General features: G+C 33.2%; 1 protein-coding gene across 5 annotated transcripts; it reads left to right on the top strand.

Annotated features, from left to right (window-relative positions):
- The first annotated feature begins 19,393 nt into the window (after nucleotides 1-19,393).
- LOC148599879 (voltage-gated delayed rectifier potassium channel KCNH8-like) lies at nucleotides 19,394-100,290 on the top strand. 5 transcript variants are annotated; one of them, XM_088557654.1, is made up of 19 exons: nucleotides 19,394-19,645; nucleotides 25,097-25,361; nucleotides 40,821-41,348; nucleotides 42,365-42,470; nucleotides 49,520-49,566; nucleotides 51,391-51,573; nucleotides 64,312-64,542; nucleotides 73,247-73,399; nucleotides 75,143-75,297; nucleotides 76,174-76,423; nucleotides 78,043-78,200; nucleotides 78,943-79,147; nucleotides 80,994-81,188; nucleotides 83,184-83,383; nucleotides 89,508-89,757; nucleotides 93,312-93,529; nucleotides 95,424-95,614; nucleotides 96,422-96,525; nucleotides 97,730-100,290. In XM_088557654.1, exons 6-19 carry the CDS (start codon nucleotides 51,495-51,497, stop codon nucleotides 98,446-98,448), a joined length of 3,108 nt encoding a protein of 1,035 aa, XP_088413780.1. In that variant the 5' UTR covers nucleotides 19,394-19,645; nucleotides 25,097-25,361; nucleotides 40,821-41,348; nucleotides 42,365-42,470; nucleotides 49,520-49,566; nucleotides 51,391-51,494; the 3' UTR covers nucleotides 98,449-100,290. The 5 variants fall into 5 exon arrangements, with proteins under 5 accessions (XP_088413780.1, XP_088413778.1, XP_088413779.1 ...); XM_088557652.1 differs by lacking the exons at nucleotides 19,394-19,645; nucleotides 25,097-25,361 and adding an exon at nucleotides 38,286-38,646; XM_088557653.1 differs by lacking the exons at nucleotides 19,394-19,645; nucleotides 25,097-25,361; nucleotides 49,520-49,566 and adding an exon at nucleotides 38,286-38,646.
- Nucleotides 100,291-105,777: the final 5,487 nt, after the last annotated feature.

Raw genomic sequence — 105,777 nt, 5'->3', positions numbered from 1 at the left:
GTATTCCACTGTAGTATAAAGGGAACTGGTATTATGTAACATCCACTGTAGTATAAAGGGAACTGGTATTATGTAACATCCACTGTAGTATAATGGGAACTGGTATTGCATAACATTCCACTACATCATAAAGGGAACTGGTATTTTGTAACATTCCACTGTATTGTAATGGAAACTGGTGTTATGTAACATTCCACTGTAATATAAAGGGAACTGGTATTATATGACATTCCACTGTAGTATAATGGGAACTGGTATTATATAACATTCCATTGTATTATAACGAGAACTGGTATTGCATAACATTCCACTGCAGTACAAAGGGATCTGGTATTTTATAACATTACACTGCATCATAATGGGAACTGGTATTATATAACATTTCACTTTAAAATAATGGGAACTGGTATTATATAACATTTCACTGTAAAATAATGGGAACCGGTATGATATAACATTCCACTGTAGTATAAAGGGAATTGGTATTATGTAACATCCACTGTAGTATAATGGGAATTGTTATTGCATATCATTCCACTACGTCATAAAGGGAACTGGTATTTTGTAACATTCCACTGTATTGTAATGGAAACTGGTGTTATGTAACATTCCACTGTAATATAAAGGGAACTGGTATTATATGACATTCCACTGTAGTATAATGGGAACTGGTATTATATAACATTCCACTGTATAATAATGGGAACTGGTATTTTGTAACATTCCACTGTAGGATAATGGGAACTGGTCTTATATAACATTACACTGCATCATAATGGGGATTGGTATTATATAACTTAACTGTATCATAATGGGAACTGGTGTTTTGTAACATTCCACTGTAGTTTAAAGGGAACTGGCAATGTATAACATTACACTGCATCATAATGGGAACTGGTATTACATGATTATAACATTTCACTGTATAATAATGGGAACTGGTATTATGTAACATTCCACTGTAGTATAAAGGGAACTGGTATGATGTAACATTCCACTGTAGAATAAAGGAAACTGGTTTGATGTAAGATTCCAGTGTAGAATAAAGGGAACTGGTATTATATGGCATTCCACTGTAGTATAAAGGGAACTGATATTATATAACATTTCACTGCATCATAATGCGAACTGGTATTATATAACATTCCACTGTATTATAATGGGAACTGGTATTATATAACATTCCACTGTAGTATAAAGGGAACTGGTATTATATATATGTAAAATTCCACTGTATTATAATGGGAACTTGTATTATATAATATTCCACTGTATCATAATGGGAACTGGTATTATATAACTCAACTGTATGATAATGGGAAATTGGTATTATATAACATTCCACTGTATCATAATTGGAACTGATATTATGTAACTTAACTGTATCATAATGGGAACATGCATTATGTAACCTTCCACTGTACTATAATGGGAACTGGTATTATGTAACATTCCACTACATCATAAAGGGAACTGGTATTTTGTAACATTCCACTGTAGTATAAAGGGAACTGGTATTATATAACATTCCACTGTATAATAATGGGAACTGGTATTTTGTAACATTCCACTGTAGGATAATGGGAACTGTTTTTATATAACATTCCACTGTAGTGTAAAGAGAACTGGTCTTATATAACATTACACTGCATCATAATGGGGATTGGTATTATATAACTTAACTGTATCATAATGGGAACTGGTTTTATATAACATTCCACTGTAGTTTAAAGGGAACTGGTAATGTATAACATTACACTGCATCATAATGGGAACTGGTATTACATGATTATAACATTTCACTGTATAATAATGGGAACTGGTATGATGTAACATTCCACTGTAGTATAAAGGAAACTGGTATGATGTAACATTCCACTGTAGTATAAAGGGAACTGATATTATATAACATTACACTGCATCATAATGCGAACTGGTATTATATAACATTCCACTGTATTATAATGGGAACTGGTATTATATAACATTCCACTGTAGTATAAAGGGAACTGGTATTATATATATGTAAAATTCCACTGTATTATAATGGGAACTTGTATTATATAATATTCCACTGTATCATAATGGGAACTGGTATTATATAACTCAACTGTATGATAATGGGAAATTGGTATTATATAACATTCCACTGTATCATAATTGGAACTGATATTATGTAACTTAACTGTATCATAATGGGAACATGCATTATGTAACCTTCCACTGTACTATAATGGAAACTGGTATTATGTAACATTCCACTACATCATAAAGGGAACTGGTATTTTGTAACATTCCACTGTAGTATAAAGGGAACTGGTATTATATAACATTCCACTGTATAATAATGGGAACTGGTATTTTGTAACATTCCACTGTAGGATAATGGGAACTGTTTTTATATAACATTCCACTGTAGTGTAAAGAGAACTGGTCTTATATAACATTACACTGCATCATAATGGGGATTGGTATTATATAACTTAACTGTATCATAATGGGAACTGGTATTATATAACATTCCACTGTAGTTTAAAGGGAACTGGTAATGTATAACATTACACTGCATCATAATGGGAACTGGTATTACATGCTTATAACATTTCACTGTATAATAATGGGAATTGGTATGATGTAACATTCCACTATAGTATGAAGGGAACTGTTATGATGTAACATTCCACTGTAGTATAAAGGGAACTGGTATTATATGGCATTCCACTGTAGTATAAAGGGAACTGATATTATATAACATTACACTGCATCATAATGCGAACTGGTATTATATAACATTCCACTGTATTATAATGGGAACTGGTATTATATAACATTCCACTGTAGTATAAAGGGAACTGGTATTATATATATGTAAAATTCCACTGTATTATAATGGGAACTTGTATTATATAATATTCCACTGTATCATAATGGGAACTGGTATTATATAACTCAACTGTATGATAATGGGAAATTGGTATTATATAACATTCCACTGTATCATAATTGGAACTGATATTATGTAACTTAACTGTATCATAATGGGAACATGCATTATGTAACCTTCCACTGTACTATAATGGGAACTGGTATTATGTAACATTCCACTACATCATAAAGGGAACTGGTATTTTTTTTAACATTCCACTGTAGTATAAAGGGAACTGGTATTATATAACATTCCACTGTAGTATAAAGGGAACTGGTATTATATAACATTTCACTGTAGTATGAAGGGAACTGGTAATATATAACTTAACTGTAGTATAATGGGAACTGGTATTATATAACATTCCACTGTAGTATAAAGGAAAATACACCTGGCATTTGACAGGAGATTGAGGTTCCAATCCTCACAGTGGAAATTATTTGGTTAACAATGAGTCTTGTACATATATAACTAAATGAGTGATAAGTACACATAAATCACCTAGTCTGGATTTCATTCTACCAAGGAGTTACTGTAACCAGCAGCATAAATGTGACTTACGAAAGAATTATGTTTTGGATATTTTTTAGTTGTACCTGTATTTAAAACTGAATATGTATGATTTGTCAATAAAAAATATATTTCATAATGGTTCACCTCCTAAGCACAAAACGGAAAAATAGAAATACCAAGTACTGTCTGTCCATATGTCCGTCTGTTCAAACATTGCAATCTCTCTAACTCATGCCTAAATTTTTAGCAATTGCCCTTTGAACTGAAATCATGGTTTTTTTTACAGGAATGTTACCAGTTTGAAGGTGTAGACTGATTATTTTCGCAAGAGTTATTGTCCTCTGAGCTTGAATATTTAGTTTCTCTTTATTCGTACCACATTGTAAGCACTGTCAGTTGGCCTACATTTTTTTGGCCAGGTGAGCTATTGCCATCACTTGGTGTCCGTTATGGTCTTCGTTTGTCGTCGTTAACAATTTTTCGAAACACTTCTCTGAAACTGCAAGACCAATAAGAACCACAATTGGTATGAATTTTCCTTAGGGTATTCTGCATAGAACTGATGTGGACATTTTTGATCCGTCAAAAACATGGCTGCCGTTACTAAAAATAGAACATAGAACCCAGAAGCTTTTCATATATACATGTATCTCCAAAACCTTAGGTATAGCTTAAAATTATGACATGGTTAAAAACATAATAAAATCTATCTCTGGTCAAATTTTCGTTTTAATCTGTTGTTGAAGTTATTGCCCCTTTTGACGTTTTTTGTGCTATTTTTGATGTTATTTCTTTCAAAATCTCCTCTGACACTATTTGACCAATTAGAACAAAACTTGGTATAAATGTTCCTTTGGGGTATCCTACATAGAAATGTTGTGGGGATTTTTGATCCGTCGAACATGGCTTTCGTTACTAAAAAAAGACACTAGTTTCCTGCGAATATCTCCAAAACCATTAAGTTTAGCCAACTTCTGATATGGGATTAAAGTGTTCCACATAATGAGATCTATCTGCATTAAAATTTTCGTTTTAGTCTGTTTAGCTACGTTGTAGTTAATGCCCTTTTCAACGTTTTTTTTTGCTATTTGTGAAGTAATTTCTTTCAAAAATCTTCTCCTCTGATACTGCAAGACCAAATAAAACCAAATTTGGTATGAATGTACCTTAGGGTATTTTTCATAGAAGTGGTGAATGGATCTGTGGAAAAAAAACTAAATATAGAACAAAGTGGTCAGTTAGAAGTGTCCTCATATATCTCCAAAACCGTTAGGTGAAGCCAAATTCTTTCTATTGCTGAAATGATCCTTATTATAAGGCCACAAAAGTCTTAAAGGGATCAAAGTTTTCAGACGACTCCTTTTAGGAGTTATTGCCCTTCAAATGTAAAAAAAAATTACGTTATTTTTAGTTTCTAGCCAATATCTTGAAAACTATAATAGATGGAATGAAACGTCATTTGATGAAATGGTCCTTATGATAAGTCCTACCAAAGTCTTTTTTTGTTAAAAATTGTCGGACAACCCCTTGTTAAAGTTAGAGTTATTGCCCTTGAAAGGCAAAAATGTAACCAGGTGAGCGATTTAGGCTCCTGGAAATCTCTTGTCTAAGATTTAAATTAAAGGTTGTTACCATCAAAAGCTGGGACAGTTTAGAACTAGGCGCTGGTCGGTCTTATCTTCTAAGGTTAACCGGTCTTTCAACTACATCCATACGGTATTGTAGACACTCTTACAACACATTTCCTTATATATTTTCTTCAGATTTATACAAAGGGATGCCATTTCCAATTACTTCGATAAGTTAGGTAGCGGCAGCTAACAGATGATTAGGGTGTCCGTCCGTTCGTTACAAACTTGTGTCCGGGATGTAACTTTTGATCTTGAACTTCGACCTCAATTCGCATATACATAATTTGAGTGGTTATTTAAGGAAAACTATTTTTGATTCCATACTTCTTTCTCAATAGGTAGATATCTTTAATGAATATGAGTGCCGCATTAATCAAAGACTGAAATCTTCAAAGTCGCTAATCGTCAAATATTCGATGCCACTGATATTAGATTACTTTTAACATTCCGATATGGCACGAATACGATATGGTCAAAAATCGGGTAACTTCCGCTAGAATCTTGGTTCGCTTGATATAATTACTCTTTCGTAACCGTGATGACCCGAATGTTTTAAACAAGACAACTGGTTACCAGGTACCAGATTAAACAATTAACTGGCAATGGCTGTTTATTGATATCGGGGCCCTGATAATGTATATGACCTATATAGTCAATTGTACCGAGCCCCTTGTGTCTGAATCGGAAACTTAGTAATGTTCAATACTAACCGATCATGTCTTCTTTTAATGTAAACCTCCCGTTTGCATACAAGCAAAAAACACACGTAGAACACGTGTGTATGATATTTAAGAGGTACATTTTGACCTCGTATAAATCTAGAACTACGAAGCTACATGTATGACGGTAAACACGGCACCGATCAACAGCTTAAAGTGTAGTAGTAATATATAATTATGGGAATGATATGCGATTGTAAAGTACCGAAATTAGTCCCTAAAAATACACGTATCAGCAACTTAAAAACTGAAACCTTTGAGTTGGTAAGCTTTATTTTCCCAAAGCCATTTCGTATATATGACTTAATTGCCACGGTAGGGGCCACAGAGATGGATTCTATCTTATGGACAAAAATGGTTCTTTTGAAAGTTATTGCTCTTTGAAGAAGTAGAATAACTTGCTGAAATTATATCTATACAAGGGGCATGCGCTCTCGTGCCTTCATATCTTAATCATTTTGTACAGAACGTTGCGGTGACATTGGAAAACTGCTTTTTTATTCACATGTGCTAAACATACATGTTTTTGTACGTTTAAAGTTTTTATCCAAACATCAAAGAAAAATAGACATGTATTATATACCCGACGTCATTTCGATGCCAATACTGATTTTCACTTAACCTATTTTCGAGTTCGAGTTGCCCTTCTTTGCATGTGTAACGCGTTTATCCGCTTAATAAATATCTAATACATTACCCTTTTCGAGACGAAAAAACTTCAGATTAATTCTCCAATCTTTATCTAAGAAAGACTCGCTGTCACATTAAAAATTGCCATAGGTTTAGATAATACGTTTTTATCATGTACTAAAAGTTGTCATCATGACTTCCTATATTCAATTGTCTTCTCTCTTATTCATACACCAAATCTAGCATTTATACATATTTTTTTTCACTGCTAAAGATTTTGTCGAATTCAAGATATATGATGTACGACGTCAGAGTGAAAACCAACTCGACCACGCGCTCTCAGTATTTGTTGACCGAAGTATTGTGAAATTAAGACGGTTTAATCCACTATAAAATACCTCATATACCCGTCCAAGTCATGCAGAAACTTATACCGAAGTTATTATGTGTCATATTAGTATATTTGTTTTTTTGTTTTTGTTTTTCTGAATTGAGTTACACAAGTTGGTAATGTTCACCTTTAAACTCCCATTTCATTTTGGCTATATGATAAGAATGGTGGTTTAGAGCAAGATTTTCTCTGTGTTGAAGCATGGACAGTCCCTCTTGATTTTGCATGTAATACTAGTTTGACGGGGCTGTTGTCTCAATCACGTTTTAACGGCTTCTCTCTTTTCAACTGAAGAACCGTTTGGGAAGATACTACAGACTGTGCTAACTAAACTACCCAAATCTGTTGACACACCCTTTTCATATGTAAAGTTGACGAAATTGGCAAATACCGTATAGCGGGTTATTTTCGCGGGGTTTAATTTTCGCTCATTTTCGCGGATCGACAACAACCGCGAAAATAAAACCCGCAAAATTTTATGCCGACGTAACGATCATTTCTTAATACGATACCTCGGTACTTTACAAGGAAACTTTTCTTTTAATTTCCGGTATTAACGGTAGAAAGATTAATGAGTGAATTTAAGATGTGAGAAGAAATAGTTCTCATTAGTTTTTTCGACCTCATCCATTATACTTTTGTAAATTTTTATCACCAATTTGTTTTCAAACGATCGTTATGTGTAAAGGATACCAGTAATCGAAAATGAGTATTCTGAATTTTTTCAAACCCAAAAACATTGTACCTTCAGAAAATTCTGAATTGGCTGATATAGTATAGGACCCAATGCTCTAAAGAACGCAAATGAATTAGTCCGTGAAATAACTGGAAGTCCGTCAAATAATGCAAGTAAAAGTTCGGCTAAAACTCCAGCCTCAACAAAACGTGGGACTTATCTAGCTTACACACCTAAAGATCGTGCCGAAATTGGAAAATATTGTTCGCATGTCCTAGCACCCGGCTGATACCCCTCCTTTCCAAAGTGTCTGGATCCACCCCTAACGGACATAATAAAGATAATAAGTTGTATTGCTACACCACTAACGTTAGAAACCCAGCATCACCACTAAACAACTTGCTATTTAAACTGCCAACACGCCATGTTCCTTTAAGGATAGTGATATACCTTGTTACCTACTGTCACATTGTTAGTGCATACTAATAGAACAATAGAGTTCTGTCCCTTTGGACGGTTTATCCTAATTGTAATCGATGTATACAAATTAAATGATGTTTTTGATCAACATTCTGCCTCATTCAATAGCATTATCTGTTTGTTTTGTCTGATGAGACTAATTAAGACGACGGTAAGATAGAGTCTTTTGGGTTTGTCTGATTAATTCTATTTCTCATTCTTAAGTACTATTCTGTGTTAGAATCGGTCAATGGGTTGCACATCATATCTCCTTATTTGGTCTTTTTTTGCCTCAAATACATTCAATACATCTAGAAAACAAACTGACCAGCTCTTTAAATTTGTCATGAAGCATTGGTGAAGTAGATATTTTTTGACTGCTTATATAAAGAAAAAGTTCGGGAAAAATTTCCCGCCATTTTTCCATAGTGCATTTCAACTAAATTTGACCTATGAATATCTTAAAAAGGCAAACATTTCAAACACGTTGACAGCAATTTCTTGAGGTTATGAGTCAAGGTATAAATACTTGGATTAAGCAATAAAATGTGAATTTTCTTCATGTGCCACACATTATACACATTTTGCTTGATTCTTGGACGGAGAAGTACTTAAGAAACATACAAAACACAAGTAGTCGTGCCTTGTGTTTTATTGTTGATCGTTCCACTTGTGTCTACTGATCTCATGGTGATAGTCAAAATAAGGAGAAACATTAACATTAATCATCGAAATCTCATAAAAAAACAAACACTAACACCATATGATGACTATTGTCGTTTTGAGGCAATGTTAAATTATTGACTGTTTTCATTTTGCGGTTTTCCCTTGAAATTAAAATCATATTGCAGACTAAGCATATAATTCTAATTTAACCTAAATGAGACGGTATATCTAGAATACAAAACATTTCTTTGACCAAGATACTCAAAATGGCATTACGGGTAATAGACATGCAGTTTAACATAAATCATAAATTTATAATCTTGGTTCCCTTGATTGCTCTTTCAGAGAGGTGAAGGTTCCTATCAGTATGAATATGACACTTGACAACTTAAAGAATCGATGGATGACGAAAAAGACCAGCGTTTATCTATAGTAAGCAATACATTTTTTATATCGGTGAACAAATATCAAAGCTCACGGGAGATTTAACCATTATCGAAAACGAATCTCTGCGTATTATCCTTTCTAAAGGTCCCAAGTACCGTGAACCACGCTCCATAAAATGGAATTATAACTTTACAATTATGCCGTCGAGGACTATGCAAGAAAATGGATAAAAGAAGACATTGATTCTCTGTCAGAGTGGTTGAAGGCCGTGAGGTCTTTAATTTTGAAACGAATGAAAGTTTTAAGTAGGTCAATGAGTGCCAAGGCTACATCAGTTTTCAAAGACCCCGATGTAGCAAAAACATTGTTTACTATACATGACGAATATGTTGTCGTACCAGCAGACAAAGCCCAAAACAACATTGTTTTTGTCTTCAAAACGTTTTATATCCAATGTTTATTATCAGAGGTAGACGTAGAAAATAATAGCAGTGATACGACCTACACTGCTACCACTCTCTCCAAAGAAGAGATTGTGGAAAACCATAAATCTGTGCTATCCTCTTTTGGTCTCTCTACCAAGGACGATGATTTTGATTTACCGTCTATGTACTGGATTCCTAAACTTCATAAGAATCCATACAAACAACGTTTCATAGTTGGATCTGCAAAATGTACCACCAAACCTCTTTCAAAACTTTTAACTTCTATACTCACAACTGTCAAAGAGGGTCTACAGTCTTACCACAACACTTGTTACTCCCGCATTGGTATTAATTCAATGTGGATCCTGAAAAATTCAAAAGATCTTTTGGAGACAATCAGTTCAAGACTATTACCTGAATATAATAGCATTACAACCTATGATTTTTCAACACTATATACTTCTATTCCCCATACTCAGTTAAAATCCCGACTTAAAAACATTATACATCGTTGTTTTTCCAAAAAAGATGGTACACCTAGATACAAATATATAGTTCTTGGTAGAGATTCCTCATACTTTGTAAGAAATAATTCCAAATCATCTTCCAAATATACAGAGGAAGATGTTTACAAAACGCTGGAATTTTTGATCGACAACATATTTGTCCAGTGTGGTGGACGTGTTTTTCAACAAACGGTTTACATTCCAATGGGAACAAATTGTGCTCCTTTACTAGCTGACATATTCCTTCACTCTTATGAGGCTGACTTTATAGCTGATCTGATCAGAAAGAAAGAATATTGTTTGGCTAGATCCTTCAATCTTAGTTTCCGCCATATAGATGACGTGTTATCTTTAAACAATCCTAATTTCGGGGATTTGATACATCAGATCTACCCAAAGGAACTTGAGATAAAAGATACTACAGACACTGTGAAGTCAGCCTCATATCTTGACCTACACTTAGAAATCGATGGTAAAAGAAAACTATTGACCAAACTTTACGACAAACGTGATGACTTTTCATTCACAATTGTCAACTTTCCTTTCATCTGTGGCAACATCCCTTCGGCTCCTGCGTATGGAGTGTTCATATCACAACTCATACGTTATGCCAGAGCTTGCCGAAACTACGCAGACTTTATGTATCGCGCTAGAACTCAACAAATAGGCTTTTGGAACAGGGTTATGTTGCTACAAGATTGAAGTCATCACTACAGAAGTTTTATGGTCGTCATCATGAACTCGTGGATCGTTATGGTGTATCCATCAGCACCATGAAAACTGATTTATTCAACGGGTCATAGTTTTCCTTTCCTCGTTTGTCTACCCCGGACTTGACTTTTTATGAGCAACTCAGCGGGTGTTTCTAGAAAAGCAGAGGACGCTTACCCTACCGGTGCACCTGGTCAATGCTCCCAGTTTTTAGTGGAGTCCGAGTTACTCATTTGCTTTTGTTACTTTGTATGTATGATTTTAGTTACTTTATGTTCTTTGTTGTGTATGTCTGTTTTCCATGTCTGGTCTTTGTCCCTGGATTACATTCGTTTGATTTCCGCTATAACCATGGTTCCTTGATTACTCTTTCAAAAATAGGAAGACAATTCAGAGACGTCAAAAGCAAAGTATATGGCAAATCCGTGGCGATATGATGCAGGGACGACCTACATACATACTACACAAATGATAAGCGAACATGGATTTTTTTTAAATTACATACAAAAATCAAGAAACCATACAAAAAAACGATAGTAATTGCTACATGAACTCTTTAAAAAAACGAGAGTGACATCAGTTGCTCATTAAGGGTAAGCATGGCTTGCTCTACGAGCAGCATTCACCGCATTGTAATAAAATAAAATCCGGGAATACAATTTTTATTTAAGGAAATTGTGTACGTTCTGAATGCTCATTTTTGATCTTATTATATTAAAAAAGTCGTTATTGCAACATTTGTAATATAATAAAAATGACTTGTGATAAATGAAGATTAAGGTTACTTAAAATTAATAGTTTTGTTTATTACAAACACAACTGCACAGTATTCTGCATGTAATGTGTTATAACGTACAATTTTAGATATTCTAGTTCGTCATATGACCTAAAGAGGACCAAATGGATAACAACAAACTCGATCCTTACGATGCTCGCTCAACATTACAATAATGTACATGTTTCACTGTTTAATACATTACTTGGTGCGTTTTACATTTGACAGAGAATCATCTACTTAAATTATTTTCAAGAATCATAAATATCACAGATAACATCTAGATATGAAATATATCACTGCAAGAAACAAAATAATTTACACCAAATAGAGTGACACTGACTTCAACATATACAATACAGACAAATCTCGGTAATACAACAGCCACATAATCGTCATTTGTTTATTGAACAATTTCTTGTATCATTTATTTGTCATTTGTCTCCATTAAATGACACGATATTGGTACAAATAAGTATTATAATTGTATTTCTAGATTGAAGATCCTAAAACAAATGGTTTCAGTGGATTTACATTTTGTGATTGAACTAGAACTGATTTCATCATCAGCAGCTTGTCTGGGTGGGTAATAACTAGACATTATTTCTGCAGCAGCAGCTTGTCTGGATGGGTAATAACTAGAACAAATTTCTCCAGCAGAGGCTTGTCTGGAATAGTAATAACTTGAACAAATTTTTCCAGCAGAAGCTTGTCTGGATGGGTAATAACTAGAACTTATTTCTCAAGTAGGAGCTTGTCTGGATGGGTAATATAGAACAAATTTCTCCAGGAGAAGCTTGTCTGGATGGGTAATAACTAGAACAAATTTCTCCAACAGAAGCTTGTCTGGATGGGTAATAATTAGAACAAATTTCTACAGCAGAGGCTTATCTGGATGGGTAATAACTAGAAATTATTTCTCCAGCAGAGGCTTGTCTGGATGGGTAATAATTAGAACAAATTTTTCCAGCAGAAGATTGCCTGGATGGGTAATAGCTAGAACTTATTTCTATAGCAGAAGCTTGTCTGGATGAGTAATAACTCGAGATATGTAAAACACGTATTACAATAAATATGAATAAATAAAACAAAAACAAGGAAAATAAGAATTTGCACTTTTCTTTTATTGATTTTATTCGATATATTGAAATGTACTAAATTTGTCGAATGAAAGTGACATTTGCAATAATTTTCCAGTCCCGTTCCTTCCATTTAAAAAATATTTGTCTAGCAGAACGAACCAACAAAATAGATAAACATGCAAATATAGAAGAACCCATACAAAAAGAAATCAAGGGAGACAAGATGCAGAAATTCAAAGTATATAATCTAAGTATAAACACCAGACAAGGAAAACAGACACACAAACAGAACATAGAATTACAAAACAATTAACACGTACAAAGAAGAAAATCATATGATCAAGTCTGATTCTACTGAAAAACTAGGGACATGGACCAAGAAAAGCAGTAGGGTAAGCACAAGCCAAGTTGCTCATAAAATGTCAAGTCCGGGGTAGACAAAATATGAAAGAAACACTATGAAACAAGTGTAACAAACTAACATATACATTATGAATAAAGGCATCAACGAATGTATTGTATTCTTCTGTTCTGACGAATTCAAAAGTTTATAATCATTTTTAGGTGTTTTGTGAAGTGTCGACAAAATCATCAGATATTCTGATCCATTATATTTATATACCTGTTCCGGATATAAACTGATGAGACAGAACTAAATGAGTTTATCAATATTGGTATTATTGGATTGGTGACTAAATTATACAAAGAATTAACGCCATATAAATTAAACAGTTACAGTAGTTATTGAATTAAATACGAAAATAGGAAAAACACACGTTTCTGAAAATAAGGGGAAACATTTACTTCCTTTTAAGTTCTTTCCTCGAACAGGTGAGCATGAATTGGTGATATCAATAATACGAGTTATTAGTAAAAATGTTTAGAAAGAAAACTAATCGTTAACTAACAAATGAAACCTTATTTTTGGGTACGAGAGAATGTTTCATTAGTGAGCAGTAAACTGTCTACCTCCCCCTCAGAAAAAAAATGTTATTAAGCAGTTAAGCACATAATAATTATACTTGGTGTTATATGAATTGCAAGAAATCGAATAACTAGAGCTATATGATATGAGATTGTTGGCTAAACACTTAATCGGATTCCATCAATTACATAGGTGTTAAGTCTTCCGCTTTCGGCGGTAGTCTCCCTATATTTCATAAAAATTATCTCCCGATATATATCGTGCCCATGCAAATTTGGGTGATTTGGTCACATTCGTCAACCTTTCAGGTGAGGGGATGTCGCGAGATATTGTCGCATAGTTGGATTTATGTTCAAATAGTCTTTTGATAAACATATATCATTTTGCGAAAAGAAAATCTCGGCAAATCGCCCGCTTTAGAATGTTCAAAGGTTATTTTCTACAACACTTATTTTCATGTTTTGTCATGGTCTATTTTCCTTTTTCTTTGTTTTTTCACTAGATGATATTGCACCATCTTTGATACAATATATTTTCACAAAGGCTTTAGAGAAAAATAAAACAATTAATCGCGTATATCAGCACCATAAAGTGTAGTCAAGGATTCTAGCGGTGATCAAAAGAATGTAATCTAAGAACAAATGCCATAAAATAACCGAAAAACGATACATACAAAGTAAAAACAGTAAATGAGCAGCTCTGACTAAAACTGAGAGCATGGATTAGGTGCACTGGTAGGATAAGCGTCCTCTGATTTTCAAGCAACACTACTTTGACACGTTGAACACATCAGATTTCGTGCTGCATACAGATGGATACACCGTAGCGATCCACGAACTCATGATGACGACCATAAAACTTCTGTAGCGATGACTTTAATCTTGAAGCAACATAGTTCTATCGAAAAGACGGAATATGGTTTCGCTAGAATTTTCAATCTCAGTTTTCGCTATAAAGATGACGTATTATCGTTAAACAATCCTAGTTCTGGAGATTTGATACATCGCATCTACCCCAAATAACTTGAGATGAAAGATACTACAGACACTGTGAAGTCAGCATTATATCTTGACCAACACTTTGAAATCGATGATAAAGTAGTAAAGGAAAACTATTGATCAAACTATACGACAAACGCGATGACTTTTCATTCCTTATAGTCAATTTTCCTTTCATCTGTGACAACTCATACGCAATGCCAGATCTGGCCGTAATGATGAAGACTTTTCGTATCGCGCTAGTCTTCTTAGAATGAGGCTTCTGGAACAGATCAACTATAAAGTCAGCCTCATAAAAGTGAAGGAATATGTCAGAGGAGAGATTTTTTTTTTCATTGGAATTACGACTATTTGTTGAAAAACGCGTCCACCACACTGGACAAATATGTTAACATTTTTTCAGTATATTTGGAAGATGATGTGGAATTGTTTTTTTTTATGAGGTATGAGGAATTTGTACCAATAAATACATTTTTGTATCTAGGTGTACCGTCTTTTTTTAGTAACAACGATGTATAATGTTTTTGAGGAAAGGAAGTATAAAAATTTGAAAAAAAAACATAAGTTTTAATGCTATTGTGTTCTAGAAATAAACTTGAATTGAGGGTTTCCAGAAGATCATTTAAGTTTTTCAGGATCCACATTGAATTAATATTACTACGGGAGTAACAAGTCTCGTGGTTTTGGACCTGATTCTCGCTTTGTCAGTTGTGAGTATAGAAGCTTAAAGTTTTGAAAGAGGTTTGTTGGTGCATGTTGCAGATTCAGTCATTTAGTGTTGTTTGTATGCGTTATTGTGGTGTTAAGGAATCCAGTACATAGACGGTAGATCACAATCACCGTCTTTGGTAGAGAGACCAAAAGAGGGTAGCACACATTTGTAGTTCTTTGGAGAGCGTGGTAGCAATATAGGTCTTATTACTGATATTTTCTACGTCTACCTCTGATTGTAAAATTTTGATGTAATACTGTATGCAGACAAAAACAATGTTGTTGTGGGCTTTGTCTGCTGGTACGACAACATATTTGTCATGTACACAATGATTTGCTACATCGGGTTCTTTGAAAACTGATGTAGCAATGCCACTCATTGACCTACCTAAAATGTTTCAAAATTTAAGTTCTAACTGCCTTAACCCACTCTGAGAAGCAATGTTTTCTTGTTCTCGTTTAATCCATTTCTTGTGTAGTCATCCACAGAAAAAAAACAGCAAAAATAACAGTCTGAACTATAAACAAAAATATATTTTTTTTATAATGTTATTCTTTCGCCCTATGAACGACACAAGCGGATAGCACAATTACCCATTCCTGTTCCCAGGTTTGTTTCCATTGTGACCATTTTATGTAACATAATATTATACACATTTACAATTGTTGGTGATTTATTGCAATTGAAAAGCCCGATAAAACTACTGTGCAATTCCTTCTTTAATTTTTGAGAGTTATATCATCATTTTTGTAAAAGAAACCAAATCATTCTGAAAAACAAAAAAAGAAAAACTTCGACAACATTGCATTGTTTTCATGCGCCCGAAAGGCAAAGCATGGCCTGCTTCGTCAGCAGCATCAGCCCTATAGCAAGAGAGTGTAATATGTTTCATGTAAAAGTACTTTGTTAGTTCTAGATTTGTTATCCTGATAGTAAAATCAAATGATTTGATAAAAAAGTAAATACTTATTGAAGGACTTATGAATACAACTTACACAAATGAAAAACTGAAAAGAAACTTTAAATCAATAAGAAATTTATTATTACACAGCATAATCGCACCACTTTATGCTTGAAATGCTATCTAACGTACAGCTAGAAATCTCAGAAATTCTAGCTAGTCACAGGACAAATGGACAACAGAAAACACGGTAATGAAGGTGCTCGCTCATTACAACAAGGAACGACAACACGCACGATTATTTCATCGCTCGTAAAACATTACAAAAATGGACAACAATACACACGATTCCCGTGGTGTTCGTTCAATGTAACAAACATGGACAACAATAAACACGATTCCCGTGGTGTTCGTTCAATGTAACAAAAATGGACAACAATAAACACGATTCCCGTATTCGTTCAATGTGACAAAAATTGACGATAAACACGATTGTTCCGGTACTCGTCAACAGAAAACCGCGAAAAATAGTACCCGCGAAATGGATTTGCTAACACTATATTTTGCTAACGATTTTTGATACCGCGAAAATCGATACCCACCATCAAATATGTGCATTTAATAGAAACCGCGAAAATAAGCAACCGCGAAAATTAACACGTTTACAGTAAATATTTTCATCATTGTTAAATTTTCAAAATTAAAACAAAAATAAATAGTGATGTATCCAGTGTCTCATGGTAAATTTAAGTCTGAAAGATGAAAGACGACAAACTTTTTATCCCACTATCAAACATGCTATCAACGGAATTAAATAATAAACTCAACAAAACGACATATTACATAATCCGTTTTTGGTATTCAGCTTTCCCATTGGTATGGATGTTATAACAAGTCATTTTGATACATAACACTTATATTTGATACAGTGTAATGAAAAAAGCCAATACTTTACGAATAATGTGATTAATAATTTCACATGGGAAATTCCAATGTATCAGGACGAACAATTGAAAGTTACAGTCGAAAGTGTCCTTGGATGTATCATTAAACTAATGAAAAATGACTGATTGACGAAATCATAAATAAAGATTGACCGGCAATTCAACTACAAGTATTTGTAAGAATCAAGGAGCTATATAAAATCTGAAACTAAATGATTATTTCCATATAGAATGACAAAATATAAAATACAACCTGTGAACAATCTTAAAATATGGCGAAACACAGCGAAAGACAAAAGCAATATTCCACATGAATATAACAAGGTTTCCCCTGTTCTTAAATTTTAAATTTCGTTCAACGAAACAACTAAATACAATACAATATAAATTAAAGTCTACTTTGAAAATGATTTTTTAGTCAAAAATACTCATACATTCTTCATTGTCTGTTGAGACATTCACACAAAGTATTCGCATACATAAATCTTGTATATCTTTCTCAATTCTGATTGTTCAAATAAATCCGTAAATGTTTTGCCAGAAACATATATAGACTTATCTGAGGAGCATGGCTATGTATTCTTGATATCATACACTAATTGTGATGTTCGAAGATTCCATAATTTATAGTTTTTGTACTGCCAGGCATTGTACCTCGCTTTCAACGTTGAAATCCACAATGTATTACAGAGTAATCAAGGGAACCAAAATTCTAGCGGAAATCAATAGAATGTAATCCAGGGACAAAGACCATACATGGAAAACAGACAAACACAGCAAAGAACATAAAGTAAACTAAAATAATACATACAAAGTAACAAAATTGAATGAGCAATTCGGACTCCACTAAAATTGGAAGCATGGACCAGGGGCACCAGTAGGATAAGCATCCCCTGCTTCCAGAAACATCCGCCAAGTTGCTCATAAAAAGTCAAGTCCGGGGTAGACGAAATATTAAAGGAAAACTATGACACGTTGAACAAATCACTTTTCATGATACAGATGGATACACCGTAACGATATACCAATACCAATCATGCAGTTTGACCTCGTCAGCAGCTGTTATTTGTCATCTTTTGCATTTGTTAATGGTTCCAACAATGTGAAAAGAAAACAGCCCTCATTGTGAATATGTTGGATGGTTAAAAATATAGTATGCATCATATCACGAAAGAACGGCAAGTCACATAACGCATTTTTTAAAACAATATTAAACAAATATTAAGCAGCTTTGTGTTTAAATTTTTGGATTCCGGAGAAAAAATCAATAATTATTATTATTGATATAACTTAAAATAGATTTGATTTATAAGGTGTATAAGGTTTTAGTAGTACCTATAACTTTCAAATGTCAAATATGTTATATCTCTTTCTAGAAGTTCAATGCAAAAAAATCATGAATCTTGCAAGAAACCAGTACTGCTCAACAATCGGAGCGACGTGGTTTACCTTGGCTCTTAGTACATTTTGTACTGTCCATTTTATGTTATATAATGTTGTTTCCGGTATTGTTTCATCCTAGGACTTCCTCTCGTTTGTATTGTCAAACCATTTCTTATTCTTCTTCTTTCCTCTGAAGATATAGTTGACAATAGCATTGTGAACGTATTTATTCTCGCAATGTACTAATTTTTGTTATTTTCGTGATGGACAAAGAAGCGAAAAAAAGAACTATTATTACTGTATAACTATTAGTTTTAACCGCGAAAATTAATACGTTTTACACAATCATCAAAATAATATTAAATTATTTATTATTTTTTCAACGAGAGGGAGTTTCTCATACTTATCTCGTCGAGCGGCTTTGACGCCAGATGAGATGAGCATGAGAAACGTCCGCGAGATAAAAAAAAATATTAAATAATCTGTCATCGATGTTTTGCTGAATTGTAAGGTATTAGATTTCTTTTATTTTCAGTAGTCCTGACCTAAATATGTAAGTTTTATAAGCGCTGCAAAATTTTCATATCGGGACTATTTTTCGGCAACGTGCTACGTGACGTCACGTATGTTGTTCAGATGTGATACACTTCATTTGAAAAAAAATCAGTTAACTCTGACTGTCGCATTTATTTTTTGTTGTTGTTTGTTTGTTTGTTTGTTTTTTTGGGGTGGGAGTATTCATGCTAATCGGGTAATTTACTGTTTTAATCATTTTCCTTTGTAGACTAGACAATATTGCCACAAATTAGCCATTATTTCATATGTAGTAAACAAAGAGACGGTTATTTTGGTCGTCAAATATTCCTACGCTGTTTCTTATATGTCACGCGAGGACATAGAAACTAGCGATAATTGTTATTCTCACTCGACTGGCGTGAGATTGAAAATAACAAGATCAAGGGGTTTTGAAACAAAATAGCGATAATATTACTTTACGTCTGAGAAGGCGTTGTTTTATATTTATTGAGGAGGACACACAATTATCATAGTATACATACTTTCTGACACCGTATCTCCACAGATTAATTTCAGCCTTACATTCTGAATACAAGATTAATTGTTAGATCTAAAAAATCAAATGAATACTAAATGGCTTAGTTCTTATAATACAGAGTTGAACACAATCGTTGTCAAAGGAAATATGTATTGGATAGGAACAAGGTCGCTGCTGATGGTTTATAGAAATCGGAAGTAGTATGCCTTTGGTTTTGGATTTACACAGCAAGTGAGTACAAGTTTAAGTATTTTTAGAAGATAAAAACACTTATGGGTGATACATGTATACGTGATTAGGATGTGCAAAAAACTAAAAGATGTCTCCAACAGAGAACTTTTTCACAAGTTTCAGATATTGACAGTAGTTTTCTTGTTTTTATTGGTACACATCATGCTGCTTGTATATAAAAACATTCTTAATTTCATACGTGTTTTTAGTTTAATTTTAATTTGTTCTATAATTTCGAGTTTTAAGCCATTTGGTGTATATCAGATTTTTTAAAGCTGTTTATTATCCACTATTTAAGTGATGAAACTTTAGGGTGTCTCATCACCAAAGAATTAAGGAAGTCACACAAACACACACACACACACACACTGAAACAAACGAAAAACCTCTCTAACGCTTAGGATTGAACACAGTAATGTAGGGTTCAAAGGGCTCTCTAACGCTTAAGATTTAACACAGTAATGTAGGGTTCAAAGGGCTCTCTAACGCTTAGGATTCAACACAGTAATGTAGGGTTCAAGGGGCTCTCTAACGCTTAGGATTCAACACGGTAATGGCGGGTTCAAAGGGCTCTCTAACGGGATTCAACACAGCAATGTAGGGTTCAAGGGGCTCTCTTGTGCTAAGGATTCAAACAAGGCTCTATTTCGATGATACATTGACAGTTACTTCTTCTGTAATATATTTTGACGTAAGGTCTTCCACCAAGTTATTTCCGGATGGTGTAAAATACATAAAAAGATTATTATATTACCTGATAAATCGTTTAAGGGAATTGGTGCTTCGCTGGATAAGTAAAATAAAGTTAAATTAAAATTCCTTTATAATAAGTAAATTGATACAAGGAAATTTTTAACACAATAAGAAAGACATTTTGCTACCATAACTCTTTGTTAGTGAATTTGAATTTTTCAATTTCTGTTTTTTTTTTGTACTTCTAATTTCTCAATTTTTAGAAATTTATTTTTATCTCGCTCGTTCAACATTTAAATTTTATCACAGCCTAACATAATAACGATTCTTTTTCTATAATGCCGAAAAATCAATTATCTTTGATATTTCTATACTTAAAGAATAAATATCGAATACTTATTTGAAACACAAAGAACTTGTGCTCGAACAATAAAATAATAAATGTAAAGAAGGAAATCTTTTGATTATCAAAGGCGATAACATTTCCCACGACACTTCCGTATATAGGTGTTTATTGGAATATATGCCTTTGTAAATGAGTTATCTGACAAGATTTATAATTATGTACCATCCCACGGTTTTTAAATTATTTAAATTTGAAGACCTTTCAACACTGACATTCCTATACGCCATTTTACCACCAATTATGGACATATTAACAAATAAATATAAAACTGTATAGAAAGGGGGGTGGTCGTGTGTTTTCCACTGCAATGGAGCCTGATAACAATCGCCTTTTTCAGTATTAATATTGAATCTAAATTAAATTTCATTTTGTCAAGGCGTACTTAATACATAGTCAGCATTAACAATATCGTTACAGAATTATAAGAAGTATAGGTGTGCAGTGTCTGCATTGCATAAACTAACCAGGGACACTGTGATTATATGCGAAGTTTATATATTTATTTATTTACGATATTGTGTTAGACAAACTTATTTATCTATTTATAACATGAATAATTTGTATTTATTATGTTTTTCATCAAGTCTTTGTTTTGTGGTTTTTGATTATATGAATCGCGAACTTTGTACAAATTGCTGTAAAGGGTGACACGGTACCAAAGCAAGCTATAATTTTGGTTGCTCATAGAGAACGAACCAATGAAAAATTTTGTTGAAGATCAACTAAATTATTATCCTATAGAAAAGATGTTTCTCCTATGTCAGATTCAAACATTTAAACACTGCATGTAAAAACAACAATGATTTGTCATGTTAATGCATCTTCACATCTTTATTTGTAATCTCTAATAACATTTAACTTCTCTAATAATTTTCTGTCAGTGCTTATGTTTCTAGAATTGTCAAGGATAGAAAATTCATGGTTCAAAGTTATCAGGCTTACAACAGTAGGGAATAGTTTTAGGACAAAACCGTTAGGAATTGTTTTATTGCAGCATCAGAAAGAACTCTTTTTGAGTAGAATAGTTTGAAGCTGTTTTCTGGAACACTAATTTTATGACATTCACAGAAATATTTCCCGGGTAAAATTGTTAAAAATTGTTCAAAAGCAGAATCTTTAGAAATCTTTATAGTGTAGTTTGTCTAACTGGTGTTGAATTTGCATCCACATAAAGCTAAGAAATATAGTGATAGAAGGCTACAATATAGAATATACCAAATTGGGAAAACGATCAGAATATTAAAGTCTACAAAATCTACTATGTATGTATTCTGTTTCTTTCTGATTCGGAAGATGCGCTGGTGCATGTCTATATACCTAGAAACAAAATCAAAAATAAATATACTGTAACTATTTTAATTTCAGTGAATGCTTAACCTAAAAAAAGACGTAAAAATGAAATTAAGTATTAGATTCAGGTACGTCTTTGTCATATAAATTATAAAACTTTATTAGGATTCGGAATTAAGATATATCCGCAAAATCTGGGTAAATAAAGTATCTTTTGTTGATAAGATTGTCCAGAGTTATGTGCGCCTTATTATGGCTATTGCACGAACCGTCTGAATTGGTATAAACTTGAAATAAAGGTCTGATATCTTCCACTTAAGCTATGCTAGAGCTGTCCTGAATTATTCCATGCCCCTGACAAAAATTGAAAAAGTAATCAAGGGAACCAAGGTTATAGCGGTAATCAAAAGAATGTAATCCAGGGACAAAAACCAGACATGGAAAACAGACATACACAACAAAGAACATAAAGTAACTAAAATCATACATACAAAGTAACAAAAGTAAATGAGCAACTCGGACTCCACTAAAAACTGGGAGCATGGACCAGGTGCACCGGTAGGGTAAGTGTCCTCTGCTTTTCTAGAAACACCCACCGAGTTGCTCATAAAAAGTCAAGTCCGGGGTAGACAAACGAGGGAAGGAAAACTATGACCCGTTGAATAAATCAGTTTTCATGGTGCTGATGGATACACCATAACGATCCACGAGTTCATGATAACGGCCATAAAACTTCTGTAGTGATGACTTCAATCTTGTAGCAACATAACTCTGTTCCAGAAGCCTATTTGTTAGAGTTCTAGCAGAATACAAAAAGTCTGCGTAGTTTCGACAAGCTCTGGCATAACGTATGAGTTGTGATATGAACACTCCATACGCAGGAGCCGAAGGGATGTTGCCGCAGATAAAATAATGTGTTTAATTTGTCAGCAGGACATGTGATCCTGATGATTTAATTCTAAATATAGTTAAGTATTACTCTCATCAGATGTTATAATGCCTAATAAAGTATTGTAATTTTATCATTTGTACATCATTATTTATTTTTGCAATATTCTAGAAACTCCTTCATTTTTTATGTATAGTGAACGATAAAAAGGCAAGTTTAATACTAGTAGTTATAAGTTCCAGAGACTCTGTTATTGCCTTTGTTTTTAATTATGAGAAAATATTTCCCGGATTGATAATAATTGTACCAAATCCTATATATGCTACTAATACGGCTGATTGATAGTCAGTATATCACTAATACAGCAGTATATCATACAATATTGTCGTCGGTGATTTCTGACTGATTGATAGTCAGTATATCACACAATATTGTCGTCGGTTTTGGCGATTTCTGACTGATTGATAGTCAGTATATCACACAATATTGTCGTCGGTTTTGGCGATTTCTGACTGATTGATAAGGGATTGATGACTAATTGTTTGGGCATTGATGACGAACTGTTTGTAATAAGTTTTCATAAGAGTTCAATGGATAATTTATTAATGATGCAATCTGTTTTCTTTGTAAAAAAGCGAAATGGCAGTTAGTCTTGCTTTAAAAACCTACCTATACTGATTGAAAGAAAAAACAATATTCTTATGTACAAATTAAAGCATAAATAACATTTTGAAGTCATGGACGAAAAAAAACATGGTTCATGGTTCTAGTATCATACACGGCATAAGTGTCACAATCCATTATTCTAAAGCTATTAATTTCTTGATGATTTTTTTAAACACTTCTATCCTCTAAAATGATCCACATTCCCCGAATGTTATCTTGAAATCATCTACGATATCAAACTTACCATCCATTCTCAGTTCTGGTTTCACTGTTTAGGGTAATGTTTGTCAATAAATCAATGTAAAACCTTAAAACCAAATAAAACATTAAAGTATCATATAAATGACCATAACTTTTACACACATGCAAATGAATTGAAAAATAAATGTAACAGAATAAAAACAGATTGCAAATGCAAATCAAATGTAATGCTCAATCTCTTATAAATTAATACATGGTTCTTTTCGAAGATTGAATGACTGTATAAATTTAAAATATCTATAGACCTAGAATATCTTAATGTGATTGTTATTATACCGTCAACAGTGGAGTTTTACAGCTAGTTTATAGAGAATGTACTGACCTGCAACGTTACCTAACACAACTCAGGACTTACATGATGAAGTCACTTATGCTGGTATAATTTATGAAACTTTGAATTTGCTGGCTCATTCTGCATAAAATTACACTAACATTACAATTTTCTTTTGTCCCATTCGGTCTGAAAGGAAGAAATATCGTTTAGGCAGATCATTTGATTTCAGTTTCCGTTAAACAATCCTAGTTTCGAAGATTTCATACATGGCATCGACCCCAAAGATCTCGAAATTAAGGACACTACAGACACTCCGCAGTCAAACTCATATCTTAACCTACACTTTGAGATCGATGGAAAACAAAAAATATTGACCAAACTTTACGACAAACGCGATGAATTTTCATTCTACATTGCCATCTTTCCTTTCATCTGTGGCAAATTTCCTTCAACACATGCATGGGGTTATATCACAACTCATACGTTATGCCTAATTTTGCCGACACTACGCACACTTTTTGTATCGCGCTAAATGTTTTGCAATTAGCCTTCGGTAACTGGGGTCTGTTACTATTAGATTGAAGTCATCATACACAGGTTTGGTGGTCGTCATCATGAACTCGTGGATTGGTACGGTGTATCTATCTGCAGCACGAGATCTGATTTGTTCACCGTGTCATAGTTTTCCATTCCACTTTCGTCTACCTCGGACGGCCGGTGTTTCTAGAAAATCAAAGGATGCTTATCTTACTGGTGCACTTAATCCAGGCTTCCAGTTACCCCGTAAAGGATCAATTACCTTCAATATGTTGAACAATGAAATGAGTATATAATAGTTGAATTCTAAATGAATAATTTGAAATTCTATATGTACATAAACGTGTGAAGCTTTGTTTTGAATTTTAACTCCTACTAATTAAAAACAACAACTAAACATGTTTGATCAAAGAACCGTGTGGGACTCCATTTCAGTGACCACATCCATGGTAATCACAGTTGGGAATTGTCAACCACAGTATCCTGTCAACACAGATCAATTGCACGCAATTTATTGAATAGTTCTATACGGATGTAGTAACATTACACACTTATTACAAGGCTGTCAAAGTAGTAGCAAGTACGAGGATGTCTAGTGATATATAATTTTAATGAGTGTTTTGCACAACAGACACTGGATATTTATGAAATATTATGCTAGGATTTACACTGAGAATACTGAGAGTCGTTATCTAGTGTGGTAGGTTCGTTTTTCTCTAAAATGCATTATAACTTGTTTTTAAATCGTTGTTTCCTTAAGTGAAAGAGTAACGGCACAATTGCAGAGGACGCTTACCCTACCGATGTATCTGGTCCATGCTTCCAATTTTTAGTGGAGTCCAAGTTGCTCATTTGCTTTTGTTACATTTTATGTATGATTTTAGTTACTTTATGTTCTTTGTTGTATATTTCTGTTTTCCATGTCTGGTCTTTGTCCCTTGATTACATTCTTTTGATTACCGTTATAACCTTTGTTCCCATGATTACTCTTGTCACATTCAAAATAATACTAAATAGGAATAGTCAATAGAAGGGAATTCCATAGAACAAACATTACGGCGGATATAGACAATTTCGGAACAACCGACCACAAGTTTTATTAAAAAAATATTTCCACTTCAGTCCAATTCATGATTTATAAATGTATCAAACGTCTCAGAATCCTTCCTGCTGATGTCAGATGGAATAGTTTCTGAAGATGCTTAATGCTTACTGTTGATGTGGGGAAAATTATATTCACAAAATTGTAGGAAGATTTGAGCTTTTCAGTGTTCTGCATTTAATTACTAAGCTTTAGCAGGTGAAGATAATACCACAATTTATTTTTGACGTTTTTGGAGATGAATTACCAACACAAACGACAGTAATATATAATATATTACAGTGAACTAACAACTTAGTTCAATCGATGAGTAGCAAGTATTGGCGAGAACATATACTTATAACTTCAGAACTCTTTTCGTACATATTTGCCACTACAATACCTAAGTATCATATTTCAGAATATTTTTGTGTATAAACTAACATTGAAACTTGTGTATATTAAATGACTGTATGACAGTACAGATTCAAGATCGGTTTTAATCAAAATTGATCATAAATGTTTCCGATAAAACTTCTGATTACAATATCCATTGATTTTTTGAAAGTATGTTATACTACCAAAAGCCGTTGCAATTGTTTTACCCAATGTTTTCATTGTTCCGTTCACTTCTTTTGAAGTCTCTCTATTTGAAACATTAACCGACGTCTTTAAGCAATTACTTGGATTTGTTAAAAAGGCAACTCACGAATGACTTTGGATAATACACATTCACCGTCAAGACTAATGCTTCAATACACACTCACGGTTCAGAATAATGCTTCAATACACACTCACAATCCAGAATAATGCTTCAATACACACTCACGGTCCAGACTTATGCTTCAATACACACTCACGGTTCAGACTAATGCTTCAATACATACTCACGGTTCAGACTAATGTTTCAATACACACTCACAATCCAGAATAATGCTTCAATACACACTCACGGTCCAGACTTATGCTTCAATACACACTCACGGTCCAGACTTATGCTTCAATACACACTCACGGTTCAGACTAATGCTTCAATACACACTCACAATCCAGAATAATGCTTCAATACACACTCACGGTCCAGACTTATGCTTCAATACACACTCACGGTTCAGACTAATCTTCAATACACACTCACGGTTCAGACTAATCTTCAATACACTCACAATCCAGAATAATGCTTCAATACACACTCACGGTTCAGACTAATCTTCAATACACACTCACGGTTCAGACTAATCTTCAATACACACTCACAGTCCAGAATAATGCTTCAATACACACTCACGGTCCAGACTTATGCTTCAATACACACTCACGGTTCAGACTAATCTTCAATACACACTCACGGTTCAGACTAATCTTCAATACACTCACAATCCAGAATAATGCTTCAATACACACTCACGGTTCAGAATAATCTTCAATACACACTCACGGTTCAGACTAATCTTCAATACACACTCACAGTCCAGAATAATGCTTCAATACACACTCACAGTCCAGACTTATGCTTCAATACAAAGTCGCATTAGTTTCCTTTTGAACATTTTGAAAATTTAGAGACTTCCTCGAAATATAAAAAATGAACAAAATGTCCCGCTGTGCCTATTGCTATTCACAAAATCAACACGTATATTACAAAAAATTCTAACGGAGTTAGCCTGGGACCTTCACAAAATGGTTTTACCATGTACATAAAAATGTAGATTATCCTCAAGTAATGAATGGTTTAAATAATTTTTCCACTTGAGATGGTAACATGTAAACTTTACCATAGTGAGTATAGAAGTTCTTTAAATGAAGAATAGCTTGAAGGAGAATCGGTTTCTTTCGCAGACTCTGTCTAAAACTTGTAAAATGTAAAGTTTTTCTTGGAAATTTTATTACTGCTATATGGTTGAAAAGTAACGTGTATTTTAATCATTTTATTATTCGTTTAGAATGGGATGATATGTTTAATGATGAACTACTTCACACAAGACCAAAGACCAAAGACTCGACAATATAATCTATGTGACATCGTGTAACATACATTCAAACAATGTATGTTCATAAGAGACAGTTTTTGTGTATATATATATATATATTTTCCCCCGCTTTACTTAATTGTGGTGCGGACTGTCTGGCTTAAGCAAGAAAAATATATTCGTATGGCATATCGGATTCTAATTTATGTTATAATTGAAGCTCGTATGATAATTTTAGTGATGTAATTACAAAACTATCTTGCACTGTATGAAAGGTACAACATGGCGTAACGTCCTGTCAGACTGAAATCAAGCTATTACTTTATTTTGAATATCATTATGAGGACAGCATTCTCTATTAAGTTGTTTAATGTGTCTACATAATTATTCATTCTAGTTTGTTTTTGTCTTAGAAGATATTACATATTGATATCAATATAGTATATCGATGTCGTTTTAAGAGTTATCTCCCTTAATTTTAATTTTACAATTAATTGTTATAGTTCAAAGGATTATATGAAAGGCAAATTCTTAATTTCTGCTTTCTACAACAAATATAACAAAATGCCAAAAATAAAGACATAAAGAAACAAGGCGCACATTTTGTATGATTCTTAGCTGGGTGGTATTGAATTCGTCTAATTTTACTAACACTTGTTTTGATAAGAAGCAAATGTGCAATCCAATTGTATTGCTTGAAAAAAAAAAGAAAAACAAAGATATATTATAAAACATCCTTGAAAGAAATTCAAATTAATAACAAAAATAAAAATGTGTACGTTTTCAAAACAATTATCACAATTTGGAAGATTAATCAAGGGAATCAAGATTTTAGTAGAAATGAATAGAGCATAATACAAGAACAAATACAAGACAGGGAAACAGCCACATACAACAAAGAGATTTGAATACACAAATTAACATTTTACCCCCCCCCCCCAAAAAAAAAAAAAAAACAAAAAAAAAAAAAAAAAACAAACAAACAAAAAAAAAACAAAAATAAAAACAAAAAAAAAACAAAAAACAAAAACAAAACAAAAACAAAAAACAAAATAAACAAAACAAAAACAAAAACATGTAATGATTCTTAGCTGGAGTGCTACTGAATTAATCTCATTTTGCTACCAATCGTCATGATTCGAAGCAATAGTGAAATCCAATTATACTGCTTGCACACGAAAAACATCATTATATCATAAAACATGCTTGAAGGAAATATGAAACTTGTTAAGTATTCCTATATCGCGATAGTTTGACAACTTTGATTTTACAGCATTAATTATTATTGAAATTATTTATGAAGTCAAGCCTCAAAACGGAATACCTTTCATTAAATCTATTTTTGCCGGTTTATTAAAAGATATGTAAATAATGTAAAGGAAAACAGAGCTTACGTGTGCTTACAGGCCGACTGTATAAGGTGCTTATAAAATTATCAATATGGTCTGCCATTGGTTGCCCCTAATTCAATAAAATCTAATAAATGAATAACTTGAACGCAATAACAAACGGTAGATTGTGAAGATTAGGAACACATTTATCTAGATACAAATAAGCCTAATTGGCAATATGTTCAGAGACAAAAGCCAAAGATAAATATAAAGAGTAATCACGGGAACCAGTGGAAATCAAAGGAATATCCAGGGACAAAGACAACACATGGAAAACAGACACGAACAGCAAAGAACATAAAATAATCAAAATAATACAAACAAAGTAACAAAAGTAAATGAGCAACTGGGACTGCACTAATACTACAAGCATGGACCAGGTGCACCGGTAGGGTAAGCGTTCTCTGCTTTTCTAGACACACCCGCCGAGTTACTCATAAAAGGTCAAAGCGAGGGTAGACGAAAGAGGAAAGAAAAACTATGAATTATGACACATTGAACGAATCAGTTCGCATGGTGCTGGTGGATACACAGTAATGAGTTCATGATGACCATAAAACTTCTGTAGTGATGACCTCAAAAAGATATATATATAAGGGTCTGAAAAATGTCACAAAAAATCCATATTATGCAACGTTTCAGGATGAATAACACCTAGATGAACTATATATACATGCTACAACAGAGCCTTAATATACACAGGAAAATTGTAGCGTCTGTTTTTTTTCATGTTTTGAAGAACACCTGAAAAACAAATATTTCTGATCAGATTTGTTTTTGTTTAGGACCACCATAAAGTATATGAAAGACATAATTTCATTCAATGAATATATAAATATGAGAAATATCCATTATTCACTTGTTTCACACATTTACCGACATTTTCAATTGTATAGGTTACTTCATATTTTTGACGAAAACACATAGATAAAAGTCCATCCAGAAAAGGGACTATTCTATTTATACAGGTTTAACAATGGAGGCATGGTATGGTAGCTCTACTTTACCCTACTTTACAGTACATTCATATTATCGATGGACTTTTTTAAATGTTTGGTAGAGAAAACTTGATTAAAAAGAATAGAATTAAAATCAGGATTACGATTAAAGTGATTGGAAATGTTTATGAAGAGAAAGGCTTGCCTTGAAATACACTGAAAATGAACATTTAAAGGGCAGGTGACTCTGTCAAAAACCTCATTTTTCTAAGATTTTATTGGAAAAAATATCTAAGCAAATCCAATGATGCAAATCAAATAATGGTCTTTTCAAATAAAAAAAAAACCTTTTTAGTAATATTTCATTGTCAGATTGGTGGGTTTTTGACATGCATGATCAATCAATAAGATGGGAAAAAAAAATCAGTCGATGAGGTGAAGTTGTTTTCCATAAATGTTAATAGTTAATAGTTATTATTCGTATCTTAACGACACATTTAAGATTGTTTAATAGAAGCTGTTTGAAGTTTTAAAGATCAGAGAAAATTAAAGGAAACTAAACTATTCATAAACATATTCGGAAAACATAATTTGCCTGTAGTCAACAACAAAATGGATAAACGGTAAACTAACGAATAAGTCAGGTGATTTAAATGATCATGTGAGAAGGGAATACTTATTAAGAAGGTATATTCTAAGATATTACCACACAGACTAAAAAATTGCGAATTGTTTTCATTCGGGGTGGGGGGAGGGGGCAAGGTATTTTTTCAAAACTGTAAGGCAGATAAAGGAGAAAGCAATACTTAAATAACACTCCAGATAAGAATCATGCACAATGTGATTCATGAGTGAAAACCCTATATATTTTTATTTTTGATATTTTGTTTGTAATGCCATAGTAAACAGAAATTAACATTTTTCATATATCCCGTGTTCTTAGGAGATAAAAATTATTGAGAATGCACTGTAGATTTCAAAATTAAGGGAGATAAATGTGAATGCATTCAAATTGTACAGAATCTATTGGATTTTCAATGTTGATTCTATCCTTAAAGCAGGCAGATTGGAATGAATAATTACATATTTCACAATATAGACCCATAAAACAACTTAATTTAAAAAAAAAAGATGTATCCCTTTTGGGGTGTATTACATTTTCCCGATTCTTACAAAGACAGCTAATCAGAACAAAACAATATCTCAAACTGATGTAAAAGAATGATCAAGTGAATCAGGATTCGATCGGAAATCTAAACAAGGAAAACAGACACTCACAACAAAGAACATTAAATAACCAAAATAATAGAAAGAAACAAAATTAAATGAGCTACACGGACACCCGACTGGGAACACGGATCACGTGGTTAGCGTCCTAAAGGGAGCAAACACATTAGTCCATCATTTTAAGATACCCGACTTTAAAAAAAATATTCTGAATGATTTGTTTTTATATTTTTACAAAACTGTGCAAGGAATTTGAAGATTTTTTATTACCTAAATAAACAACCCTTTTCAGAAATGGCCACCTCCAACTCATTTTTATCTATACAAATACCATATGTGTCAAACCATATGTGTTTTCAGTACTCTCAAAACGCAAAGAGCGGATAACAAAACAAATAATCTGATTATAAAGAAAAGCAAAACATTTGTTACTGGAAAAAAAGAGGACGCTTACCCTACTGGTGCACCTGGTCCATGTTTCCAGTTTTTAGTGCAGTCCGAGTTGCTCATTTGCTTTTCTTACTTTGTATGTATGATTTTAGTTACTTTATGATCTTTGTTGTGTATGAAAAAGTAATAAAAATTAAAATTAACGTTTCCGCGAAACATGTAGAAGTCGCCTCGCGTTTTCGGATCTATTTTTGAGACGCATATAATTAATTGAACTGCATATTATTATTCGACTAGCCTTAAAGAACCTACATATCAATTTTCATCAACATCAGACAATTTTGAATTTATAACCGCAGTGCCGGCCATTTTGAAAATCGCGGCCGAAACGCACGCAATATGTTTGTTGTTTTGTTAGAATGATTGAGTTTAATTCATTCAAGTTTGGTTAAATTCTCATCAGCAATTTTCGTGATATATGAGTTTCATATTCCGGTGTAAAAATGGGTACGTTCAGCCCGACGGTCATTTTGAAAAAAAAATAGAAATGAAAAAAAAATTCACAGTTCTGCATCATTCGAAAATTAGTTCTAATTTTATGGGAAGTTTCGTCTCAATCAGATGAGCCTTTTCGAGAAAACAGAGACTTCAATGAGTTTTATGACAGGAGATTCGAAATAATAATAATAAGAAGAAGAAGAAACACAGTAAAACAACTATAATTCTGATATAACATAATTTGACCCGATTTTTAATTCTACCTCAATAAATCAACTTTATGACATCCTTTCATCTTTAGTATTATTAACACTTGATTGTCACGATCATCGCAGCAAGCGATACAATTAATTTGGCGATTTATGCTACATACAACTTCGTGGTCGGCGACTTAATAAAGATTGAGAGATGGCCAACAAGAAACCACGTGCTTCAGTAAATAAAAGCAGAACACAATAAGTTGTAGCATAACAGTAATTTTTTTCTATCAAATGACATTATTTTAAGTTCCCTAAAATCAACAAACTTATAAACAGATCGATGAGTTATTGTCCTTGATTTCGATTTTGTGTGCATTCTTTTTTAATTTTTCCTACCATTTCAGATATAAAAAAAATCTGTTCTTGTAGATAAACTGACTATGTGACTTTAAATTGATGACAATAATTTGTTTGCTTGTTTGTTTGTTTGTTGGGGTTTAACGCCCGAGCAGCAATATTTCAGGCGATAAACATGAAGTAGATGATAAAATGAACACGAAATGATAAGATAAAAATTCGGACGCGACACAAGGACAATTGTTTCGAGAAATTTTGATTGCCACTGGAAATAGGGAGGTGGGTAGGGTCGGGCAATTTAGCCTCCTGTGGCGGAGCCCTATGGTTCCTAGACCGGAAGAATACCATAGTAGTGTTTTTAACGTGCGAGGAACGTGGCATCTTTCCCAACACGGTGCACCACTATAGTTTGCGGTCAGGTTTTCCGTATTATAGCCTGACAACCCCAGCATGTAAAACGCCAGGTACCCTATTCCACCACCTGTGGCACACAACCCTGTTGCTCTGTGGGCAGAGCGCCCTAGCCCCCGGCTAGGGTTCTGAGCACTATTTAGTCGCCTTTTACGACAAGCTTAGCACTACTGCAGGCCTATTCTTTTAACACCCGGACCTGCACGGGCCGACAATAATTTGAAAACAAACTTGTACGTATGTCATCACCTGCGTTGGTTTCAATAACCACATTCTTAAATCATACAAAAGTACGTGTATAAAACATGAATGTGCATTTGTTGCACTATACATGTAGCAACCAAACGTCATTTCAAGGCATTATGCATGAGTAATCAAGGGAATCAAGGTTATAGCGGTAATCAAAAGAATGTAGTCTAGGGACAAAGAAATCATATAATGATATAGATAACCGTTCACCATTTTTTGTCGCAGATACGTGCTTTCACTTTTTGGGATATAAAGTCAAATTTGCTTCTATTTATTTTCGCGATTTGAAGTTAATCTATTTGTAATAAAGGGACTTGTTCAAGTTCAAAGGTCAAAAGTTCTTAGCCAAGTCCGTACAGAATGCGGGATTGTATTGAATCGAATTTTATCTGTCCTTCAACTTCCATTTAAGGATAGAATTAAGATATTTAGTTACAACGACAAACCGATAAGTTCGTAAAAGCTTTATTGCTTAATAACTATACAAATCAGGTTAGATGTCTACCGTCCACGTTAGATCGACGTGATGCGGCTTTCATCGATAATATTATTCTGATAGAGACATAATTTGACTCGATTTTTAATTCTACCTTAATAAATCAACTTTATGACATCCTTTCATCTTTAGTATTATTAACACTTGATTGTCACGATCATCGCAGCAAGCGATACAATTAATTTGGCGATTTATGCTGCATACAAATATAACTTAATAATGTTAATAACAAGATCTCTTTCTCCTCAGTACAAACTGATTAAGAAAGTTGATATTGCTCTGATCCATTTAATTGATATTGGAAGGTATTTTTTCATACAGACAGGCACGTTTTACCGGTCTTTATCATATGAATGTTTTTTTTTCTCTCATAATCCAAATAACGGTAATCCGAGTCCTATACACGTTTAATGATATTGCTTTTTATGAAATTACAGACACTGTTAAGTCATGCAGCCTCATATCTTGTCCTACACTAAGAGAACAATGGTAAAACATTTTCCTTAACTCTTATAAGGCTGCCTTTTTAGCTGATCTGATCCAAGAGAAGAAGTATCGTTTAGAAAAAATCTCAATTTCCGCCATATAAATGATGTAATATCGTCATACACTCCTAGTTTCGGGGATTTCATACATCTTATCTCAAATTATTTAAGATAAATGATACTACAAATTTTGTGAAGTCAGTCTCATATCTTGATCTAATTTTAAAAGAGCGATGGTAAAGGAAACCATTCACCAAATTATACGACAAACGTGATGGCTTTTCATTCCGTATTGTCAACTTTCCTTGCCGTAACTACGTAGACTTTGTGTGTCGCGCCTTTTTACAATTAGGCTTCAGGAACAGGCAGCTATTGTTAATAGATTGACGACATCACTACAGAAGTTTGATGGTCGTTGTCATGAACTCGTGGATTATTATGATGTTTTCATCTGCACCATGAAAACTGATTTATTCAACGAGTCATAGTTTTCATTTCCTCTTTCGTCTACCCTGGATTTGAATTGTTATGAGCTACTCAATGGTTGCTTCTAGAAAAGCAGAGGACGCTTACCCTACCGGTGCACATTGTTCATGCTCCTATTTTTGTTTTTGAAGTCCGAGTTCCTCATTTACTTTGTTGTTAATTTGTATGTTTTATTTTGATTATTTTAAGTTCTTCGTTGTGTGTGTCTGTTTCCCATGTCTGTCGTTTGTCCCTTGATTACATTCTTATAATTTCCGCTAGAATCTTGACAAGTCCGAGTTGTAATAAAAATTGTTTAGTTTCCTGTTTGTTTTCGGGTGCGTTCATGTACTTGAATTTTGACAGATTTCAATTGTCCCATTATTGACGCTTCGGAGTTTTTTTGTTGCGGATGTATAGAAAAGATGCAAGATAAAAAATTCGCCGTATTTAAATTATCGCAAAATCATAGGCACGGGATAGAGGAATATTCCACGTTATTACGAGAAATAATATATATAGGAATAGTTAACATACAATAGCTGATCCATGAGTAAGTGTAATACGGTGATAAAACTTGATATACTTTTATAGAAACATAGCCGCAACGCAGATAAAAACTGCAACGAACCAAACTAATGTGTCTACGTGGTGGACATACACAAAGACACTACAACCAGGGTACAGTTTACGAAGTATTTTTAAGGTTTTTTTGTTCACTTTAACTAAGATAAATCATTTATAAAGGGTTTTAAAAGTCAAAGGTGGTATACTTTAAATATATTTTTTTCTCATGTTATACAAGTACACATGTATGTTGTCATAATATTTAACATCCGTTTTTCCCATTATTTTACTCTGAGTAAAGTTAAACGTTTGAATTCCTTGTGGTTTTTCAACTGCTTTGTCACTAAATTTTCCAGTCTATTATATTATTGTTGTTATCTGTGCACAAGAGTAAAGCACTTAAGCTATTGAAGTCTGTGAAATCGATTTTAAGTCGTTATAACCTGAAGTCATTCCGGTAACAGAATGCAATTATAAGAGATTGTTAACAGATTTTCTCCGCTTAATCGAGCATAAAGGCCTTGTCTAATAAGCCTACATACTTCAGCGCGATAGACGGAGACTTTCCTCAATATTTTTATACAAATCTTTGAACTGCTATTTAAAAAAATCAGATAAACAAGAAGTTGTAAACATTGTTAAAATATTGATTAGTTTGGTCTCTATTACATTATTGCTGTCATAATGAAACACCAATTAGCGTGATTGTTTAGCTAAGTTTGAAATGAAAAGAAATATTACAATATTTTGTAGCAATTATTGATTCCAAAAACAGAGTTTGAAAGCACCAGTTTTTATAAATAATCTATACGGAAAAATATGGTAACGTGTCAATAAAATTGTAGTCGCATCCTAGTCTTCATTTAGTCGAACCGTCAAATTTTAGTTAGACCTATAAGCTTAAATGCTTTTTCTTATATGAACTGTATAAAAATGTACCCAAGTACAGACCTCTATTAGTTGTCTCGGTACATTATCATTGCTTCAAAATACAGAAAGGTCAGACTGATAAATCATAATTCTAATTGTCACTAAGGACATTTACATCAATCACAGCACTTATAAGATATAGAGACGTGTCTTGATTCTATCATTTACTATGCCAATTCTTTGGTACAGATCTTGAAAGGTATAATTTCCAACTTACACCATTTTTCATTCAAAATGTATTCCCAATTTCCCATTAAATAATTCACATCCCCAAATAGAATCCCCACTGGATATTTCAATCTGCAGATCTATGTGATCAAGTATATGTTGGTGAAACACAAGAATGGTCAAATATCATTCTGGAATAACAGAAACAAATTCGCGACTGTTTTCACATATTTTAATCAATCTTCATTCCTGGACACGAAAATTCGTATTCTTGGAAAAATAAACCACCCAACGAACAGTCCTGACTAGGTACTGACTGCAACATCAAAGTCATGGTTTACCTACTGCATCCGCACTTTTCAATTATCACAGGCTATTGCAGAATCTCGAGATTAAGGATTTCAACGCTTAACCACCTGGCTGTTCTTGCAAAAACTCCCCATTCAAATATGATCATTGCGGTCACGTCATTACGGGAAATTTAAACTTTATATAAAACGAATCTCTCCGTAAGTTTATTCCTAAAGATCCTAAATGTCGTGCACCATGCTCGATAAATTGGGATATAATTTTAAAACGCTTATGGGTGCCATGAAGGACTATGCAAGAGATTGGATAGAACGAGAACAAGATGATATTGATTCACGATCAGAGTTGGTAACGGCTGTGAGGTCTTTAATTTTGAAATGTATGAAAGTTTTAAGTAGGTCAATGAGTGTCAATGCTACATCAGTTTCAAAGACCCCGATGTAGCAAACACATGGTCTACTGTAAATGACAAATATGTTTTTGCACCAGCAGCTAAAGTCCAAAGTAACGTTGTAATTGTCTACAAAACGCATCTCGGACAATGTTTATTATCAATGGTAGGCCTAGAAAATAATCGCAAACATAAGACCTATTTTGCTACCACACTTTCCAAAGAAGAGATAGTGGAAAACCATAAATCTGTGCTATCCTCTTTGGTCTCTCAAGCAAAGACAATGATTGTGATCTACCGTACTAGATTACTAAGCTCCACCAAAAGCCATATAAACAACGCTACATAGCTGGAACTGCAAGAAGAACAACCAAACCTCTTTCAAAACGTCTATACTTACAGGTGTCTAAGAGGATCTCAAGCGCTACCATAACACATTTTCTCCCGTAGTGGTATACATTCAATGTGGATCCTGAAAAATTGAAAAGTTTTACGAAAACCGTGCATTCAAGATTGTAAGACTCAAAATAATTCTGTAACAGGGTAATGTTGCTAGAAGATTGAGGTAATCACTACAAAAGTTTAATGGTCGTTATCATAAACTTGACCTTTTATAAGAAACTCGTCTGATGTTTCTTGAAAAGCGGAGGACCCTTACCTTACGGTGCACCTGGTCCATGCTTCCAATTTTTAGTGGCGTCTGAAGTGCTTATTTACTTTTGTTGTTTTGTTCGTATTATTTTGGTTATTTCATGTACTTGTATTTCTCCAAATTCCCTATACCTTATATAAAATAGAATGGGAAATTTTTCCACTATGAGTACTTTATATTTTTCGCGTGTGTCAACACTTCTATTTTTCGAAGATTTCAAAAGCACTGATTTCTGCCTACTAAATTTAAGACAAGTTTGTTTACTAGGGCATTTGTTCATTGTAAATGTGTTCTTTAATATACAGTACAATACCACAGAATTAGATACCGAAGGTTCCCATTATCGTTATTTCTGAATTTCTACTCGATATGTCTTACCAAAGTCGTTAAGGTAAACTCCATAAATTGTCATTTTCTTTTTTAAAAAAGACCACGCTGAGCAATCAGGCAATCTTTAGTAAGGTATCATCATAGAATTACAGTCTTCGTTGACAGCAATAATGAAATGGAAATGACACGAGACGCGGGAATGAATTAATTGGAATCAAATCAATATTGTTAACATGTGAATCAGACAAAGAACATCGTATTGAAAGTTGTAGTTTTCAATAGACAGAGGCGTAAAAAAATGTCAGTTATTGATATTTTGTTTAAATATCTGTAAAATAATTTAAAGTGAACTGTTCAATATCGGATATAAACCTTGTATATTTGCTGTACTAGGAAGTTTATTTATTGGCACATCAATTGATTTGACAATGTCATGGAAAATACTTTTGATTTAACGGAATAATTTGTAAAGATGTGATAGTAAGTAAAGTAAATTAAATATTGGTAGACATTGTTTCGGAGTTACTGCCTCAATTATGTACTATACTTTCATGTAGTCATCAAGGACAGAATGAAGATAACTTTATTGTATTTGTGTCATTGTTCAAATGCAATTTCTTTATACTGAAATGACGATTGTTTTAAAAATACATAACCACATTGAATCATTATTTCTAAGGATACTTATGGACCGTAAATACCAGTATGAGAATGATATTCAAAACAATATGATAACACTTTGTCATTATACTTTCTGTATTAGAGTTTCAAATCAAATTGAGAAAGCAAGCATGATGATTATGATTGACATGTTTAATATGCATGATAATTATGATTGACATGTTTAATAAGATAAAAACTATATCCATTAATAGTTGAAATAAAATACAAAATAATTTAAGCAGTTTCTTGGCTGAATTTTAATTTTGTTGAGTCGAAGTGGTATATACTTGTAACTAAAAAATGTTCATTGATCAAATTTCAGTGTCCTATATTTAGTGATAAAACACCAATTTGGCTTATATAAAAAATATTTGTGGTTGGTGTGTTATCTGCCTCAAGGATAATAGCATTTTAGGAGGGCACATTACATGCTATAAGCCCTCACTGACTTTATTTCCGCCCAACTGTTAAAAGCTAAGTCAAACTTTATTTTGTTTATCGGCATCGTTGATAGGACGTAAAGTAAACCTTTCATTAACAATGGGAACAAAACCGAGTAGTTAACGATGCACATTGAGCTGCTGTCAACATGAAGAATCGACAGAAGAGACCACACACTATATTTAATAGCCTTTAATGTTTTGTATACAGGAATTTAATTGTTCATTGCTTGGCATTTGGTGGATGACTATCTCATTGAAAATCACACCACATCTTCCATTGTTACAATAATATAAATCATGACTGAAAGTAACAGCTATATATATATATATATATATAGAAGGGTCTGAAAAAATTCCCAACGATGTTAGAACTGTCAATTTTTTCTCGTTCCCTCCGCGGGACTCGAACTCGTACCGCTGTGACATCTATGGCAACACCGCCTGCACTAAGTCCAGCGCCCTAGACCACTCGGCCAGCTAGGTGATTCCTCCTCCGCAAATTTGACAGTTCTAACATCGTTGGGAATGTTTCAAACCCTTCTATAAGTTTACGTTATCTTCCCTGTATCAATTTGATCCGATGGAGCAGTGTAGAGAATAGAGTCGTCACATTCTAGGACAGAACATTCTAAGCTCAGTACTTATACTCGAGGAAACTCACCAGTCGATGCTGTATTTTTATTGACAATGGGGAAGTAGAATGGGAGGCTATGGTGTTGTTTAAAAGTATGAATTCAGTCCGAATTTATATTATATTTTACAAAAAATTAAAAGTTTAAATATTTATGAAATATTGGTAAATATGAAATAGGAGTTTTTCATGCTTCGATATAGTAAGGGGAATGTTATTGGGAAGTTGTTTTTGGGGGAAAGGTATTTGTGATAGTCAGTATCATTATTTGTTTTGGGGGGAAAGGTCTTTGGGATAGTCAATAGCATTTTGTTTGGGGGGAGGAGGTCTTTGGGATAGTCAATAGCAAATATGAGAAGTTTATACCATTTAAGAGTTGTAATTTGTAAATTTTCTTCAAATGCCTTTGAACATCTAAAATCAAACTGCAGTATACGAAGCCTGTGTTAAGACAACGAGTGAAAAACTAAATAGGAACTGAACTACACATATAGGTCATATGTAGTTCTAGTATGTATATACAGACTTTTCTAGATTATTTCATAATTTTCACGATTGACAACGACTCCCACAATTTTTAAAGACATATACATCACAGCCTTTGTAGTTTAAGTGTTGTAAAAATTACGATGCATACACAAAGGGCAATTCAGAAATATAAGAACCTAGAGCATGGCCAAAAACGCAAAAATAAAACACGACTCAGAGACCTCACGCGTCACAATTAAGGGCAATACGGCAACCGTTAAGTTGAGTGGGTTTTTTTTTCAGGAAATCTAAATCTGACGACATATTGTCAATGTTAAATTATAAAAAAAAAAGAAAGAAAAAAAAAGGGGGGCGACGTTCACCGCTCATGATCAACAATGTGTTCTTAATTACTACTTTATATTATTTTCATTTTCTCTTTTTTGTAGGTCAAAATTCAAAAACAGAATTAAAAGTTGTGGCAGTATACTTCCTGAAGATACTACCAGAAAATTTACAAAGTTATGACAGTGTACTTCCTACAGATAATACCAGAAAATTTACAAAGTTATGACAGTGTACTTCCTACAGATAATACCAGAAAATTTACAAAGTTATGACAGTGTACTTCCTACAGATAATACCAGAAAATTTACAAAGTTATGACAGTGTACTTCCTACAGATAATACCAGAAAATTTACAAAGTTATGACAGTGTACTTCCTACAGATAATACCAGAAAATTTACAAAGTTATGACAGTGTACTTCCTACAGATAATACCCGAAAATTTACAATTCAAAAATTGAAAATAACGTCAAATAATAAATAAATAGGTGGATTACGATATCAATAGCTGTTAGAAAATTGAAGTCGGTGGAATTATGTGCTTTTCAAACTTAACTTGATACTTTGTTGGAGCTCTATGGTGATAGATTCAAAATTTTATTGCCTGACATATTTAGCCATAAACTGGAGGTAAGATAGTTTTGTTTATATTTGTTTGGCCTGTACTGTGATTTATTTATTAAAGCGTAGGGATATTAACTTGCGGTGTGATCTATTTTGTTAAAGCGTAGGATATCTTTGTCTGGTCTGTTCCGTGATTTAATCATTAAAGCTAGGGATATTTACTTGCAGTGCCATCTATTTACTAAAGCGTAGGGATATCTTTGTGTGGTCTGTACTGTAAATAAGTGTAACAACAAAATTACCGAACACCAATCCGATTCATAATCAAGTCAAGTCAAAAACAAAGCTGGCAAAATAGATATAACATCATCGGAGCAGCTGATACCGCAATGGTCCTGACTTGGTGCAGGCACTTCACTTTATTTATTAAGGCGTAGGGTTATAAACGTGAATATACGTGAATTGTGATATAATTTAAGGAATGAAATCTCATTTTGTACTTTCAAAAACTGATCAAATAGACATTTCTGACCTGCTCTGATTTCGCCTTAAACATCTAACAACCAATAATTACTTGTAAAGATTTTTCCCATTATGAAATTATATTGCATGCACGAATTCCCCTTCAGTAATAAAAAAAGACTACATTTGAAAAAAAATGTATTCATAACATCTCGTTAAATAAATATACCTTTTGATCTCTTAACACAAATTTATAAACATCCATTACGATTTTTTGAATTTGTTTTTTGACATTTAGTACGGCTGAATATATTTGTGCAGGTACTAGATAAACACTTGTCTAAGTTATAATATATATTAAATGTGTTTTACCGACGTTTTAATTAATTTAATTTAGTGGCTTAATATCATACAAAATAAGAATGTTGTTATTAAAATATAAAGTACGTTTGTTCAATTCTGCCAAAAAAGACAAACCACACATTAGTGAAATAATTACACAAAGACTTGAAATATTGAGACATACATGTTTAATATGTATTAAGTAAAGGCGATTTTCGTTTTAATGGGATTTCTTGAAGATGCAAAGCAGAGTTAATAAAGCTTTATTGTCATTGCAGGAATTGTCTCGAGAATCAATGGGAAAGCACTTTAGGGGAATATTAGGCATAATGCAGCAATTTTGATTTCAATATCAACGTATTTCAGAATGTACTAAAGCTTACAGTACGTAGTAAATATTGTGAAGTATGTTTAACGACATGTAAATACATTTACATCTTTCAGGAAGTGATAAACATTTTAAAGTATGTTTAACGGCACGTAATTACATATACCTCTTACAGTACGTAATAAACATTGTGCAGTATGTTTAATGACATGTAATTACATTTACCTCTTACAATTTTGTGATGTACAGTTAATTTATTTATCTCCTGACTTCAATATCGAAAAAAAACAATAAGCGTCGCAGTTTATGTTTGATGCACACAATTGTATTTTTGAATACAAATGACATTTTCCAAGGTGCACAACACAACTCTAAAAAACAACATAAAAATAAATCATTTCTGACCTCTACAAAATACCATATTACAGAAATTAACCATATCTGAACGTTTTGTATACAATTTCACAGAAATAAAACCAAAGCTGAGCCTTTTACAAAATACATCACATGGAATAAAACCAAAGCTGAACCTTTTACAAACGACATCACATGGAATAAACCAAGGATGAAATCCCCATACACCATATCGCAGGGAAAAGTAATCAAGGGAACCAAGGTTGTAGCAGTAATCAAAAGAATGTAATCCAGGGACAAAGACCAGACATGGAATAAACTATGACTGAACTCCCTATACACCATATCAAAGAAATTAAACCATAGCTAACTTTGAATACAGCATATTACAGGAAATAAACCATGGCTGCTTCCCCATAAATTATATCACAGGAAATTAACCATGGCTGGACTCCCGATACATTATATAACAGGAAATAAACCATGGTTGAACGTCCCATACATCATATCACATAACATAAACCATTGCTTAACTCTTCATACATCATATAGGGATCAAGTTATTTATATTTTGTTAGAGTTGTCTATGAAATTGACTAACGAACGACATATTGTTACTGTAGACGTACTTTAATTCAGTTGTACCAATATTCGTGGTTAAGGGGACAACTACCAGTTCGTATATTCATGTATTAGTGGATTTGACAATTTTACAATACAAACGAATGGGATATTCTCTTTTCGTTGGGAACCAAAATTCCTGATTTAGCAAAGAGTAAATCAAGGTAACCAAGGTTATAGCGGTAACCCATGAGAGTTTATAGCAAACCCATGAAAACCACGAAAATTGATACCCCACGAACGATGTTTTCACAGTATTTTTTGCAAAATATTTGCTAACACTTGATATCATACATGTCTTGTCTTTTTTCTGAAAACTTTTCTACATCCATCTTGCACATATTACTCAGTTCTAAGTATGGGAAACGTACATTTATTGTTTTGGAATTAAAGTATGTACTTACATCAAAATGTTATCCCTCTGGCATAACGTATGAGTTGTGATATGACAATACGAATGAAATGTCATCGCGTTTCTCGCATAGTGTGAAGAATAATTTTCCTTTACCATCGATCTTTAAGATATACTGACTTTACAGTGTCTGTAGTTTCTTTTAACTCAAATTCTTTGGGGAAGATGCAATGTATCAAATCCCAGAAACTAGAACTGTTTAACGATAATACGTCATCTATATAGCGGAAACTGATATCATAGGATCTAGATAAACGATGTTGTTTCTTTTGGAGATATCAGCTTTAAAGACAGCCTTATAAGAGTGAAGAAATAGATTAGCAAGCAGCACAATTAGTTCCCATTGAAATGCCGACCGTTTATGATCTGGGGTATTTTAGTGGAGAGAAAATATACGATGATTTCAAATTATAATAAATCTCTAATTTTCACCGGCATATATTAAAAACAAACCAATAACATTGAAAAAAAAAATAGTACGACCTCCCATAGTATAATAAGTGTGAATTACCTGGCCAAAACAAACAAGAATATTCCGATATATCTTTTGACCTACTTCACTGCATTTCTTTTTGGTTTTTATATAATTTTCCTAAACATCCAATTAGCAAAATACCCCAGGCGCGGGGGTCAGGCTCAATGATTTCCATGTGTATTTATAATCATGTGTAATGATCATAAACTGTATTTTACGCATAAGTATTCGAAAGAAGATTAAGCACACTTTTAATGTAGTGACTCGTTTACTCGTTAAAAAAAACAATTGAAGCCCTTTCGGACAAACATATAAGAAGTCAGATCATTGCACTACCTAGACGTGTACATGCAAAAGCAACTGTAAATAAGGGTAACAATAAAATTAGTGAATACTAATCCGATTCATAATCAAGTCAAGTACAAAAACAAATCTGGCAAAATAGATATTGCACCACCGGAGCAGGCGATTAAACAATATAAGTGGCATGATTCAATAGCTCAGGCGTATTAAACAATATAAGTGGGTGATTCAATAGCTCAGGCGTATTAAACAATATAAGTGGCATGATTCAATAGCTCAGGCGTATTAAACAACATAAGTGGGTGATTCAATAGCTCAGGCGTATTAAACAATGTAAGTGGGTGATTCAATAGCTCAGGCGTATTAAACAATGTAAGTGGGTGATTCAATAGCTCAGGCGTATTAAACAATGTAAGTGGGTGATTCAATATCTCAGGCGTATTAAACAATATAAGTGGCATGATTCAATAGCTCAGGCGTATTAAACAATGTAAGTGTCATAATTCAATAGTACAGACGTATTAAACAATATAAGTGGCATGATTCAATAGCTCAGGCGTATTAAACAATGTAAGTGGGTGATTCAATAGCTCAGGCGTATTAAACAATGTAAGTGGGTGATTCAATAGCTCAGGGGTATTATTTGAATGTAATAACTGGGCACTTTTTCCATATAAATACAAAACAATTGAGCATATTATAAATTTGCTTATGTGGTTTAATTTACGCTGGTATTTTTAAGTCATATTATTTTTCAAGTCTTAATACCAAAGATCAAGTGATCGTCCTGTCATTAAACGTTTTAAAGAGACACCACAAGTCTTGTAAGTGGCAGAGTAGATTGTGCATTTGGTCTTTGTAAGCAACAATAAAATGTAAAAGAATGAGCTTTATTCATTACTTTAACACTGCCAATTAACTACAAAACATACATTTATAAATCTTTTATATATGCAATGTTTTAAAGTTTAGAAAATTTAAAACACAGACAAGCAGGTGAATGGTACGCTCGAGTAACCTTAGGTTTAATATTCGATAATAACTGAAAAGCTTGACTTATGGATTCTTAAATATGTATTGTGGCTATGTAATTTAGTACCAAAGAGTTGGATAAGGGGTGGTTGGAGGTTGAGAACCCCTATTTATTAGAAATGTTGTTAGTTTCTCCTAAACCGAAGGCAGTAACGATCAAACAATAGCCTGAAACCCTTTTTTCTCTGATTCCTCCATTTTTAAAATTGTCCTGATCCGCCCGTTATCGCATTGATATGTTTATCGGTATTGCACGAAATATGATATATGTATTCTATATTCAAATAGAGGATGCATATGTGTTTATTTCGTTGATTTTTAATGAAGATATGAACTATGAAATATATCTAACGTTTCCATGATTTTTTATAACTAACTTCTATAAGTTAGAACTAACTTCTAACTTCCTTCACGATCTGACATAGGTTTTGTTAGAGTAAGTTTCGTCGATTTACGTTCGTTTGTCATTGGTTCGAATTTAGTTGAAAGTTCTGGTACACCACATCTTAAGGATGGAGCGTTAGCGAAGTCCAATAAATGAAAATGTTATGATTAATAAATGGCACACACTCGTTCTATCAGGAGTGTCACAATTAGGAGATTATGTATCCAGTTAGGAAGTGATTGTTTTAACTCTTAAAGCAACCAAGGAACTTCCTCTAAGCAATCGCAGGAATTATTTCGACAGTTTTTTTATGAACGCCAACCACAATATGCCGGAAAAACGGAACGCTTCTGTCAAACATGTCATATCCTTTCCGAATGTGAATGCTTATATGATAGATAAACGTATTGTTTAAAATCAGATAAATACGAATGAGTCACACGTGGACCGGACAGCAACTATGTTTTAAATGGCACTAGTCTTTTGAGTATGTTATTTTACTGAACTGTCCAAAAAATAAGGGAATCACGTTTCATTGTAAGACAAGTATTTCAGGCAACGAAATATAACTCGCGAAGAGTATTATATATCCAGAGATATATAAACCTTTCAATAAGGTTTATCATCAATATGTTGAGATACATGTTAAAAGCTAAGTGTGATAAAGTCCAATTCTAGAATTAAAATGAGTTGCATAAATCTATATACATATAAGAGTATATCGAATTAAATATATTACAAGTAGTTCCATTCTACGTTTTCAGATTGTTTTAAAATCAAAATTATATATATATAATTTTTCAATTCAATTAATTATGTAGTTGTTGCTGACATTTTATTAGCACTGTCATTACCCTGGCGTCTTATAACACATTCATAACATGGCTTCTTACATGTCGTTTTTTTTTCTGCAAGGAACTTTCACTCACGCCATTGTATAAAACGATGTTTGAGTTTTGATTCGTTAAGATTTCGTTGTTAACGAATCTAGTTGGCGGTTTTGCTTCCCTTGGTTACTCTTTAACACATAAGAAAAAATTCCAAATCATCTTCCAAATATACAGAGGAAGATGTTTACAAATTGCTGGAATTTTTAATCGACAACATATTTGTCCAGTTTTTCAACAAACGGTCGGCATTCCAATGGGAACAAATTGTGCTCCTTTACTTGCTGACCTAGTCCTTCACTCTTATGAGGCTGACTTTATCGCTGATCTTATAAGAAAGAAATAATATCGTTTAGCTAGATCCTTCAATCTCAGTTTCCGCTATATAGATGACGTATTATCTTTAAACAATCCTAATTTCGGGGATTTGATACATCGCATCTACCCAAAAGAACTTGAGATAAAGGATACTACAGACACTGTGAAGTCAGTCTCATATCTTGACCTACACTTAGAAACCGATGGTAAAGGAAAGCTATTGACCAAACTTTACGACAAACGTGATTACTTTTCATTCAGAATTGTCAACTTTCCTTTCATCTGTGGCAGCATCCCGTCGGCTCCTGCGTATGGAGTGTTCATATCATAACTCATACGTTATGCCAGAGCTTGCCGAAACTACGCAGACTGTTTGTATCGCGCTAGAGCTCTAACAAATAGGCTTCTGGAACAGGATTATGTTGCTACAAGATTGAAGTCATCACTACAGAAATTTTATGGTCGTCATCATGAACTCGTGGATCGTTATGGTGTATCCATCAGCACCATGAAAACTGATTTATTCAACGGGTCATAGCTTTCCTTTCCTCGTTTGTCTACTCCGGACTTGACTTTTTATGAGCAACTCTGTGGGTGTTTCTAGAAAAGCAGAGGACGCTTACCCTACCGGTGCACCTGGTCCATGCTCCCAGTTTTTAATGGAGTCCGAGTTGCTCGTTTACTTTTGTTACTTTGTATGTATGATTTTAGTTACTTTATGTTCTTTGTTGTGTATGTCTGTTTTCCATGTCTGGTCTTTGTCCCTGGATTACATTCTTTTGTTTACCGCTATAACCTTGGTTCCCTTGATTACTCTTTCAACTTTAATTGAATACACTCCTAGATGTATGCAACTATATTAAATTCGTTCATGATAGATTGTTATTCCTTTCAGCAATTATTTCCGTTTTTCATCTAAGACCAAAATGACACTTCGTGACAAAATTTCGAAAGTGTAAACCAAATACTAACTTTTTTTCGCCAGTTAATTCAATTCACTTTCAAGTATAAAACACGACATCCACTTGTCAATATTTCATTTTTTGCATTAAATATCGGTAAAAATGCACAAAATAGATCGATTTTATTAAAACAGTGTAGTTCCTCTTTGGCTTTTGTTTACGTTTATAGAGCTTAAAATAGCAGAAACGATAATCAATAATAATAAAAAAAGATATACATAATAGCTTGATATCATTAATGTAGACTGTAACAGGACATATTTTAGGACCAATGCAAAACACTGAAACACGTTTGTTTATAAGGTAAATAATGGGTGTAACCTTAATGATGGGTGATGATATTTTAGCAATTTTAAATAAGTTTGCAAAGACGTGTATAATGATTAAGAATGACACGGTAATGATGGGGTAAAGTTACCCGTGCATTGGTAAGAAATAAGTAAAAGTAGCCACATCTAAAAGATAAAAATAGTGATTAATACGAATATTTGTTATCACTTTTCTATAGTTTTAATTTAATCTTGAACTTGTGGCATTTCCGGTGACGTCTGCATGTCCTTTTCCCGGTTAAAAACAGTTACACAAACATAGATAACAAATTAATGTGATATATTTTTTTTCATGAAATATAATACTTTAGGTAAACATTGTCATTAACAGGTGTCAAGCAGCACGAAGTAAATTTGTAGCCAATGGTAATACTTTTTTTCTTTTTGCGATGATCTTCACCAAAAGTGGGACAATTTCCACTATTTTACTCTGTCCCTTACCATGTGTTGTTCTTGTTAAAATTTGTGTCTAATTTCCTGCAGCTCAGATATGACCATTATTCACTAGATGGTACGAGGTCTGTCCCGTTTTTCTTAATGGTAGGTGATGTCCTCTGCAGAGCTACCTTACGTAGTCTGTCATTTGCCTTTCTAAACATATAGCCCGACCATCTAAAATGCCCTTGTTTATGTTCTTCGTTTCTGATCTTTTTTTTTGGCTAAAATGTCAAATAGTTTGATTGTAAATACAAAAATAGAAGATCAGTTTTGCTGCTTAGTATTAGTTTTGTGATCATCATGTACTGGAATGTATATCGTACTGGAATGTATATCCTGCATTTGTTAAGTCTTATATCGAATTCAATATAATGCATCTTCGTTTTAATTTCAAATTTAATTTACAGTCTTACTGTAGGAACTTAACGACTTGGATTTGGGTACTTCTTATCAGCAATTAGTTTTTATTTAAATTTAGTTCTAATTCTGCTAAAGATTCATTGAAACCCGTGTACAGCATATCGATATACATATAATTGGTCTATATCTGGGTAGACATAATTCGTAAGATTTCCAATTCCTTTTTCAGATTCATTTAATATTATAGCATTATGGAGAAGGCACATTGCCAGATAGGTACGATATAGTTACGTCATAAGTTAACAGTTTATTTTATCTCGTATATATTTTTTTAATGGTCGGCAAATTAATTGCTTTTTAAATATACTATCTACCGAGGATTAATAAATAATCGATTTTATCACAATTTGGAATACAACAGCATCAACCGATTTTGTACATTAGATAAATGTCATTTTTAAACAGGCAAATTAATTTTTCGAAATAAAAGAGGAATTTCATTAGTAAATTGATATTCATTTTTTTAAATTAAAATTAATAAGAAGATATATTACTTTATGTATCATTCATTTATTGTATATTGTCGATTACTATATTTGCTGCTGTGTACCTTTCCAGAGATACAATGATTTTTTCATTAGCTCTATTAACACAATTTGTAGGAGATAATGAATCATACATTAATAAAAAAAAGAATTACTTGATGCCTACAAAGAAATTTAACAAACTATTGAATTCGTTTATTGTCACATGGGAACATTGGACCACATCTGCCAATAACTATTATTAATAATTCTGAACGCTCAACAATCTATATGTCGATGACTTTGTCCCATATGAATGGATTTAAATGTACCTACAGATACAACTCACATCTGACAATTATTTGGTTCCTTTAAGTAAATCATATGTTAAAGCAGACTCATTATTAGTGAGTACCTTGTTCGTTACTTTTTATTTTTCAATATATTTATTTAGTTTTCTTTTTCAATTCGTTTGTGTTTGCATGATTTAAGTTGAATGTATTTTGTTTGGTCATTTTTGATTTTTTTAAACAAGATAAATTTTGTATGTTCATAATTGTTAAAGTGAAAATATCATTGTTCAATATCATTCAAATGTTGAATGACGTATTGACCAGTACTTGTTGATAGTTCGCCCTTATTTTTTTTGGTTGGTCAAAGGTCTACTGTAAAAAGGAGGTTGAAATTTTTATGATTGCAAAATGTTCCAGTGAACGGTGTGTCACGGAATATGTGAATGTCATTATATTAAAACTTTGTTTATTGTGCAAGGAAGTATGTGGATGCCATTATGATAGAACTTACTTTAATCCATTCTTTGATAATTATGTCACCATTTAAATACCAATCCATATAAAATTCAGACACTGCCAACAGTAGAGGTGATTCATGGTGTTGGAAAACCCACAGAACAAATGATGCTTTTTGAGCCAATAGACGCTATAATATATTGTTACGTAATAATAGACATTAATACATTTAGATCTGCATTTTCGAGATTTTTGAGAATACAATACATTCATCTTCAATCAACCAAATTGAACATATTCAAGAACAATGACTCTTCCAAAGTATTAAGCTCATACACAATCTATATTATCTCGAAAGTGCAACAACCAAATGACAAACTAAGACTGATTACAGTTCTTGTTCAGGAAACATTTCCCATTCAAACGTATATTGGGGATGGGGCGTGGGGAATGATTTATCGGAATTGGGAGATAGGAATAGTGTATGAGGGTAGGGATTTTAAATGGGGAGGATAGGGATTTGGTTTTGGAGGTATTTATTGATATAATAAATGCATTAAATTGAATTTCAAATAAAAGAGTTTCAAAAATATATATAATTCAATTCAAAATGTAAATATTTGATAAAGAAAAATTCAATGGGGATTCCATGGGGATGGGATTGTTTTAATCGGGAACCGGGAAATTTCAATTGGGAATTGAAATTGGGACAATAATAAATGGGGAATGGGGGACGGGATATGGGTTGCACAAATTTTGCGTATTAAGTAAATTGATGAAAGATAAGTTATATATGCTTTATACATATTGCTACTTTTGTCTTGCAGATTGTTCCGGAAAGTAAGTGAAACAAAGTGGAGCACATAGGATGCTAGCAGAAACCGAGTATGGCGATAAAATATGGAATAATGAAGAATCTGATTGAATAAAAATGACAGCACGAAAAGGGTTTCTAGCACAACAGCAAAATACATTTTTAGATACAATAGCAACAAAGTTTGATGGAACACGTAAGTATTACTATGATCTGAAACCTTCCAATCAGTTGGTTCCACGTGTATACAATCTCAATCAATTAAACGGTGAAATGGTATTTAAACACCTTAAAATTGTGATGCAAGCGTCGGTCCAGGGGTGAAATTGTTTTCAAACACCCGTAAAATGGTGATGCACGTATCGTTCCAATGTTATAATATTCTGGGAGATTTCGATGGTTAAACTACGGGTATCATAGTGGGTCTATCAAAAATTTAAATTTTATTCATGAAAACATTTAAACAATTTCCATGTTTAAGTGTTAGCCTGTTTAATTATTCATTGTTGGAAACTTCGAAATGACCCACCGAAGATATAATCTTATTTCAAATTGAAACTTTGGCAAATACCTTTGCAATGTAAAAAGAAATACAATTGAAGCCCGTCAGGTTTCAAGATTTCATTGAAATTCGAATTTCGTTTTGATTAACACTCAGCTTATGATTTACAAGAAGATATTTTGAATAATAAATTTTAACTCAATAAACAAGTATTACAAAAAGCCCATGCCACAAAAATTCATGTAATTACATACAATATATCAAGAAATGTAAGTAATTGATAAAAGGAAAACTCTTTTATACATTTTGTTTTCTTTTCATCTTTTTTTTTGTTCATAGAAGTCGAAAAGAAAAAAAATATGTTTTCCTGCAAAATAGATTGTTTGAAAGTTACTTGACATTCATTTTTAGTAACATATATATTTGTTATCTTTTTTTTGTTTGTTATATTACATTAAAACGTGTTCCCTTTTTTAAATTTGTATGCAGAAAAATTTAAAAAAAAGAGTTCCTACTCTACAGCAGTCTAGCATTTGCAAACAAGAATTGTATCATTTGAAATGTACTTTTATCATTGATTGACCTATTTTCGTTTTGGTGAAGGGAATTCACGAATTGCACTGAATTCCTAATGTCAGAATTTTGTTGACAGCACATAATTATCACGCTGTCAACATAACGACTTGTACTGATTGTTGGGACTAATTGGACGTGAAAACGTAACGATGTAAAGATGCAATTATCGGACTGAATGTATACTGAATAGGCTTAGTTAATGAGATGTGAAACAAACCGTTTATCACTGTTTAGCAGTATTTGTTTAAATAAAATCTAATGCACACTAAAAGCAAATTGATGTTAACAAAATGTAACTAGACACAATCAGCATGATCAGGTGAACGTTATTAATATATGTCAAACATTTGGGAGTCTGCAATGTATGGGACACATTGTATCAATATTTGGGAATCAATGGTCTTAATGTTAAAGACATATTATACCAACAGTTGAGAATCAAAGGTCTGTATGTGAGAGACACATTGTACCAACATTTGGGAATCATAGGTATTCATGTTAGAGACATTGTACCAACAGTTGGGGGTCATAGACCTTCATGTTAGAGACACATTACACCAATAGTTTAGAATCATGGATCTGCATGTTATAGACACATTGTACCAACATTGAGGAATCATTGGTGCATTATATAGTAAGCCATAATAAAAAAAAAGTTAGCCTTTGGTTTGACTGTATGGAATTACTGTTTTCATTTCATTATAACGTCAAGTATATGTCAATACAAGCATTGAACGTACCAATTACATTAACTTTACAATATATTATAACTTGATTGTACAGGTACTAAATGAACATAATTAAATAGTTTCGTATTGATAAATGCCAAGCTATTTTAAAATTCACCTTTTCATACTCCTTTCATGTTTAGGTTTTGAAACGTTCTGGGATTGTTTCCTTTTTTTCCATTATTAATTATAAACCAAACACAACAATGTTTTAAGATTGATACAACTGTAGACTGCTAAATAGTCAGACTTAAATTCAAAAGAATTAAATCAACACCAAATGAGCTTAAAAGTAATATATAATTTATCGGAGCATATTTAACTCAACCTGGAATTGTTTAAAATATGTTAGTAACCACATATTGGTTAATAATTTCTTTATATCTTAAAATAGCAAACAAATACATTTAATATAACGTAGATTTTTTATTTGGAACAGAGTCCAGTCTTAGAATATGTTTGTATTACGAGTTCCTTGCTTCTTGTAGTTTTGATTCTGAAGACAAGAATTCTTACAGTACTTGTATGGGGAAAATGTTCCATTCTATGGTATATGGGGAATGGGTATAAGGAATGGAGTGAGGATGGGGAATGGGAATAGTGTATTTAGTACAACATCATATATCCAAGTAATTTTATTTTGTAATAAATCCACTGATTTGTTAATTGTTTTAAGCATCACAAAGCTATTACTGTATCGTTTTTGGACTCTCACATTCTTAACGTCATTTGTTTCACAATCGGTGTGCAGTTTATATAATCTATAATGTGGAGAATAGGTGTTCATTTTCAGATTTGTATGAGTTTATTTACTTGCTCAAAGGTGTAAGCTACGGGTTAGGACTTATTGTGGAAGTATTTAATTCTTGGGCAACAATATTCATGGTGTAGGGGAAAACGACCAGTTCGTAGATTCTTGAATTCGTGGATTTGACAATTTTACAACAGAAACGAATGTTTTTTTTTACTTTTTGTTTGGAACGAAAGTTCGTGGTTAAACAGACCCACGAAAACCATGAAAAATAATACTTTCACAGCATATTATTACAACACAATGGCAGTCCTCTGCTTCAGAAAGATGGGATTCATGTAATAACAATATTATGGATGTCCTCTCTTTTATGTTATAACAACATTATGGATGTCCTTTCCTATAAATAGATTTCATTCGAGTTAAATCAACATAATGAATGTCCTCTCCTATAAATATATTCGATTCTTGTCAAATCATTATAATTGATGTCCTATCCTATAAATATATTCGATTCGTGTTAAATCAACATAATTGATGTTCTCTCCTATAAATAGATTCGATTCGTGTTAAATCAACATAATGGATGTCCTCTCCTATAAATAAAATTGATTCTTGTTAAATCAACATAATGGATGTCCTCTCCTTTAAATAGATTTGATTCTTGTTAATTCAACATAATCGATGTCTTCTCCTATAAATAGATTCGATTCGTGTTAAATCAACATAATGGATGTCCTCTCCTATAAATAAAATTGATTCATGTTAAATCAACATAATGGATGTCCTCTCCTTTAGATAGATTTGATTCTTGTTAATTCAACATAATGGATGTCTTCTCCTATAAATAGATTCGATTCGTGTTAAATCAACATAATGGATGTCCTCTCCTTTAATAGATTTGATTCTTGTTAATTCAACATAATAGATGTCCTTTCCTATAAATAGAATTGATTCGTGTTACATCAACATAATGGATGTCCTCTCCTTTAAATATATTTGATTCTTGTTAAATCAACATAATGAATGTCCTCTCCTTTAAATAGATTTGATTCTTGTTAATTCAACATAATGGATGTCTTCTCCTATAAATATATTCGATTCGTGTTAAATCAACATAATGGATGTCCTTTCCTTTAAATAGATTTGATTCTTGTTAAATCAACATAATGAATGTCCTCTCCTATAAATAGATTCGATTCGTGTTAAATCAACATAATGGATGTCCTCTCCTTTAAATAGAATTGATTCGTGTTAAATCAACATCATGGATGTTCTCTCCTATAAATAGATTTGATTCGTTATTGTAGCATTATGAAAGTTCTATCCCAGAGGTAGATGGGATTCGTGTTATTGCAGCATTATGGAAGTCCCATCCCAGTGGTAGATGGGATTCGTGTTGTAACATCATTATAAAGGTCCCCAATAGGAAATGGTAGGATTAATATTAAATCAACATTAATTAAGTCCTCTCTCAGAAAAAAATGGATTAATATTAATACATCATTAATAAGGTCCTCTCCAAGAAAAAAATTTGATTCATCTTATAACAACATCATAAAGGTCCTCTACAAGAAATGGATGTGATTCTCGATAAAGCAACATAAAGGATGTCCTTTCCCATAAATGGTCTGGACTCGTTATTACAAATGTATGGGAGTTTATTGTGATAAATTTATACAGACTAAAGTTATCTCCCACATTGGACTTATACCATAACATTAGATCCTTTCCTAGAAATGGATGGGACTCAAATTTTCAACATTATATGCGTCTTCTTCTCTGAATAAATTGGACTCAAGTCTTTCCAACATTATGGAGGTTCTTTCCAAGATATGGATTAGAATTAAGAATATCAATCATAACGATTGGTTTGTTTTATTTTCACAACGTTGTGTATACATATCCAACCTAGGAGAAATGCATGCTTATTCGTAATGTGTGGATTTCGTCGAAGTTTTTGATGTCCTATAACTTTGTTACAATTGACAGCAATCACCTTATATAAATTTGCAAAGCCAAATTTCTGTGAGACAGTCTTAATTAGAAATGAACATTCAATACATGTTTTACATTTTGTTCATATTTAGTTTCACGTACTGACTCTAACAATTCTGTTATTGCTATTTGAATAAACGTTATATTTATACTTCAGCCGAACATTCTTTACATTAGACCAATGAAATGACTTATTACATTTCCTGTCAATGGAGCCTTTTGTTATGATGATTGCGGTCATCTGTTAGTGTACGAAACGTCTTTTTTTATCCAATTTTGTAATTTATACCAAATGGAAAAAGTGAAAGTCAGATAAGATTCAGATTACAGTTTCTTTAATCTTACATAATTTGATATGTCGCATGCACATATATAATTTTAATCATATGTTAAATTTGAAACTTCTTTCATTATCGGTCAATCTCTAATGTTGTTATGCTGGTTAACAAAATAATACATTATATGTGATTTTATTGGCCACACGACCATATTTAATGCAAATAATTTACAACCAAGGTTTTATTCTACCATTACCCAATGAACGTCCGCAGTTTGAACACATTGGAATGTACATGCATTTTACCTTTTAATTAACAAAAGCAATAGAAAAAGACAATTAAAAGAAACAAACGAATAAGACATAAAGGAATGTTTCGGTGATAAAAATATATATTTATTTTTTGGCCGAAATACCTTATTATAACAACAATATAATATCATTATCGTGTAAACTTATTCATAGTTCAAAAAACATACCAATGGTGCATATATAGTTTGTTTGATGACTTAATTTGCAAGAGTAATCAAGGGCACCAAGGTTATAGCAGTAATCAAACTTAATATATGGATTAGAATGCAACTTATGTGGTTTAGTATATGTCGGAGAAACTCAAGAATGATTAAACAAAAGAATGTGCGGTCATCGTCCGAGAATTAACACCACCGAATTCCCGATAGTTTATCGGCATTTTAATCAATAAGATCAATAAATCCTGTCTATGAAATTTCGTATTTAAAAAAAAAATTATCATCCTACGAACAGCCCCGTTCTAACTAAAAACTATCGTAAGGAAAGAGAGGAGTACTAGATACGCAGACTAGGTAATGCAATACCTTACGGATGCAATGATAACATCAAAAGTATAGGAAACCTTTCAAGCCAATATAACAATAGCATAAATCTGATGAACATGACAAAATCCAAAACGGGAAAGAAGTCATGGCGATAGCCACTATATGTTACCAAAATTACATGATGTCGCCATAGATGGTCTCCTTCCTTTCATACAAAAACGTCTTCATCACACTCCCTTTACGAAACAAGTCTTGACACTCCTGTTTTTGACCCCACCTCATCATTATACAGACTTGTTGCCATCATTTTGGATATTGGTTTCCACAGACTCTTTAAACCAGTTTGTGTGAAAAGTCAAGATGAAGAAAAACCATCATTTCTTCCACTACCATTTGTCACCAAAGGTAGATTCAATTAATTTGGCTAACATCCTCCATCACAAAAACGTTATAAACAAAATTCTCCCATATTTCAAAGACAAATCCATTCCAATTATTTCATATTCCTATACTTCACCCATTGCATCCAAACTTTTCCACTGTAAAAGGCTATTGCAGAACCTCGAGATTGAGGACTTCAAGGCTTAACTACTTGACTGTTCTTGCAAAAACTCAAATATGGTTCTTTTGGTGACGTCGTCACGGGAGATTTAACCATCATCGAAAACACATATCCGCATAATATCCTTTCTAAAGGTCCCGAATACCGTGAACCACGCTCCATAAATTGGAATTATAACTTTAAAGTTATTATGGATGCCGTGAAGGACTATGCTAGAAAATAGATAAAACGAGAACAAGAATACACTGATTCTCTGTCAGCGTGATTAAAGGTTGGGAGGTCTTTAGTTTTGAAACGAATTAAAGTTTTAAGTAGGCCAATGAATGCTAAGGCTACATCAGTTTTCAAAGACTCCGCTGTAGCAAAGATATTGTCTATTATACATGACAAATATGTCGTCGTACCAGCAGACAAAGACAAAGCAACATTGTTTTTGTCAGCAAAACGTTTAGCATCCAATATTTATTATCAGAGGTAGACGTAGAAAATAATAGCAGTGATAAGACCTATACTGCTACCACACTCTTCAAAGAAGAGATTGTAAAAAACCATAAGTCTGTGCTATCCTCTTTTGGTCTCTCGACCAAGGACGATGATTGTGATTTACCGTTTATGTACTAGATTCTGAAACTCCACTAAGATCAATACAAACAACGTTTCATATCTGGATCTTCAAAATGTATCACCAAACCTCTTTCAAAACATATAACTTCTATACTCACAACTCTCAAAGAGGGTCTGCAGTCCTACCACAACACTTGTTACTGCCGCAGTGTTATTAATTCAATGTGGATCCTCAAAAGATCTTTTGAAGAGAATCAGTTCAAGACTATAATCTGAATATAATAGCATTAAAACCTATGATTTTTTTCAATACTGTATACTTCTATTCCCCATACCCGCTTAAATTCCCGACTTTATTATTATTTTAAACATTATACATACTTGTTTTTTTCAAAAACAGATGGTACACCTAGCTACAAATATATAGTTCTTGGTAGATATTTCTCATACTTTGTAAGAAACAATTCCAAGTCCTCTTCCAAATATACAGAGGAAGATGTTTACAAAATGCTGAAATTTTTAATCGACAACATATTTGACCAGTGTGGACGTGTTTTTCAACAAACGGTAGGCATTCAAATGGGAACAAATTGTGCTCCTTTAACTGCTGACCTATTCCTTCACTTTTATGATGCTGACTTTACATCAGATCTGATCCGAAAGAAAGAATATTGTTTGGCTAGATGCTTTAATATCAGTTTCCGCTACATAGATGACCTATTATCTTTAAACAATCCAAATTTCGGGGATTTGATACATCGCATCATCCCACAGAACTTGAGATAAAGGATACTACAGACACTGTGAAGTCAGCCTCATATCTTGACCTACACACAGAAGCCGATGGTAAAGGAAATCTATTGACCAAACTTTACGACAAATGTGATGACTTTTCATTCTGAATTGTCCACTTTCCTTTCATCTGCGGCAACATCCCTTCAGCGCCTGCGTATGGAGTGTTCATATCACAACTCACACGTTATGCCAGAGCTTGTCGAAACTATCTAGACTTTTTGCATCACGCTAGAACTCTAACCAATACGATTCTGGAACAGGGTTATGTTGAAATCATCACTACAGAAGTTTTATGGTCGTCATCATGAACTCGTGGATCGTTATGGTGTATCCATCTGCAACATGAAAACTGATTTATTCAACTGGTCATAGTTTTCTCTTCCTCGTTTGATTACCCCGGACTTGACCTTTTATGAGCAACTTGGCGGGTGTTTCTTGAAAAGCAGAGGACACTTACCCTACCGGTGCACCTGCTCCATGTTCCCAATTTGTAGTGGAGTCCGAGTTGCACATTTTCTTTATAAATAAGTTTTCATGGCACAGATGGATACACAATAACGATCCACGAGTTCATGATGACGACCATAAAACTTCTGTAGTGATGACTTCAATCTAGTATCATCATAACTCTGCAGACCTCCTTTGACAGCTGTGAAAGAGTAATCAAGGGAACCAAGGTTATAGCGGTAATCAAAAGAATGTAATCCAGGGGCAAAGACCAGACATAGAAAACAGACATACACAACCAAGAACATAAAGTAACTAGAATCATACATACAAAGTAACAAAAGTAAATGAGCAACTCGGACTCCACTAAAAACTGGGAGCATGGACCAGGTGCACCGGTAGAGTAAGCGTCCTCTGCTTTTCTAGAAACACCCGCCGAGTTGCTCATAAAAAGTCAAGTCCGGGGTAGACACACGAGGAAATGAAAACTATGACCCGTTGAATGAATCAGTTTTCATGGTGCTGATGGATACACCATAATGGTCCATGAGTTCATGATGACGACTGCAGTGATGACTTCAATCTTGTAGCAACATAACCCTGTTCCAGAAGCCTATTTGTTAGAGTTCTAGCGCGATACAAAAAGTCGTAGTTTCGGCAAGCTCTGGCAAAACGTATGAATTGTGATATGAACACTCTATACACAGGAGCCGAATGGATGTTGCCATAGATGAAAGGAAAGTTGACAATTCTGAATGAAAAGTAATCACGTTTGTCGTAAAGTTTGGTCAATAGTTTTCCTTTTCCATCGATTTCTAAGTGTAGGTCAAGGTATTAGGCTGACTTCACAGTGTCTGTAGTATCCTTTATCTCAAGTTCTTTTGGGTAGATGCGGTGTATCAAACCCCCGAACTTAGGATTGTTTAAAGATAATACGTCACCTATATAGCGGAAACTGAGATTGAAGGATCTAGCCAAACGATATTCTTTTTTTGTGATCAAATCAGCTATAAAGTCAGCCTCATAAGAGTGAAAAAATAGGTCAGCAAGTAAAGGAGCACAATTTGTTCCCATTGGAATACCGACCGTTTGTTGAAAAACACGTCCACCACACTGGACAACTATGTTGTCGATTACAAATTCCAGTATTGTACACATCTTCCTCTTTATATTTGGAAGATGATTTGAAATTATTTCTTACAAAGTATGAGAAATCTCTACCAAGAACTATATATTTGTATTTAGGTGTACTATCGTTTTTTGAAAAACATCGATGTATAATGTTTTTTAGTCGGGATTTTAACTGAGTATGGGGAATAGAAGTATACAGTTTTGAAAAATCATAGGTTTTAATGCTATTATATTCAGATAATAGACTTGAACTGATTGTCTCCAAAAGATCTTTCGAATTTTCCAGGATCCACAATGAATTAATACCTTTGCGGGAGTAACAAGTGTTGTGGTAGGACTGCAGACCTTCTTTGACAGTTGTGAGTACAGAAGTTAAAAGTTTTGAAAGAGCTTTGGTGGTACATTTTGCAGATCCAGCTATGAAACGTGTGAGTATAGAATTGTATTAAATTCAAATAATGCGTATGAATTCATTACAGATTTTAGTTGCACATTTGTTCGTCAATAACTTGTTTACCACATTCTATTATGATTTAATCAATATTCATATCGTCAAGCCATTTTCACTATGGCAAATCATTTTATAAAATACATTGTTAAACTGTCCAAAAATGCCCTGCAAACTCATGGTATTGTATCTTTGATCAATAACACTTATTATACAGTTCATCAATTTACTAGAGTTATTTTGACGTAACTGTTTGGATTAGATTATTATCTTCCACTTATTGTCATCCAATTACATCAAAGTCTCTACTCAATTGCTATCAAACAAACAGTATACATTATTTTATGTAATATTTGACATTATACCACAACACCGGTCTATTTGAATGCATAATCAATTAAAACAAAAATTAATTTGCGATCAAAATTCAGATATTAGCTAAAACTATCATTAAAAGCAGAGTATAATATCAAACACTATCAACTGAATTTTCATATCTTGACCTACACTTTGAAATCGATGGTAAAGGAAAACTATTGACCAAACTTTACGATAAACATGATGTCTTTTCATTCAGAATTGTCAACTTTCCTTTCATCTGTGGCAACATCCATTCGGCTCCTGTGTATGGAGTGTTCATATCACAACTCATACGTTATGCCAGAGCTTGTCGAAACTACGCAGACTTATGTATCGCGCTAGGACAAATAGGCTTCTGGAACAGGGTTATGTTGCTACAAGATTGAAGTCATCCTTACAGAAGTTTAATGGTCGTCACCATGAACTCGTGGATCGTTATAGTGTATCCATCAGCACCATGAAAACTGATTCATTCAACGGGTCATAGTTTTCATTTCCTCGTTTGTCTACCCCGGACTAGACTTTTTATGAGCAACTCGGCGGGTGTTTCTAGAAAAGCAGAGGACGCTTACCCTACCGGTACGCCTGCTCCATGCTCCCAGTTTTTAGTGGAGTCCGAGTTGCTCATTTATGTATGATTTTAGTTACTTTATGTTCTTTGTTGTGTATGTCTGTTTTCCATTTCTGGTTTTTGTCCCTGGATTACATTCTTTTGATTACCGCTATAACCTTGGTTCCCTTGATTACTCTTTGGATCAAGCATGTAATAACGTTTTGTTTATACGTGGTAACAGTACTGGCTGTGCTAGTACCCTCATAACATCGGGTGAAGATGCTGCCATTTTCTGTCTTTCCGATCTTTGTTCTCATTGTTTTGATATGACCTTGTTATTCTATATTTATTGTTTATGATTAATGTTTACTTTGTATAACACCTTCAAAGTACAGGCAGTACTTGGATTTTTGAAAAGTCTATTTTGAACGCATGATATTTTATTGTGTATGGTTGATGAATCGTGCATGGCAAAAAGTTAGCGTACAGTAAATATTGCATCATTAATGATACAGAAAATGTCATATCGTATATCGAGAATGCATTTGTTTGGTATTGTTGATGCTTGGGTAACACTGGTTTAATTTTGGCTTTTAGATCAAAAGGTCAATATGTTTGCTTTTCACGGACCATTACAGGGAGGCACAAAATACAATGGTCAACAGGAAAGTCCATATAACAAATAACAATACCAGGTTAAAAAAACAGAGAGTTGGAAATCACCGAAATTGGTATTGAATTGGAACAGATATTTCCGAAGAAAATTGTGGGTCAAACCAGGTTTTATAGCAAGCTGAACCTCAAGGTTAATGAAATGTTATAGAATCTTATAGCATTCACTGCATTAAGGAAGTAAAAAGTCCATAAAAGTTTTAAGGAGCATCAACCCGTTAGTTGAAATGACGGACACCTCGAATTAGGATCAAACAAAAGAAACAATTGTTGTCAACATTCGAGATTACCTTGTCGAAGAAGGAAAGACTGGCGTTAATGCTGATTTGACTAACTGAACGGGCATCAATTTAGACTGATTTTAGTTTACAAGAACTTGATAGATAATTAATTAAAATTAAACAAACAAAATACAAAACACAAAAACAAACAAAAATTGGCGAAAAACAAAAGCTAAAATATTCACACTTTACGGACTGGAATACGAACAACGCCCTTACGTCCAAGTCCAGCAAATTGCTATTCATTATTCAGTGTGCTATTGTCACGTTACAATTAAAACTGAAACGGTCTTAACAGCCGAATTAACTATAATAGTAGCATCATTACTATACAAAAGGTTGGGATTGTAAAGGATGGCATCAATTCATCGTTAACAAAGCGATAATACATTTAATTTGCAGAAATCAACATGACAGTTTTTTAGTAGGCGAATTTTTACTTCAGGCACACCTTTTTAATTAAGAATTTAATGGGATCTTCTTTCTCTATTCTGTAACCCCGTGTTGATTTTTGTTTTGGTTTTATATTGTTTCTACAATATTTATGAATAACGATATAAATAAATGTATACCACTGTTTTCTATATTGATGTCATGTTCAGAATGATAGTAAAGAACTGTTTACTTTGCTTTGTTCCCCAGTTTGACATTGCCAGCTTGACGACAAGAGCGATCAATTGTTTGATTTCTTTTATAAATGATAATAATAATACAAACTGTTTACAATCTGGACGGAAATAACGTTTTACTTATAATGAATTAGAAAGTTTCGACTAAGAGCTTCGTACATATTGATGTTCAACTAAGGGACTATGTTTTTGTTTTATTTCATAAATATATTACAAAAACAATTTTCTACAAGGAGATATTTAATGGCCATTGAAATTGACCACACCGGATTTAGATCCTTCGCCGGTCTACAGTTGGAATGACTTTAGGCATCATTGTAAAGTTGTTATCCTTTCAATCTTTTGTTACTGGATACATTTCAGTCCAAGCGATTCCGATTATTTATAGTTATTATTATCACTTTTATCATTATTAATTTTTATAATGCGCTTACCTTACATATCCATGTATTACATTAAGTGCTTTACATTTCATATGCTAATATGAACAATTAACATGTTGCAGCATTGAGTTGTAATTTCATTGAAATGCACTGAAAATGAATTTTTTAAGGACAGATAACTGTCAAAACCCTCATTTTTCTAACATTCTATTAAAACATTGCAGAGCAAAGCCAGTGATGCAGATATTAGATAATGGTATTTTTCAAATAGAAAAATATTGTATTGTCAGATCGGTGGGTTTTTGATATGTATGTTTCAGATTTCTCCCATTTTGCCTGATTCCTATAAATACTTACGCTTAAAATGCAATTGCAAGGTAATTTTTAATTGAAAAGCTTACCTTACGTACTAAGATTCGGATAAAGTTCCAAAAGTTAATAATTGATCATGGATCATAAATATTGTCATATTTCTTTCAGACAGCAACTTTGTTCTCGGAAATGCCCAAGCTCCAAGTTATCCTATTGTATACTGTTCAGATGGATTTTGTGAACTCACAGGATACACACGTGCACAGGTCATGGGAAAGAGTTGCGCGTGCAAATTCTTATTTGGAGGTGAATCTAATCAGGAAGAGAAGGAAAAGATTGACAACGCCTTGGAACAACAATTGGAACTAAACACTGATATATTTTTATATAGGAGAAATAGTAAGTACCATGGAATATTCAAGATGAATGGAATATGTTTTTGTTTTTATTTTTCATCTCAGAATCAAACTCCTTCCTTCCTGCCATAAAGAGAAACAATTTATTGATGTAAATGAAGATCTACATGAATTATCTGTACTATCTGATTACTGTTCATAAAAAGGGTTCTTGGGGAATACATTATGTTGTTATTCTTGGGGAATACATGTCATTGTTTAATCTAAACAAGAAATTAAACCTCCAAAATCAAACGTTCAATTTTCAATAAATACTAGATGCTTCAGACACCAAAACATTTTAAATAAGGGTAACAACAAAATTACCAATTCATAATCAGGTCAAGTACAAAATAAATCTGGCAAAATAGGTTTTATACCACTAGGGCAGCTGGTACGGCTTAGGTCGCAGTTTAAGCTTGTAAATAAAAAATACGATCTTATAACTATGGTCATACTACACTAGTCCATAAAAATCATAATGACAATTTCATGTCACAGATATGGGTAAGAAGATTCATATCCAGTTTTGTCTAACAGTTAAACTGATAACTAAATTTGGAGAAAACATTATAATCTGAGAAAAAAAATCATTTATGTGCATCAACTTCTTCAGCTATCGCCAGTTTGCATTGATACAACGAAGTACAAAGTTTGATTGATCTAAAAATTGGCGTGTTATATTCCTGTAAACTTTTCCTTGTTTAATAAATATCTCCTTCAATTCATTTTCCTTTCTTGTAACGGCGGTATCGCAAGTTTACTGATGAATTAGGAGTTGGAAAAAATGAAATAGAACGCAAATACAGCAAGATTAAAAAACATTAATAATCAATCAATTAAATTAAAGTAAGTGTCATATCTTGACCTACACTTAGTAATCGATGGTAAAGGAAAACTATTGACCAAACTTTACGACAAACCTAATGACTTTTCATTCAGAATGGTCAACTTTCCTTTCATCTGTGGCAACATCTATTCCGCACCTGTGTTTTGTTTGTTTGTTGGGGTTTAAACGCCCGAGCAGAAATATTGCAGCTATATTCAGGCAATGAACATGAAGTGTATGACAAAATGAACCTAAAATGATGATGAAATGAAAAATGGGATGGGACACAAGGACAATGGGGTCGAGAAATTTTGATTGCCACTGGAAATAGGGAGAGGTGGGTAGGGTCGGGCAATTTAGCCTCCTGTGGCGGAGCCCAATGGTTCCTTCTCCAGGAGAATACCACAGTAGGATTATTAACGTGCGAGGAACGTGGCATCTTTCCCAACACGGTGCACCACTATGGTTTGTGGTCAGGTTTTCCGTATTATAGCCTGACAACCCAGCATGTAACACGCCAGGGGTACCCCATTCCACCACCTGGGGCACACAACCCAGTTGCTCTGTGGGCAAAGCGCCCTAGCCCCCGGCTAGGGTTATGAGCACTATTTAGTCGCCTTTTACGACAAGCTTAGCGCCGCCGCAGGCCTATTCCTTTGACACCCGGACCTGCACGGGTACCGCACCAAAGCTTGCCAAAACTACGCAGACTTTTTATATCGCGCTAGAACTCTAAGAAATAGGCTTCTGAAACAGGGTTATGTTTCTACAAGATTGAAGTCATCACTACAGAAGTTTTATGGTCGTCATCATGAACTCGTGGATCGTTATTTTGTATCCATCTGCACCATGACAACCGATTTATTCAACGGGTCATTGTTTTCCTTTCCTCGTTTGTCTACCCTGGACTTGACTTTTTATGAGCAACTCGGTGGGTGTTTCTAGAAAAGCAGAGGACGCTTACCCTACATGTGCTCCTGGTCCATGGCTCCGGTTTTTAGTGGAGTCCGAGTTGCTCATTTACTTTTGTTAATTTTTATGTAGGATTTTAGTTACTTCATGTCATTTGTTGTGTATGTCTGTTTTCCATATCAACATAAAAAGGTATGGACAATAAAGATCATAATCAAAATATTTAAAAACAATTATTGTTAAAGAATTTGTTCTCGTGGGTACAAACTTTTATGGTTCGAGAAAAGGGGTCATTTGATACAATCAAATATTTGATAAACGAATGTGATATTTCCCTTTTGGTTGAAAATGTCGGATTTTTCAAACCAATGAAAACCATGGAAATTATTAAAATGTTATCATTGATACTTTCACAGCATGAAAAATAGCAACACAGTTTAAAAAAAAGTAGAGATGGAAAAAAAACAAACGTATAAATGCCCCTGAATTATCTATATGCGAATTCGATTCCAATTGTTGATATACATCGACAAGAAAATACATTAGTGTAAAAAAAAAAGAATGACATTTCAAAAACATCAACATTGTAGTACAAACCCTACAACTAAGGTAACGATTTTCAATGTATCGACTATTGGTTAGTAAAACAAGACAATGTTTTTCCTTCTTACAACGCTCTTGTAAATTTATATTACAATTTTGGATTTGATCGATTGAATGTTAAACCAGTTAGAATACATATCATGTGAATTTTACGCAGTGGGCAACCATTCAGGTACAGATTTGTCCATTTATATTGGGTCAAGTTATAATTTTATCTTTACTATTGTGGTGACAAAAACACCTTTCTGTGACAAGTACTTGTTTAAAAATGAGTTAGCACTTATAACGGCAAGCCACTTTGCAAAATTAGAACGTTGCCACAACATCCTGCAGTCACTCCTGCTAAAGGGAGATATATTTGTGATTAGCAATATATTTCACAACTCTAATCAGAGATCCATTAACATTTTTCACTGTCAGCCATCTGAGCCTGGTGAATATTTTCATTTAATGACATTGTCCCATTTATCTCACTTCTACATACCGCGTAAACGGGATTGTTTCTTTATTTTAATACGTTCCCGATTAGGTTTAATCCATCGAAGAACTTGTTTTGAAAACATATTTCAAAAGAAAATTCAATTTATTTCGGCTTTATATTCCCTTTAAATGAGATTAGAGAAACAGACAAATGCCAACGGCTGCGTAGGAAATAAGATTCTTGTGTCAAAAATGCAACCAGACACGAGAGAATTCTCATCAAATTGTTTAAATTCTTACGCAATTTAAAAAGGCCCAGAGCGCTTTCTTTTTATCTATTGAAATGAACCTATTAACACGAAGTAAAACGGAAATGAAAGTGCATGTATCAAAATGTCTATTGTTATATACATTATTATTCGACACAGCATTTAATATAATAAAAGTTCATGGAACAGATTTAGGTGCATTGCAAGACTTCCTACCGAATTCTTATAAAATTATTGTTTTGACTAAGAGCACCAATACAATTTTTTTATCTACATCATGCGATTCTTTGTCAAGATAAGAATACATACTCAGGATTAAGAATAAAAACGAATGTGGTTTAAGTACCATGTAACATCCAGATACTGTCAGTGTTAGAAGTGATACAAGGGGAAAATCAAACTCTACTATAAACAACCGATGTTTTTTCGGTCAACATACATGATAGTTTTATGACATTATAGTCATTTCTTTGGCTTTGGGCGTACAAAAGCGTTGCCCGATTTCATGGGCATATAACAACATTGACCGGTCGCACATTTTGAACATTAAGCGCTCTTAGCGATTCGTTGAAAATGTGCTACGTTTTTAACGCGTTTACACGCCAATGAAACTTCAAAAATGAAACATTCAATTTGTAAGTACAATATATTCATCTTCGCATATGTATTTATGATATAAATTTTTTTTATTTATTCTAAATAACTGCCCCCCCCCTTGTTTTTCTTCAAACTGAATAATTTTAGTACCCGATTCTATAAAGTAACAAGGAGATTTTGAAACCTCTTTACAGTATTTTGACATGGTGCACTTCAAAAGAGGACCCGGAGTGTCTTCGTCCAGTATAAGACATACTTAAACTTGAAATTTTATTGTAATACAATATTCAAATTGCTGACAAGTCCTTAATATATTATCATTGTGAAATATTATAGACATACAATTGTTCGCACAGTTTTAATGCAACCTGAATCATTGAAAAAAGAACGGACAAGTCACCAATTATTCGGTATTACAAAAAATAAAGAATCATAATCATAGAATACATGTAGTCGAATATACAAAACAGTTTGTTCCACTTGCAATCAAAACAACAATTACATTGCATACATGATTCTGATTGATAATGTACAACAACATGAAGTCATATGATGACTTTTTCAATCCTCAATTCTCACAATGTACATTTCAATTTTCAAGAACAATGCAATTTTTACCTCAATATTTCGCAAATATTGAATTAAGTAATAATATATTTTCGACCTCAAAGTTCAGGGTATACTAGAATACAGACAATTTATAATTTGCTAGCTTATATTTTAAAGATCGTACAATTGAAAAAAAAAACATTATGTTGTTATGTGAGGCCCATTTCATTATGAATACAAGCAAAATGTCTTAGCATATCAAATGAGCAAACTTGTGTAGTAATCAATGATAAACCAAATTTTCCTTAACAACCCAGGCTGAATCAGTATCCTTACCAACCCAGACTGAATCAGTGTAGGATTTCACGTAAGCCTGGCATTTTTTGAGTCCTTTAAAATATAGCATAAAATTACATACAATATTCATCATAAATATTGAATTTCAAATTGATATCCGTTGCATCCATATTTACTTAAACGTTACACAGAAATACAATTGAGTTAGTTTGGACATTTTGTTTATTAAAAAGGAAAGAAGCAGTCTTGAATACGTTTGTTGAATTCAACATTAAGTGTCTCAGCGTTTTATACACATACTATATAAGGAAATCCATTGAAGTAGATAGAGAATTAAAAACGACAGAATGTATTCATCAAAATGGCTTCCAGATTTGGAGACATAGCTTTACATTAAGACCGACATTAATTTCAATCTGAAGCAGAACAGTTGACAGACGAATAGCATGAATATAGAAATTTATCAAATGAAGAGTTATTTAGTGACATGTATCGATCAATCTTGATAAACGGCTAAAAGGCCTATTGTAATAAATGGATAGAACAGAAGCAATCAGACATTTGCATAGTGTTGCTCGATTATTAATTATGTCCTGAATTTTAACTTAAAATAATATTGTTTACAAAACCATTTTTAATGCTATGGAAAAAATTCTTAATTCTAAACACAATGGACATGAATGAAACACTTCCTGTCTATTTTTAATATATATATAGCAACGGAAAATGTCTGTATTTATTATCAGAATGCTTTCCTTTACATCAATGTATTACTTACTTGCAGTAAGATGAAATATTGTATCACACCAAGTCTAAATATTTCGGAACATCATTTTTACTGACTTAATATACCTAAGTAGTTTTTTTTACAAATCGCTGACAAAAACTTATCAAAATAACGTCCTAGCAACAGGACACTTGATTCGTGCTACTTCACTGAAGAACAGTCGTCATTTGATTTAAAAGCAACAGCATTCATCCGATATTTCTAAGAAACGTCCTGCCAATTCTCCAGAGAAACGTCCTGCCAATTCTCCAGAGGAATGCATTGCATCATCTGCCAATTCTCCACAGGAATGCATTGCTAAGAAACGTCCTGCCAATTCTCCACAGGAATGCATTGCTAAGAAAGGTCCTGCCAATTCTCCAGAGAAACGTCCTGCCAATTCTCCAGAGAAACGTCCTGCCAATTCTCCAGAGGAATGCATTGCATCATTTTAATAAGTTCAATATACACACAGCGTTAATGTATTTATCGAAATGGATTTTCTACCGTACAATTAATATAATTCCAAATTTGCATTTGAATAAATTTCAATAAAGCTAACTGTTGGCAGTTATAATCAATGATTTAATACATTTTATTCTGTCAATGATTTGTATATCCGTGTTTTTTTTTAAATCAATCAGTTCTAGCGCATGAACTTGTCACACACGGTCACTGTCATAAAACACTGCAAGCGCATGTAATTGCTACGCACAGTGACTGTTCAAAAACACTGAAAACGTATATAATTGTTACTCATGGTAACTGTTCAAAAACACTGCAAACGTATATAATTGTTACTCATGGTAACTGTTCAAAAACACTGCAAACGTATATAATTGTTACTCATGGTAACTGTTCAAAAACACTGCAAGCGTATTTAATTGTTACAAATAATCACTGTCGTAAAACATTGCAAGCGCATGTTATTGTTACACGGAAACACAGACATAAAACACTTTAAGAGCATGTAATTATCACACTACCAGTGAATGAAATTGTTACACATATTTACAGACCTAGAACACATTAAGTGCATGTAATTATTAAACTGCAAGTGCGTGTTATTGTTACACATAGTCACAGACATAGAACACTTAAAGTGCATTTGATTATTTCACTACAAGTGCTTGTTATTGTTACACCCAGTCACAGACCTAGAACACTTAAAGTGCATGTGAACACTCCAAGCTCCTGTGACTGCAAACCACACTCTGTAAAACATCTTGAGAGGTTTACAAAAAGAACAATGAAAAAAAATAATAAGAATAAAACTACGTAACTAATCAAGAAAGCACTTTTAATATATATATATATATACGTGAATGTGACGACTCTATTCGCTACACTGCTCCATCGGATCAAATTGATACAGGGAAGATAACGTAAACGTATAGAAGGGTCTGAAAAATTCCCAACGATGTTAGAACTGTCAAATTTGCGAAGCAAATTTTTGGTCGTTCCATCCGCGGGATTGGAACTCGTACCGCTGTGAAATCTATGGCAACACCGCCTGCACTAACTTGAGCGCCTAGACCATTCGGCCAGCTAGGCTATATAAAAATATAGCTTTCGCTGGCCGGGTCATTCCTCCTCGTAGGATTAATCTAGGGCTGTAACTTAGTACACGATGTATGGTAGTACGGGATAGTTTATCTAGGTGTTATTATGTAGGATAGAGGATCAAATTAATGATGTACTTACAAATTGAATGTTTCATTTTTGAAGCTTCATTGGCGTGTAAAAGCAAAAAAACATAGCACATTTTCAACGAATCGCTAAGAGCGCTTAATGTTCAAAATGTGCGACCGGCCAACGATGTTAGAACTGTCAAATTTGCGATGCAAATTGTTGGTCGTTCCCTCCGCGGGACTGGAACTCGTACCGCTGTGAGATCTATGGCAACACTGCCGCCTGCACAAAGTCCAGGGCCCTAGACCACTCGGCCAGCTAGGCTATATAAAAATATAGCTTTTGCTGGCCGGGTCTTCCTCCTCGTAGGATTAATCTAGGGCTGTAACTTAGTACACGATGTATGGTAGTGCGGTACAGTTCATTTAGATGTTATTATGTAGGATAGAGGATCAAATTAATGATGCATGTCACAACAAATCAATATTATACAAACGCCTCAGAATGTGACGACTCTATTTGCTACACTTCTCCATCCGATCAAATTGATACAGGGAAGATCTGAAAAATTCTCGACGATGTTAGAACTGTCAAATGTGCGATGCAAATTTTTGGTCGTTCAAACCGCGGGACTCGAGTCAAAAGTAAAACAATGACATGAAAATAAAACGTATTCTTATAATCTGATTGATGTAGAGTTTCATGTTTGAGAGTAAACTTTACTCACTGTTTCCATTTAAATGGGATTACTGCCTCGTTGCCTTTTCTTCATTCTCTGGGATTTCGAAGTAGCCAGATAATCGTTAAACTGAAATTTATTATTTATATAGAAGAAATGTTTAATTGTGTTCTTGGTTCCCCCTCTCTCTCCATAATACATTTCTATTATATTTCAACTTTAACATTTCACACCAATAATTAAAACAATTTAGGAACTACATTTGACGATACGTTTCCATATATTGTAATGTAAACAATGGTAATGGTGTATGCTTTATCATAAGCTGGAAAATGGATCAGAGAGTGTAAATTACGATATAAACACACTGCATTTTTCTCCAGTGTTTTCAGTATTTCTTCTTATTATTATATTTCATCAGTATTTAAACAAACAAATCACAGTTTGAATTGATATAACTATTGCACACTATACCACCTTCCCTTAATATCAATTCCTACCCAAAAACGACGAGATCTGAAAAATACATTTTCTGTCTTAAACGATGCACTTTGAAAAGGTGCTAAATGCCGAACCATGTCATAAAATTCAGGTTTTTAAATAAAGTGAGTCTTAAATAAAAAGGACTTTTTAATTTAGAAAAAAGCATTTAACAAACCTAAGGATCGTTCCATTGTCCCGCTATTATACTGGACATAAAGTTATTAAAGACATATTTGTTCGTGTGTTTCTAGAAAAGCAGAGGGCGCTTACCCTACCGGTACACATGGTCCATGCTCTCAGTTTTTAGTGGAGGTCGATGTGCTCATTTTCTTTTGTTACTTTGTGTGTATGATTTTGGTTGCTTTGTGTTCGTTGTTGTGTATGTCTGTTTTCCATGTCTGGTCTTTGTCCCTGGATTGCATTCTTTTGATTACCGCTATAACCTTGGTTCCCTTGATTACTCTTTCGTAAACAGGACTTACTTTACTTTATCTCGTGAGAAGATTTCCTATCTTTCTTGAAGGCATACAATAAAAAGTCCGGTAAAAATTTATATTTTAATCATGTGTATCGTTAACTGGTTGAATCTTATATTTACATGTATAACAATGTTTTTATTATAACATAGGTAATACTAAATATTTCTTAATTGTTATCTGTTGTTTTACATAGAGAATGGTTTTTGGTGTCTGCTTGACATTGTTCCCATAAAGAATGAGAAAAGCCAAGTTGTGTTATTTTTGGTGTCACACAAGGATATCACTAAAGAGAGAACACCGTCTATGGTCGATAATAACAACAAAGAGGAATCAGGGTCTAGTGACGGTAAGTTTATATATTTTTAAAAAAATAATCATAGATGTTGTGACGGTTGGATTAATAGATTAAAATAAAAATGGGTCAATTACCGGTGAACTAATACAACATAAAGAGAATCTATGACTAGCTAGACATAGTACGTTGATATAAATTGTAGAATCGAGGTTTAGCTAGAGATGGCAAATTTGTATAAATAAATGGATTTATGTCTAGCTAGAGACGGTAAGCTGATATAAATTATATAATCTATGTCTAGCCAGGGACGGTAGGGTAATATAAATTATATGTTCTATGTCTATCCAGGGACGGTATTGATTACATAAATCTATGTCTAGCTAGACACGGAAAATTGATAAATTACAGAATCGATGACTAGCTAGAGATGGTAAGTTAATATGAATAAAAGAATCTAGGTCTAGCTAGAGACGGTAATTTGATATAAATTACAGAATCTAGGCCTCGCTAGAGACGGTAATTGTATATAAATTACAGAATCTAGGTCTAGTTAGAGACGGTAATTTTATATAAATTATAGAATCTAGGTCTAGCTAGAGACGGTAATTTGATATAAATTACATATCATATCTAGCTGGAGACGGTAAGTTGGTAGGGGAAAAAGAATCTATATCTGGAAAGAGACGGTAAGTTTCTAGATTAAGGACGGTTAGTTCATATAAATGGAAGAATCTAGGTCTTACAAGAGACGGTGAGTTGAAATAAATTACAGAAACTATGTCTGGCTAGAGATGGTAAACTGATATGTATATAAACGAATGTAGGTATAGTTAAAGACGGTTAGTTTATATAAATGGCATGTATAGCTACAGACGGTACACACACTTGTATATGTAAGTTCATAAAATGAAATGAATCTAGATCTAGCTAAAGACGGTAAATTCAATAAATAAAAGAAAACAGGTCTAGTTAGAGACTGTTTTCGATATAAATTACAGAATCTAGGTCTAGCTGTAGGGGAAAGTTGATATAGATATAAACAATAATTTCATCTTGACTTCTTCACATAAAATGAATAAAATGATGAGTCGAAGAAACAGGGTAACTAGTGGTTTCGCAGTGCAGATACTCCATTTCGTGCCGAATCCTTTTAATCCTTTTTTGTGAAGAAGTCAAGACATTACTATTGTGTTTATACTTCAATCAAAACAATATTTTTATGAGCGGGGAATGTTATTCCCAATACAAATTCTATAATGTGTTCCCTGTGTGGCGCCTCCCGTATGGGCGGAATAATATAGATTACGTAGAGAGGTGTAAATTTGTTAATCTATTTGCAATCGATCTGAGTGCAACAGTCTAGCTAGAAACGGAAAGTTGATATAAATTACAAACGTAATGAGTGCTTGTGACGATAGTCTTAAACACTTAATAAGGAATCCGGTCTTTTGAATGTGTTTTCTGATATTTTGTCTTTGACGAAGGCTATAAGCCAGAAAATCTTGGCCTCACTTTCTATGTTTTAATACATTTTGCTTGTATTTTATTTGAACTAAATTCCTTTTTGTATTTTGAATGTTGTTATTGTTCATTAGTTATTATTCTTATTTACGCTTGAGTGGGCCACTTTACGACTTATATTTTTTATTTTATTGACGGTTAGCAGACATAACGAGGGTACAATCCAAAGGGAATTCGAAACGATTCCAGGTACACGCAGATGACAAATGTCAAGATGTATGAGATCATACTTATAATTTGCGCATCTCAACTTTTATTTAATTGCATTTTCAGATGACATTTTTGATCCCCCAACTGCACCTCTCAAATCTGACATGCCCACAAACTACAATTACGACCGGCGACGTAGTCGGGCTGTTTTATACCAGCTTTCAGGTCAATTCGAAAAACCGAACAGGAAAAAGAGTAAGCTACAAAAACTCAACAATGTAAGTATGTAATGATGTAAGTCTGTAATGCCGAGAAATCAGTCTGTGGTTTTCAGTTAGTTTTAGAAACCACCAATTCTGCCATTTCAGTTTCTTATTCAAAAATGATATTAGATTGCTGATAAATTGATACACAAAGTACAACTTGTAACCAAACAAAAACGTACAAACGCAAACAACACAAACAGAAAACTAAATTAAAAATATCTCAGCAACTCGGATTCTACTAGAAACATTGATTTTTAACGTTTGTGTTCAAACCCTGTCATCAAAATTAACATATCAATGAGTATAAATGTTTAACATGTATTTATATAGTCAGTGACGTCCTGTATAATTAGAATGCAAGACCAAACCAATAAATGGCTTAAAATATTCTGACGAGAGTCGAAATTTGTCGACACAGAAGTAACGATTGCACAAGAGTGGAGGCGCTATTTTGTATTTTAATGTATATAAATGTATTAAGCTTTCCCAGATGAAAATCTCACAAATCTACACATTATTCTCACCGATTGAGACTTCGCCCATATCAACATGCGGTGGGTAGAAATAAAAACCACAAAAATGCAGATGTCAAAATAGGGTAAAATATATACGTTTTGTGTCATTTTTGGTCTTCATTTCTACCCACCCTAGCAACGTGGCAGTGCACCGTTCACAAAGAATGATCTCGATCCGACCATCACAGGCATATTAAGCTATATGGTAACCCATACATGTTTTTCCACATCTAAAAGGTCAAAACTAAGAATAAATTCTGTATACTTACAGATTGTGTTTCTTTAATATTGCCAAGTAACCCATATAAGATATTTCAGCTTTTGTATAATTAGGTAAGTGCTTGTGTGTTAAATCATGTGCTACCTTTTGTAGTTCACAGGATCAATATCAGGTCAAATGCCAGAGTACAAAGTTCAAGAGGTCAAAAAGTCGAAGATGGTTATTGCTCACTATGGACTATTTAAAATCGGCTGGGATTGGTTGATTTTATTGTGTACCTTTTATACTGCTATCATGGTGCCATATAACGCAGCTTTCTCAACCAAAGACAAATCTGGTGACTCTAAGGAGTCACGTGATTCAATATACTCAGATGTTGTAGTTGAAATTTTATTCATTATTGGTAAGATGATGCTTAATGTAGATATTCTAATCAACAAAGATACATTTTTTTATTTAAAAAACATTTTGCCGTCTTTTAGGACACAATTCCAATAAGATGAAATATAATTATTTTTTAATGTGTTGTAGGCGACATTATATCGAATATTTCGTCTCCAACAGCTTCTGGGTCAAATTTGGACAGATCAAAATAGAAACTTCGAATTTCATTTCTGGAATCGAAGGGCGAGATGACGTATCTTGAAGTTTACGAATATTTATTTTATTATGATGAACAGCTATTCCTCAAGTCCTCAATATTTAAAGTGCGGTTGTGCATGCGTAAAAGACTTACTAACGGAGTCATTTTGTGAGCCAGTTTGAGTCAAACAAGTCAAGTGTCTTTAATCTAATCAGACAAAAATAACGCAAGCGTGCGTCCTCCCCTTCTCCTTACTGAGAGGTCGAAGACCGGAGAGTAATGTAACGCCCCTGATTTGCTTTGTATCCGTACTGGAAAATTTTTTTAAATTAATAGATGCATTTCAGTCTTTTTTAGCGAAATAAAATTATTTAACGAAACTTCGAGTAAAAATAATAAAAAATATTTATATTTCTTACTTTGTATCGTTCATTATGTTGACTTGTATATAATGTGTTTACTGGTATTTCTTTAATCTACTGAATCATAGTTTACACTGCCGGTGCACCTGATCAATGCTCCCGGGTGTCTATTTACTTACTTGTCTTTCTACATTTTTTTGGATAATTTCAAGTTCTTTTTTGTCTTTTTCCCTGAATAGTTTTTCTCATTGGTATATATTCAGTAATTTTGCGCTCAAATATTGGTTCTTTAAAACTATTTTCAAAACAAAATAACAAAATCCCAAAACATATTTTATCTGTAAGGTTGTTTTGTTTGTTAAGATTACTTGTATTTAGTTCCATCATAAAATACGGGTGTGGCAGGACCTGCGTTGAAGTAGGTAGTGAAATTTAAAAAAAAAACAGTTAAATGACTTGACTTAAGGATTAATATCTTATCGTAATTCAATCTACATGTACATGTATATGTTTCAGACAATATATATATATTTGATATTTGATTAATGTTTCTGTACTCTTTAGCCTAATCGGTTTGTTTATATGGCATTTTGGTTATTCATGTCAAACGTAGACTTTTGTTGTATTATTTGTAAAATAATTAATACCAGCAACATAAATAGGCAATAATTGATCGTATTTAATGCCAACATTTGTTTTGAAGTTGAACAGATTTTATTTGGATTCGTTGTTTACAAATAAACGCAGCATAAGACTGTGCTTTGTTCATGATAAACGCATGTCAATATGTCTACCCAACAAATAAAACGAATGTCTATGTATAAAATCTTTCATAGTAAACATTTTATTATAACATTATCATTTGAAACTGTAATTAATACCTGTTATTACCTGTTATTATAATGTTTGTTTGTATGGATTAAAACATTAACGTTGTCGTTTCAAATATAAAAAAGATAAGATGATGTTGTTTTCAAACATATTACCACAAAACTAAGCATAACAATCCCCGATGTTTACATCATCTCTCTTAAAGGGAGTTTACTGGCTTGAACATGGTTGTTTTTTTTTTCTCAGATATTGCGTTGAATTTTTGTACGTCTTTCCTGAGTAGAAGTGGTCATATTGTTTATGATTTGAAGCAGATTGCCATCAATTACATAAAAGGATGGTTTCTACTCGATCTTCTTGCCGCCCTTCCGTTTGACTTCCTGTTTCTATTCAATGTCAATTTGGTAAGCTATTTTTAGATCATGATTGCTTCAGTAGTTATTGAATAGGTCTGTGAACACTCAGGTCTGCTGAGAATAACGATGGTCATACATCTTTCTGCTTTGATGAAGTGGACGTAATTCACGGTAATTATTGATACAGTAATTCGATGACCAGTCGAGCAGTCATTGGATCTCAATTAGTGGCTAATAATGCTTAAAGTAAACCTGATAATTATTTGTTTAAATGGAGAATCATTAGTAATACGTCCACGAACCGTATGTAATCACCCTTAATAATATTGTTGTAATTATGGAAGGTAAATTTAATTTCATACCAATTGTAGATTCTTCAGCATAGTCGGTAAACATTCAGTCTGAAAACTAGGGCATTAACTTGTTTCTATCTACATGTGTATGTTCAAGGCAATGGCATGAATAAGTTTTTAGTCACACATTTGATTGATTTGCCTGATCATCAGCATCTAATAGTATTAAATATTTAGTTATCATTGTTTGTTTTACCTCACATTGAATAAGGTTTAAATAAGAGGACTTTTGAAATTAACTAAGGAAAACAAAAAAAAAATATTTCTCTAATGTAGCCTATCTACGCTTGTTATACATGAGGGTGTGGAGTTTCCTGTCAACTACTTCACTGTCGTTTCTTATATTGTTTAATTTACTTATCTTTGTTTAATAGTCCTTTTTTCCCTAATCATTTAAATTCAAACCATACCTTATTGTCTTGTTCATTACTTATCAGAATACTCCAGTCCATTTGCTCAAGCTAGCCAGATTATTACGGCTAGCCAGACTTCTACAGAAGATAGACAGATACTCACAGTACAGTGCTGTAGTAGTCACACTGCTGATGTGTATGTTTGCGATGAGCGCTCATTGGCTAGCTTGTATATGGTACGCCATAGGATATAAAGAGCTGAAAAGTAATCCTCAAAATTGGACTGTTGGTATGTATCGTCCGATCTATATAGGCAACAAAGGGTATGTATCGACCGATCTATGTAGACAACAAAGGGTGTGTATCGACCAATATACGTAGTCAACAAAGCGTATGCATCGACCGATCTATATAGATAATAAAGGGTGTATATCGACCGATTTATATAGTCAATAAAGGGTATGTATAGGCCGATCTATGTAGACAACAAAGGGTATGTATCGATCGATCTATATAGATAACAAAGAATGTATATCAACCGATTTATATAGACAACAAAAGGTATGTATAGGCCGATCTATATGATCTATATAGACAACAAAGGGTACGTATAGGCCGATCTATATGATGTATATAGACAACAAAGGGTATGTGTAGGCCGATCTATATAGACAACAAAGGGTATGTATCGACCGATCTATGTGGACAACAAAGGGTGTATATCGACCGATTTATATAGTCAACAAAGGGTATGTATCGACCGATCTATGTGGACAACAAAGGGTGTATATCGACCGATTTATATAGTCAACAAAGGGTATGTATCGACCGATCTTTATAAACAATAAAGTTATACTTGAAGTTTTTTAGAAAGTTTAAACATTACTTAATATATGAAGTAAATTGAGTGAAGATTTTCGTTACCATAGAGAAGTTTGTATCTAAATTCTTTCATAAATGTAAAGATTTGATGCTGAAGTTTGATTGTTCTCGTTGTAACTTAATCGAAAATTGGATTCCTCATCCTTGTTTTTATATTTATATATTTGATAAAGCTCAAAAGTTTAAACAGAGTCCTTTAAGCCTGGACAAAAATAATTGTATAAAATTATCCGTAATGGTAATTTTCAGCGTATTATTGTTTTGTTTTTTATTGGTTCTTACATTGACTCTATTGCTTATAATTAATTAACTCTATTAGATTTTGTACTACTTCCTGCCATTTTATCTTAGCGTTTGCAAGAGGACCTTGTTTTATTTAGACATTCTATTAAAAGTTTCCAACGAATCGTGTTAGTTAACAGACAGACAACTGTCTGATCTCTCTTTTTAATAACTTATTTGCAAAGATATTCTATTGCCTGTTTTTTAATTTGCTAGTGACCTTTTATAGTTCTTTTACAACGTTCAAGATTAATGAATCTCGCGTAATATTATTATGTTAATGTGCCACGTGAACGTCAGTACTTTTCATCTTTGCATTTGAATGAGTATTTTGGTTTTTTTTTAGACATTTTATGATGTATTTTCATTAAATCCCGTTGAACATATTTTTATTGATAGTTAGTTTTAAATTCGTTTTATTATTGTATTTTCCTACCACTGTCCGTGGTTAAAGAAGGGTTGAGCGCTTACACACATGTTTAACCCACCTACATATTTTATTTGCGTATCCCAAGCTGTGGTTTCCGTTTATTTTTATGTTCATTGTTTTTATTTTATATTTTTTTCCATCGTATTTTTTTAATGTTTTTGCTTAATTTGTTTTGAGCCTTTTATCGTTTAATGGTATGGGTTTTGCCCATCACTGTAGATCGTATGATGACCTGTAGATGTTTAATTGTTCATTGTCTGACTTTTATTGGATGACTGTCTCCCTGACAAAATACCACATTTCATATTTGTATATTTAATACCTTTCTAAGATGTTCTTATTCAAAACGGGGTCTAAAATCATCTCATGAATTGGAAATTTATTCTGTGAAGTACATGTACAAGATTGTAGATTCAACCGACAAACACATAAAGGAAGGAAATACCATAGCACCCGGATGTTACTTTGATGGCGGGAAACTTTTCTAATTCATTGTAATTGTGTGGCTAATTTTGTAGGATGTTTACTTCATTAATTACAGGTTGGTTGTTTGAGTTAGCAGAACGGCTGGATGAGCCGATAGATAAAAACAGGACAAACAAACCAGATATACTAACGTCATACCTTACTGCGCTTTACTTTACCTGCAGTAGTTTAACTAGCGTCGGTTTTGGCAATGTTTCAGCAAACACCAATCCTGAAAAAATATTTTCAATATGCGCAATGCTTATTGGTGGTAAGTTTTATCATGACGTTTTTAAGGTTTTTGAATATTTATGACCGAACAACATCAAACAGCCATTGTATTTTTGATTTTTTTTCTATCAATATCAGTCAACTTTGTCCTTCATCATATTAATAACAAAACTTGTTATCTTAAGTTGAAGATATGAACTACGACAGACCGGTAGTGCCATTTTATATTTCTGTTCTAACTTGACATTTTTCAGTTCCATGTTGACATTTCTCACTTTAAAGCTGACATTTCTAGGTTCAAAGTTGACATTTCTAGGTTCAAAGTTAACATTTCACACTTCCCAATGTAGATTTCTCAGTTCCAACTCGACGTTTCTTACTTCCAAGTCGTCGATATTCCTCGGTTCAAAGTAGGCATTCCTCAGTTTCAAGTTGATATTTCTCACATTTTATGTTTGAACTGGGAAATGACAACTTGGAACTGAGAAGTGCTAAATTGATACTGCAAAATATCAACTTGAAAGTGGAAAATACATTGTATCCCCTTGAAAGAGTAATCAAGAGAACCAAGGTTATAGCTGTAATCAAAAGAATGTAATCCAGGGACAAAGAACTGGCATGGAAAACAGACATACACAACAAAGAACATAAAGTAACTAAAATCATACATACAAAAGCAAATGAGCAACTCTGTCAGAACAGCAACGTCCTATATATGGAAATCCTCTGTCAAATCATAAATGGCTACAAATCTTTCTGATGGAAGTGACGTATGCAGTTAGGTTGTGATTGGTTGATTTTGTTTTCGCAGACACATGTCATATTTTATACGAAGTGTCGCATGTCCCGTCGATTAAGACATAAGTGATGTAACAGAATAACCGTATATTATCAATCAAGTTAACTGTAATTTGAGTAAAGTAATCAAGGGAACCAAGGTTGTAGCGGTAATCAAAAGAATGTAATCCATGGACATACAGCAAACATGGAAAACAGACATACACAACAAAGAACATAAAATAACTAAAGTCATACATACAAAGTAACATAAGCAAATGAGCAACTCGGACTCCACTAAAAATTGGAGCATGGACCAGGTGCAACGGTAGGGTAAGCGTCCTCTGCTTTTTTAGAAACACCCGCCGAGTTGCTCATGAAAAGTCAAGTCCGGGGTAGACAAACGAGAAAAGGAAAACTATGACCCGTTAAAATAAATCAGTTTTCATGGTGCAGATGGATACATTATAACGATTCATTTTATGATGACGACCATAAAACTTCTGCAGTGATGACTTCAATCTTGTAGCAACATAACCCTGTTCCAGAAGCCTATTTGTTAGAGTTCTAGCGCGATACAAAAAGTATGCGTAGTTTCGGCAAGCTCTGGCATAAAAGTGAGAAATGTTACTCGTTAATCGGGAAATATGAAAGAAGTAATTGCACTTCTGGTCCTTCGTAATTAACATTCACTTCATTTTATCAGAACAAAACATTAATTAGATTTACATTGTATCTAGAATACTGTAAACATGTTATTTTTTGCGATGTACTCAGTTTAAACATATTTTGTTCAAAATAGTTTGATTACAATAAATTTCAAAACATAACAGCAATAAGACAAGGATTCGGAAACAAGCATAGCTTATAATAAGTCCGTCGCCTTATAAGAATGACAATTTGGTCAGCACATATGTGTTGTTGCACGCTCACATGTTGAAGAATATAATATGTAGCGAGGAGAAAATAAGGTATGTAGGAAAAAAAGGGATGTACTAATTTTTGCGGTCTACTTATTTTCGTGGTAGACAGAAAATCGCGAAAAAAGTATCAGCTAACCAAAATATAAGCAAATTAATGCTGATAAAATGTATTTCTGTCATATAAGTATAGGGACAATTACAATGAGCAAATGTCATTCAGAAATAAACAAAATCAACACTTTAAGTTGTCTTTATATCGCTATCAACTTCATTTGACTGAATAAATACTTTGTTTCATAATGTTATGTTTTAAAAATGCTGTTATTTTTATAAAGCAATGATGCATGCGGTAGTATTCGGTAATGTCACTGCCATCATTCAACGGATGTACTCCAGGCGAGCAAACTACCATTATAAGACAAAAGACCTTAAAGATTTCTTCAGAACACACCACATTCCAAAACCATTGAAACATAGAATGCAGGAGCACTTCCAAGCCACATGGTCTGTTAATAACGGTATTGATACAAACGAGGTAAGACAAATGTGTTTTTTATATACAATTGTAAAGTGATGGCATCTAAGAATAAAGGAGCTCTTACTTTCATCCTTTCTTCAGTAGTATAATAATATATATCTACGGTTACTCAGGCGAATACACAATTATTTTTTCATTACATTGACGTCTGATTGGGATGGAAAGCAGTGCTGAACGTGTACCAACCTGTGCACCTTGTCAATGCTCCAAAGGTTTAGTGGAGGCGGTTTCTTGTTTACTTTTGTTTTTTTATGAGCGTGTTATTACTTGTTTTTTTATTATTTCATATTGTGTGAGTCTGTTTTCCTTATCTAGTCATTATATAGAATCCTGTTGTACTTAATTTCCTGTAAACACATTTTATTACATTTTCCATTTTACACTTCCATCCATTTCGGGTCTTAATCCATCCAGTTAGGCGATAAAAAAGTTTATTTTCATGAATATGATAAAATATTGGTTTTTGTGAGTCATTGAACATTTTTGTGTGAGTCATTGACGTACAAAATACAAATTTATATAATATTGCAAATATAGATAGGTTTTACATATGTTTCAAAAGGTTACATCTCATCACCAGTATTAAAACCAAATATATAGGAAGATTTAAATCCAAAAACTTATTGTACACAGGAAGTACTCAAAACAAAACAAAACAAAAAACCAAAAAAAAAAACAAAAACATACCGAGATAGGAAACCAAAGCCAACAGAGAGGGGTTCTATCATATGCAATATAAGGAATTCAGTCTAAGAGGTGTTTCAGATCTTGAAAGGAGTAGGTTCGGTAAGGCCCTATTTTGGTCCCACTTTTCAAACGTTTTTGATAGATTTGTTTTGGTCTATACCAGGTGGTTTATTTGAAAGGATAATGGTTGTAGTAAATACATCTCAGACGATTTTGGCGATATCATGAATGTTTTTCACCTACTAACGGTCAAAATTAACACCCAATAGTGAAATCTTCAAATTTGTTGCATTTTTGCACATGATTTTCGCTGTTTTGTTTTGCCTAAAATGGGAGTGGCCGCATTCGTGTTTATCCGAAATATTGACATATATGTTGTATCTGTCATTACTACAGAGTATATGTAAAGATATCGAAATCACAGTCATCGTCCTTGGTAGAGAAACCAAAAGTGGATAGCATAGATTTATGGTTTTCCACAATTTCTTCTTTGGAAAGTGTGGTAGCAGTATAGGTCTTATCACTGCAATTATTTTCTACAACTACCTCTGATAATAAACATTGGATGTAAAACGTTCTGCAGAAAAAAAACAATGTTGTTTTGGGTTTTGTCTGCTGGTACGACAACATATTCGTCATGTATATTAGACAATGTTTTTGCTTTATCGGAGTCTTTGAAAACAGATGTAGCCTAAACCTAAACTCGTACAAATCTGTGAATTTAACTTACAAACGAATTTGTTTAAAACAAGACAAACTAGATATTGATATTTACTAATATGAAGATTGAATGTAAAGAAAGGTGTGGACATAACCAACGCCTGTCCTTGTTTTGGGCTTGAATCAGTGGCTATTAGATATAAAAGCAGTATATCTATGGTTCAATTTTATTTAGTTTGTTTTATACTTGAAAATATCACAATACCAAAGTATAAATTTGAAAATCAAAAAAAATTTAAAAAATAAAAAAATTAAATAAAATAAAATAATAAATAATATAATATAAAATAATTTTCAGAGAATTTTGAATAACCTACTTTGTACTTTGTTTCACTCTGATAATTATGAGTTTCGTGCCACTGGGTTCGTTTTGTGACATCTTTGGTCTTTGCTAATTAGATGCTGCACCCAGAAACCTGTATCAATCCTAGTGATATTGTAGATTGTGCTTGACAGAAATCTTTCCTTAAATTATCTTTATAATCGGATTATATCTTACACATGCATTGCTAAAGAAGCTTACTTTATCATAACCCAAACGTGTGACATTTCACATCATCCGTTATTATCAATTACTTAATGACAAGTTCGTCTAATTAATCAAAAGTGTCTTCGCCATTTTGACATTTGTAATTTACATCCATATTGAAAATGACTGTTTCCGGGACAATAAAGACATGCATCAGTAAAAAAGACACTTTGTAATAGTCTGAGGTTATTAGAATCAATGTCTAAATCTTGGTTATGGTATCATTCTCTCTGTTTTAAGTTACTCATTAATAAAATATATTGGTTTTTTTTTTACGTCTTGAAAAAAAGAGGTATAAAATTGTATTCTAGTTTGTAGCAAACTTGTATGCATTGTATAATTACAGAAGAAGTTTTTGTCGTGATCTTACAGGTTTCGTATTTCTATTTTCAATTCCATTGTACAATTTATGCTATGAAAGGTGTGTAGTCTTTTTCTAATATTTTATAACACATCTACATGTATGATCAAAACCTGTTCTGACAAACTGACCTTTCCTTTATTGTTTTAGTGTTCTCTGTGCAAGAACGGAAATGCAATTGATCAAAAATGAAATTTTCTAAGAATTAAATATAAAAAAAAGATAAATATGTATTTTGACCCACTGTCTAAAAGATTAAGAATCTTCTATCCTGACAATAAATATGAATTTAAGATGACTTATATCCTCACCTTGAAAGAAGTGCAAGCTGGATGAATTATTGTTATGTTGACTTTTTAAATAGCAGGTTGTAAAAATATCAGTTTTGTTTGTCTTTAATGTCTTTTCTGTTCAAGTATTTTTTCAGGCATCCTCCGCGTAGTTCAAATACTAAATAAGTTTTTATAACTTTCTACAGACATTAAAACTAACCATAATAGCATTGATTTTACCTGTCACATCTTTGTGTAAATGACTCACAGATCAAAAAGACAGATCTCGTGTATGTGTACTTGAAGGGATGCTTAGTAAATTTGCTAGCTAGTTATGTCTAAAATACATGATATGTACACCAGACGCAATTCCATTATAACTGTTACAGCGGAAAAGAACTACATATAAACTTAAAATTATGATAAGAGCATTATACCATGGTTATTGCCATCAATATTAATTCCGTTGTATTCATATAACAAGAATAAAAATAGTGAATATGTCAAAGGGAAAACACCCCATCGGGATGACAAATGTCTGCAACCCACGGGTCATCGTTGAACGACGAGGATACCCTCACACCAAAGGACAGCTGGCCCTAAAACAACATTTTACACAGGTATAGGGAAATAGTTACCCCAATAAAATAGCAATAAAAAAAAATAATGGGATTTCTTTTGTGGCTTTAATTAAATTTGATGTTGTCACAATCAATCCACGACAATGTTTTTCAATAAAACAAAAACAATCTGCTGAGAATGGCAGTTTTGAAGTTTTATTTGAAAATTATTATTATAAAATGAACAAAATTTTAGTACACTTAACAAAATGCGTTTGTTTTTATGCACAATGTTTCAGAAATCTTTATTTTGTCTCGGTTGTTATGTTTTCGGTTCTCCAAACTCACAATGAAATATTTCAATTTCATTAGTTGTATTCAAATGTATAACCAACAGAAGCCCTTGATACCCATATTTCATTATTGGGGTACAATATAAATTTTACCCGTATTTTCACTGTATCAACATGTAACGTTATTTGGCCATGGATTTGGTGCTTTTTTTGTAGAAACATGTTTTCTATGTATACTTAATCAATAAAATGTATTAATAACTAAGGACTTAAAATGAAATAAAATGGACCATCAAATGTGCTAACTTTTTTGCAGTAATTTTTTATACCAAATTTATAAACAACCAATACAGATGTATACATGACAAGTGCCCTGTATTAAATTGTATTGTTGAAACTTTCGTTCCCATTGAATTGGTTAGTAAACGTTTTGTCGTATATTACCTGTATTCGGTCCTCGAACGTTCGTTTTTTGGCATTGATCATTTGTATAGCCTTCTGCGTTGTTTCGTGCCTATACAGCTTACCTCGACCCAATACGATAGAAATAGCCATTTAATAAAACTATAATCTACAAAAAATTTCGAAGAACTTCCTACCGGATCCTAATTTGAATTTGTATTAAATAACTTTTTGTTTTAATAATTATATTATTAAGAACAATATATCTGTTTGTCCTCGTTTTATCTCTGTAACCATCCCATGAATGATAAACACGTTCTGCTATAATTTGATTTATACCATAATAAAGCAATGTTTAAGCCGCTTATGTTATCAGAAAACAGATGCAAAATGACATATATTATCGTCTGCATAACAAAGATATCTGTTCTTTTACGTGACAATCTGCATAATTGAACTTATTTTTTTATTCAACATATCATGTTAGTTGCTAGAAAATATAAGTATCTTTGATCCGTACAATATAACGTATAACAATATAGCAACACAATACATCGTTTGCAATTTTTTTTATTTCCATTTCACATACATTTCCATCTTTAATGTTTGCCCTGACTGTTTTGTTAATCCGTTGGTAACTAAGCGAAGTAAACACATGTTGGCATTCAAGTAAATTACTTCTTTTTAATTTTGTCATCTTTATATATATATTTATTTATTTTTTGTTTGTTTTTGTTTTAGTTTGTTTGTTTGTTTTTTTTTTCATTTTTTCGTTCAAACATTGTCACTTTTATTCCATGCCTGAATGTCCCTAAGCAATATGTGTACAAGAAGAACGCCATCACCCAAAAAGAACAAATATGCTTTTTCACAATGTGTCTAGATACATCTACACCGATGTGTAATATGTCTGTATACAAATACACCCAATTTGTAATATTTCTTGTTGAAGAATATAGTCCTAAAGTGGTATTCAAACGGCCGTTATGTAAATTCAAATAATAAGCCATTTTTAGTTGAAATAAAAACAATGTAAGTTATTATTAGTTGAAGTTATCTTCATGGATTAATTTTAAATTTCACCCAATAATGGTTTTGTTAATATAGTTTACAAAGATGACGTTGGATTCCGTTTTCGGTTTGAATACCTAAAAAATCCCGTAGTTTGCGTGTTACATGTATCACATTTTTAATTTGTTTTACTTTGTCTTTTTTTAGCCACAATTGTTTTAATGGAAGGAATCACAGTTTTAAACGAATAAAATTCAGACAAATACTTTATTGGGATTTGTGCATAGCATTGACTTTGGCGTCATTAAAATGTAGTTCATATAACTGTTCTAACGATGGATGATCAGTTACACTATGGATTTAGTACTTATCTGTCCTTAAATTGTTAGAAACTGTTTCAATAATTAGTTAGTGAGAAAATGGTGTTGACCTTTGGTCTAGTTTTGGAACAAGTGTCCTTTCTTCCATTTGTCTTGGACATTACAGTCTATTTTGTTAGAAAATATATCACATTCAACAAACATAACAAAACTGTTAATTTCTTTACTCACAGCTGTCAAAGACGGTCTCAAGTCCTACCACGACACTTGTCACTACCGTAGTGGATCATGACGGTGTATTTATCCCATTTGTTTTTCCATTCCTCTTTCGTCTTCCCCGGACATGACTTTTTATGAGACACTCGGCGTGTGTTTCAAGAAAAGCAAAGGAGGCTTAGCCTGCCGGTGCACCAGGTCCATACTCTATGTTTTTAGTGGAGTCCGAGTTACTCATTTACTTTTGTTGCTTTGTACGTATTATTAAATTAGTTTGTGTTCTTCGTTGTGTGTGTCTGATTTCCATGCCTGCTCTTTTTCCTTGGATTATATTCTTTTGGTTTCCACTAGTGTTTGGTTCCTGGATTACTCTTTGTTACACTATGATAAAACACATTATTAATTATTGTTTTTTTATTAATCGTTGTTTGAGGATTTGAAGTTTATTTTTCCATTTGTTGATGTAAATAAAACGTAATTTTTGCAGTGAATAAACATAAGAATTATATTAATTCGTTATATTATAATCATTATCCTGAAGTGGAACAGATGATTTGAATCTAAAAATCAATGAAGTGTGGATTATGTCATGTTAATGGTATTGGTATATTAACAGAACACAAAACTTTCAAAGTCGTTCAACAAACAGGAACCACTTTAAATTTACAATGCTATGAGAATAAACTAAAACTGTAATAGTATTACACTGCAGTGTCTCTTATTATGGTATAAAACATCTTTTACATACAGATTCTGAAAGATTTTCCTGATGAGTTACGTGGAGAAATAGGGTTACATTTACACCATGACATATTATCACTGCCAATATTTGCTGATGCAACACAAGGATGTTTGCGCTCTATTTCACTCCACACCAAGAGGGCATTTTGTGCTCCTGGAGAGTTCCTTGCACATAAAGGAGACGCTGTCAACTATGTTTACCTGCTGTGTAATGGGTCGATGGAAGTTCTGAAGGAAGAAATGGTTGTTGCTATACTCGGTGAGTATTTGATATTAATGTTTGAATTTTAGTGCGTTCTTCGTATCTCTATAAATTTGAAGTGGCAACTTCTTAAAATGTAAGCAGTGATAATAGTTATACATATTATCTACAAAAAAGTCCCAGCTCAAGTTTGTATTCTTTAACAGACTGTCTGAATCATTATAATCTCTGAAAGTCTGTCTGAATTATTATAATCTTTCAAAGAGTGTCTGAATCATTTGTAACATTTTAAAGACTGTCTGAATCATTTGTAATCTTTAAAGACTGCCTGAATCCTTATAATCTTTAAAAGACTGTCTGAATCATATCAATCTATAAAAGACATGTCAATGTCTATATCATGTTTGTACATGTATATCACGGCAACCAAAGAAAAAAAATAAGCCGTAACATTCACAGCGTCAATTCCATTCTAGTAATTCTTAAATGTGGCTTTATGTCATTGTTTTTCAATTAGTCTGAACTGGTTGTCTTAAACAGAGCATGACCATTCGAAACTGTAAACTAACAATGTTGGTCAATGTGGGGTTCTCCTTCTCAACCGATATGTTCTACTTATTATAAAGAAAGGGTGGTTTATTTGATATGTTTCTTTAACATACAAGAAGTCACAATGACTTAAGTTGCAAATCAACAAACTTAATATATGGATTAGAATGCAACTTATGTGGTTAAATATAGAAACGCAAGAAATATTAAATAAAAGAATGTACGGTCATCGTTCGGGAATTAACACCACCAAATTCCCGACAGTTTATCAATACTAATCAACAAGATCATTCAATCCTTTCCATGAAAGTTCGTATTTTAGACAAAAATTTACCATCCTGCGAACAGTCCCGTTCTAAGTAAAAACTATCGTAGGGAAAGAGAGGAGTACTGGATACGCAGACTAGATACTGCAATACCTTACGGATGCAATGACAACTTCAAAAGTATAGGAAACCTTTCAAGCCAATATAACAATAGCATAAATGTGATGAATTTATTTGACAAAAATCCAAGACGGGAAAGGAGTCATGGCCATCGCCACTATACGTCACCTAAGTTACATGATATCTCCATAGAAGGTCTCCTTCCTTTCATACAAAACGCTCTTGGACTTCATCACATTAGAACCAAACTTTATTCTATAGCTCTCATTCTACTACACTCTCTTTACAAAACAAGTCTTGACACTCCTGTTTCTGACCCCACCATATCATTATACAGATTTGTTGCCATCATTTTGGATATTGGTTTCCACAGACTCCTTAAACCAGTTTATTGTGAAAAGTCAAGATGAAGAAAAGCGATCATTTCTTCCACTACACTTTGTCAACAAAGGTATAGATGCAATTAATTTGGCTAACATCCTCTATTACAAAAACGTTACCAACAAAATTCCCCCATATTTCAAAGACAAATCCATACCAATTATTTCATATTCCTATACCTACCGGTGCACCTGGTCCATGCTCCCAGTTTTTAGTGGAGTTCGAGTTGCTCATTTTCATTTGTTAGTTTGTATAATTTTAGTTACTTTATGTACTTTGTTGTGTATGTCTGTTTTCCATGTATGGTTTTTGTCCCTGGATTACATTCTTTTGATTACCGCTGTAACCTTGGTTCCCTTGATTACTTCTTCACCCATTGCATCCAAAATTTTCAATTATAAAAAGCTATTGCAGAACCTCGGGGTTGAGGACTTCAAAGCTAAACCACCTGACTGTTCTTGCAAAACCTTTCCATTCAAATATAGTCCTTCTGGTTACGTCGTTACGGTATATTTAACCATTATCGAAAACGAATCTCTGCGTAATATCCTTTCGAAAGATCCCAAGTACTGTGAACCACGCTCCATAAATTGGAATTATAACTTTAAAGTTCTTATGGATGCTGTCGAGCACTATGCAAGAAAATGGATAAAACGAGAACAAGAAGACATTGATTCTCTGTCAGAGTGGTTAAAGGCCGTGAGGTCTTTAATATTGAAACGAATCGAAGTTTTAAGTAGGTCAATGAGTGTCAAGGCTACATCAGTTTTCAAGACTCCAATGCAGCACAAACATTGTCTACTATACATGACAGATATGTTGTTCGTTCCAGAAGACAAAGCCCAAAACAACATTGTTTTTGTCTGCAAAACGTTTTACAACCAATGTTTATTATCAGAGGTAGACGTAGACAATGATAGCAGTGATAAGACCTATACTGCTACCACTCTCTCCAAAGAAGAAATTGTAGAAAACCATAAATCTATGCTATCATCTTTTGGTCTCTCTACCAAGCACGGTGATTGTGATTTACCGTTTATGTACTGGATTCCTAAACTCCACATGCATCCATACAAACAACGTTTCATAGGTGGATCTGCAAAATGTACCACCAAACTCTTTCAAAACTTTTAACTTCTATACTCACAACTGTCAAAGAGGTAGTCCTACCACAACACTTGTTACTCCCGTAGTGGTATTACTTCAATGTGGATCATGAAAAATTCGAAAGATCTTTTGGAGACAATCAGTTCAAGACTATTATCTGAATATAATAGCATTAAAACCTATAATTTTTCAACACTGTATACTTCTATTTCCCATACTCAGTTAAAATCCCGACTTAAAAACATTGTACATCGTTGTTTTTCCAAAAACAAATGGTACACCTAGATACAAATATATATTGGTAGAGATTCCTCATACTTTGTAAGAAATAATTCCAAATCATCTTTCAAATATACAGAGGAAGATGTTTAAAAAATGCTGGAATTTTTAATCGACAACATATTTGTCTAATGTAATGGACGTGTTTTTCAACAAACGGTCGGCATTCCAATGGGAACAAATTGTGCTCCTTTACTTGCTGACCTATTTCTTCACTCTTATGAGGCTGAATTTATAGCTGATCTGATCAGAAAGAAAGAATATCGTTTGGCTAGATCCTTCAATCTCAGTTTCCGCTATATAGATGACGTATTCTCTTTAAACAATTCTAATTTCGGGGATTTGATACATCGCATCTACCCAAAAAGAACTTGAGATAAAGGATACTACAGACACTGTGAAGTCAGCCTCATATCTTGACCTACACTTAGACATCGATGGTAAAGGAAAACTATTGTATAAGTAGAAGAGCACAATTTGTTCCCAATGGAATGCTGACCGTTTGTTGAAATCGATGGTAAAGGAAAACTTTTGACCAAACTGTACGACAAACGTGATGTCTTTTCATTCAGAATTGTCAACTTTGATATGTTGTACTTTTTTTAAGGAAGGGGTGATTTATTTGATATGGTCTACTTACTTTAAGGAAAGGGTGATTTATTTGATATGGACTTCCTACTTTATGGAAAGGGCGATTTATTTGATATGGTCTACTTACTTTAAGGAAAGGGCGATTTATTTGATATGGTCTTCTTACTTTAAGGAAAGGGTGATTTATTTGATATGGTCTACTTACTTTAAGGAAAGGGTGATTTATTTGATATGGTCTACTTACTTTAAGGAAAGGGTGATTTATTTGATATGTTCTAATTATTATAAGGAAAGGGTTATTTTTGTTATTACTTTAAGGAAAGGGTGATTTATTTGGTGCTGATATCAACATGGAAGACCCAGTTGGTATATCCTGTTGTGACGTCAGATCTCTAACGTATTGTGAGTTGCAGTGTATCAATATCAGGGGATTTGTTGACGTGTTGTCCTTGTATCCTGATTTTGCTGAACAATTCCAGAAAGACATCAGACATGACTTGACCTACAATCTGAAAGATGGTTATGAAGATAGTGAGGTAGGTATGAAAACATTACGGTACAAATTTGACGTCTTCAATATTCCATTTATATTTATTTAAATTAGAGGCCGGTCCTATTTTTGTGTCAAAATTGCAATATTTAGGCACCTCTACACCAAAGACTATGTTATAAATATTGTATAAGATTTCAGACATTTTATTTGCAAGCTAGCGTAATTAAATCGAGCTATGATTAAAATTACAACTTTATATAAATGCAGGGTCTTTTTGTTTGATTTTACATGCATTTATTTCTACTATAATATCAAGAGTAGTTCTGTGGATCTGTTACCAATCTCTTTGATAGTATAAACTTCCCATTTACACCATACTCAATCTTTCTTTTCATGTTCTTCACTGTCTTAATTGTCATTCCCCGTGGAAAAAATGTCCATTCCCTAACATTCCAAATTGCATTTTCTTCCGACATTTGAAGAATGTTTTTAATTTAAATTCAGAATATTTAGATAAACATTCAATTTTTGTATATATAACAATTTTAAAAATGATATCCCTCTTACCCCATTCAAAATCTCTATTCCCCCATCCCCAAACTGCTTCATATACCTTAATATGGGAAGAGTCTATCCCCATAGAAGTATATAGAAGTCATTGAATGAAAAGCTGAAATATCAAATTATCATAAAATTTGCTATAAGTGTGTTAGAAAATGCCACATTCTACGTTGTTGCTTAAAACATGTATAATACTATCATCTTTAAATCCGAAATATTTTCGTCCGTACATTGACACAAGAGTAATCAAGAGAACCAAGGTTATAGCGGTAATCAACAGAATGCGATCCAGGGACAAAGACCAAACATGGAAAACAGACATACACAACAAAGAGCATAAAGTAAATAAAATCATACATACAAAGTAACAAAAGCAAACGAGCAACTCGGAATCCACCAAAAACTGGGAGCATGGACTAGGTGCACCGGCAGGGTAAGCGTCCTCTGCTTTTCTAGAAACATAGAAAAAGTAAGGCCCTGGATAGACAAACGAGGAAAGGAAAACTATGACCCGCTGAATAAATCAGTTGTCATGGCGCAGATGGATACACCATAACGATACACGAGTTCATGATAACGACCATAAAACTTCTGTAGTGATGACTGCAATCTTGTAGCAACATAACCCTGTTCCAGAAACCTATTTGTTAGAGTTCTAGGGAGATACAAAAAGTCTGTGTGGTTTCGGCAAGCTCTGGCATAACGTATGAGTTGTGATATGAACAAATAAACAAGAAATAATTTAAGAAGTATACTTCATTATCATAAAAGGTTCAATTTACATGATTGAGTCATCGTGTCTAAATAACGAATTTACCCATTGTTGTTCACCTATTAACATCATTTACAGCAAATATAAAAAGTGGAATGTTGTGTAGAGATTTGTTGATGCTAAACTTTAATTCAATTTATTTTAAAATGAACGTTCGCCCATCAATCAAACACGGAAGAAGCAAATCCCGTGACATTCGATTTAATTATACAAAAACATATGGAGATTAAGGTGATTGATGGATATATGAAGTTTATATTTAAGTTGACGAGTGAAAGATGTGTCTTCGGAACTCCTCTGTCATGCTTGTTGCTAGTAGGGAAGAAATTTGTCAAATGCCCGATTGCGGCATAAAGTTTAGTAGATCAAAATCATATTTCAAATATATTTTGTATAGCATAGACACTGTTAATATATTGCTAAATTGATAACCTAATGTATAACTTTAGCCACGGATGTTGTTAACAGTCACGTTATTTTCTGTTAACATGTACTAGTATTCCTAACACATACTATGAGTTTTGTCTAATAGACATGCTTAATCCGGACATGTTGTACTGACTCGACTCCACCACTTATTTGTTTTAAAATTGTATAAATTTAGAGTGAAAACGAATCAAAGATAAAGAGATTTATCACCCTGCCATCAATTTCTGAAGATGACGAAGATTCTGATAGTGATGGGAAAAATGAAAGTCAAGGTAGCCTTGATTCTATTCCTGATGGAAGTCCATCATCGCCATTTGTACGGAAGAAGTTCATGTATCCCCTGCCGAACGGCGATCTTAAGACAAGGTTTGTCAATTTTTCTATACACTAGAATAATTACTCGTGTAAGATTGAAATGGGTATGTTTCTTTTTATGGAAGATATATTTTCTTGATTAAGATTAAAGCGTTTAGCGCTATTGACGTTCACATACACAGCTATGAGAAATCCATTGGGTCTTTAAATTTCCATTGAATTCAAATGAATTTACATATATGAGATCACAAATCTAGTAGAACTTGATTTTTTTTATCTCTAGTCAGTATTTCGTTGTTTCAGGCGTTATTTTACAAGATTTGTATCGGAATATTCAAGGTTTACTTCGGACTGGTTTGTGAATGATTTAGGGTTTGGTTCAGACAGGGTTCCGGATTTTTCAGTTTTCAGTTAATATATGTTTTGTGGAATATTAAGGGTTTGGTTTCGACAGGGTTTTGGATTATTTATGGTTAAAATTGGTTTTGACAGGTTTTGGATTATTCAGCGTTTAGGTTCAGGCAGGTTACGCTATAAAAATGTGCTATCAAAATATTGACATAAAGTTGCAAATTAACATTTTTTTGCCAGCAATAATTTAGTTTTTCAATCCGTTTTTTTTTTTTTTTTTTTTTTTTTTTTTTATTGAAAAAGTATTAAAGTACGTAGGTGCCTGAATAAAAATAATGATACAAAACAATTTTAAGATAACAAATGAAATTCCTGAATATTTAGCCATACATTACTACGACTACGACTAAAGGGGAATAACTCGAGTGTGTAAATTCAATGAGTATATATTGCTTGAAAACTATCAGTTGTGTGAAGTCAAACAGTAAAAAAAGTATATGTTTTTAGAGATAGAGAGAAGCGTCCTTCCTGTGTGAATAAACGGCATCCTACAATTTCCCCGAAACGACGATCTTCCATAAAAGACAGAAGACGAATTAACTCAGCGACAGGTACAGACGTTTTTTTCACTGTTTAAGGATTATATTGAGAGTTTTTCCCGTTTAATTTTTCTATTTTTTATTTGTTTTGATTTTATTTAATTTTGCTTGTATTATTATCTGCAATTACATTACTGTACTTATAATTCTTCAGTAGGACTGTAAACATTGCATTACGATACTTCTAATACTTCAGTTTGACTGTAAACATTACAATAATATACTTAAAATACTATAGTATGACTGTAAACATTACATACGATACTTATAATACTTCAGTAGGACTGAGAACATTACAATACGTTACTTATAATACTTCAGTAGGACTGTAAACATTACAATACGATACTTATAATACTTCAGTATGATGACTGTAAACATTACAATAATATACTTAAAATTACATTACGATACATAAAATTATTCAGTAGGAGTGTAAACATTTCATACGATACTTAAAATACTTCAATATGACTGCAATCATTACATCACCATACTTATAATACTTCAGTATGACTGTAAACATTACAATAATATACTTAAAATATTTCAGTATGACTGTAAACATTACAGAAGATACTTATAATACTTCAGTAGGACTGTAAACATTACAATAATATACTTAAAATACTTCAGTATGACTGTAAACATTACATTACGATACTTATAATACTTCAGTAGGACTGTAAACATTACATTACGATACTTATGATACTTCAGTATGACTGTAAACATTACATTACAATACTTATGATACTTCAGTATGACTGTAAACATTACAATAATATACATAAAAAACTCTTTAGTATGACTGAAAACATTACATTACGATACTTATAATACTTCAGTATGACTGTAAACATTACAATAATATACTTAAAATTACATTACGATACATAAAATTCTTCAGTAGGACTGTAAACATTACATACGATACTTATAATACTTCAGTATAACTGTAAACATTGCAATCAAGAAACAGAAATATAATTCCTATGCAGACATATGAAATCTTATCAATAGGAATGAAGAGGTAAATGTCAATAAGCTGGAGTCGCAAATCCTATTTACATCAATATTTGCTGTAAAAAAATTTATGAACCTTGTATTTTTTTCACTGATTTGACTAACTTCGTATACATCTTAGCAAAAGCAGTCACGTTAAGTTATGATATTGAAAACATTTCGTTTTGTATCTTGTTCTTTCCTATTCCAGACTCTTTGAAAATGAATGACAGTTTATCAAGTTCTCTCGGCAACCTTCAATCAGAAGTGGAAGGAACAAAGACAAATGTCAAACAATTAGAAAAAAGGATAAATACAATAGGTAACGAACTATCTAATATTGATGGTAATATTAAATTAGTTGTTCAACTCCTGACGCCGAACCCTAGTTTACATTCGGAATCTCCGCCTTCTACTCCGTATTCCCCTTACACTAAACCGACATTTTCATTCGGATCTCCCACCAGTGAAGATATTGGTATAGAATCAATGGACAATAATTCACTGACACTAGGCGTGCCCAGTCCGAGTTATAAAAGGAACTCAGGAGACCGTTTCCGATCATCGCCTTTGATTGAGACAAAGCAGATCATTAACAACGTATTGGCTAATTCAATAGTGTGTAAAAATGTTGATAATCAGACCGCAGCAAATGAAACAGTTGATAAATTTCTGAAACTTGATCTTAAGAATAACTACTCTAGTAAACAAGCTACCGAATTTCAGTCGCCAAGAAGCCCTTCATTCGTAGCGTGCATATCAAGGAATTCAAAAGCTTTGATTGATATGGGGTCACCTAAATCTCCGATGACTAGGAACAATTTGTTCACGCATGCGTTCAACACCCAAGACACTAGCCGACATGCTATTGTCGTTGCGGCTGACCGGAAGCGAGAGAACGGTTATGTTGGAAAGACAACAGATCTCTAGAATTTTTTTTTCAATATTTTTACTTTACTAACCACATGCTACTTCACATGTTCGATACAAATGTTTACGTATGTTATTCATGAGTCAATGGAAACAAACTTAATTCATAGATCTTATACATTTATGTCTGCAGTTTGCTTTTTCCCTGTGTGTGTCACGAACTTGAAGAAAAAACATTTAAAAAAATATTCAATGTAGATACTAGTTTTTTCTTTTACACTCTTTACAAAGGTGGACTTCGTTTTCAAATAATTTATCTTCATTGTATAAAACTTTGATATTCAAGTTCTTATTCTTATTATTAATGGTGTGCAAGGGTATACATTTTTATACCGCCAACCAACAAAGTTAATGGGGTATATACATTAAAGAATCACTCTGTCTGTCGGTGCAGATTCGTGTTCGGACCACATCTTTGGTGTTCTACGACAAAGTCATACAATATTTGGCACTTTTTGTATCACCATGAAATCATGTATTGCGTACATTCATGGCCTCTATTTGACATTAATCCTGGACCTCCAAGATTTATAGGTTTTCTAACACGGATTCTTGTCCGACTCATACCTTCTTTGTTTCTCGAAATTTGCATACCATATTTAGCACATGGGTGTATCACCATAAGACGATGTGTCGTTTAATTATGGCCTCTTTATGATCTGGACCCTTGATCATCTCAAGGTTAAAGGCGTTTTGGATAAATTCGTGTCCTGGACAGATATTTTTGTTATGTAGGTTTTTCCATTTTCGGTGTGTGGTTCAATCATAATGTGGCAATGTGGCGGGTACATTCACGACTTTTAATTAACTTTCTTTAACTCAAGTTCAAATCATTTGTTTGTTTTCGTCATACCATATTAGGTACATGAGCACATTACCATGAGACGATGCGATGCAAAGTTTGTTGGAGTGTATATGTTAATCTTTCTGTCTGTCTGTGCAGATTGTTTCCAGGGCCATGTTGTCTGCGTTCCTCAAGATAGGCATACCATACTTGGTACTTTTTCCATAAGACAAAATGTCTGATACATTCATTACCCCAAATTACTTTATACTTTAAAATCCAGTTAAAGTTTTTCGACTTTAAATATTCATACCGTTTATTACCTGATTTTGTCCATGAATGGGTTTTCACCATAACATTAAAATGTTTACACTTCAGTGACTCAAGTCAGCATAGCAATACGCAAATGGCAGGTGGTATCCTTTGTGAGTTTTCCGCACAGTTTTTAGGGCTTTTTCTTTGGTATTTGAAGAAACTTTAAAAGAAAATTAAAGTTTTTAAGTGTTTTCCACAACTGTCTACATTTATACATTTGTTTTCAAAATCAAAGGTGCTGACACTGATTGAAGCAGACAACAACTTTATGAATCCATTTTACACCGTACAATATCGTCCCTGTTTAATACAAGGACTGATTGTAAAATGGACTGATTGTAAAATGGACTGATTGTAAAATGGACTGATTGTAAAATCAATGAAACGATCAGTGTCTTCCATTAGCTATCACAATGGTAAAAAAACATGAAAAATAACGATACAATTTGTTCAGTATTTCTAAATAATTCCTGTGCAAACAAAGCATTCTGGTATTGAAATTGATTCTGTAAATGTACATAGCATTTTTAGCAGTACCAGCGTCCGTTTAGAAACACGTCTTGCGCATGTTTTATTAATGTATCGTTAATGTCTGTTGAATACCGTTATTGTATTGAAAACCAAGGACAATGTTCGCGTTAAATTCCATGTTTTACTATAGCTACGACACTATTGTTTTACATATCTATTGAACTGTTAATATTTGTTGCTATATTTTTCAGCTAAATAAAAGAATGAAATGGTGTACTTTCTGATATTTTTTGTAAAAAACTATCCTTTGTAATACGGATGCCTAAAATTAATAATAATAAGTACAAATGGCGCACTTTATATTGTAAACATTCCATTATTTGGTATATTAGGTTAAGGAAGAAGAGAATGGCGGAGGATGGGGAATGAAGATTTCGTAAGGGGGGTTGGGGTGGATTTGGAATGGTGAGAAAGCAGCACATTTAATATCAGTAATCAAGAATAATAACAAGTTAAACAAATAAATTAAGACGGTGATAGTGTAATGAAGAAAAAACAAAGAGAATTCTAGGGTAAATATGAATTTTTTTAAAATTTGGAATTCTTCAGTACGGAATCGGGAATTTGGATGCTGCATGGTGAAATTGGAAGTGATATCATTCAGGTATAATTGCAGTGACATATGAGTGAACTAGGTGTTTTTTAATACTTGATATCAAATATCGGCAAAAATACTAAAGCGTCAGCACTGGTATGATCCAAATACGTCAAAATCCCAAAACATGGCCTAAACGTGAAAACATAAAATAGAGATGATCTACACACATAATGTTGCAAACTTAATAAAAAAATTATAAATAAAACTGACGATAAATGAAACAAGACGTTAAATAAAAAAAAACTAAAGCATTAGTAACATCAACCACCACACAAAAAAAAAGACTAAAGCACTAGCACTATAAACATCCACACAAAAACCTAAAAAATTAGCAGTATAAATCTCTATACTCGGCGTCACATAAATCAGATACTGTTAAAATTAACTTAATAGACACCTAACGTCGTTTAAATCTTCTTAAATGACTTGCTCATTCGTTTAGCCAAACGGCTTCTCCCTAAACATTGAATCGTTAAATTCCGGTCAGATTTTAATTCTCGGTGCCAATATTTACATTGTAAAATGTCGGCCATATTTACAGTGATCGGGTTGCTAGGAGATGTTGTTTACGTTTAAATGGTTTGTCCAAAAACCGAAGAACCAAGAATGCATTTCGGCGTTATTTCGGATATCTCGGATTTATTTTACGCGAACAACGTACAATACCGAGAAGTTGATCAAGCAGACGATTGTCATCGGAGTTCGACGGGAACTTACGAACTTCATTTGTAAACAAATCGTCCCGTAGAAACCAACATGGCGGATATTAGTATGGGATTTTCCCGTAATGATTTGTTACGCATGACTCAAGCTAATAAGCGACTCGTTGGTACTAACACGTCACGCATATATGCGAACTATCTTCAGATTAAATGAAAGAGAGACAACTCTAGCGGTAAGTCCCGACGGTTTAAAAAGTAGAGCTTGAATTCGAAAATGTGTTGTATGTGACGTCGAGTATACACAAAAACCTAAAACACTAGCAATATAAACCCCCACACAAAAACCTAAAACATTAACAATATAAACCCCCACACAAAAACCTAAAGCACTAGCAATATAAACCATTTACAAAAACCTAAAACACTAGCAATATAAACCCTTACACAAAAACCTAAAACACTAGCAATATAAACCCTTACACAAAAACCTAAAACACTAGCAATATAAACCCTTACACAAAAACCTAAAACACTAGCAATATAAACCCTTACACAAAAACCTAAAACACTAGCAATATAAACCCCCACACAAAAACCTAAAACACTAGCAATATAAACCCTTACACAAAAACCTAAAACACTAGCAATAAAAACCCTTACACAAAAACCAAAAACACTAGCAATATAAACCCCCACACAAAAAACTAAAATACTAGCAATATAAACCCCACACAAAAACCTAAAACACTAGCAATATAAACCCTTACACAAAAACCTAAAACACTAGCAATATAAACCCTTGCACAAAAACCTAAAACACTAGCAATATAAAGCCTTACACAAAAACCTAAAGCACTAGCAATATAAAATCCCCACACAAAAACCTAAAACACTAGCAATATAAACCCTTACACAAAAACCTAAAACACTAGCAATATAAACCCCACACAAAAACCTAAAACACTAGCAATATAAACCCTTACACAAAAACCTAAAACACTAGCAATATAAATCCCCACACAAAAACCTAAAACACTAGCAATATAAACCCTTACACAAAAACCTAAAACACTAGCAATAAAAACCCTTACACAAAAACCTAAAACACTAGCAATATAAACCCTTGCACAAAAACCTAAAACACTAGCAATATAAACCCTTACACAAAAACCTAAAGCACTAGCAATATAAACCCCCACACAAAAACCTAAAACACTAGCAATATAAACCCCCACACAAAAACCTTAAACACTAGCAATATAAACCCCCACACAAAAACCTAAAACACTAGCAATATAAAGCCTTACACAAAAACCTAAAGTACTAGCAATATAAAATCCCCACACAAAAACCTAAAACACTAGCAATATAAACCCTTACACAAAAACCTAAAACACTAGCAATATAAACCCCACACAAAAACCTTAAACACTAGCAATATAAAGCCTTACACAAAAACCTAAAACACTAACAATATAAACCCCCACACAAAAACCTAAAGCACTAGCAATATAATCCCTACACAAAACCTATAACACTAGCAATATAAACCCCCACGCGAAAAACTGAAACACTAGCAATATAAACCTCTATACAAATACCTAAAACACTGGCAATATAAACCCCCACACGAAAAACTGAAACACTAGCAATATAAATCCCAAAACAAAAAAGAGGAATAAGCTGTCATATGGCAGGTTTATATAATCCGATAAAATATAGCATGATCGCACTTTTTAAGGTCAGCTCAAAATTGAACTGGTTTACAAAACAAACTTAACGAACTTGAAAAATAAACGTTTTCTGCGTTTTGATAAAAACAGGCAAAAACATTTTTTGCTCATTTGGTCCATGGTTCAAAATGTAGTTTGCTAGAAATTTTATAACTTGAAAAAAGTTTGTTAAAAATAAAAAATCAAATTATATTGTAAGATAAATTGGGCCATAAAGGACAAAGGTGAACATATTTTAAAATCAGTGACTATATGAGAATAATAATATAAAGTCCTTGATAGAAATAAAATACCTATTTCTGGAGTAGTACTTTATTATTTTATGCATATCAAAGTGATAGAATAGAGGTAAAGCCTGCTTTATACATGCATCAAGAGTGAATCTTGGGTACATGTATGTCATGAATGGAGAGGTTATTCTGATGAATTGACAAAGATAATTCATCAGTGCATTTAATTCTGTCATATTTAAAAAAAAAAGTATTATATTTTTTTTGGTACCCTTTGGTTCTAATTTCTGAAAATTAGCAACAAAAAATGGCAGCTGGCCATTTTTCTGGCGACAGAATTTTGGAAACCAGACGAACCCCTGCGAATAACCAATATTTGGATCAGGATCACCGGTAATGTATTTGATGGTTGCCCTCTTAAAATAATAAGAGTAACCAAGGAAACCAAGGTTATAGCGGTAATCAAAAGAATCCAGGGAACAAAGACCAGACATGGAAAAAAGATATACACAACAAAGAACATAAAGCAACCAAAACCATACACACAAAGCAACAAAAGCAAACGAGCAACTCGGACTCCACTAAAATCTGGGAGCATGGACCAAGTGCACCGGTAGGGTAAGCGTCCTCTGCTTTTTTGAAACACCCGCCGAGTTCCTCATAAAAAGTCAAGTCCGGGGTAGACCAACGAGGAAAGGAAAACTATGACCTGTTGAATAAATCAGTTTTCATGGTGCTGATGGATACACCATAACAATCCACGAGTTCATGATGACCACCATAAAACTTCTGTAGAGATGACTTCAATCTTGTAGCAACATAACCCTGTTCCAGAAGCCTATTTGTTAGAGTTCTAGCGCGATACAAAAAGTCTGCGTAGTTTCGGCAAGCTCTGGCATAACGTATGAGTTGTGATATGAACACTCCATACGCAGGTGCCGAAGGAATGTTGCCACAGATGAAAGGAAAGTTGACAATTCTGAATGAAAAGTCATCACGTTTGTCGTAAAGTTTGGTCAATAGTTTTCCTTTTCCATCGATTTCTAAGTGTAGGTCAAGATATGAGGCTGAGTTCACAATGTCTGTAGTATCCTTATCTCAAGTTCTTTTGGGTAGATGCGATGTATCAAATCCCCGAAATTAGGATTGTTTAAAGATAATACGTCATCTATATGGCGGAAACTGAGATTGAAGGATCTAGCCAAACGATATTCTTTCTTTCTGATCAGATCAGCTATAAAGTCAGTCTCATAAGAGTGAAGGAATAGGTCAGCAAGTAAAGGAGCACAATTTGTTCCCATTGGAATGCCGACCGTTTGTTGAAAAACACGTCCACCACACTGGACAAATATGTTGTCGATTAAAAATTCCAGCATTTTGTAAACATCTTCCTCTTTATATTTAGAAGATGATTGGGAATTATTTCTTACAAACAATGAGGAATCTCTACCAAGAACTATATATTTGTATCCAGGTGTACCATCCTTTTTGGAAAAAAACAAGTATGTATAATGTTTTTAAGTCGGGATTTTAACTGAGTATGGGGAATAGAAGTATGCAGTGTTGAAAAATCATAGGTTTTAATGCTATTATATTCAGATAATAGTCTTGAACTGATTGTCTCCAAAAGATCTTTCGAATTTTTTTCAGGATCCACATTGAATTGATACCACTACGGGAGTAACAAGTGTTGTGGTAGGACTGCAGACCATCTTTGACAGTTGTGAGTATAGAAGTTAAAAGTTTTGAAAGAGGTTTAGTTTTGCAGATCCAGCTATGAAATGTTGTTTGTATGGATTCTTGTGGAGTTTCGGAATCTAGTACATAGACGGTAAATCACAATCATCGTCCTTGGCATAGAGACCAAAAGAGGATAGTACAGATTTATGGCTTTCCACAATCTCTTCTTTGTATAGAGTGGTAGCAGGATAGGTCCTATCACTGCTATTATTTTCTACGTCTACTTCTGTGTTCAGACACGGAGAAAACCGATGATAAAAATGAACAAATATTGTTCAATAGTGAAGACTATGATGGCAGGCAATAAGGTTATATCAGTCGTACTCGTCACAATCGCCGTTACGATATAGCTTGTGAATCTTAGATTAATAGACCGACATAGCTTAAGAATATATGATTAATAGACCGACACAGCTTGTGAGTCTTAGATTAATAGACCGAAACAGTTGATAAATCTATGATTAATAGACCGAGATAGCTTGTGAATCTTGGATCATTAGACCTTGACAGAGGAAACCTTCACACCACAGGACAGGCCGCAGCTGCCCCCCACCAAATAAAAAGAAACATTGTGCATAGGCGCAGCGAAATAGTTGCCTCATATCTTCCAGAAAATTGAAGGTGAAAACGAAACAATACATACACGGGCCAGAAATTGCTGATTTGGGACAGGTGCAAAAAATGTGGTGGGGTTAAAATACTTTGGCGTGATCACAACCCTCTTTGCAATGGTGTA

Source organism: Perna viridis, chromosome 13, assembly GCF_037379345.1.
Source record: "Perna viridis isolate PV_CMFRI_1.1 ecotype Kerala chromosome 13, ASM3737934v1, whole genome shotgun sequence".
Classification (NCBI taxonomy): domain Eukaryota; kingdom Metazoa; phylum Mollusca; class Bivalvia; order Mytilida; family Mytilidae; genus Perna; species Perna viridis.
The sequence above is the reverse complement of the archived record's forward strand: the minus strand, read 5'-3'. Positions and strand labels throughout refer to the sequence as shown.

Excerpts from the sequence above, each read along its gene's own strand:
- LOC148599879 (XM_088557654.1), top strand. The coding sequence starts at position 51,495 with ATGACAGCACGAAAAGGGTTTCTAGCACAACAGCAAAATACATTTTTA. Across the intron at positions 51,574-64,311 it reads AACAAAGTTTGATGGAACAC|ACAGCAACTTTGTTCTCGGA; the intron begins GTAAGTATTACT and ends TATTTCTTTCAG. Across the intron at positions 79,148-80,993 it reads TCCTCAAAATTGGACTGTTG|GTTGGTTGTTTGAGTTAGCA; the intron begins GTATGTATCGTC and ends CATTAATTACAG.